At 41.5% G+C, this 143,064-nt stretch overlaps 9 protein-coding genes across 27 annotated transcripts in view; 5 read left to right on the plus strand and 4 right to left on the minus strand.

The window, feature by feature from the left end:
* Positions 1-3,206, minus strand: part of gpr176 (G protein-coupled receptor 176) — a 14,233-nt gene extending 11,027 nt beyond the window's left edge. The window contains exon 1 of the mRNA XM_079352989.1: positions 2,357-3,206. Coding sequence (XP_079209115.1) covers positions 2,357-2,594 — 238 coding nt within the window. The 5' untranslated portion in view covers positions 2,595-3,206. The remainder of the gene's footprint in view (positions 1-2,356) is intronic.
* Positions 3,207-5,824: 2,618 nt separating this feature from the next.
* acot20 (acyl-CoA thioesterase 20) lies at positions 5,825-10,072 on the minus strand. 2 transcript variants are annotated; one of them, XM_079348656.1, is made up of 4 exons: positions 10,047-10,072; positions 8,377-8,909; positions 8,078-8,280; positions 5,825-7,859 (listed from the first exon to the last, which is right to left on the minus strand). In XM_079348656.1, exons 2-4 carry the CDS (start codon positions 8,831-8,833, stop codon positions 7,269-7,271), a joined length of 1,251 nt encoding a protein of 416 aa, XP_079204782.1. In that variant the 5' UTR covers positions 8,834-8,909; positions 10,047-10,072; the 3' UTR covers positions 5,825-7,268. The 2 variants fall into 2 exon arrangements, with proteins under 2 accessions (XP_079204782.1, XP_079204781.1); XM_079348655.1 differs by lacking the exon at positions 10,047-10,072 and adding an exon at positions 9,766-10,021.
* A 3,095-nt stretch (positions 10,073-13,167) lies between these two features.
* Positions 13,168-43,720, plus strand: susd6 (sushi domain containing 6). Its single transcript, XM_079347832.1, has 7 exons — positions 13,168-13,442; positions 19,937-20,107; positions 37,734-37,928; positions 38,201-38,395; positions 38,536-38,674; positions 40,132-40,604; positions 41,356-43,720. Exons 2-7 carry the CDS (start codon positions 19,978-19,980, stop codon positions 41,379-41,381), a joined length of 1,158 nt encoding a protein of 385 aa, XP_079203958.1. The 5' UTR covers positions 13,168-13,442; positions 19,937-19,977; the 3' UTR covers positions 41,382-43,720.
* Positions 43,721-45,227: 1,507 nt separating this feature from the next.
* srsf5b (serine and arginine rich splicing factor 5b) lies at positions 45,228-51,439 on the plus strand. The gene is made up of 8 exons (XM_079347936.1): positions 45,228-45,364; positions 45,613-45,766; positions 46,453-46,523; positions 46,625-46,744; positions 47,006-47,078; positions 48,441-48,514; positions 48,646-48,753; positions 49,893-51,439. Exons 2-8 carry the CDS (start codon positions 45,641-45,643, stop codon positions 50,197-50,199), a joined length of 879 nt encoding a protein of 292 aa, XP_079204062.1. The 5' UTR covers positions 45,228-45,364; positions 45,613-45,640; the 3' UTR covers positions 50,200-51,439.
* A 331-nt stretch (positions 51,440-51,770) lies between these two features.
* On the minus strand, positions 51,771-57,309 carry slc10a1 (solute carrier family 10 member 1; the record flags this gene model as incomplete). The annotated part of the gene is made up of 7 exons (XM_079362799.1): positions 51,771-51,793; positions 52,540-52,739; positions 52,851-53,029; positions 53,622-53,892; positions 56,370-56,482; positions 57,094-57,180; positions 57,268-57,309. 7 exons carry the CDS (start codon positions 57,307-57,309, stop codon positions 51,771-51,773), a joined length of 915 nt encoding a protein of 304 aa, XP_079218925.1.
* Positions 57,310-64,813: 7,504 nt separating this feature from the next.
* max (myc associated factor X) lies at positions 64,814-75,126 on the plus strand. Of its 12 annotated transcripts, none has more exons than XM_079369126.1 (5): positions 64,824-65,055; positions 65,340-65,366; positions 72,356-72,463; positions 73,598-73,735; positions 74,876-75,126. In XM_079369126.1, the coding sequence occupies exons 1-5, from the start codon at positions 65,020-65,022 to the stop codon at positions 75,071-75,073; spliced, it is 507 nt and encodes a 168-aa protein (XP_079225252.1). In that variant the 5' UTR covers positions 64,824-65,019; the 3' UTR covers positions 75,074-75,126. The 12 variants fall into 12 exon arrangements, with proteins under 12 accessions (XP_079225246.1, XP_079225251.1, XP_079225252.1 ...); XM_079369118.1 differs by having other exon boundaries at positions 64,825-65,055; positions 72,356-72,511; XM_079369128.1 differs by having other exon boundaries at positions 64,825-65,055; positions 73,613-73,735.
* Positions 75,127-77,606: 2,480 nt separating this feature from the next.
* On the minus strand, positions 77,607-95,523 carry fntb (farnesyltransferase, CAAX box, subunit beta). The gene is made up of 12 exons (XM_079347703.1): positions 95,226-95,523; positions 93,551-93,615; positions 91,344-91,416; positions 90,632-90,723; positions 87,698-87,844; positions 86,450-86,533; positions 85,255-85,341; positions 84,997-85,126; positions 80,941-81,073; positions 80,264-80,375; positions 79,941-80,055; positions 77,607-78,072 (listed from the first exon to the last, which is right to left on the minus strand). Exons 1-12 carry the CDS (start codon positions 95,322-95,324, stop codon positions 77,917-77,919), a joined length of 1,293 nt encoding a protein of 430 aa, XP_079203829.1. The 5' UTR covers positions 95,325-95,523; the 3' UTR covers positions 77,607-77,916.
* A 3,090-nt stretch (positions 95,524-98,613) lies between these two features.
* rab15 (RAB15, member RAS oncogene family) lies at positions 98,614-112,891 on the plus strand. Its single transcript, XM_079348063.1, has 7 exons — positions 98,614-98,977; positions 109,048-109,108; positions 109,583-109,643; positions 110,251-110,328; positions 111,273-111,362; positions 112,430-112,495; positions 112,612-112,891. Exons 1-7 carry the CDS (start codon positions 98,854-98,856, stop codon positions 112,771-112,773), a joined length of 642 nt encoding a protein of 213 aa, XP_079204189.1. The 5' UTR covers positions 98,614-98,853; the 3' UTR covers positions 112,774-112,891.
* A 16,207-nt stretch (positions 112,892-129,098) lies between these two features.
* The window catches only part of sipa1l1 (signal-induced proliferation-associated 1 like 1), an 83,715-nt gene continuing 69,749 nt past the window's right edge, over positions 129,099-143,064 (plus strand). For 6 of the 7 annotated variants that reach the window (XM_079344435.1, XM_079344436.1, XM_079344434.1 and 3 more), the window contains exons 1-2: positions 129,099-129,498; positions 138,310-138,478. The gene's annotated coding sequence lies outside the window, so the exon portion shown is untranslated. The remainder of the gene's footprint in view (positions 129,499-138,309; positions 138,479-143,064) is intronic. The other variant, XM_079344438.1, reaches the window with a different exon arrangement.

Genomic DNA, 143,064 nt, shown 5'->3' on the forward strand with positions numbered 1-143,064 from the left:
GAGTCCATACTTTCACAGACAGCATAAAGCAATCATGGCTGAGAGTGTGTTGTGCTCAGAGAAAAGCTGCTGAAGCAAACAGCCATGACAAACATCCCCATCATGTACAGCGACGATTTTAGGCAGAAAAAAACATCTTTCTGCCTTTTGGAAAGATTGAGGGGGATCCACATCCAGGACTGTCGGAGACTGGTGTGGTGGTACAACAATTCACACAGCTCCCTCATCACATCAACAGCAGCGGCGGCCTGAACTTTTCCTGAGATAAGAGGGAATATCTGTCCAAGAGCCAGAAAACATTCAGCTTGAAAGGAGATTAAAATGTGTCTTTAATGCGGTTGGTTTCTGCCAATATCACAATAAACTACAACACCTTCACCTGCTGTGGTTACCAAGACAATCATTCTCTGGATCCTCAACCTTAACCTTATATATTAAGCAAATACAAATAAAAACATTTGCATCTTTGTCATTGAAAAGTCTATGCTTACTTTTTTAATTATTAATTAACATATTCATGATCCTTTGCATCCATTATCAACTCACAGCAGCAGAAAAACACAGTCAGAAAAGGTAATAGACACATTCTGTTATAAAAACAAGGTGTCTGACAAATTGTTTTATAGGTAGCAAATATATGTGGTTTTATTGGCCTGCCGACAACTACAAAATAAAAGAGATCCAGGAAATGCTTGTTCTGCCTTGCAAAATTCTTTGAAAACACATTTACACCTCAAACATGATGTGCAGTAAAGTCTGAAAATGTTGGCAAGCAGTTTGGGTTAAGTGCTTTTATGGTTTCTTCAAGTGTAGGTGTCCATCTCAGTTGTCAGGATACCAGATTGTTTGACTTCAATAGGATGTTTGTGAAAATCGAACATTACTGATACCTGTTTAAATAAGACAGCGACAAAAAGGTAGAGGCAGGCAAACTGCTGCACAATTTATTCAGTGCAAAACTGACTCCAACTGATTTTTGCAATATAGACCGTAACCTCTCTCTCTTTTTGTCTGAAATTGATTGATGGAACTTCTGCGTCATATTCACTGCATGGTTCAACTGTGATTGAATTGGTACATCTTTCAATGTTTTTAACTCCACCCAGACCTTTTATGGCCTTCCTCCTAATTAATGTTTTCACGTTGAGTCGGGGTGAGCTGATGTGTGAGTGCAGCAGGTAGTCAGGAAAGTGAAGCACGAGCGAGTGGGAGGAGGTGGTGACGCTTCCATCCTGCGACCAGAATATGCAACTGGTGCATTCTGGGTGCAAATAATGAAACTGCTTCATTGTGGGGGGGGGGGTTTTTGACTCATTAGTTCTCCTCCTCCTTTTGGCTGATACTGTGACCGTGAATAACTTTGATATCGTTTTGTAAAAATGTAACTATATGGATACCTGTTTCAAGACAACAAAAATGCCAACTTATTTAAAACGTATTTGTCTAATTGAGACAGTGCTCTCTCGCTCTTCTCACTCACTCTTTCTCTCTCTCTATTCACCTCGTGCTTGCTTTTGTTAAAAATATGACTTTAGGTCTGTTGATTATTTTTAAAGCTTTAGTTCTTTTTGATAATATAAGGCCTCAATAAAGGTTGTACTGGATAAAAACTCATGGTATAAAATGTGGAAAAAGTCAAGATGTTTTTCACAACCTCAGTGGCTAATGAGCAGCAGAGTAACATATTATTAGTGGAAGTGTAAAACATTTTTAAGTAGATTCCTAAAGAGGTGCCCCCATGGCAGTGGCTCTAAATGTGCAAATTTTGCAATGACAGAATCAGAAACCTCCCTGCTTGAAGGGGGCTCCATCTGAGAGCACTTACTCTCCTCGCAAATGCAAATGCATTCATTTGCTTTGCCACTGAAGGAAGATGAAGAAGAATTATCTGTAAGGTATAATGAAAAAAAGACGTGACAAAATAGGAAGAGGAGTAAGCTTTGGGACACAGGCAGACATAATGGAGATCAATTTAGGGGCCCCTATGAGTGTTTGCTGTAGGGGCCCCAACAGAGTTTAACAAAGTTATAGAGAAGTAAATGCTCCTTTATGTAGATGTTTTAGATATAAGACATTATATCATTCAGACAGACCCATGTCGTACTTGTGTACAAAAGACCAATTTCTTATGTGGAAGGCTATTTGTTGCACAAGATCTCCTCAGATTGTTTTATTCAGTCATGAAGGGTTTCCCCACAGGGAGGTTCCCTTGACCCACATTCAGATATCAAACTGCTGAGCCTCCATAAAGTATGGAAAGATGTTTTTTAAATCAAGGAATAAGAGTAAACATGGTCTGCTCTTTTATTTTTGGCCCTTTGGCTATGCGCACCGTGATAGTTACAACTCTACTTACCCAGTAGCGAACTAATGAGGATAAGGACCTGGATGGTGGTGGTGAAGTCCCGGTAGGCTTGCTCTCGGATGAGCCTCTCCTGCTCGTGCAGCCCGGTCCCTTCAGCTGGCGGGCTCGTGCTGCTATCCCACCTTATCAGAGCGCTCGAGGCGTTCAGGAGCTCCAGCCTGAGGTGGGCTGCCGTAAAATTGGCTGCAGCTGCGTCTCCAACCTCTACAGTCCGGCTTCTGGTACCCATATCGATTTCTGGAGGATTTTCTTTAGGAGGGCAGGCGGGTTGTGAGAAGCCAGCGTTCAAGAGGCATGTCTGAACTGCTGCTTGTTTGTTAAGGTGATGCAAAAAAAGGAAACAAATCTGCAATACACGAATTATGTCAACGAGGATGCACAGGTAGGAGAGGTGAAGCGTGCAGCTGCCTGCAACGAGAAGATCTTCTGACAGGAATGTCTGTAAAATGAGGAAAAAACATAGTGTGTCCCAAGAGCCTAATCATCAAAGCAGACGGAAATTAATCCTTTGCTGCGTGCTCCATCATTTTCCCAATGCAGATAAATGGAAGAAAACGGTCAAAGCATCTGGAGTCCGTGCGCAATGGATGCTGCTCTCTGACAGCGAGAGTACCTGAAACAACACCGGTCTGCGTAGTGTCCATTGAATCCGACAACAATAAAAAAAAAATAACGTGCAGCTCCTGCGGGAAAGCAGCACGATAAGCCTCCCGTCTGTCAGGCAGTTAACCGCGCTGCCAATTCCAGTCGCTCTGTCACGGGCTGTTTACTGGTAGACTGAGTGGTTGGAGAGCCTGCCCAGCGACATCTCGCAGCGTGAGGTGCAAGACTGGAGAGGAGAGGAGAGAAGAAAGCCCCACCTCTTGCTACAGAGTCGACAATCTTATGAATGGCCAGAAAAGGGAGGAAGAGGAGGGAGACCAAATTTCAGATTACATAATTTACATACTAAGCAATACTACAGTTCTGTTGGGCAGTGGGCCCATCAGAGAATAAACCTTCATGGAGGCAAATAAGGTGGTGAACAACAACACATCTGGAATGACATGTTCCTCACACCTTCATCCTAACCCTAACCCTTTTCAATCCACAATTCAAAGCCCATGTGAGGATCGTTATAGCTGGATATAAAATTGAATGAAATGAATGCTGTCATTTTATTAGCTACAAAAGCAAACAAGACCACCAGCTACAAAATTTATCTTTTTTCTTGATGGTTACTTGTTATGTCTGAATCTGTAGCAGCTGCGTAAGTGTCAGTGGAAGTGCTAAACTCTGCCTAAACACCCTTTTTTTAACAATATAATCTCCATGAATATATTCAGCAGGAGTGATATGTTTGAAAACAAAGCAGAATAAATATTATTTTTGAAATGCTACTTACACATGTAAAGGACCAAATCAGCCCACAGGGGGTGCCAAAAGCAACACAAACCAAAACTTTACTACAGGAGCTTTAAATGTGTGTACTTATTTAATTTAGAGTGGAAACTATCAGTCTGTGTGGGTTTAAAGGCTCTGAGATGAGATAATAGGATAGAACTTTAATAATCCTGATGGAAATTCTTGTGCTGGGTTAGGTGGGTGTATGTGGATGTACTTCAAAGAAATCCTTGTTAAAATTGAATAAATGAACGTATACTAAGTTACAGTAGAATTAGTGACAGTTCGGACACACACAGGCTCTGTTCATGACAGTTCCAGTTAGGACTCAGGGATACGGACCAAAAATCCTTTCATAATACATCTGTTAGCTGAATGGTGATACACAATATTTATATATAGATTTTTTTCTGCAATGGAAAAACAAAAACAAAGTCATTTTAAAGAAAAATCCGCATGTGCTAAATGTCACACAGGCAGTTTAATTAACATCCAGCACAATGTCAACATGAACATGAAAAACAAAGTAAAACACATCCAACAAAAATGTGTCAACTTAAATAAGTAAAAATATTGCTTTCCTGCAGAACAAAATACAAACAGCTGTGTATTTTGTAATTCACAGGGTGTTTCAAAACAGCAACAATGGAAAATGTGTTTAATGTTATTGTGACGCAACATATAGTACGTCAGTATAAAGGATATTGTCTTACCCAATATCTTGTTTGAAAATATCTCAATAGAAACTTGATACCCAGCCCTAGCTCCAGTTTTGACCCCAACGATGATGCTCCATGATAAAAAGGAAACGTTCATGTGCACATGACAATATTGGTGACGTGAAGAAACATTTGCACATGGTAATAAATATGATGAAGTCCAATTCAGAAGGTTCGGCTGACATGACTGTCCATGGAGTTTACCCTTAAAGACAGCCTTTCTGTTGTCTGTTCAGTCTGTTCTCTCACAGCAGCTCGTGACATTCCTCTTTGGTTTGCAGAAAATACCAAAATAGGAGAAGACATACCTCAGGACACCAAAACAATGTTTTACATTAACTTGATTTTCAGCTATAGAATTAAGTTAAGTTGATAGATTGATCTTTTTTTGTTCACTTGTGGGGGAAAATCCAAGGAGTTGCTGTTAAAAACGTTTAAAGGATTTGCTGCTTTTTTCTGTCATCATTAATTGTAAAGGAAGAGTCCTTTAGTTTGGCCCTAAATCACCGAGCAGAAATGTATCAATGCATCCTGTAATGATGAGAAATTACCTGTTGTTTTCTCAGGAACTTATTTATCTAGTTATCTTGCGATAACACAGCTTATTTCCTCATGTTAGCAGGATCATTTTCAGCCAATTGGAGCAGCAAAACAAAACAAAAAAGCTGGTCACTGTGATTCAGACCACAACATGTCATGTGTCATATAGGCCATATCTGCTATGTGGTCAATTAAATCTATTTCTGTTGTTTTGTGATTTTGTAACTCTGGAGGTGTAAGGAGGCTGTGTACTGTAGGGACCGGATGGGAAATGGAGGGTCACCAGCTCAAGTCCTGCTGCGGACTGAAATGTGGAAGTTGGTCTTCTAGAGAGGTGCCCACTCTGACATCTTTCCACTAATGAATGTCCACAGGTCCTGTTTGTGTGTGTGTATGTTAGACGCAAGTGAGCCTGAAATTCCCTCAAGGATTACTAAAGTGTGTAAAATTTCAAAAAAGATCTCAAGAAAACGACTTAAATGTACTCTTTACCACAGGAAAATGGAGTAAAGAAAATGTAGGTGTGTATGTTTCCTTATAGGGCTTCAGTTTTGAACCATTGGGGTAACAGAAACAGCACTATGGACATTTTAATGAGCACGTTTGGCAATTCTTTGAAATGTTTTTGACTGAGTGAAATATTCCTGAAAACAAATATGATTATAGATTATAGATTATTATTAGATTATAAATCTAACAAACCCATAATGGTTTTGTTTGGTGAGTAACCTCCGATGAGATAATCCGAGGCACCTCTGATGGCCTCATTGCAGAGAAACAGCTAAAGATCAGAGCATAAACACAATACACTAACACATTGAATGATTCAGAAGATTTATTTGTAATGATGTTAACGTGTCAATACAGAAACAGTTCAATAAAACACTCTGGAGCAGATACAGAATTATTCAACTTTATGTGAAAAAAACAGGCATTCAAAGTTTGATCACGCCACCTGTATTGCGAACTCAAGTAGTCCTATTTGTTCAATATCCACAGCGTGCAGTACACTAAGAAACAACCAGGACTGACTCACAAATCAAAGTCTTGCCTTCACCATGTGGAGAAAAATGTGTTGATGAGATTTGATCCTTTTTGTATGTGACTTCAGGACAGACTAAGCAGACTTGCTTGTAAAATCCCAAAGAGAAAATCTAACATCATCAAAGTATAACTGACTTCCCTTTAAAAAGAAGCAACATGTAAAAGCCAAGTGTAGCTTTTGAACTTTGACTGGGGAATTAAACTGCAACAGTGAGACTAACACCCTTCTGTTTCACATGATTTCATCATGAAAGTTCTCCTCCTTTTTCTCTATCGTATCTATCGTATCTACTTGACACATCAATGGGTGTGGAAAGTCTGAGCTGCCACCAGAGGCCGACATTTACATTTAAAAACTCTCAGTGAGGAGTAAATCCCATAGGAGATGTCCCTGTGTGTTTGTATCTAAACACACTGCTTGCTTTAAGGGGAGGTTGTTTTTTTTGTTTTTTTTACATAAGTACAGGTTGTTGCCTACTTAATGTCACTGGGTCATATGTTATGAAATGATATAATTTGAATGTACAGATGGCACAGATTGCAAGACTCACTGCTCCTTTCTGCCAAGAAATGTTGTTCAATCCTGTCTATTTTCCAGCAGCATGTTTGTCCGAGTCCATGCTGATATAGCTGATAGGTGAGTTGAATTAAAAATCAGTAGCAGTCAAAAAGATAATTGATTCTTTCTTAAATCTTTCCAAGCATGAACAAAATAAAGAAAAGGGGCAAGGAGTCTATTTCTTAAGAGATGATTTTAGTTGTTCCCACTGATAATTGGCTGATTTCTACAACAACACATGAAGTTGTTATTGTGAGATATTTCATTTTGGCTGGCTGTGAAAGAAAGATGTCTTGTTTTAATCACAGTAGTGATGGCTGCATTACAGGAAAATGTCTCACTTCTGAGCCCCTGATGTGTTAGCTTACTGCCTTGCCCATGGTATGCTAAATTTAAACACAAGCTTAGCTTTTGATTTCTCCATTAAAGTCAACATATCTGCTGTGTGTAATAACTGAATAAAAGCTTTAATGTTATGTGACCCGTGGCACACTCACAGAGGTCAGTTATACTGAGTCAGCTTCAAGATTGGAATACCTTCAGCATCGTTATTAAACAATTAAATTCATTTAATTCATTTAGAACTAAAGGCAAAGTCAAGCAGAGCTGAGGATGTTCTTTTCTGAGACGTTTGATACACTTGATGCTGCGATGCTTGCTAACAAGTGCTCTTGTTGACTAAGTGGCTCTTGAAGAACTCCTGGACTCGTTCCCACAGATCCAGCTGAGCCTCCGAGTGGGCTTTTGGCTCCCCACCAAACACCACAGGCATCCCTACTGCTCCGTGAAACGCAGACGCACAATACGGCATGTGTGGCACTTCCAAAAAGTGTCCAGCTTTCGGGTATGACACCAGCTCGTAAGACTTTTTGCCCTGTTTTTTCAGCGTTTCGACAGCTTGCTCGGCAAAAAAAACGCTGTTCCAGTTGTGGTCGTCTCCAGAAACCGCAAACAAGAACTGACAGCTGGCACGTTCAATCATAAACAAAGACGCTCTGTTCTCCTCCAAAGACGGGTCTGGGAGGGCATCACGTATATCAAGCATGCCAGAGTCTAAGAATTTAATATTCTCTGTGAGAGGACAAAGTGGAGGTATGACCAGGTCTTTGTAGTGTATAGGAATCACAATGTTTGCATTGTAGGCATTAATACAGACAGTCGCAGAGATCCCCGAGAGGAGGGACGACATCGCCAAAGCAATACTACCACTGTGAGAGATCGATATGATGCCAATCCCAGGACCTTTGACCTGCAGGAAAAGAAAACACTGTGTTAATAATCACTATCAAATATGCTGCTTGGATATCTGACGAAACAGACAATATATAAATTCATTACAGCCATGTGTCAGTTTCAGAAAACACTTCACGTTTGGATAGCAATGAATTTTATATGAGCTATTATGAATGAAGTTTTGTATGTTATGTAAATACCGTCAGCTTTCCTGTTTGGATATTCAATACTTACGTCTGGTTGTCTTCTGAGATATGTTACAGCGTCTTCGAAATACTCCAAATCTAACTTTTCAGCTTTCTTTGGTAGATCCTTGTAGCCTAAATAGGCTAGTGCGAGCACAACAAAGCCTTTATTTGCCAGGAGGCTCGCTCTGGGCTCAGTAAGACCTCCACCAAATGTATACATATCCAGGATTCCAGGAAATGGACCCTTTCCTGGGAGATGAAAAGAGAGCGGTAACATTTCGAAGAAGACAACCCTCTATGCATCTTCATCAACTCCAATACACTGACTTATTAGACACAGCTTACCTGGCGGTATGAAGAGGACTCCTCGCAGTCTTCCCTCTTGCACAGGTATCCTTTTCATCCCTTCTGTCATGTACTCTCTCTCATTGGTTTCAGACGCTAGCAGCTCACCAGTGTCTCCACTAAGTGCTTCGATCTTTACCTGTGTTGGGCTGAGCACATTCTTCTTCAGGATTTTGCTGTGCGGAGTCTCTGGTGACAGTGACCAAAACAAACCCATGGGCTCCACTCCGGTGTAACTTCCTCCCAGAGAGGGTGCACGAGAGACGTCCACCTTCCCACCTTCATCAGCTCGGTAGAGGGCTGAAGCCTTAAATATCACCCCTCTGTCATCAACCAGTGTGGATCTCAATTCAACGGGTTTGTGAGGAGCGAGTCCATCCACTTTCACGTGCACCAGTTTATCAAAGAAACAGCGAACGCTGGGGAGAATTTTCACACGGATCTGTGAGCACGCCATTCCAGCTCTTCAGGATGAGAACACTGATTCTCTGTCCTCAGGCCTTTGGTTGAATATGACTACTTAACCATTGCATCTGTTGAGGAAATCATGAATACAATTATCTTAATTTCCACAAAAAATTGGGAATTGTGAAATGAATAGTTTCTAAAATGCAACTTCATTGAGAAGTGGACAATTATGGATACAGTGACAGAACATTATCAATAAGTGCATGCTGATGTTGCTAAATTGATTTCTAAAATACTTTTGAAATAATAATAATAATAATAATAATAATAATAATAGGAGCTTGTATCTGACTGCTTGTCTTCATCAATGACAACATAGCATGAGCAGTAACATAGAAAATTGAAATTCAATAAATTCCCGTCCCTATCTAATCAATAAATTAACCCTAATGGTTAGATAGACTTTTTTTTTCTTTCAGGCACCTATCTCTATGCAAAGTATACCCTTATTGAATCTACATGTTGCTCAGTAAATATTCAGGAAAATACTGAAATGAATCAAATTTAACTTCATGTGCAATCTATTGTTACATGTGCTGACAAATGCACTTTTAAATAAAAAAAACTACAGAATAAAAGAGAAATGCTGAAGATTTGAAACTGATGAAAAGGAGGTCATTCAGGGACACAACCATGTCTAACTGGGTGAAAGGTCGGCTAACCGAGTTTACCAGTTATCTAAATGAAAAAAGACCAACGACCAAAATTAACACCGCAGCCACGTGAAAGATAAAAGATAAAATGCTAAATGACGAATTTAATTGGTCTCTTTAGTAAAGCTTATCAAACGAACTTGCAATAGTGAAAGTGCGCAGCTTGTTTACCCTCTCTGCTTTGAACGCATTATAACTGTCTGAAAACTAAATAAACACAAATATGAAGTTTAATTCCCCTGAGGTAGGTGGTGACAAAAGCGCATACCTGTCAACGCATTGCTTCGTATTTATTGTTATTTTTATGGTGCGAAAGCCTTGGATCAAATGGGAACTTCCTTGTTGGGCGTAACGCGTAACCGCTTGGCTAATGCTGCGTCCATGTAGCGTCGGAAAAACGAGTTTCAGAGTTAGAAAATGCAAATTTGTTATTGGTGTCTTTCTTTTGCACTCTTTCCTTAAGCTTTGTTGTAACGTATTTCTGTGTTTATGTCTATGAAGCACTGTGAATTGCCTTGTGTCTGAATAGTGCTATATAAATAAACTTGCCTTTGCAACTTGCCTTACATGAAAGCCTGGAACAACAAGTCGGAAAATAATTAAATTGACAGTGCCCGACTTCCCTACATGACGTCAGAATCACCTGGGGAACAAAACATATTGTGTTAACATGATTTTGTTTCATTTATTTTGCGTGCTGTACCGCAACCTTTTACTCCAATATAATTAGTCGTAGGCTAGGTACATTTTACTGATCTCATTCGTAGCATCAACTGTGTTTTTTGTTTCTGTTGTTACAACATTTCAGACTTTACGACATGAAATCAATTTAACACACTGAAGTCTGAAGAACGATTTTCCATCACAGAAACCGAGCAGCACGTGAACGCATCAGATGCATAGAGGGTGGAGCTAGAAATATTGCAGTCCATTGATTGGTTGAAAGAACCGTTACCGTTGGCAAGAGGAAAAACAAACCGTGGCATGGTTACATTTCTGTAGATTTAGAGTGTGTTTACCAAGTTGTTTTTGTTTGTATTTTGTGAACAATGTCGGCGTGTAATACTGCTCCATTGACGACCTCCTTCGGGATCAATGGCGAGCAGGTGGTGCAAAAAGGACTGGACGTGGAGAAGAAGACGGACTCTGTCGGTAAGTGTTAGTTTTGCTATTAAAACATGTTTGCAAGGCTTGTTTGAGATCAATTCTAAAGACATGGGTGTGTGTCAGTTAAGAGTGTGACTGACTGTGTGATTAGTGTTAATGTGTATGGTAAGGGTGGGGATGGGGGCCTTAAGAATTTTTTTGGGAAACACAGCCTCAAAATAAGATTTTAAACTATAACTAGTTGAACTAATTGAACTGAATTGACAGCATTGACCACTTTAAGAATTGTGTTCACTGTAAGACCAGAGGCAGCCACAAGATGTCAGCAGTGGAACAAAGTATTTTTTAGACACTAGGAAAAGGCCAGCTGTCCCTCCTGTCCAAGACATTTTATTTTGATCTCCTTACACATTGAATGGATTTGATCTGGACTATGTCCTTGTGTTATTGACTTGAACACAGTAAGACAAGAACAGGACATGAGCAGAATTTCATCGACACCACATGTCCCCCCCAATGGAATAGAACATTTGATTAGATGCTGGACCACCTTGCTGCATATATTTTCATATTAATGAGCAAAATTGTAGGACACTTGGCTCAGCTCCTTCTTGTTTATCTCCGGAGTATCCATCTCTTGTCCTTTGAGAGATTCTTTTCAGGACTCAATGACATGTCAAGGGCTCCAGCAGGACTTTTATCCTATTAATCATGGGTTGGAGAGTGCCAGGATTTCAAGAACTCTTTAAACAGGAAGGCATCTTCACAATGAGAGAGAATGTAAGAGGACTTGTTTATACCATTCAGGAGGAATTAAGACAGGAAGTGGGTGAAGGGGAGGTCAGGAGAGCGCCAGAACTTTACTGGAATTTGAGAAAGCGAAAGTAAAAGTGGATTTAATGGCATTTATGTGGAATCAATTACCTTGGAAATATATCTTAGTCAGGGTTTACTGATGAAATTAAATGTTCAGTCATTGTTTCTGGGACCTAAATGTTCCTCCTACTAACAGCTGTTGCATGATTCACTGGAGCTGAGCTTTGTTCAAAGCAGTACAATCATAACAACAGAGACTAATTATTTGGATCACGATTTGGAGCACAATAGAAGACATATTCAGGAGAAGAAAAATTATTACAACCATTTTCTAGACCAAACATCCTTACCATCCAATGATTTTTACCCTCACATCACAGTTACATTTCTCAATGAAAACCTTTATTTGGATGCCATGGCTGCCCTGTATTTTTCATGAGAGCAGAAAATCAATAATTCATTTGCTGTAGAAAAACTTCTCCATATATGTGGATGACATGATTGATTTAATGTTTTCCAGTCTCTAGCTTAAAGTAAGAGATGTTTGTGGATACTTTACAAGCTGCCTCCTTTGATGTTTCTTTGCAAGGTTGCAGTGCAGCATGAACTGTGGTTTGATGGTTTGGTATGAAGAGACAGCTCACTTTGTCTCCACTTTGAGTAAATGAAAGTGATATTTTCTCCCACACATACTGTCTGTCTGAAAACAAAAAACAATACAGCACGACTGTATGTTATATATCAAGTCCCATGCCCACATTCACATAATGTGCCAATGTATTCATTCCCTTTGGGTAAAACAACTTCTCAGGCATGTGTAGATCTAATGCATATGCATGGTGTGATAATGTAGTCTCTCCAGCTGCAGCGGCAACAAAGACAATTCTTAACAGAGGATAATGAAACACCATAGCAGAGGAACCAGAGTAGACTTTATGTCAACTGTCAGAGACAAGAGCAATAAAGTCATGCTCAAACCTGTTAAATGGTAAAACTAGTGGGGCTGAAAAGTCATCATTTTAGTAGGTTTTGATTTGGTTTATTGAAAACATTCAACTATGAATAAGGCCTATATAAAGCCTATATATTTAATTGTAGACCTCAGTGAAACAATAATGAGTTTAGCGCTTAGAGTCTGACAAAAAAGGAAGCAACAAAGGCATATAGCAGGATAATGAATGGCTCATAATGCAAGCATTCATATCTCAAACTAAAAGTTGACTATGAACCATCGTTTCAATTGTTTAATATTTACCACTTTTAGCATATAGGCCTACATGTCAGATCCTGATTCCTTTTTTATTGGCTCGTTAATTTCTTAGGATATTGTTCTTAACTTAGAATAATATTTGAAATTACAGTTTGGTAATGGAACAGATCATATGTGAGCATACAATAACAAAGATAATAACATCTGCAACAACGATATTTTGTTAGTGGTTAATGCAAATAAGTCTGATATCAAACAATTCTTTGTTAAATTGCATTTTGTTATTATAACACCGTGGCATCTCGTTCAGCCAATATACAATTTTCCCATAAAACTGCAAGTGTCTGGTGAAAAATCATTTACAATTTAACGATCACATTTTGGTAGATACATTTGCACATTATTGTATATCTCTGGTTATTTGTTTTATTTTTATTTTTTCTTTGTCCATTCTTTTGTTTCCTCACCAAAATGAACTGCTTTTATTTTGAAGTAGTCCCCCTTGTGGTTGCCTTGACAGATTAGGATCCGCCCTTCCAACCGGGGTAGTCATGGAGACCGCGCGAGAGCGAGGCAGCTGCTGGTAGAGTTCTCACAGTGAGTGTTTCCGCACACCTAGAAGAAAGAGCCTGCGAGCAGACCGGGGGACAAGGAAGCAGCAGGGCAGCTCTTACGGAACCTAGACGACGAAAACATATATATTTTTTTGTATAATTCCCCCACATTCTGGTTTTGGGTGTCTACATTGCTCGGCCGTGAATGCCTCCACTGTGAAACGTCGAGAGGAGGGCTCGCTGGTAACCTTTACGTTGGTGAGTCCTTTTTTTTTTTTCGCAAGCTAAGCACAGATACGCCACTACGAGACCTCTTGTTCCGCCTTCCTCTTACCCTACATTTATACTTGTATTATTACATATTGAAAAACGTAAGTACACGTAGTTGTCAACGTTTGGGTAAGATTTATTAATTTATTAATGTGAATTACGAGTTGTCACTTTTGTTGTGTTGTGTCAACAAACGGCGTCTGTACGTGACCGTTGACGTACATCTGTTTACATTACTTAAATATTTCTGACAGGTTTTTCAACATAGCCTTTCTTGCCAATGCGTTTGAATACTTAATTAAACAGACAACCGACTGGGTTAGGCAGTTTTTTCTTGTCTCTTAACAGTTAACAGCTGTAGCTTTACTGTATAGTTACACTTTGTTCAACATTGTGAGCAATAATTAAAATAACGCAGCTATTAACGATATACAACAACGAGATGAGGAACTTAAACATCTGTTCGCTGTTCGTGCTGATCTTTTACTTTGTAAGAATGAGGTTTGGTCTTTGTTTTTGTCCTAGTGTGTGTGTGTGTGTGTGTGTGTGTGTGTGTGTGTGTGTGTGTGTGTTCCTGGCAGCCCACCACTGTCTTTGTTTAAATAGCTCACAGTACAGTTGCACGTGTCGAAGCGTGTGACTCCGCTTCAGAGCTGCTATGAAGGCAGATGAACACGTTTGATAGGACTTGCTGTGTTATTGCGTTTTAGGATCTCCCTGCCCTGCGAAGATACTCCTCAACATTGTCATTTCCCACTCCCTCGCTAATGTCGCAATAAAAGTTGGCGTCGTTTCCTGTTTGCTCGGAAAGGGTTGTAAAGGTCAGTTATACTGACCGAAAGCATTGCAAGAGTCTGGGGACATTTATTGTAAGCTGTTGACTATTATCATGACAGAGAGCAGAGATCTATGAAGCCCTGTATGTAGGGACTAATGTGCAGTCTAAGCAGATCGCTCTATACAACGCCATAACATTCATGGCCAATGTTTACATCAAGTGGTGAGTCACATGTTGTTTTGGAAGATAGGATCCTGCACTGTGTGAGGGAATAGACACTGTGATATGTCAGGGTTTGCCACTGTCCAGACTCCAAACCATGACAGCTATCCCTGTTTTGTAGTAACCTTGATTTTAACTGGATTTCTGTTAACCTTGATGGTAACAGACAATCCTGTCAGGCTTTCTGTCCATTACCTTTTTTACAAAACGGTTGAATTTGATCCTCTTTAGGCTTACTGTTGTTTTTTAATTAAATCCTCAACAGTGAGATTTATCCATATTGGGCAACCCCTAAGGGTGTTTTCTCTTATTAACAAAATATAAACCACACACTGAAAGAGAACATTGTCTCTGTCAGTGTGGGCTTCTTTGTCAAGCAATATCTAAAAACGGGCCGATTATGTTCCTTTTACTCCGTTATTTCACCTCTTTATCCCGAGAAATCCAGCCGTGAATATTGATGGCAATCACGGCATTGTAATTGCTTCAGTGAGTTGATTTGCTTGCTGGTTATGTCTCCTTAAATTGTTATGAGTTTTTGAATATCATCGCAATTGTGAGATGTTGATATGAAATTTTTAAAAGTGTGACAATCACCAGTTCACTGTTCATTTTTTGACTTGACTTGTTTTGTTTTCACACATTGCACACATACGGAGGAGCTAGCAGATATACAATGAGCAGCTATGGTGGTTCTCAATTTAAAAAGCCCTTGTGTAGCCAAAGTGTTTTTTTACTTCAAGTCTAGCGTTTAAAATCTTTTTTCTGTTTGACAACAACGCTCAGAGAAAACATCTTGTGAGGACAGATAAGTACACTGCATTTGACTGGAATCCTACATTAAGCTTTCTCTAGCTCTCACCACTGTCAACATGACAGCGTTTCTCTCTTTTTTTTAGTGTTTCCCCTAACACTTCTTGTGTTCCTACTTCTTTCTCTCTTTAATCTTTCCTTTTTCTTATTCTCCCCTCACTCTTTCTGCCTCAGTCCTTGCTATGGTACAGAGGGATGCCCGGGCACTGTGGGGCTAAATACTACATAATACTGTATAACAAAGGCTCCTTTCTGTGCTGCCATGCAGAGCCTCATCTCTGGGTTCCCTCTGCAGGCCCAGACGGGCTCCAACAACCGCAGTAGCATTGGGGCCTATTGGGTGGAAATCTCCTCCCGGCTGTTTCTTTGGCACACTGAGTGCTCTCTGTTCCCGGACACATGCCTGCACTGCTGCTCTCCTTGGCTCTCTTTGCATTCCAGGAGCCCTGGGCAGCTGAAAAACTGCAGTCGCAGCCTGCTGGCTGGCTGGTTGTCTCAGTGGTGTCTGAAGTGAAGACTTGCACGGTTTATCTGAGGTGGAAGACTAAACAGACACCGTTTTGCACTTTCATTGTACAGTAGGCTGAAATATGGCCAACACATTTGACAGAGCACATCGGTAATGTTGTCGTTGCAGAACTGCAACAAATCATTTTTATGATCATGCTCATTTAGAAGTCATTTTCAGCTTGCTTGTCCAGCCAACAGGTTAAATTGCAAACGTACTTAGTTTGCAGTGATATTAAACAGCATAGCAGGATTTCAAACATAAGAGCTGTCATCAAAACGTTTAGCAGCTGTGCTTCCTCACACTCGCTATTAAATTGATAATCAAAACTAAATGATCGAACAGTCATTTGAATTGTACTTTTACTTGATTGACTGTGAAGTCTGTTGGTGCTCTTTCCAAAGAAAACAAAAAGCACTTTTCCATTAAGTATTTCATGTACAGGGATAGGTCTAGACTCTGTCTTAGCAAATAATTCATGATTTTAAGTGACTGCATTTAATCTTCATTGTTATTTTGCACACTGCCTTAAATGACTTAAGAAACTCGAGAGCAGCAGTGTTCTAGTTGCAGCAGATTTAACTTCTTAAACTGGAATAGTACCATTCTCTATTGTGGCGTTAATCTGACCATGAGTTGCAGATTTGGGACTTTATTCAGACTACTCTTCGATTTTTAAAATTTTCGGCGGATGGCTAGTCTTGTCTCTTTCTGCTCTTGCAGTCTAAAATGCTTTTTCCTTATTGGGCTGGAACAAAGCCATCGAACTGCTGAGCGTATCCCAACTAAATAATTTGCCACACATCGTAGACATTAATTCTTCATACACCTTTCTTGAGGCGGCGCGTCTTTTCTGAGACTGACACTCTTCAATTATTAAAAGCAATCCCAACAACACAGAGCTTTTGAAACAAGGAAGTGGTCTGGTTCTTTTGTACTGTATTATGTCAGGTTGTGTTTTCTCTTTTTGCTACACCTTTTTTTGTTAAGAATGACATTCTTCCTGTCGTTTCATACTTTATAAAATCAGATCTGCTAACCAAGTCATTCGAGATGTTGTTTGCGGTCTGAGTGTTTCATGTATAAATCTCAGTAGTCTTTCAAGTTCAGTCAAATTAGCCTCATTCTGTAAGCGATCTCCTTTCTGTCTCCATCATAGAAGAGCGCTTATACTGCAGTAGCGGCATTTTTTAATGTGATTTTGCTTAATTTTAAACTTCAATTAGATTTTGGAACATGCACTAGTCGACTCTTCACACAGTCTTTATGCACTGTCACCTGGCCACATACAGGAACTGCTTGTTCTTGTGGTTTGATGTCAGATTTGTTCCAGTGATGAGAAATCTGTTCTCTTGAAGTTCAAAATAGCACCACAGTCTTTTATGTAATGTGTGGAAGGCTCAGTGTCTTTGGCGATGTTTGACAGGACAACATAATTGGAAGAAATAAAGTTGACATTTATTTGGAGCCTTTCTGTGAAATTTGCTGTCAAACTGCCCACTGGGTTATTAATCAGCCATGAAGGTGCATTAAAAAAGAGCTGCAAGAAATTCTGCTCTTGTGCCATCTAATTGGAAAGCTGTTTATTTTGCTGTATATTTTGGGATACCTTAGCACAAACTTAATGACTTTCTCATTTGTCAGACATTCTGGTGTGAAAGCAATTAAGCTAATGCTGCTTAAGTTTTCACTTTGCAGACGTACTGATGGGTCGATACTCTGCCCTCCGCTCTCTCAGGAGGTCAGCTACGTTATAAAAGCCATCCCAAGTGCTTATTTACATCCCAACAAGTGCCTTTGACACGTGTTTGTTGTTGTCCTATGTTTGACTTTTGTTCCACTTTGTTATTTCTGAGATGTTCATCTGGGAAAAACATCTTTACCAAGGGCCTATCTATAAACACGGATTTAACACCAGTGCTCTGATCTCAACATAGACAAATGAGAAAGCGTCTATGGATCAAATGACTGGCACAGGTTCCCTGCATGTGTTTTTGACTGTATGCCCTTTGGCTCAATGCGGTACCCAAACTGTTCTGCCAAAACCAGCTTACGTCACTCTTTCCCACTGGCCTGTGCTGCATGCAGGTATGATTTTCCATCCTGTTCTTTTGGGCATCAGAAAGGTGGCAAGCTGTGTGGGACCCTGCTGTGTGTGTGCTGAAGAATTTGGGCAATAAAATGTCCCGATTTTAGGATTACAAATGTACACCAGGGTAATATTGTAAATGTAAGAGGTTTTTTTTATTTTTTTACATTTGCATGAATCCATTTTGCATGTAGCCATAATATCTTTCAGCATTAAATATTTAGGCTTTAACTTCATATTATTTCAGTCTGTTGATTATTGCCTCCTTTAATTAATCATTTGGTTCACATTGTAAAATCAATGGTCAGTTATAATAATTTCTTTTAATTGACTAGTTTATTCCATAGACTGTTCGGTGTCAGTTCAACAGAGAGCGTACACCATGTTTCTGTGTGCATGTTTACAGTAACTCCCCGCATCACAATAGTTCTGGGTCATCTGAGGCAGTGCCAGTGTCCACGCAGCAGATCTGCAATCAAATTGCCGGCTCTCTAAGTGCAGCCATGCCATTACTGTAGCCATTAGCTCAGCAGCCTTCTGTAACTGTAATGGGCCCCTTGGCCTCTCTTGAGGATATGCTGCACGCCAGCAAGCGAGTTCGTTGCAAAAATGCAACTATTGCTACTTCATCCCAACCTCTCTGCAGAAACATACTAAAGACTATATGCACCTGCATCTCATTTATGTAGTGATAGTGTACGGTCATGATATCCCCCAAAAACTACCTAAACCTTTGAGGAAGTTAGTAAAGTGGGTATATAGACAGAGATTTGTGCAGTTATACTGGCTGTGTTTGTGGACGTATGACTGCATTTCTATCCTTAATGACGTTTAATGTGTCTCACAATAACTCTTTATATCCTCCTTTTTTTCTCTTCTGTCATGTAACTGATCTAGGAATGCAGCGTTTGATTAAGCTTTTGTCTTTTTTGGTGATATTTTGCAGAAACTCAAAACAGATACCACTTATTGATACACACTCAGACAAATTGAGCAACCACAATTTTGCAGTTCTAAATTGTGAAGGCATATCACAAGCTACTGTATCCTGGGCATATACGTGACTAAATACTGGAGGTATTCCTGTAAGTTACACTTAATTGTGATCTTTATAATAAATCCATCAAGCTCCAGTCATTTGAACAATTTGCAGCATATGGCAGAGAAGTGTTAGAGCTGAGCTGATGGTGTGGCATCTGTTTATCACTCAACTGTAAAGTACACTGCCCTTACTGTTATTACATTTTAATAACTACTTTTTGACAAGTCTCTGCTGCAGAGTTTTTAATGAATATCTCTAAATGTACAAACATACAGATAGTTAACACAAGCTGATATGCCACAATGTCCAAAAAAACAGAACTAAGAATGTTTTAATATTATTGTTTTGATGAAGTCACAGTAAAATGAATCTTCTCTCCTGCATAAACTATGGATTTGAACAAAGGCTGCACATCACGTGTTATCACTGCTTTAGATTTTCCACTGACTCTCTCCCTCTCTTTCCCTCGCTCTCACATGCATAGCCTCGTTCACCCTAATACTGCTTCCTCACCATCAGCCGGGATCTGTTTCTGTGTTACATCATCTACAGCTGAGCTGGGTATGGAGGCCTGTTTACTTAGTTCAGTCTTAGAGGTAACGCCAAATGTACGGATGGAGGAAAGATCAGAGGAACTTTCCGGGTGATGCTGCTACCAGTGGTTTTTGAGGATGTAGAACTGTAAACTACTCCATCTGTGTGGAGTCTAGTTTTAAATAGAAGGATGCAGTTTAAGGAACTAAAGGATCTTTTTATGCCGTATCCTTCTCAGAAAACCAACTTCTACTTAATGACCTGCAGGAAATTCAGATTAAAATTCTGAAATGTTGCAACAAGGGAAATGTGTTCCACCTTGTGGCCTTTCCCCTCTCTCCTTCTCTTGTAGCACTCACAGCTCTCTCCCTCGATTCCCTCCTGTCGCTCTGTGTTGCTTTTGGTTACGTAATCCACGCTCAGTGTTGGTAGTAATCCTTGCTCTCCCTCCCTCCCCCTCTTTCTATCCCTTTCCCTCCCTATGTGGCCTGGACAGGTTAAGCCGTAGAGGACTCTCGCTGGTCGCTGGAGGAAAAGATGTGCGATGGAATGGTAGCGTTTCAGACGAGAGCCCTGTCCTCTTCCTCTTCTTCTCCTCGAGCCCACAGGCTGGCTGCCTCCGCGCTTCTCCTCCTCTTCACCCTGCTCCCTCATGGTCACGCATCAGGTAAGACACACATACTGTATATTTGTTTTTATCTTTGTGTCTCTACTCCCACATGATGCACATCGACTAATCCGCCATCTTCACCTGTCTCTCGTGAATTGAGTGAGGTTATTTTCCCCTCATCTTGCAGGTCACTTAGATTAAATTGGCTTCTTTCACAGTTGCCTCGGTCAGGTTGCTCTCTCTCTCTCTCTGAGCAGCAGCTGAGAGCTCGATCCCGCCCACTCTGTGAAACCATTCACTGCCCTAATGAGTCACAACAGTTTTCCTCCACTATTGAGTGAAACAGAGAGATGGTGTTGTCTGCGGTCACATCGCTGTCATAAGGTTTTAATCAGCCGTGACATTTCGAGTCCTCTGAGAGCTTTTAGCATGGTTAGTCGGCTTTGGTTTTTATCTGACGGTCGGTGACGTGTCACAGTTTCAAATTTAATTTAGCCAAATTGTTGACTTTCAACATAGGCCATACATGTATTTATCAACTTGACAAAGAAAAAAATACAATGTAGGTGACATGTACTCTCTGAACCCCTTTTCTTGTGCCAGGCTGCCAGCCTTCCTCTCACATTAGCCCTCAATGATCCTGTCCCTTCCCCCCCAAACAAACACACACTACCTACACACATGCACTACCCACACACACACACACACATCACTCGCATGGCCAGCTTGTGAAATGTGCCAGATGTCCTTGCCACAGAGAGGAGGCGGCCTGTGTATGTGTGAATAAGCAAATGTGTTTGTGTGTGTGTGTGTGTGTGTGTGTGTGTGTGTGTGTGTGTGTGTGTGTGTGTGTGTGTGTGTGTGTGTGTGTGTGTGTGTGTGTGTGTGTGTGTGTGTGTGGTGGTTTCAACCCTTGGTTGTGTTTAAACGTTAATTGATTTTCTCTCTAAAAAAAATCTAGTGTGTGTGTTGGAAGGAGTATCTATTGAGAAAGAGAGAGAAATGGGCGGTTGGATTCATCTGGTCCTAGTGTATCGCCTCTGTCTTTGCTCTGTGTGTCTTATGTAATACACATGATTCATGTAGAGCCCAGAGGGGCTGGTATCACGCTCACGTTCTTCATCCAACATACACACACACACACACACACACACACTGCCTACCAAATACCACGTTGTTGTGGCCTTAAATCCCCAGCCCACGTGCTGTGTGTGTACTGTATTTTTGTGTGTTTGCACTCTAGATACTCATCTCATACATTGTCGTTGTACATTTAACGTAAGGTTAAGTTTGTGACAGGAATTTTGCAGGTCAGTGCATCAAAGATGGACCTTGTTATGTACTCTCTGTGATAATCTGCAGATTTAAGGCTGGCTGATGGAAAAGGACAAGTAGTTCTATCGGCTCCAACACTTTGACTGTTTTCGACTGGCTTGTTTTAAAACAGTTCTGAACTGTGTGGTATTTTTAAGCCTATTCCGCACTCACTGCTTGAAGATAACATACAATTAAGCTATTTCTTTTGTTTAAACCTGACCGCTCCCGTGTCCAAACACGCAATGGAACATTCTAGACAGTATTTTGATTGAACTGATGATAGTACAAAGGTTATTTTGAGGCGTTGTCATCGCTGCTTATTTCTTGCACGATAGCTTCCTCATTGCACACAATGCAGTGTTCATGCTGACTCACAGGCCAAGGGTTCTGGCTCTTTAGAATGATGTACAGCACTCGATTGTTGCTCTTTTGCATTCTATAAATGCATCGTAATAAGTCCAAGGTATTGCGTATGCTCAGGTTTCTAGGCAAACTCTGCCCCTGCATGTTAAGGATGAGTGAGTGTATCAGTTGTTGGACCTGATTCAAGTCAAGCCCTTTAGCATGAAGTGTAGTATTTAATTCCGCAAAAGCAGCTTGCATTGAATAATGAAAGATATCAGCTCCTTGGTAACAGAATTAACAGAAAAAATGTTCATGCATTTAGATTTATCAAGATGATGAAACTTTAATACTTATCGCTTTTGCTTCATCGGTCATCGGATACAACAGTTATGATCATGCTAATAAAGCCGACATATGAGCATTTTCAGAATCAAAACATGAACTTAAATCTATATTAGACATAGTAATGTAAGGTGAGACATTTGTTTTACAGCTTTACAGTCATCATATCATCAGAGCGTCTGTTCTGTTCACGGCCCTCCTCTTCCCGCCTGCTCACCATACATAATTCACATAGGTAATCCTGCGGCGTGTTCCATGGCTGGAGATTGCTCATGAGATTTTTCATGAATACGAAATGTCATCAGTGCTGACAGGCTTATTCCAGACTCATACAAATAACAGTGTGTGGTATGAATAGAAATGAATACTAGAAAATATAGTGTAAAGTATTTGCATACGAGAGAAGAGGCTCAAAACAAAAGAGACCAGAATACAAGACAGAGCAGCAACAACCCTGTTTTTGTTTAGGGTTATGTGCCATCAGTCTTTTGTGGATATTACCTTAATAGGACATACGACCTTTGGGCGAACAAGATTGAGACACAAGGTTGTGGTCTCTGCCACAACTTTTGCTTTCATTAACAAAAAAAAAAGAAAACGCTCCGTGTTCTCTGTGAAAGGTCAGGACAACAATTTTCTTGTATCCGTTAATACGCTTCTTTAGGAAGTAGTCACAAAGCCTTTTGGGCCAATCTATTTTTAGAAGCAATCATGGTCCAAGTCATGTCTTTTTTATCTGTCGTTCAGCTGTTCCTTGTAAACAAGATTACCAGCTGGGTATCTGCTTTGCTAATGTAAAAGGCTTCCTCAAATTTGTGTTTGTGATTACTGTGTATGATTACATTTGTGTTTGTCATTTAGGACATTCTGCCAAAAGTAGCAACATGCTTAACACAACATCCTCTGCATTCAAGCAGGGTGCCAATAAACAAACACAATGACAAAGCAGCACCTTGGGTTTTGTATACGCAGTCTGAGGGATTTTTCAGGGCACAGTGTGAATATCGCTAGTTTCATGTCTTTTTCTGAGTCAATCTTACATCCCTCTAATGTGGGCTGTATGGAGCTCAGTTCCTAATATGGTGTCAATTCCTTACAGTGAGCCTTTGTGGTTTGTTTCACAGGAAGTCGACCTAGACAGTGAGTCATAACTGAAGAGTAAAGATGGCAACACAGAGCGTCAAAGGGTCTATTCACACTGTAACATGCTGTGTTTTCTGCTCTAACAGTGTCAGGAGGCAGCAAGGGTCAGTCCATCCTTGTGGGCCACTTAAACAGATAAACGATGCGCTCTGAAAAAAAACCCCTTTGTGTTTTGAAGTTGAGTTAAAGCTGAACAGGAAAGTGCCAACAAGGACCAGAAGTCTCCCACAAACAAGCCTGCTGTGTGCTCTGTGTGGTGTTGACGTTTATGTACGTTCATGTGTGAGAACGGGAAATGGCACTTTCCTCGGCCTGGATGAAAAGCAAAGTCACAGGGGCAAAGCAAATAGCACGGGGAAAAAAGGCTGGGAGAGCAAGTAAGGACCGGAGAGCTGACTTTCTGATTTCCTCTGTGATCTTTTTTTGTTTTTTGTTTTTTTATGATTGATTGTTCAACATGAATACACATTTCCTCACCTGATGAAGGCATTGCACTGACAAGGTCCCGTTGTTTTTGGCATGTCTCACAATCAGTGTGCAGGACCCACCACAAGGACACAAGAATGCTTTCTCGAAAGTCAAGTTGCTCCAGGAAAAAAGATTTGACAACTCCCTGTTCCTCTGTAATAACAGAGTATAGGCTCTCGTGGCTAGCATAGCGTCATCGCTCTGACCACAGAGGAAAATATCTGAATGAGCCATGCCCTTCTTTTTCTTTAAACAGCTGTGGGCTATGAAACGTGTTGCTTGCTGTTGCCATTTAAAACGTGTGTGTGTCCGCAAAACTTCAGAGTGTGGAACTTTCCTTTCACAGTTTGTTAGATGGGATCCCAAACATTAGGGGACGGGGGGAGGAGGGACAATCAGCCCAGTGCAATTAACTGTTCAGAATTGTCCCCCGAAGACCTTTTAGCAAGACGGTTTGCAGACGTGCAGGAGTAAAGCAATATGTTGGCAACTGGCTCCCTTCTGAAATGTGAGAACAAAGAGGGCTTTCAGGGGGGTGTTGGAAGCCACAGGCTAAACCACAGCAAGCTGTAGCTCAGCTAGATCACCAGTCTGCAATTAGGATTTCTAACTCCGTTTGTGTGTATTTGTCTGTGCGCATGTGTGTGTGGCTGGGTATATTGAGCACAGCCCCTGTTCTATTATGTCTGTGTTCTTGTTTCTCTCTCCCTTTCTCTCTCTTTAGGGTCCAGCCATTAGCCAGGTGAGACTAGAGCCTATTAGCAGCAGTCTGGTCCAATCCATCAGCCCTTTCTCTTTCATTACCTGTGTGTTTATCACTCGAGCCATCACTCTCTGCTCTCACCCTTTGTCATTTAACAGCTCTTTCACCCAATCAAACCCCAAAGGGAAACTTTAAACGCTTCAGCAGACACACAAAAAAAACACTCCATGGAAACAGATACAGCAGTGGGGACAGGCCATGCAAGAACACTTCATTCACTTTAAACAGTTGACCAGACAGCTCCATTACTTTGTGCAGATCATTTTGATTGTTGGTAGAACAGACGCATATCCTGCAAACACTTAAAGTATGTGGTTTTACATTGTTTGTCTCCTATCCCATGTTATATTCTCTGACGTAAATGTCATTTTTTTTTGTCATTTAGATGCATTTTTGAATATTCGGTGTGCTGACTAGAAATTTGCCAGTGAAAACATTGGGATTGTCTCCAATATGGCCTTAAATCCTTATCAGGTATACTGTATACAAGTATACCAGGCAATGCATCGATTCTGTACCTCTAATTTGTCAGCCCTCAAAAGATGTTTCTTCTTGCTGTGACACATTTTGGCTGTTTACGAGAGGCAATCAACTGATTACAGGCAAGCAATGATGTTACTTCAGCCAACAACAAAAGCACAATGCTGGCACATAATCTCATGTCAATTGAAGCTGCAGTCTTCAATTGACATTTGTTTTCCCATCACGTACAAAGTTAAAATATTTGACAATCAGTAAAAACACCAATTATATTTCTTATTCTATACTTATTCTGTGTCTTCAGAAGGGAGTTGAGCTGCTGCTTATATTAGCTTAGCATGTTTCTTGCAGCTCAGGTTTTTAAATTCAGGAGTCAATTATTGTCTGAACCACGTCACACAACAATGAGAGCAATCATATTCAATCCTTACAGGATAACTAGCATTTAATGGCTGTTTAAAATGTTTATTTGTGTACTGCTTTGAAGGGTTACTCCATATCTGCACATACTCAGGTAAAGATGTCTGAAGTGGTATCAGGAAGGAAAAGAGGTGTTTGAACATTTATTCGGCTGGCCACCATCAAGTTATTGGTTTATTGCTCACATGTTCTGTTTAGTCAAGGTTAATGCATACAGAAAGCAGAGTGTGTTAGCACTGACAGCACCAGACACACATTCAAATCTGATCATGTGCAAAGTATAAGAAAGCTGCTTTCTTTAACGAACCTCTACGTGTTACACTTTTATGAACATGCTGGAGATGTCATGTTAAACACGATGCAGCCATTATTAAAAACTGTGTTTAACTTTGTTTTGTTCAAAGCTTTGTTTTTCCGGGAGTCTCTCCAGAACTTGAGGATTATTATAAAACTACATTAAGGCTGGGGAGAGAAGAGGCAGTTTGCAAATTGTTTTCCAGTTTGTGTGTGGTTGTGTGAAGCAGCAGGCAGTCATAATGATTTCCAAAGGGCCTCATCTGAGGGACCAGCCTGCTGAGTAGAGGACATCTCTGACTAATGAGCTGCTAAATATATCCCCCAGTCGCTCCTGTCTTCTGTTGCCTTTGCTTCTGTTTTTTTCTTTCCGTCTATAATTCATATATTTTCTGAAGTATTTCTCTTTTCTTTTGTGAATTCTTTTTTATCTACTTCTCATGTTTGTTTGTTTTCATTTGCATTGTCAAGCCAAAGTATAAATTCACGTTCATCTTGTTTTAATCTCTGTTCTGCCTGTTCTGCCTCCTTTCTTCATCTGTTTTGTCCCCCCCCCTCTCTCCTTGTGTCTGCACTTCCTCTTGTGTGTGAGTGTTTTTCAGGCCCACTGAAACAGTGTGGGCTGTTCTTTTTTTTTTTTTTTCATTACACCGTTAGTCAACAGTACAATCCTGTTCAAACAAGTTCATCATCATACCCATAAGCTAGCGTCCTACACACTGATGCTGAATGTGCCAACAGTTGAGACATCCATGCTGTGACAGACTGTGAGCAACTGTGTCAGATCTTATGACGCATGTACAGCATGGATGCTGCTGTGAGGCGAAAAGATGAAATCTTAATGACAAGTTGAAGGGTTTTTTTTTCTTAGATCTTTGGCAAAATATTAACTACAAACTTATCTGCTGACAAAAACACATTAGCATCCTAATCTTGCTTGTCGAACAAATAATAAATGTGTTTACCAATGGTGACCAAAAAGGCAGCACTTCCTTGCTGTTTCAAAATAAAGCTTTGCAGTTGTGTGTTGGCTCTTATTGTGAAGCAGCAGCAGCAGCAGTAAATGTTACTCTTCAAACAGCAATTACAACACAAAGCCACCGACATTCTCAGGCCAGTCAGCAGCTACTTCAGCGCTCACAGCTGAATGTCTAGCTGCCTGTACGGCCATCAGTTAAGCACAAAAGCTTGTTCGATCTGATGTGTTTGGACTGAAATATCAGCAGTCAATACAGTCATCACCTGCTGGGCATCCACAGTGAAGAACACAGTTGAAAAGCAGTCATTCATGCCTCAACTCGCTGTAGCAGACACTTGAAATGTGAAATAATTTACTGCATCTAGCCAAATTTGTTAAATTCTGCATGTACCTTTATTTTTACCTTTCACTCATCCAGAACTTTACAATTTACTAGACATTGTTAAAGCAAGTAGGCAACTTGTATAGAGGCAGCAAAATAATAAGCACTTCCTCGGAGGGACTTGCATACAGTACATTGAGCTTCGTAGAGAGGCCGGGCTGTGCATGTGCTATCCTGCAGCATGACTGTTGTTTGTGGTCAGAGGAAGGAAGAAGGTGTACATCTGTTTCCTTAACTTGGTGCATTTCAGAAGAAATGGATCCATCAATGCTGATGTGAATCAAATACATCTTTTAAATATTTATGTGTAGCTTTAGATGAGTTGAGTGTAAATAAGCATGTCCCTAGTTCTCTGACTCAGCTTCATTTCCATTTTCACTGTGACTACATCCTTCATTCTCATTTTAGCCGGCAGGATGTTCTAATTAACATTGAATATTTCCTGTCTACTTCCCATTATTTCCTGTTTTTGTTTTGTTCTGTCTGGTCCCGTCTCTCAAAGCGTAACCAGTCCATTAGATGGAGTGTTGAGATGTTTAGTGCCCAGTTGGCTTAGCTCCACTCGAATGCCCTCTGTCCTTATTACATCATCGCTAAACAACTCCCTGTAGCAAACAGCAGCCAAAAGGTCTTTGTACAGGCTACGCAGGAGTCCATTTGGATAATTGTGTCAGGATTTATGAGGAGCGCGCTTGTCTCTGAGTGTCTTAACCATATTTTATAATATGTATGCGTGTAAATCTGTACTTTTATAAATTAATCTCTGAATTTAAGTTCAATTTGGAAATAATGACACAAAAAGACATGCCAACATAGACTGTGTTACAGACAGACTGTCTATAATTATGATTAACAAGAAAATACATTTATGGTTTCAGTGTTTATCCAACCATTACAAATTGTCTTTAACAGCTTGTGTGTGTATGTGTGTGCTGAATTCAACGTCATTACCAAAAGTTGTCAGCATGGTTTGAGTCACAGTCCTTTAAAAGGCGGCCATAAAATTCAGATGTGACTGTCTTGTGCTGTATTTGATGAATCAAGGCGTGAACAGCTCTCCGCAGCATCAATTTAAAACACAGTTTTTTCCCCTTTGATTTTTAATTGTACTCTGCTTGGTTTCTAACCCTCACACTATAACAACTTACTGAGAGGTGTCGGGGATCTTTCTGTACTCTTGATGTTGGCTGCAGGCCCATCAAGGCGAGTTTCATATCTGTGTTTGTGTCTACAAACTGCCTGCTGTGTTGGAGGTCTAGCCGGTAATATAAACAGTACTTTGTATCTTCCTCATCATGATAACAGTAGTTTGTTGGTAGCTCTCTCTCTCATAATTCTTTCATATGCATTCAAAACAGGCAGCTATCATTTCAACCCACCTTTGGGATTGTATTGTGTGAAGCACTGTGTGGCATTTACTTTTTGTTAAAAGTAGCATACAGTATGATATGATTCATCGATTGAACAAACTAAGTGAAATCTCCATGTGTGTTATATGCGTGGTGAAATTTGATCATCAACCTGCTAAAGATTTTTTTTTTCTCAATCAAAGGTCAGTTGGACTTTATTGGGGTGATGACATACACTCACTGTGACAGTGCCATTTGAAGGCAGGATATGTAAGCCTCGTTTCCATAACCCTAACCCAAATAAAGGATCTGTTCCAACATCCAACTTTTTGCTCCCCTTTTGCTGGGGTGCCAAGTTTAACGATCCGACCATAAAGGGTTGGAGCTCGACACTCTGCAGTCTGTAAATTGGTTGAAAGAATTGTCATGTGATTCAAAACGTGCCACATTTAAACATCTTGTGGATTTCAAGAGATCAATAACAAAACTGTTTTTGTTTGTTGCCACTAATGTCAGCACTTAGCTCCGCCCCATGGACGACCTATGAGGTGCAGACTTCTGCTGGACATCCTCCACTGATGACCTTCGTTTGCTGTGTCAGGCTTTTCTTCTTCTGTGAATTTATTAGCAGACTACACTTTGTCACAGTGCTTTGTCACTATGTTACGTAGTTGTTGCAGCTATCGCCATCTCGTTAACACCTCGACAACCAAGTAAAGGTACACTTGTCTTTGGAAACACAAGCACGATCAGTGTTTAGTCTGTAAATGCAGTTGTGTTAGTCTCTCTAGGTACATCCAAATAATAATGTATCTCATGTAACAGAATTTGACACCTGTTCTCTTCATCACGACTGCTCCATTAAAGTTGATTCCCTCTAAAGCAGTGGTGTTGTCTGAAGTTCAGGACATTCTGTGCTTCGCAGTGAACCGGGCAACCAAACAACTTCAGTTGCCTGTTAAATAAAGAGGAATAGCAAGCCTTAGGTTGGACTTTGTATCTTTGCAGTTTTATTGGCCCCAACAGATTTAACTGCCTTCACAAGTACTTCCAACATATCAGTGTGTGAGCTCCTGGTAAGCAGTGTTGGGATAATCTCCCTGACTTTCACCTTCAACAAAGGTCCCAGGCTCAGCTCTCATACCGCTGCTGGCTTACAAGTCTGGGCTGCTGAAACGTGATCAGCCCACAGTGTGTGTGTGTGTGTGTGTGTGTGTGTGTGTGTGTGTGTGTGTGTGTGTGTGTGTGTGTGTGTGTGTGTGTGTGTGTGTGTGTGTGTGTGTGTGTGTGTGTGTGTGTGTGTGTGTGTGTGTGTGTGTGTGTGTGTGTGTGTGTGTGTGTGTGTGTGTGTGTGTGTGTGTGTGTGTGTGTGTGTGTGTCTGAACATGTGCACGTGTGTGTAGGAGGGGTCCCACACACTCTTTTGTTGTCCTCTGAAAGCTGAGGACCAGGAATGTCTGCCTTCCAGCTGTCCTCAGCGGTGATAGCAGAGTAGGGGGGAGCTCTCGGTTGGCCTTCACGAGCATCCACCCATCTGTTACACTAGGGCAGAGTGTGTGTATGTGTATGCTTGTATCTAGGGTTAGTAAGAGGGTCAAACAATGGGGCTCCCCCTTACCATCACCCACTTTGGCCTCACATGCATATTTAACCCTTCAAATGCAAAGTTGTCTGTTGTCCTATTCAGAGGCACGCTGCTTAAATCAGCTATTGTCCCTCCTCCCTAAGTGAGAGGGCACAATGGGGTGTAATAGCGGCACACGTGGCTTGCTAAATGCATTTCAACAGCAGGAGAGGAATGGGACAGAGGATGTATCAGCCTGTTTGGAGACTTCCCTCACCCTGCGAGTGTGCGTGTGCGTGTGTGTGTGTGTGTGTGTGCAGCAGCGTGTGTGTTTGTTTCCGTGTGTTGCAGCTGCAGGAAGAGGTGTGACAAGTCGATGGCTGAGTTCTCTAGAAATTCTCTATTTGGAAAGCCACAGCTGTTTGACTCATGTCTTCTGACGAATATCCTGTTTTGTTTTGGGTTTTTTTGAAGAAAAAACATTGTTGGTCTTGGCAGCTTTATGCGATTTGAATACTAGTTTGCTTCTAAGGAGTCTATGTAGTCTACATGCACCGATCCACTTTTTTTTTCAGTTCAGCTCTGATGTGGTACATTTGTACCCATAGTGATTCTGCTAATTGTAAATTGTATTTAATGGTGTTTTTGTTGTTGTTTTTATTAACTTTAGGCAACAAAATGCTGAAGTGAACCCAGCCAGCATTGCATTTCTTATTGGAAGAGCAAATAAAAATTCAACTGTCCCCCCCAAAAATATTTTAATTGACAAACAGGTAGCAGCAACAACACAGACTGTTAAATGACAAAAAAATTAACTGAAGTGCAGGAATTATATTTTTATCATATAGAAGGAGCTGTTCCATCTTATCTGATTTGTGGGCACTAGTTAAGTCTGAATGTCTTCACAGTTGAGGATGTTTAAGTGCTCAGATCATTCTTTATCTGTGACATGGATTTATGCCGTCAGTTCAATGTCTGATACGACATGGAAATCACATCAATATATGAGATATTAAACAATAAATACAGATATTAGATCAGCTCTGTCTCATAGGGTTTACCGGCCGATGTAGACTATTTGAAGCATCATTTGTCTGCAACACGTTACTCAAGATACTCAAAATAACCCTTGTGTATTTTCACTGGGAGCTGAGTGATTCACAGTCTCATCCTCTCCAAAACAACAAGATAATGTCAAATAGTTTCACATGAAATAATCATTTCTCTAGAGTCCTTCGGCTACCAGGATTTGCATGGTGCGTGTAACCTCCAGTGCTTATTCAGCCAGCCTCAAGCGGACACTGCTGGATGTTGCACTTCCACATTGGCTTCAATTTTCAACACCGGAGGTGGCCTAGAAAGGTTTAATGCCCCGCTGAAAGCCCACTGTTTGAAGAAAAAAAACCTTTTTAGGCTGATATTGGACTTTTTTCAGGGGGTTGTCCTTCAAAATGGGAAACAAATAGCTGAGCTCTGTATTAAACAGCTGAGTCAACTGACCAATTCTAAGCCAATTAAATGTGTGGTAACAAAATAAGTAACCCCATTCAGCATTCAGCTAAACAAGGCACACTGGGGCACGTGCAACCTATTGTACGTAACTGTATGGATTGGTGTGGACTCAAACCTATTATCCCTTCTCCTCATATTCATGTTTCTCTGTCCCCTGTTTTTCACACCCAGGACCTACCACCTTCCCACAGAGCACCTCCAACAACAGCTTGTACTTTTTCATAATAATGAATGTGTTTCATGCTTACACGGTTCCCGCTTTGATCTGCAACTTTCTACTCTACAAAGTAATGCAAGTCCATTTTTTTACAAGCGTATTTCTACATTTCGTTCCAACAATCTTTCCCCCTAATAAAAACAAGCTTGTAATGTGTCTGTGTGACAGTGTTGGAGCGTGACAACTTTTCACCTGCTCACAGTAAAACATGACCCTGGTAGTATCACTCACTCAGACATCAAGCGTCCCCAGTTTCACCCAACCGGGTCAGCGTGTAGCGCTGTGTCACTGATACGCTTTTCAGTTCTTTAAATGTGTCAAAGAATGAAAGTTTGTGCAGGAGACGCAATCTTTACACAAACGTATGCACGCAAAATCACATTTCTGCAGTTTCACTAAGAGTCGCCCATAACGTTGAGTTCATAGATGTGTTTCCAAAAGATGTAGATGCAAAAGGTGCACTACACTGGAGCAAGCCTTGTCAGAGGAGTCTGGTGTCCCAGGGTCTAGGTCTAGGATTTCCCATCCAGACATGTGTCCTGCCTGGGACCTTTGTTATTTAGCTTACCCCTTTTTCCTTATCTCCTTCACCAAGATTTCAGAGCTCCACACATGAACCATGAGAGAGGCACAAAACAAGCCCGACAGCTTGCAGGAATGATGTTGGAATGAGCTAAAATAAAAAAGAATAACAAAATAAAACACATACACTGCCCAAATAAGACAGCAACATCATCAAACAACACAACAAGACAGCATGTGAGAAGGGAACAGATGAACAAAAACATATTTACCAGGACAAAGAGAGCATCATCATCCCCTTGGTCTTTAGCTTAATCCAACACACAACCCCCCACAGTATTTATACACACAAACAAATTCCCCCCGCTCCTTGACACAGTTGAGCAGACAAACATTCACACTGGAAAACACACCCTCTTTTATAGCCTATTGTTCTGGACTGTAGAGCGACCAAACATCTGGCTGCAGAAGTCGTCAGTATCTGATCTGCTTTCGAGCGCTCCCAGCTTGTAATAGAGGATAATTAGAATTTTAATTTGCCTCTGCAAAGGCGGCTAAAACCCCTTGTTTTTCTCTCCCCACCACCAGTGTTATCCTTAACCCCCCCCCCCCCCCCCCCCCCCCCCCGCTCCTAGCTGGTGAGCACCATTGGTAACAGATGGGGAAAGGGAGATATTCACAGCCAGGCAGGCACTTCAGAGCAAGGCAGGGGATTTGAACACCCCCTGCAGCCTGAGTCTCCTCCGGCACGGCCCTGAGGCGACGGATGTTGGGATTAGGAATCAGCCTCATGAGCTCCCTGTCCTGGCCCAGTCCTCCCACTACACCGACCTTTTTAGCAATTAAGCTCTTTGATCAGCTTACAGTCGTGTGCTGTGAAGATTTCTCATAGTTTAACCTTTTCATATGACCACTTTAACCCCTTATGTTAAACAAGGAATTAGCTTAAGCGCTGTTCCTGTCCTCAAATCTGACACATTCTTAAACACGTCTCCACTGAACAATTTTGTAATTCACAAAACGTGCCCCCCCCCCTTTTTTTGACCGGCTTTCACAAGACACTTGTGACTCTGCTTTAGTCATTATAGTTTTCGCCATTTCTCAAAAACTCTGTTCTCTTCAGCAAACTTTTAACATCAGACCGGTGGGAGAACAGCTTGTGTTTAACTGTGACTCATTCCCTTCCTCATAAGCACAAAACATGGCGTGCTGACATCCACTCTAGCGTTGCTCAGTGCTTTAATCTTTTTCTTTTTTTCCCCCTCTCAGCCAATATTCAATCTTGGCTTTGAGAGTGATAGTGGAAAAGGAAAGACAGCAAGGTTATGTATCTGACGCACTCGTCCATCTCTGGATTGTGAACCGGTGTTTGTTCTCGTCTTTGACAGTGTCTCTTGAGTTGTTCTAGCCCAGCCCACGCTGTGGTATGTACTGTCAGCTGCCTCCTCCTCCTCCTCCTTCCACTGTTGCCGTACAGCGCCTCTCCCTAACACACAAAACTATTGGACAACCTGCCACGACATGTCTCTTTTTGCCTTGTAATCGCTCAGGGCCACAGCGCTCCATGATGCTGATATTTTTCTGCTCTCCCTTCACGCCCTTTTCTCTGTGCTCTCTGTGTTATCAAATGATGAATACCTTCTCCTGTCACTATTATTCCCTCTTCTTTTCTCACCACTCTGCCTGCTATTTTTTTTAACATCGTTCTTATCTTTTCTTGTCATTTAAAAGGTTTTCTAAATTCCTTTGATGTAACGTGTATTTATATATGTGAATGTTACGCTCTGGCTTCTTTTGAGAAGTACAATCCCTGGGGAGAGGAAGTCTGAGGCAGCTTTTTTTCCTCCTCGGAGTTTGACAAGCAGTCTTTGGTATTTTTTGTCTTTCCATGTTTAATCTTTATTTTTCTTCTATAGTTGACATGAGAATGACACGTTCTATTCTCAGGGGATTTATTGTCCTGTGCACAAAAAGAAAATCTACTTTTGAATTCCATGTAAATGAGTTGCCTTTAATCGAAAACAAAAAAAAAGAGTCTGAAAATCATAATTCTTTTCCTCCTCACCTACTTTAATCATTTGGCCATCGACCATGAACAAATCTAAATATAATTACCAAGAGCCTGGTCCAACACTATCTTTTTTTCCTCACAATATTCAGCTTCTTGGAATATGTTGGTAAAATAAGAAATCACTTAAAGAAATGAAATATTATACTGATACTGAGAGTGATTGAGAATGACTGAGAAAGCACTTTGAGGGTTTTTTTCCCCAGTGTTGTTATTACTGTGTGAGAAAGGTTAACAGCCTTTTTGTGATCTTTGTTTTGAGAAATGAAATTACAGTCAGCAGCATTGTTACGTGCTGCTCTATTATACTGGCATGTTCGTCCTTTTACTTTGATGGAAGGTGATGGAAGTGGCTCGCTGTAACCACAGGGTTTTTACAGCATGAGACGTCGGTTTGTAGCGCTTCCATGCGCTGCCATGGGTATGAAAATGATCCTGGCTTCATGCTTCCTTCTCTTCAGTGACCTCTGTGACCGGATCTCTCTGCAAGAATTAACCTTAGCCGGGGTTAAGCCTCCCACTGTAACCATTTTTAGCGCTTTATCAACTTACCCCATGCTAATGCAAAGCAGTGCCTTGTAGATTTACTAACATAAACAACACTGGTTTTGTTTAAAGCTGTAACCAGCTTGTCCCTTTGTGTATTTAGAACATGTCACGACTGCTTTGGCCCTTTTCTCTCTTTGAGTTTAAACAGATAATTGTGTTTATCTCCCTGAGCTCAGACTCTTCAGCGTGTCCCTCTTCCTTGTTTATATATACTGCAGTGTACATAGTGTACAATTTGTACTTTGTTCAGATCCCTGTGGACTACCGATACAAACAGCCTATTGTAAGTGAAATGTTCAAGTGTTTGGAAAGCCACATTTCAAACACAGGGCATAGAAGTACTCTCGTCTTTTTATACGAAGATGAATACATTTCTCAAAGGAGCATCTGTCTTCTGCAGTTGTATTGATAGCATTCTGAAAGACAAAAGTTGACCTCAGTGACTGTTAAGGCTATTTACTCAAACTGTCCCCGAAGGCTTTTTGTGTCCCCTGCTGCCTCCCAGCCGGGGGTCATCGATTCATCACCTTTACCACCTCCATTAGCACCATCTCCTCCTCAGAGAGCATTTAGCTGCTCTGAAGCAACTCGCCAAACAACCGCTCAGGTCACGGTGTCAAATGTCATCAAGAAACGTGTGTGCAGATAATGGTTCTGCTTGAGAGAGTCAATGAAGTACCTCCGTCGGCTAGTGTGGCTCTCAACATGTGTAATACACTGAATTATGTTTCATTTCAAGGAACTACTGGCTCATGACTCTACTGTAGTGGCTGTCATGTTTAATACTGAAAGACACAACTTCCTCTTAATTTTATTGAGTGATTGATGTAAGTTTCATAATGAAGCTAGAACTTCACTGTCATCAGCGTTTGTTCTTTCATATCTAGTTTTTATTTTCACATCATGTGTTTATTTATTTATTTACAGAGACTGTACACAAAATATACAGTTGTGTGGAAGGGCCAGCGTGCACATTTTCAGCTGCATACCTCTGGCAGATTGTTGACACATCAGCAGCAATGAGCAGTGTTCACACTTCTCCACATCCAATCTGGATCCAATAACACACCCTTTTGGTATCACACGACTCAGTGCTGGGAGTGTCTTTGTTTTTGGGTGTTGACTTTGTGTGTGTGTGTGTGTGTGTGTGTGTGTGTGTGGGTGTGTGTGTGGTTGTTTGGATGAGCAGGCTCGCACGTTTTGAGTGTTTGCATTTAATCTTGTGCTGCCAGTTTAGAACAATGTTTCAGCCCAGAGATTAGAGGATGTTAGAGGCGCTGCTGTGGAAATAGTCTCTCTTTCAATCTCGAAGCACACACAAAGTGGCTGTTTGCAGTGTGTGTGTGTTTGTTTATGTCAAGCGAGTGATAAGACCCTGCAATAGACCATGGCTAATATGCTTCATAAACACTCAGACCGAGGATTAAATAATGTGGTCATTAGTTTTGATGATGGCACTATTAATGTTCCCTTTTGCGGGGGTGTTTAGACGTGCTTCTGTCTGAGTTACACAGAAAATCAGTGTGCTTTGTATAATTCCATATAATGAATCTAACAGATAAGATGTATAGATAAACACTAGACATCGTCCTCTCATTATAACAGATTAGATTACATTTAATGGCCCAGATGGGTTTTAGCTAAGTGTTGATTGTGTCGGAAACATTTCCTGTGAATCCAAGCCTGAAATTCTTCCAGAAGCACTTCGCAGATAAGTTGTTATAAAGTTGGTAGGTCTCTATCTAAGGTTTCCACAGGCTAATACAGAAGATAAGTCAAAATGCACTTAAGTCCTCCTGCTATCATGTCTGTGTTTACACAGTTGCTGTCAGACCTGCTGGATTAAGATTCTCCATTCTTGCCAGATTGCTGCTCCGAATGTGTGTGTGTTTTATTACATGTGACTTTGAGTGGATGTTTTCAGAGCTGTGGGAGTGCTGCAAAACATGAGAGAATTTATCCTGCCATAAAACACACACACACACACACACACACACAACTAGACTCAAAGGAGCTGATGTGTGAGACTGCAACATTATTGGCAGAGTATGGGAAGGTGGATCAAAGCATAATTAACACAAGGATGTTTGCTTCACCCTGTCCTCATTGGCTGGCTGAGGGTTTCAAGTCATTACTGCCAAGTAAATAAGTCTCCCTTAACATCCTTCCTCAGTCACAGTCCCAGTAGTAGCGTTAAATAATGACAGAATAAGGAGTAGGAGATAATCCAGAGAAATTAGATCTATATATGGCGCTCCTGGAGTGGATATTTTAACCCACTTCAGCGTTCCCCTCTACTGCACAGCATTGTTGTATCCACCTAACCTGTCATGTTTACACACTGATTCGCCAGTGCTTGTGTTAAATGCAGCCTAGTTTCAAGTAACAATACCACTGAGCTTTAATCATTAGCTTAACCTGTCAACTTGACAGAGCCTCCCTGTGAAAAGTAGTTTGACCCAGTAGCAGCTGCCTGCAGGGGAGACCAGCCGGCAGTTTGTGTCAGCTTAATGATAGACCGGCACAATGTTGCAGCAACAACACATTAATGTAATTCTAAAATCTTAACAGTCACAGGAGAAGTATTACAATAGCACACAGTACATTCTTATGATGGAGACATAATAGGTGGCATTATTTGTTGTAAATAATCTGTTTATCAGGCAGAACTGTTGGTACAAAGGTTCAGGCCACACGTGAGACAGATTGTTTTTGTTCCCCCGGCAGGTCTGGAATGCATGCAAATGTTTTCATATATTAAAAATTAAGAAGCTATATAATCTGTGTACAAGCAGTTTCTAACTCTGCTATGTTTACTTACATTCATAGCATTCATTCATAATAACGTTGTTCATATTTAAGTCGGATAGGAGCCTTGTAAATAAGCAATAACTGATCATAAGTTCAAGCAGAAGCCAAAGAAGCAGCAAACTAATTCTTCTTCACTTCCTTTGTCTCCTTGTGTGCAGGTTGTGCGAGGCCACCCGGCGTGCAGCACGGAGACCTGCTGAACCAGACCGAAGCCAACCGGGGCTCCTTTCCCCCCGGCACCCTGCTGACTTATGGTTGTGAACCGGGCTACACTGCAGATGGTCCCACAAGCATCATTTGCACCAGCTCTGGAGCCTGGTCCCATCAACCTCCAGGCTGTGTCAGAAGCAGTGGTGAGCAAATATTCAAAAACACACCACAAAGCACATAAAGACATCATACTAATTCATGTACTAAAAATGTGTTTCCTGTTTGTTGTCATCATGATTTGAAGATACTGGTGGTTAAAAAAACATCACTAGAAAGACTAAAGTCAGCTTTATGAAATCTGTGATTGAGCGTGCATGCTTACCACATTAAAACTGCATCACTTCACGACCGTGCAGCATCAGAAAACAGTAGGAACAATTTAAATTGAATTAAAATCCCAACTGCCTCTCCACAGTGTGTTCACCCCCGACTGAACCAGAGAACGGGGGCTACCGCTGTCACCCGTCCCCCTGCCACCGCCTCACCCAGAAGACCGTCATCGAGTACTTCTGTGATGAGGGCTACGCTCTGAAGGGAGACTACAAGTTCCTCACCTGCCAGAACGGGGAGTGGGACGGGCCAATGCAGATCAGCTGCAGGCTCACGCAAGGTCGGTCGCCGCGGCTCATTTGAGCGTTTACTCTGTCTAACATCTCTGTAAAGGCACAACATCTCAAACAGGAATTGTAAATCACAGTCTGTGAAACACACTTACACTTCCTCTTCATCTTCTATTTCTGCGTCCCTCAGACAAGGAGCCAAGCTCTCCGCTGGGTATACCAGCTCTTTCTATCGTGGCGTCCACAGCCAGTTCTGTGGCACTCATCCTGCTTTTAGTCGTGCTGTTTGTTCTTGTGCAGCCCAAACTCAAGTCCTTCCATCACAGCAGGTAAGATACTGTAAACACACACACGCACACACACACACACACACACACACACACACACACACACACACAGGGAAGTTTCTGTTAAATACCATTGTAAAGAATGCTGACATAACTGTTCCCTCTCTTGTACAAGCCATGATTAATTCTGCAGTTTATGAAAATTAAAGAAAGAGAGGAGTTCATAACATCATAGATATTATATTGGTTGAATTTACCAGTTCTTCTCTGATAACATTTCACTTCCTGTTGAAAGTTCTCTTTATAATGCACGGACATGACAGGAATGGGTTAAACAGTTTGGCCCTTGTGCTGTTCACAAACCTTTATCAGTTAGCAGCTAGTTCAAAAAGAGGAAGTTGGCAGCTTACCCTGACCTTTCTTGTGTTACAGCTCATGCCTCTTTACTCATAGAAAACACTTCTTTTGTCAGAGTAAAGCGCAGTTTAGAAAAATGACAGCTATGAAATACTGGGTTATAATGATCTCTGAAGAAAAAGGAGGAAAGTCTCTCGATGATCGCACAGCCTGTCTTGACAAAAACATGCACTCTGTGTTTATGTCTGCACTATGTTTGAAATGTGAAAAGCTCTGAGTTTCACTTTGATGCAGAACATCCAACCTTTGAAGGACTGGTCTGGGCCTATAGTCATAGTGTTAAAAATAGAAACTAAGGACTCCCGCCTGTAATATATCTCTGATCCTCCACTCAATAGGCTCCATTGTAAAGTTGTTTTTAGGGAAGTTGTCGCTTCCTGGGATGACCTGAACATAAGAAAGTACGATCAAATAATAACAATCCTAGCGACCACATTTCCACTTGGCTGTTGTCACAAAGCTGTGACTACGCTCTCACGTCTGTGTTGCTCTGAGTGCATTTCCGTTTCTTCTTCGGCTTCCTAAAGACGTGGAACATGTTCAAAAGGAATTTTATACAGGCCTTTTGTTTCTTACACAAACTACGGTTGGCATTCTTTGAAAGAACACTGCCTTGTTATAGTCTGTGCAGTAAAACGTCCTTCTTGTTTGTCACAAAGTGACACAGCAGAGCTGCTTTAAATCCTTTGCGTGTACACACCTCATACTGGCTGGGTGAAAGACATTACAAACGGGGTTTTTGACATTAACACATCACAACTAGTTTTATGTATGTAAAAACTAGTCCTGTACGTAAGTATGCTGAACCCGAGAAATGAAAGTAAAAGTAAGAAAACGGTGTGGCTAGCTGTGTGTGCTGTGGCTCTGTGATAAAAAAAAAAAAGGCACAATAATCTTATCTAACGCTCGCTGGTACTCTTTGATTAAGTGGTTAGTCTGACGACAGTCGACCCTGAGCGCCTCCTCTCAGAGCTTATACTGCAGAAAGTCACTCACATGGCTGCATCATCACTAGAAACCTTGTGTCCTGATCCGCCTTGTCCACATAAGTCTCACTCTTTGTGTCTCTCTCTCTCCATCAGAAGGGAGCAGGGAGTCTCGGGCCAGTCCGGATCCATCATGGTGGAGGGCGTCCAGGTGACTCTTCCCTCCTATGAAGAGGCTGTATATGGAAGTGGCGGACCCTGTGGATCCTCCGGTCCGCCTCCTTCTCTGCCACCTCCCCCCGCTCCTCCAGAGTCCCGCGTTCCCATCGTGCTGTCTGAGGGTCTTCCTCAGGGAGCCACAGGAAGCCAGGGCCCCAGCAGAACCCGCCACCACAGAGACTTTGACTTTTGTCTCCCATCCACGTCCACTTCATCGTCCTTCTCATCCCGCCATCACGCAGAGACGGTGCTGGTTCATGAAGCGCCATCCTCCTCTTCTTCTTTATCATTATGGGCTAGAGAGCACCCTGGGGGTGCGTGCGCCGGCCCCCTACCTCTCCGTAGAGACTCTGAGAGCAGCGACCAGCACAGTCTGCTTTCTGTCACCTCTACAGATGACTTTTCTGATGGTAAGAGAAACACACTCGACATTTAATGACAAGGGGAGCACAACTCCTATCAATACTACTGTTTTATTCACAAACATCAATACCTTCTTTAAATCAGAAGAAGATCTGAGCCTAAAAGGGATGCACGCAGCGAACTTACTCATTTATTATTCATCGTCTGCCTTTTTAGTCGGAACTAGAATTGCTCATCTGTTCACAGGCACAACATTCAGACTGGGCCCCTCAGCAGTGGATGCTGTCATCCTGTTTCATATGAAACAGGACACAGCACAAGATATCGTCCCCCTCAACTTAAACTTACATTTCTATTTCTATTACTACACAATCAGCCACTAGGAACATCCCTGACTCTATTGACTTCTATTAAAGATTATAGAAAAGCAAGATATGTGACGTAAAAAAAAGGTTGGAGTATGCAATCGTTTTTGTTGAATTTCAAGTTAATACTGAATACATTTGATTATTTATGTTAACATTTAACTTGACGATGCATGGAAGGTAAAATATGGGACAATGCTTCTAAACTCCTGGTCTTTATGGGATGTAGCGTCCACTAGCATTCTGTTTGTACAGCCAATAGGCAGCAGGGACAGAAAGGGTAAGAGCAGTAACTTCTCATGACTTTAACAAAAAAGATCGACACCCACATTGAACAGTTTAGAGTGATGTAATACATTGCATGACTGTGCTAAGGGTCGCTGACCTCTGAACCGTAGCTCTATTCTAATCCGTCTGTTCTGTCTCCCTGCAGATATTCCTCTGCTGAAGGAAGCATGAAGCCTGCCAGCCCGCTATCAGCATCAGCAGCAGAGGCACCCGTTCCCCAAACTCTCATTGCTGACCAGGACTGACTGTGGCTGTCAACCCACTTCCCACTGACTCCCTTCAGCAGAGAAAAGACTAGAACTTTGTTCATCACCCCATGCAACTTCTTCTGCCATCGCTGCCCATGCAGAGCAAAACCAACTACCGAAACTCACAAGCAATGATGGAGCACTACTGGACCCAGCGGCTGGTTCACACTGCAGACAAATAAAGTGGTGCCAGCTTAAGTTAAATCCGGTAGATCCGATGTATATGTGTAAAACACACACTGAGTTAAGGTTGTGTACCATAGGCTATGTATTACCATACACTTGCCTCCTCCCAGGTGTAGATCTCGATATTACCATCGCTCACAGAGGCTTCATGGGAGAAGGCAATAGCAACCGAGACACCTCGACTCCGTCTGGGATTACTGCAGATAAAAAAGATATGAATAAAGTTGTGATGTTAGCTCCTGAAGCCGCAGCGCTCAGAATCTGAATCGTCTTCCCGCTGTACTTGAAAAGTTGTGAGTGGTGGCTGGGTTATTTTTTTTATTTTTATTTTTTTTGTCGGTGAATGCTGCATGTTGTTTTGAGTTATTGCTGTCACAGCACGGTGGACCCACTCTGAATGAAGCATGAAGCCTCCTCTCACTCTCTTTCTCTCTGTGTTTCCGGGGTGGCGTCTAGTGTATGGATTAGTGGAGTTGAGAACCACTTCACAGGAGCTAAAAGCAGGATACAGCGTATGACAGAGCACCGTGTCACCATTATATAAAGACCTGTTCCTTTCTTTTTTCCGTTGCCAGCTGCACCGAGACTGGAAGGTGCTTCATCTGTCACATGACTGGGATTGATTGGTGATTTAGTTCCAGGGATGTACCTGAATAAACCCAGGGAGGCATATTGTCATATTTGGAGAGCAAGTGGAGAAAAGGGTCGTCTTTTAACATGGTGATTGGGCATGACTGAAAACTTAAGCCGTTCTTCTTTTTTTTTTTCACACTCTATTTATTGTTTGGTGTTTGGCTCAGTTTGCTGAATCTGTCTGTGTGTGTGTGTTTGTGTGTCAACCATTTTCTGACTTGCCTGTCCTCAGATCAGAGACTGGCCTCACAATGTCCACATCTTACGCCACAGGAAAATTCTCCCTCCAGCACTGAATAAGTCACATGAACAAACCAGCGTCACTTCAGGCAACCGGTCCATCACACAATGTGTGTATTATTCATCTGCTCTCCAGCTAGAATATTTATCATTTTCTGCTGAATGGCTGGAAAAACACAAGTCCCCTCAGAGGACATGGCTCTCGCCCACCTTCACACTGTACCGAAGACCCTCCACTTTTGTGCATTATTGACACGGCTGCAACTGGTTGCAGTGACACGATGAAAAAGTTTTTGTTATATAGCACCCCCCAGCCCCGCAACATACGCTCACTCCCCCTCCTCACGCCAAGTGCAGACTTAAGAGTTTTGTTAGAAATCATCCTCTGTTTTCATCGCCACTTAAAAAGCTCCGACGGTTGAGCTGGTCACTTTGGAAACGGCATGACTCCGGAGGATCCCAGGAATAACTTTACAAGCTTTTGCTGCTCAGAAAAAAAGAAAAGCTTAAACAGAACATCACATCTGAATTTCTGTTCTCTATTTTATTTGACATTAGTGGCTGCGTGTCAGAGTCGACGGCTACATTATTAATGCAAACAGTGTTGCCTTAGACTTGTACATTTTCTTTTCTTTCATTTTTTTTCATTTTTTTTTTGGGGGGGGGGGGGGGCGGTGTATAATCTTAATACTCTGCGTTGGTTGCTTTACAGTATTGCAACGTGTTCTGTTTTCCCAATGGCCTTACTCTGTTCTTTTCTATTCTATGCATAAGACTGTCTTTGTGTATTTATCAATGAGTTTACTTTTGTTGTGGACACAGCTAAATGAATGTCCAATCCTTCTCTGTCCTCCCCTTTCCAGCTACTGTGATGATGATGATGAACCTCTAAGCACCTATATTTCACTTTTCTTTCGCTTTTTTTTGCTACAAGGCATTAAAACATGATGGGATTGAAAGGAATTTAAAAAAAAGAACATAAATTAACTTTGTGTTTAGAAGCACTGTTGTACGGTGTTGCTTCCCAAAAAAATAACCGGTTAAAAAAAGTACACATCTTGATTCTTACTTTCAATGCTTTTCAGCTTTGTTTTTTCCTCTGTACATGGCAGTGGGTGTGAAGATAGTAATTTAATATTTGTACAAAGTTTAATTTAATTTTACAGTGTGTATATAACTTTCTAATTAAAGCTTTCTTTTGAATGTGGAAGACAACGTGTCATTATTTAAACCAGAAAATATTCTTTTACTTCAATGGTAAGACATTTCCAGTACCTATAAACTATTGCAGTGTCTGAACTTGTACTTGTATTAGTCAAAAGATTATGATTCACTTTTCCTTTGGATGAGTTCCTGGAAGATCTGAACAGTGTCTGGACAAGGACATTTGCTCGTCTATAACATTAGCATGAATGGCTACACTTGCCTTCTTGCTGTCACTGTGTTGACAACATTTAGGGCAATCATCTCAACTTATTTCATCATTTTTTATAATCTACAGTGAAAGTACGTTGTCATGGTTTGAGTTCATATTTATGAATAACGTATTCATAAATGTGTCCTTTACCATGATGCTGTGTTAATCAAACTACATTAGTATGACCTTCCTGAGCTTAGCTGTCTAAAGCTATAGCTTATTATTTAAAAGACCCTTTGTCCTCCTGTTTGTAACACTGAAAACATGATTATTTCTTTTTTAACTTGTAGTTTATTATTATTATTGTTATTATTATTATTACATGTCCTACTGTAAGTGCTATGCAACCATGTTTGACTTGTTCTTCCTCTCTGTGCACTCTATCTGTGTCTCATTGACACCTAGTGGCCAGAAGTACAAACTGCACTTGCAAGTCTCGGATTCAGTGGATGAGTGATTTTTTTTTTTTCTCCTGTGCTCAACTGCTCAACTGCTGTAAGAAGCATTTATATCCGCTGATTGGAGGAAAAATATAAAGGAGAAAGGGTGTGACTTTTTGCAAGCACAAACAAATTCCTGGCACACCGGTGAAGTTCTGGGGAGTGGACATCGAGATTGTGGACTCTCTTATTAATAGGCGACCTGGGTGTCCACCTAAAACAATAAACTGGACTGAACTGATAACAGAAACATACTGAATAAACTAGAAAAGGCCAGCTCTGTTTTGAAGGTAGTGGAAAGGCAGATGGCAAACTCAAAGCAAAGCAAACACAAACACTTATTATTTTAAACAGGAAAGCAATACAAACTGTTTGTAAAGTTGATATTTATGTCGTGATAAACAATAGCACGTTTTAAAATGATTTGTAATTGGACATTTCATGTTTTTTTTAGATAGCCTATACACTAATCTAAAGGATAAAGACAAACATAACTGATCCCCCAGTGGGGCAAATTTGGTTGTTACAGCAGCTCCAGAAAAAAAGGTAACAGGAAATATAAAGAAATATGAGCACGATGGAGCAAGTTTACATTAATTAAATAAAGGGAGAACAAATACAGTAGAATTAAATAATACTAGTATGTACACTTTCACTCGTGGAAACAACATATATGTTCAAAGCATAGAGGAAGACCGTTTTCAATTACTGTCCGAAAATATAAATAAGTTAAACACCTTATTTTCCCCATCTCTGCAGGATAAATCACACTTCAACACATCAGTTGTATCTATGGCAACTGACGAGTCGGCTGCCGTTGTTGAATAGATAACGTAACTTGTCATGCATCATGCGTCCTGCGTCACTGCGTACGTCCTCCTCGTCCATCCACCCGACCTAAACGGCAGAGGCTCCATTTTGTTTGATTTTCGAATTTGCGGTCACTGTTGATAGTCTGAAAGAAAAAACACATCACGACCACATCTGAAGGTATGTTTACTGCGATTCAATGGAAACTTTGCGTTTCTACTGTTTGTTTGTTTGCATGTAGGCTGGTCGCGTGCGTCAAACTGCTCGAAGATTGTCATCAGTGGAGTTGCATGCTGGGGCCTGCTCATATAGATGTGTGGCTAACATGCTTAATTTAGCATCTGTGATCTCGACCGATGTCATCCTGTTATCCTTTTGCATGAAGAGTCGATGAGGGAGAGATTCACGTTTGTCTTTTTTTTTTTTAGATACACACACATCACCGTCTGCAGCACAATGAGCGGATGTCGTATTTTCATCGGGCGGCTGAGTCCGTCTGCAAGAGAGAAGGATGTGGAGAGATTCTTCAAGGGGTACGGCCGCATCCGGGACATCGACCTGAAGAGGGGCTTCGGCTTTGTGGTCAGTTAGGAGGCTTTAGCTTTTCTAGCTTATTTTACACCAAATACATTGCTATTGATGCTGTTTTTGCAGGGATGTAACTCTCATTCATTTTAGAGCATTCCCTCAGAAGATAACGCAAAGGTGTTGTACTCAAAGATCCGTACACTTATATTCTTTTGGTTCAAATGTGCAGCATTTCTGACCTGACTGATTGTTACACATTGCATTTAGCCAATAAGATCACAGCCTACCATCCGTACCCCCCTTTGGTCTGAGTATGATCTCTTGACCTCAGCAGATACCGGATGAGCAGGATGAGGACTAAAAGAGGCATTTCATCATTTGTACCCTGCAGCATCATCCAGCTGTTTAACAAGCTCTGACTCTACAAGATGTACGCTGCACTTTTTATTTAACTTGCCACTAAAAACCTCTCTTTTAGTCATGTGATGGTTTATGTGCCTTTTTAGTCTTTTCTTTTTTTTGTAAAGTTTTTTTATGCTCTCATTTGCAAGAGGAATTCCCCCAGTAAAGGTTTTCATTTATTCAAAGGGATCCATACCCTCCTACTGTTTGTATTACCTCTCTGTTGGTGTACTCTACATTACAGGGAAAAGACTCATTTGGTATTGAGTGGTGTTCCTCAGTGGAAAAACGGCTCAAAGGTTAATTAATGTTGTGAATGTGTGTTTTGTTCCTTGTAGGAGTTCGACGACCCCAGAGATGCTGAAGATGCCGTTTATGAGCTTGACGGCAAAGAGTTGTGCAATGAAAGGTATGAGTCAGTAGATTTCAAGAAGCCAGATTTTTTTTTATCATTTATTTATTTTTTTACATCCACTCCTAATTTATTTTTCCCCGTCTCTGAATCTTCAGGGTGACCATTGAACACGCCCGCGTGCGCCTGCGTGGCGGTCGTGGCAGAGGAGGCAGCGGCGGCAATGGAGGAGGTCGTTTCTCCGATCGCTATGGTCGAGGCTCCCAGAACAGTCGGAGGTAAAGGTTTACACCCCCCCCCCGCGGTTTTGCTAACGACACGTCGACAGATTTTGTTACGAATCAGTTTCTCCGATCATTAAAATAGGAAGGCACGCATGCTAATGAAAGATCGACAAGCACATGACGTCGACATCTGTCTGATGAGGGATTCGCCCTGTGCTCATTACATCCTTAAAGATCGTGATACGAATTGTCGCTTGAAAACCCCTCGTTGTATCTTAACAGCTTTTTTTTCCCCCCCTCTCCTTTTGTGTTTAGCCGTAATCCTCCTCCGATGCGCACGGAGAACCGCCTGATTGTGGAGAACTTGTCCTCTCGCGTCAGCTGGCAGGTTAGTGTCGCTACATGATATGTTCTGCACACAAAAGCCTCTCAGAGCAAAAAAACATATTATTATCACAGCCAACAGTCTGCCTGCAAAAATACACACATCCAGTTATATCATGTTCATGCTGCTAAAAAACATAAGAACTGAGCTATCGAATGTGCTAATGTGTGCTAACAGTCCAAATCAATTTAATGTGATGAGACACTAATTGGTGTTAGAAAAGCACAGCTCTTGTAACTCTGCATCTCAAGCAGTTAAGATATTATTGAAAGAGCAGTCACAGCAAACACTTCATTTGTTGATTTTTTTCAAATTTTAACCAATTCTTCACCCCTTTATTTGCCAGCCTGACTGTTGTGTCATGTGGAAGAGCTCGCTTATGGTGGAGTTAACCCCTTCTGGGTCCTTCTGTCTGGGTTGAGCCTGTGCTGTCAGCCAGTCTGTCCTACACCTAGTTGATGCCTGCTGGTCATGTGAGCGCTCGCTCCACACTAGAGGTGCTGGAGGCCCCCCCACGCTCGCTCGCCCGCACCGCCCCTTGTCGAAAGCAGGGGGTGCCTGGCGTGTGGCAGAGAGCGAGAGAGAGGAAACAGAGAGTTGGCAGAGAGAAAGGAGAGGAGAGAGCGAGAGTCGATGGTGATGGCGTATTGATCGATGGTTCGTTAATTTGAGGGGCTTCGATCGATCGATATCCCCCCTCCCCTCCCCCTTCTGGTGTTCCCGCACATCGCGAGCGAGAGAGAGAGAGTGTGAATGCCTCCCCAGGCGCCCGTGGATATAATCTGCTGTTATGGTGGGCCCGTCCCAAAGGGTTCCGCTCTCAGGTAGTAGTTTCCTCTCTTCCACCCTGTTCACTCTCTTTACTGAGGCGGGGTGCCGAGGCAGGGGCGGTCCCGGCGCCGAGCCCTGTGCTCCCCTTGCCGGGGGAGGTTGCCATGGGGCTCTTGGCGCCAAACGCTGCCCAGGAGGCGCCACTGCAGCTCAGTTCATGCAGATGGTGTTCATGTCTCTGTAGTTGTAAGAGGAGTGGGTCCACGAATCTCAGAGCTGTTAAAAAAAAAAAAAAAAAACACTCAGCTTGTCCAGTCAGAGCACAGATTATCAAAAATTATCTAAATTCAAACACATTTATCAGATTTCCTTCTTCTTTCTTCTTCTTCTTCTTTTATTATGTAAAACAGCATTTCATTGACGAGACAGTGTCCGAGGTTCTTGGACTCACCCTCCTTATCTGCAGTAGCCCTTGTAGTCGTCTCAGACAATCTAACCATCTCTCTTTTTGGGTAAAATCTGTCCTGTTAATGTCTCTGCCAGTGTTTTGTGTCCCGAGCCCCTCCGTCAATTAACTGATGTGTACGTGTGTAGGATCTGAAAGATTTCATGAGACAAGCTGGAGAGGTGACATTTGCAGACGCACACCGGCCCAAGCTCAACGAAGGGTAAGAACATTCTCCCTGTTTACCTTCACTGGACAGTCTGAGACGCGTGTCGTGGAAGGTACGGCTAAATCAGCCGTCCAAGAAAAAAAAAAACTGTAACTTGCCATGTCTGCTTGTTGTGTTTTGCGCAGGGTTGTTGAGTTTGCTGCTTATGGTGATCTGAAAAATGCTCTTGAGAAACTGTCTGGAAAGGAAATCAATGGCAGGAAAATTAAGCTCATTGAGGCAGCAAAGAAGAGGTGAGTAACCTGCCGGAGCCTCCGACGCGTTCACCCACACATCGACACGCCGTCTTCTACTTCTGCGTTCGTGTTGTTGCACCCGACAACAAGTCCAGTTCATTTTATGAGTGAACAGGTTCAACACGTTTGATGATTTATCAGAGAGTTCAATGATCCACCTGCATTCATAGATTTGTAAAACACTGACACATTATTATAATATTTCGACTCAACGACGCCTAAAAAAACGTTGTCTAAACCCCAACGGAGGGTTTTCACAAAACCTGCACAGAATTTCAGTGTTGACTGAAATCTTTGCGTCAGCCTCTGTATCAGAGAGAGACGGGAAAATAAACCATTTGAAAGCTTATAAGTATTTGCTGTAAATGAACGTTCACGTTTTATCGCTTCAGAAGTTTGAGACGAAACGAGGAGACGTCGACGTCTCATCGGGTCTAAATGTGTTATCGCGACCTTCCTCGAGGTCGTAACCCGAACCCTCCGCTGCGGAGGGAACACTCCTGGAATAAAGCCTGTGAAGAACAGTTCACTGCCTTCTAAGTCATAAGAAGTCAGAGTGGAGAACGTTCTGGATTTATCAGATTTTGATTATAAAAAAAAAAATTAAAAAAAAGTCCCAATCCAAAGAAAATCCTGCAGGCCAGTTTCTGACTCACAAGTTCGCTAAATAAATGAAAAACGGTGTGGTGCGATAATAACTTATACGGCCTTATTGAGCACCGCTGTGGGAGTTCATTCACTGGGACAGCCAGTCACATTTATGAAACAAAAAGCAGAGCAAATAATGTCCGCAGACTCGAGCTTTTTTCATTACTAGATTTCGTCAACGTGCCACAAAACACGCTGTTGTTACGCCACCTTCCTCACATTAAATGTGTGATTTAACAGTGCTGAGGCGCAGCATTAGTGAAAGAGACCAGCATGTAAACATGAGCTCAGAGCTTCACACGGAGCTGGTCCATCATGCCTGCTCTGCCGTCTTCTGTTACCGTCTGCACCGAGCTCCTCATGAAAACACTTTGTCCCGTTACTCCACTTCCGTCTCGTCCCCGCAGACACCTTACAGCCTCGTCTTGAACGTTATACAGCCAAAGGTTTGGCTGCACTCTGATGATCTCTCCTTTTCCTTTTCGCAGGTCCAGGAGTCGTTCCCGGTCTGAGAGCTCTTCTCGCTCTCGCTCCCGATCTCGTGGACGCTCTCCATCCCGCTCCCCTCGGCGTTCCCGCAGCCCCGCCAAGGCCAGCAATCGTTCCCGCTCTCGCAGCCGCTCGCCTGCCGGCGGAGCCTCCTCCCCGACCCCGAAATCAAAGGATCCCCCAAAGAGGTCCTCCAAGATGAGCAAGTCGCCCTCCCCTATGCCTGCTCAGAGAGCCTCCGTCTCCCGCTCGCGCTCCCGCTCACGTTCCCGCTCTCGTTCTCCCTCCACTGACAGCCAACGCTAAAAACCCGTGTTTGAGTTCAACAGGAGTCAACAGCAGAAACAGCTTTCAAAATAAGAATCAGAATGGAGCAGTGAGCCCAATAGAGCTCCCATTTCCTCTTCTGACAGCAGGTTTTTTTTTAGTTTTTTTTTTTATGTCAACACTATCGTCAAGCCTTTTTTTAGATTTTAAAAACAACTCCACAAAAACAATGATATTCTATTTTTTTTTCTCCTGACAGGGCATTTTATAATTTAAAAAAACCCCAAACGTACGAAACAGAACACTGTTTCCCATTATTCAGAGTTTTTACAACCTGTAAGTCCTCCCTCCCGTGTTAACTCGTCCAAATAGACTGCTGGTCCACTTCTGCTGCACCGTCGTTTCCTCTCTTAAAGCCGCTCAAATGCTCGGCAGAACCAGGCTCACAGTCATCGGCTCTGTAGAGTAAGTCATCTCTATAACACTTCAAAATCTTTGGAGGGAATTTTCTTCTTTTTTTATTTTTTTTTTTGAAGCATCAGCAGGATCCTTCTGATAAGCTATGTGACCACTTTGTTTACTTTGTGTGCTCATTTGTCTGTTCGTGGAAAACTTTTCGTATCATTTTTTTGGGGGGTCTTTTTTTCAAAGTCCTTGAGCGTCTTTTTTCTGTATTTTCTGACCCAGCTGGTGGACGTCATAGCTATCCCATTTCGATGCTTGCATGTGCTTTTCTTTGAGCAGAGTTTAGACTCTCACAACTTTTCTGTGCATAACACTCAAATACAAACCACCATTCTAACTGGCTTTGGCAGCTTCAGTGTAAAGGACACTGTACAGTTACACTCTATTACTGATGTTAATGAGCTAATCGGTAATAAACTGTAAATAACTTTTTCTTGCAGTTTACAGTGGAATTTTGACTTTGTTAGATGTTAAAAAAAAAAACGTCCATTTGGGATGAGGTCAACACTTTAATGTGAGCACTTTAAGTGGTGTAACTTAAAGAATGCAGTTTATTTGAGCCGTGTTTTTTTATTATTATTTAGTTTAATGGTTTTATGTACAGCATTGCAAACTTGTGAAATGAGTGTGTCGGATAATTCCAAGAACGCGTGTTGGTCTGTGTCTGATGTTTCTGTGCTTCAAATGAACACGCAGACGACGAGTTCAGAAAACTTTTTTTGTACATAAGGATTTTATTTTCAGTGAAAAATGGACGTTTGTATGGTGTAGGAAGAAATTGGACGTGAACAATAAAAAAAAAAAAAAGATTTTACCTAAAGTATACATTTCTTCATCATCAGTGCTTTCTCATGAACCGTTTTTTGTTTCAAGTCGTGCAGCAGCTCTTTAAATGAAAGGTTCTGTCTGTGGGTCAGCAACAGTCCAGACGGGTAGGAATGAAACTACATCACACCGCTACATCCGAGGATTTCTCAGCCTTCTCTTCTGTCTCAGTCGGCTTGTACGTCTCTGGGAGTCGGACAGGTGGATTTGTAGAGGGCGATGTTGAAAATAAAAAGGATGCATATTGAGTTTAACTGTACAAACTTTAATGACTTTAATTTCAGTACCTGTGAAAAAAGAAACACTCAACTGGAATACCATTAAGGAGATCCATTTTGTCGACCTTTATTGAGACGAGCACGTTTAAAAAGTCACACAGTCGTACATGATTTTAAAAGTGTTGGAGGAAGATGCTTCGGGTTGTCGATTCTTTGAATAACTTTTCTGCTCTGTGACTTCAGGACATGTTGACCTGTGTTTTATGTCTGTGAGGTTTCTCCTGCTTCAATACATTTAAAATAGATCGTAAAGAAGCAGTAAGAGGATACATGTAAAAATGGAGTAGATCTTAACAGGGATCAAAAACGACCCTGAGAGAAAATAACCTGAGTATTTATGACCGTGACGTCATGTTTACGGATATTTACTCACATCAGCCAACCACGGAAACGGATGAAATACTTGCGGAATGAATTATAATGGTAAGTAATGATCACATAAACTGTTTTCTCATGAAGTTTTGTTCGTACCAGTATTTGTTTAATTTGATTGTTGACATGTTATGCTTTGGTACAATACGGTTCACAAAAGTCAAAATCCTCGCGTGTGTTATCACACCTGTCAAAGAAGCTAATTCTGATCAAGAGTTTAAAGAACTTAAACCCTGAGTAAGTTAAGGTCGTTTTGAAACTGTGAAGATGGTTATCTCTGTGTTATCGATTTTGTCTCTTCAAAGTTATTACTTAACTCACGTTTGCTCATCTTTCTATCTTTGTATTCGTGCTTGAATCTTCATCTCTCTGTAGATGTGCTGCATTGTTATTTGATGTACACATAGATTTTTTTTTTTTTTTTTTTTTCAAGTCTTACCTTTCTTGTTTCGTGTAAAGTACTGGTGAGACCTGAAGAGCACAATGAGCACGACTGCCTCGATGATCTGCAGGACCCCGAAGACGAAGGGAAACAGAAACAGGGGGCCAATCAGCTCCTGGGGAAAGGCCAGCTTCAGTATGGTGGAGCACAGCTGGACGTTCTGACAGCCTGTTTCCATGGCAACGGTCCTACGCTCCCTGAGGGATGGTGAAGATGTGGATACATAAAGGCATGGTTATTTCATGCCTCAGGTTCCTCAGTAGCTCATCAGAGCTTAAATGAAAAGCAGACAACGGTGTGTGACTCACTTGTTTGTGAGTCTGAAGACCGAGGAGATGATGTAACCAAAGGAGTATCCTATGAAGGGCATGAGCGAGCCGACGGCCATGAGGCGAGGGGCCAGCACACTCAGGATGGAGCCCCCGACCCCGACAGTGACGAGGGCGCAGACCACGACCACAGCCAGCAACAATAAGATTATGCCTGCCTAATTAAAAAAAAAAAAAAACAGGATGAGAACCATAACAGGATGGATCCAGTTTCAGGAATTTGCAATTGTATTTGTTTGGATTTTAAATATTTCAACAAGCAGCTTTAAATGTTCTTAACATGTGACTTTTGTGTGTTCTAAGCATGTTCTCATTGTTCTCTAAATAAATGTGCCATGATTAACATGTTGACACTAAAGTAGTCTAAAAATGCATTTTTTTTTACTTCTGTTTGTCACATTTACTAAAACAAAAAAGTTTCCAGCTGCTATAATGGTCAACATTTTTAATTATTAATTTTAACGTACTTTTTTATTTTTTATTTTTATTTTTTAGATGTATGCCTTATTGGAAAGACAGGACAGTGGATAGAGTCAGAAACCAGGGAGAGAGAGGAATGGAGAAAGGAGCCACAGGTTGAATCTAACCTACACCGCCTGCTTTGAGGACAAGGGATTGTGGGCCGTCTGATCGGGCGCCCAAGTCAGCCACTGCCACCTGCACCCCCATTTTTATCCCTTTTGAGTGAGTCAGCAAACTTGTGTTTCTGCCTTTCTAGCTTAGTGCACGTCAAGTTCTCTTTTAATTTACAGACAATGAATCACTGCTGATTTCATCCAACACTCTGATCCATGAACACCTGCATGCAGCACTAACCCTTGTTATGATCTTAGAGTACTGAGGCCTGTAGTAGTTGAGGAGGATGCCGATGCCACAGGGGACGAGGATCATGGCCAGAGACTTCATGATGTCCGTGTATGGCACAAAGTCCTGCAGGTTGGCGAAGCCCTGACAGTAGACGTAGAGCAGCAGAGGCATCATCCCCAGAGCCAGCAGGGTGGAGCAGGAAGTCATCACTATGCTGTGGGAGGAAAGACACAGGATACATCTTCTTAGTCTGAAGGTATTTTGACTGTGAGAGTAAGTTGACAAGGCAAGCAAACGAGTCTTGTTTTAATGTTGTTTCGTTGTACTCTTTCCCCAGCAGAGTGAATAAAGACCACAGAGAAAAGCTGTCTAACTTATCTTTGAGACACTTCTTTTTTCGTCATAAATGAGGAGTCTAACATGAAAGATAACCACATGTGCCTTGAGTAGTAGTATGACATGCAGGAAAGTAGCGACTGTTCAGACTCGAACCCATCCACCCACCTGGAGGATCAAAGACAACCGCTTGGCGCCCCAGTGGCCCACGAAAAGGCTTTTAACCTTTATTCCTGGACTGTCCTCATGGACTCCATGCTGTTTCTCTTTATGCACTGGTCGGCAAACAAAATATCCAAATCAAACGAACAAATCAAAGCAAAAATCTACTGAGTTTGTTTATGATATTTACAGTATTACTTGTTTTGGAATAAACCCCTCAGATGTCATATTGTAACATCATGTGTGGTGTTACATCTGGAAGGTGTAATGAATGTTGTGGCCTCCAGGTGGTGCAGTTGAAGCATCAAACATGTGTCTATGCATCAAACTTGCTGATTCAGTATTTTCTGTAAACGCTGGCAGCATGACCACAGCTTTATTGTTCTTAAGGACAGCAGCGGTTTAACAACATGCTGCAGTCACCTTTACACTGCACCACATGTGTACCATGTGTCCTGGGGGGGGACGGACACCATTTAGATGTTTTTTGTGAACTGACATATTAGTTTATGAACAGTGAATCAAAACCAGTTTTTCCAAGTGTACATAAATGTTTCTCTTTGTATATTTATGTGTGACAGTAAATATTAAAAGTAGGTAAATTTAAAGAAGTTTTAAACAGAAAAGATCCGTAGAACAGAAAAAGACAGTCGGATATGGAAAATTAATTAGCATACAATGTGAAAGTTCACCAACCATGAACAAAAAACAAATCCTCGCATACATTCTGCGACATATTAAAATGTTTGGCAGATTTTTATACCTGTATGACGTGGTGCAGATAATATCCAGTCTCTACCATGTGTTTTAAAAACTGATGACAACTTGGTTCTGTGAAAATATATCAGTGTTGTCTGATTCATTATTGCCCCTAAGTAAGGCTTTGCTGATAATAATAGTAAAAATTTAAAGTAGCAATTTAAAAGTAATAATAATAATACTAAAAGTGATAATGACATCATATACAAATACACAAAAATATGTCAATGCGAAGGAAGAACAGTGTAAATAGCATTTTGTTTCTGTTTCTTGGACAGCTGAAATGTTATTTGCACTCTACTGCCTTCAAATTGCTATATTTTTGTGCATGTTATCAATATTTTTTATATTGATACTTTTAATTTATACTATTTTTTTCTATTTTTATTGTTGGCATTCATTGTGGACGGCAAAGTTAGAATTTCATTGTGCATGTTGTACTGTGCACATGACAATAAACACTTAGATAAGATCTTATCTGTCAAGAGCCAGATAAGATCTTAGGGCATCTGATAGTACAGGACTGTGCTGTAAAGGTGACACTAAAGTGTACTGCAGAATAAAGTGCTCAGTGAGATGAAATACTAAGACGTCAAAAGTAAAACCTTTAAACACTGTTTTATGAGCACACTAGTGAAATCATGTACATAGTTCAACTCTCCAGGAACTACAGGAAAAAAAAAAAAAACATGCTGCTTCTTATCAAGTCACACAACTCAGGCCACTCTGATTTACACAGCAGCGTCCCCTGCAGCTATATGGAAACAAGTGACAGTGGAGGATTTTCTGGTGAATCTGACTTTAAGTATAGCCGCCTCCCTTTGCTCTTGGACTGGGAGCAGTACAAAGATGAAGTTTAACAAAGATCCTTAAGAAGTGATCTTGATTTATTTAATCAGACTTTGACAAGAGGGTTGATGTCAAAGACGTCAAGATCAGTGAATGGCCATGTAAATTAAAGCCATCAACTCCTTAGTCATGCATAGCTCCAAGTCTTAGAAATGATCAGGTTTAAAGCTCCTGTTCAGAGTTTTCAGCTGGTTATGAAACAACCTGAAATTATTCTGTATGACCTGCAAAAGCAGTCAAGACCAGCAACAATATTTATCATTTCTATAGAATAGTTTTTTAATCACTTTCACCTTTCCCCTGGGTAGCTGTCAGATGAGGAAAACGACAAAACAGCCTTTTTTTTTTAACATTTTAAACAGCAAAGATTCACGATGAGCAATATGTTTAAAAGAAAGCAAAATTAGTTTATTGGTCACTGATCAACACTAACAAGTGTTCGAGATCAAGATGGGCAAAGAGTAAAAGAACTGGCAGCTGTGGCTCAGAGGTAGAGTCTCTCATCTAGAATGACGGAGGTTCAATCCCCAGATTATGAGTGTGTGCGTGAGTGCATGAAATGCCTTTGTGTGTGTGTGTATGTACCTGAGGTTCATATCTCCCTGCAGAGCGAGGGCCAGGATGTTGGAGAGCGTTCCTCCAGGACAGCAGCCACATATCAGAACAACTACAGCTGGTATTTCAGTCAGCTGGAACGCCTGTGGCATGTGTCGGTGTGTCAGTGTCTGTTACTTAGAACAATGTCCAACAGATTTCATTTTGATTTTGGAAAGTAAAACACAGTATATGGGGAAAAAGAGAAAGAAATCCAATGCAACAGCTCTTGTTTTGGGGGGATTATAGAGAAACCACAAATAGAGAGCAAAGTACATCATCTCAAATATTACGTTTTATTGAACAGTCAAACGGTCATAAAACCCTGAGCATTGTCTAACAATATTAACCCCTGTAAGGGTGTGTCTAGTAAATCATAAAAAAAAATCAAAATAAATGTTGATGTTGTCCAAAAAAGCATAATCAGGCTCGTTTCTTAAAATAATGGACGCGCACTCTTATGCTCCTTTGCACCTTTAACAGCACAAGGTTCTATATATGTAATTAAAACCCCAAAACAACACCAGGTTAACACAACTAAGAGCTCGACCAGGTGAACTTGGTGTTTGTTTTAAGATGTTAATGATGAGCAGCATCCATGGGAAGGAAATGACCAGACAGAGTGCTACAGCAAAGCCTTAATTCCTAAATTGAACTCGGCTTGTTGTTATTTATCGTGAGCGCAGAGTCTCACTGTTCCAACAGTAACACTGACCTTAGCTAAGCCAAAGGCTGTCAGAGGCATTACACCATACTGGGCAATCACAGCTATTGCAACCCCCTTCGGTTTCATTACGTGAGCCTGAAAAGAAAGGAAACGACGTTTTAGCACAGGAGTGATCAAGTCTTTTTGACTTTTTATGATGTAATTAAAACTCATAGATGTCACCTTGATCTTGGTCACCTCCATGGTACATCCCATTGAAATCATAGTGATGGTTATCGCAATGGCCAATATCAGGTTGACGCTTTTGTTGATGACCGGTGGCATGACAGGAACAAAACTGGCGTTAGCAGCCGACGAGAAGCTTTCATTTCCCCACACATCTGAACCAGAGAACAGATCCAAGGTGTAGTCGATGGTGTCTTCCATGTTGGAGCAGCAAGTACTGAGTTGTAGTGTGAGGGGGAAAAAAACAGAAAATGAGTGAACCCGCATACGGAAGAAATCAACTGAGCGACATGTAACATGCTGGCATTGAAAAATGTTACATTTCTTTATTCTGGTGCTCATGCATCAGTCACCTACAATACCAAAGGTGCTGTTTAGCATTTTTCCATCAAATAGTTGAAGTCTGACATCATTGAAGCGGCCAGGATCCAATCCAGGATGACCTTTTGTAAGTGGAAAAAAAAAGTTCCCTCTCTATGCCTTTTCAAGTGAAGAGTATGGTACAGGTCCCTCAGGTTACATGACTCATGGAGAAAACACAATAACAGTCTTGGTGCCCTTCCTGGTGGAGAAAACCAAGTTTCAGATTACATCATTTACATATTAAGCAATACTACATTTCTGATGGGCAGTGGACCCAACAAACACATCTGGAATGACACAACAATGGACATCATGTGCCTCACACCTTCACACCGCCTGGGACGCTCTGTACCTCCTGAACAGTTATAGTTAGGTATCTTTCCATTTGAGGAGAATGATAGTGTCTTATTTATAATGGCCTTTAAGAAAAAGAAAACATGGTGCAGTATTCTCCAGAACTTCATTACCTCCATCTGCAAAGTCATTTCCAGTGGAGAAGGTGCAGGTTCAGTCAACTTCTTCTTTTCCGGTTAATAATGACATTATTCTAAGATTTCTCTTTGATGGTTTTCACAGAGGTGTCCCAGTTCTTTAAACTTTAAATCTGAGCCACATAGTTAAACAATGAATCCTAACCAGAGGGCGCTGGTGGCCGAGTGGTCGGGTTGCTCTTGAAACTGTTTTAGCATACAGGTCTCACAACTCTGTGTGTGTGTGTGTGCTGGCACCGGGCCTCATCTAGTGCAGTGCCCTGTTTATTTAAGCATCCCCCCCCAACAAACTGTGATCACCACTGGAGACGTTAAGATGCAAACAACTTCCCCTGTGAAAAGAATTCTCCTCTTTAGTTTATTCTTCCACCTAAAAACGAAGTGCTATTCTTTACGTTTCTACTCTGTAAATTGTCTAAAGAAAGCACACACACACACACACACACACACACACACACAGAGAGTCTTCTTAACTGAATCTCTCTAACTTGCTTTGAACTTTACCTGTTCAAATACTGTACATAAGAGTTTATGTTCTAAAGAAGAATTTGCTGATTGGTTGAGAAGCTTTGCTTTTAATCATTGAACAATGAGACTTCAGACTTCACAAGATATGACCTTGAGGCAATTTAGTCTATAGCCGTCTGACTGCAAAGTTTGAGACTATGCCCACCTTTATGAGACAAACATAGGTTTACACTCACACTTACAGTAACACATTAACATTAACAACATTACACTTAAAGGTTTCACCACACGTTTACATACAGCTTATTCATAGTGACAGTGAGGGGAATTGTTAAGTTGCAGTCAAATTATGACAATTGAATTGAATTGTCTTTATTGTCATTGTACCAGTACAACGAAATTTGCAGTACAATCCTTTAAAATGCGGAAATAATTTAGTTTAACATTAAAACCATAAACAAGAATAGGCTGGACCTTCAAAAGAAATACTTAAAACACACCAACATGCACCCACCCACACACACACCCACCCACACACACCATAGCAACTTAAAATAGGGAGAGCACTCAGTCGCTGCGTCTGAACGTGCCGCCATCTTCGTTTGCATAAAATAATGCAATACAATAGATATTAAAAATGTAGAAACATCAGGAAAGAAAGCAAATAAAAACAGTCGAGCTGACAAGCAGCGTGTCAATATAAAAGTGATATAATAAGTAACAATCACATTTAAGATAAAGCCAAGTGCATCTGATCTCAAACTAATGATAACAAATACAATTGGTGATTTTCTCTGTAATTTATACAGTTGTATTCACTCATCAAACTTTTTAAGAACCTTATGACTGATATTGTAGTTGCACATGTCTGCAGGAAGTCACTGAAGCATGGTGTAAACTAAATAGGAAAAACACAATGCATTTGGGGGTTTTTTTCCCTTTGGGCATCCATGCTAAGCTAACCTCCATCTCCAGAAGTCACGACCACATCCTCCCTACAGGTATACACTCACATGCTGTGTGCACACAAGTTACCAAATCGCAAAATGCAAAAGTAACTTCATAAATGTATCAACTGGTTTCTGTCAGCTGTTTTTAAGGGTGAAAATTGCACACCTCTTCTTTATTTTTATTTATTTTTTATTAACCTTTATTTAACCAGGAATAATCCCATTGAGATTCAGAATCTCTTTTGCTCTTTTCCTGGCCAAGAAAGCAGCACAGCAGGTCCACATCAAGTTCACATTTGGACAACATCAACAAAACAAACATAACTTCCTGTTGAAAGCAATACTAACTTCCTCTCAAACGAGCTTTGATATATTAATTGTGGCACTTTCGCAGAAAATTTAAAGAGTCAATCACACTCGGTGCCTTACCTACACAGCAGGTTAGTTCTTGCAGGTTAGTTTGTAGAAAATAGTGGAGTGGATTTCCAAGAAACAAATAAAAATGTTTATAAAAATGTAAAGCAGCCTGAAGCATGAAAATGACAGAGTGTGTTTGTGTTAGGCCAAAGGTTCTCCTCCTCTCCTCGTCTCTCTAGAAGATAAACATCTCTTCATATGTCTGCACTATCTTTTACAGTCAGTCACAAAGTACACATGCAGGCTGATGGTACAGCCAGTTCAGAGGTGCCATCTAGTGCTCAGAGAATGTCTGCAGCTTCAGAAATACACCAGGGAATGTCTTTGACTCAACTTTATTAAAGTGAAGAAAGCTCAACTAATACACTGTAATCTGTTCAAGGGATCAGAAGTTTGTCTTTATGCTGTTGAGTATTTGCTCTGATTTACTTCTGTTTAGATACAATTGCAATAAATCTTACAGAGCATGATTCAAATTAAGAAAACATTTACATGGTTAAACCTAAAACACAACTTTTTTCATGAAGTATATGTCATTGTTGCTTTCTGTTCAACTGATTTACCACGATTATTATCAGAAAAAAATAAGATTACTCCATAATAAGATGAGTGTTTTACTCATTTTTCTCCTTATTGGCTGAAACCTTAGTTGCAATTACATGTTGCATATTATTAAATGCTAGATACAGTAGCCCACAGAGGAAACCCACCTGCGACAGGCCAAATGTGGCTAATTCTAAAATCCAAGTCCAATGCAAAATGCTAATGGAGAAAAAAAGTGCTGCAGATAGACAAAACAACTGCACTCACATCAAATGCGCTTTTCAAGACATTAACAGTGCAATGTCCAAAAACACAAATACAGACATCAAGTGCAAAGGAAAACGAACCAGTCATCATATGGAAGAGCACCAGGCCTGTCGGGCCGCTCAGTGCAACACTTCACTTGACTGCGTTATAATTACAAATAAGGAAATAGTTAAAAAATTAACTTAGATGCAACAGTAAGTTCATCATATCTCAAACTGAATGAAGCCTGAGTGACGCCACCCATCTGTAGCTGCAGGAGGGCTTTGGAGTCAACAGGCTAAAAGCAGAAGATAAGGGGGGTTTTTAAGCCTCTTGACAGACCATCACATCGCGCCCACCTGTCATTTAGGTCAGTTTCGTGGCTTACTGGGCTTAGCTCATAAAATCAAAATGTATGAGTTATTTAAAAAATTCCCCCTGCTGCATGTTGTGTGACAATAGAGACATGAGCTAATAAGACACGTTTATTTTTTGTACCAGGCTGTAAATATGTACGTTTCTGTTGAAAATCTGGCTTTTTGAATGGGTGAGTAAGTGACTTTGGTGCTTCTGCAGCCAGCCTCAAGTGGACACTCAAGGAACTGAAAGATCTTGCACCTCAACACCAGAGTTTGCCACTTATAAGTAACCTTAAGTGACTGCCTTTATTATTACATTTCACAACAGAAAAACTGTATTCAGGAACATTCACTGATCAAAAACAAGTGAAGGCTTCATTGCTAGTTTGGGAATTTCTATTTAGAGAAAGATCATCCATATTTAGATACACTCAATTTAGCCGTTAGCTGCCAGCCCCAGGAGTTGTTATTCGGAGAATATTAAATACACAGATGAATGATTTGCTCTTTATTTATGGAAAGTTTTTTTTTTCTGATGCTCTCATTGGGCTTGTTGGCAGCAGCAGTCTGGCTAGCTGTCAGATTAGCTTTTTGCCAAGAACAAAACTGACACATGATCACAAGCGGTGAGCAGCTCACAGATTGCTACGCTAAAGCTCCTGCCAGGGTTTTCTGATAGCTTTCAATTGCAGGGAAATTCGGCTGTTGCCGTCAAGGCTGCAAAAGTTTCTGCAGCAGAGAGACAATGAGAGTCAAAATGTGGATAGTGCAGGTAAGCTCCTAGATACCCAACATAGCCGTGTGTTTAAAGTTTAATAAAACAGTTCAAATAAAATCACTGGATTCTTTCCTGGACTGACTCTTAACGACACTCATTTTAAGCACCTCCAAAGATTAATTTGGGTCAATGCCTAATAAATTTAGACTTTTCAAATAACAGATTACACAACCTTTCTTTGAGTAGAGCAGTACTAAACACTTTAATGACAACATTTCACTGTATTAATCCCCCTATTGACTCCAGATTATCACATTTTCTTGTAAAGACTTTGTGAAGAGTTAAACACCCAGCAAAAATGTCAAAACAGAATGCTAAACCTCACTAAAAGTGGTATAAAATCAGCAGCTTCTGTCCCTTTAGATGGTATCTAAGTGAATGAAAACTATATGAAAAAATGTCCTGGTTTTAAAGTCAAAGAAAAAAACACATTGAGAAGTTACTACGTTCAATGAAGCGCTCCTGGGTTTCCAATAACCCCAAATTGATGCAAAAATATCTTTAAACATAATACAAAATTAAGCAGAACAAATGGCTGCTGTGTGGCTAAAAAGTAGAGTAGAACCTTTAGAAAACGTGCAAAGAATGCACAAGTGAAAAAATACATTATCTATTTTATTTTGAAGGGGAACATGATGATTTTGACTGCAATTATTGCATCAGTTTCCCCTTCTATATCTTCCTCTATTCAGAATGTTCTCATTCGATTGACTGAACAAGACTTATTTATGAGTGTACATTAGTTTCTTTGTGCTGAGTGTGTTTTTGAATGTTCCTGCTGCACACTTGGTTGAAAAACATGCATTTGAAACATGTTATTGCCCATGAGGAGTGTTTCATGTGGAGCCGCTCTACCCTTAATCTGATGACACATCTGACGGTTCACCCCCCCCCCCCTTTTATAAGTCATGCATCGACAACAATAGCAAGGACAAAAAACATCTCTACTGGTGGGCCCTTGCAGTATAGTCCGCAGTATGGAAGGGGACAAAAGGAGGGCATTTTAATGGTTTAACAGGCCGACCCTGAGCAGACATGGGGGGGAGGGGAGGGAGAGAGTCTTTCTGAGCAGATCAGCCTCTCTACTGTAGCTTCAATTACAACCCCAGTGCTTCATATACCTGGATTTTAAAAACTATGCATTACTCCCCCAGCCCAAGCTACAGCTAATCAATGTCTGTGCTCCCTGCAGCCTCAACATTATGGACTGAAAAAGTGCTAAAACATCTCATAACTCAGCTCAGGCCTGGGGGGAATAGCATGACGGGTGTGGCAAAAAGACATATGAAGAATAAAATCTCGGTTTCAGTTAAACTCCCTCATTATCATATTTTTTTCTGTAACATTACCCATCCCTTGAGGGAATTTGACACGATATTGAGCAAATATTTCTCAGTGCTGTCTTGCTGTCATGCATGAACACTGAGAGGCTTCACTGCAGCAGATGCATTATTAAAGCCTCAGCCTTATTGCGACAACACGTAAACCCTTTGCATTGGCTGTACTGTTTCGGATCCTTTCTGCATGACCCTGTTTGGCTCCGCTGCTTCACGATATATAATTCTATAGAGGTAGGTAGGGAAATGGGCAGGATGACTTGAATAGAAACAGGGATGATAAAATAGGCTAGAAGAAGGTATGAAAAAAATTATAGCAGGATCAAGGTCGGTGCAGGTCTGTTGAGCCGAATGTCTGCAGGGTGTCGCCAACAGCTGCTGTGGCCTCTTGACCCGCAATGGGAATGGATGAGGCTGCACCCAGCTTGTTTAAAAAAACAAACACTTTTACTGACCCGCTGTTGCAGTGCAAAATAATCCAGTGTAAGCTCCTTATCTACAGCACAATTTTGTGAAAAAAGGAAGTACTAGAGCAGATTATTTGCAATTTGTCCTGAGAGCAGCCCCCACTCTATTAACCCACCCCTTGCCAACACCACCATTAGTCTATGTAATCAAGGTACATGCATCATACTGGCTAAACGTTACATTTTAGGGATAAAATCAGAAACAAGTCTGCAATGATTTTATTCATTTATTTTCTTACAATAAAACAACAGTAGGTAGTCAAATCATGCCCGTCTCAACATAGAGGAGTGCTCGTTTTTGCTAAACAAGCAGTCAAACTATCTTTAAAAAAATTAATAATAATAAAATAAAACTGCATAATACTAAAGTTTTAGTACATGGAACAAATTATTTTACGCCTTTCCACTTGAAAAGTTACTGATATAAGAATACAATTTCATTTATATGATATGATAATTTGTGCAACTATTTATCAAAACATTTGCAAATAAATTCTCTGTCGAATGTTATATTAATTAGCTGGCCTATTGTTTGGGGCTCATGGTTTATTACAGTATAGCTGTTACATTTTGTATTGCTGTTTTGTGATTCAGAACACAGAAACGTGTATAGGCTGGAGAACACGAAATGAAACTAAAAAGAAAAATATGTGGATACAATATCTTTATTTTTGCTCATCAGCGAGAAGAACCAGCTGATAGGTTTAAATGTGTACACTAAAGCTGTGTGTGTGTGTGTGCGTGTTTGTGTGTGTGCGTGTGTGTACGTGCGTGTTTGTGTTACTTGAGTGTATTCTCAAAATCCACGTGTCTCAGCCATGGCCTTGTTTGGCTCCTTTGACACACAAATATGACCTCAACTACAATTCCCATAATGCCTATGAAAAGAAAATACCCTGTTACGCGTCAAACTAGCAAAAAGACTCCCGGATATTGTAGTTTAGGATTTGACACAGCTTGCTTTGTTGATAAGTTTCCGATTTTTCTAACATGTTTCCACTCCTCTCAATTTAATAAAGTATGTTTTTCATAAATAACTACGAACGAAGAAAACATTCAACTACACGTTTTCATTCGCTGATACGCGAAAGACAAACAGCCAACTCCATTTCCCACAACCCCCTTTGTTTGTTGCGCATGCGTGCTGTGTAGCGGTAGCTCCGTGTGTGTGCGCTGTAATCACGTGGAGACGGTCCTCTTCGCCTCTGTCCAAACAGAGCGTGAACGCTTTAGCAGTCTGTCTGTCTGTCGGAGCGCCGCTCGGTGCTCAACTGATTCATGTTGTTTTTTTAGCCAACAATCCCTTTAAACTAGACTATTGTATCGAAGAATGAGTGATAACGATGATATCGAAGTCGATAGTGACGTGAGTATGACCACTTTTAACCTTTTTATGGATCTTATTTGGCAATTTAGCTGAAGTAGCAGCTGAGCTAGCTTTAGCTGCCAGTGAGCTGGGGCTAGTTTTTGCTTTTTTCTGTCTTGATAAGTATCACCATGTCGGGATTGTTTTAAATTAATACGAAAAGCCTTGTTTTTTTCTTGAAACTATTGCTAAACTTGTTACTTTTTTGTGTGATTTAAGCGAAATAGTAAGAGTGGCTGAACAATTATGGCTACAATTGTACTTTTTGTTCTGTTTCTTTGCAGGAAGACTCACCGAGATATCACAATGTGGTGCGTAATGCTGGGGAATTTGTCCAATTTTTTATTTTTTCCTAAAGAAAATGTTTCACTACTGCTGCTAGTTCATGTATTCACCACAAACTGCTTAAATTGTATTGTAAGGTATTTAATGGTTTGGGTAAGGTTACACTGACTGTGGAGGCTTCAAAGAGAATGTGAAAGTAACATGAGGAGATTAACATACAGGTAAAGGCAGATTTTTTAGGTATTTTATAGTTTTTTTTTTCCTCTGCTGCATCCGTGTTATACGTGCATTGCAGGGTATCCCCCATCCTGTGTGTACGCGGCCATAGGGAGACGGTGACACGACATCTATATTTAGACCAAAGCTTTATCCCGCTGCAAAAGCCTTTTTTTTTTCTTGCATGGGAATTATTTTTCTGTTCAACACAAAGCTGTGTGTGTGTGTATGTGTGTTTGTGCACGGTGGTGGTGGCCGCTTTAGTCGGTTCACCACACCACGGGGATTCCGCTCGTGATCAGGTTTTGTGTGTGTGTGTGCAAATTACACATCTAGGTCACCTCAGCAAAATGAGACCGTTTACATTTGCACTGCATTCATGATGATGCAAGGGACATGAGGTGGCTATGGAGGCTGTTGCATGTGTGTAAAGGAGGAGGAGGAGGAGTGGTTGCCGCGCCTGCATCTCGGACCGAGCCTTCGTGTCAGGAAAGGGTGCTGCGGGATGTTTTCCTGTGTTGCAGCCAGTGATTAGAGCCATCTTCCCTCTCTACAGGCCACTGAAGGGCTGGCAGCCTAAGTGAATGACGTATAGCAAAAGCTGCATCGCATACCGGCGAGAGAGAGAAAAAACCCAGTGCACACGATGTGCCTGATGCACAGGGCTGCAGGACAGGATGTCTTACCTCCAGTTAGATAAACAGGATCTAATTGCAGGAGAGCAGTTAAGCAACATCCGCGTTGCCTTTTTACAAAATGCATTAGTTATGATTTATCTTTGGAAAATAGGTTTTTGTCTCGTACATCACACAGACGTTTTTCTGTCTGTTGCACTAGCACAGTGGTGAGCTCAGTTACAGTCACATGAGCATCTCAAACCTGATTTCAGCTCATAATTGTATTATAGAAGCTGTAAGACTTAATATGTATGTCTGTTGTTTGTTTGTTTTACGATGTTGACCTCTGCACACGCACAAATATGGCTTAAGAGTTTGTAAATATTATTTGCATCTGCAGCAGCCACGTCATGGCTGTCAGTCATAATGAAAGTGACTGACAGAAATGATTTTTAATTAGCATTTTTTTAAGTTAGATTTTTTTTAAATATAAAATGTAGCCTTGAAAAGAAGCACAGAAATGAAATCTTTAATGTTGGGAACACTGGTGCAGATATTGAATCGGTTTCCCGGCCTAGATAGTGTCTGCTGTCTGAAGAGATCCCTTCTTTAACTGACTACCCAATACTTGATAATGCATAATGAAGCAGACGATCTATAAAGCTAAATCAGTGAGTGTGATAAGAGTCTCTTCTTTAACCAACAGAGGACACATTTACTGAAGGAATTGCACAAAAACAATTTTCGATGCTGAAGCCTTCTTTATCTTCTGCGTCAGCGCTACGCTGTAGTAAACAGCGTTGTGGCATACGCTGTCATCGTCCCTGCATACTGGTGTGTCTGCGTCGCTCCCACAGACGAATACTTGTCGGCAGACTGATCAATATCACCAGTTTTCCTTCAGCTATGTCCTCTGCTTGTTTGCGTACAGGAAACCATGGCTGCTCAGACCGAGCGTATAATGTTGGATGATAAATATGAAGCATTAGTTGATTATATTGACTCGCAGCGTTTATCCGTCAGCAGAATTTTGAAGTAAGTTACGATGTGATACATTTTCTGAATGCAGGAGATATGATGCTTCACAGAAGTTCAGTCACACGGCTCGTGATTGCGTTATTTCGAGGTGTACTTACATTTCTGAGCAGGTGCACCGCAGGGCTACATAAACCGATGAGCAGCAGTGTAGGTTAGACACAGAAGTATAAATCAGGCCCGAGCTGTGAGGTGGAGAAACTTTCCCCTGATTAATGTTTGGAAAATTGAATATTTTTGAGTTTAGACTAAGAAATGTCATGAAACAGACGTCCTTGTTGTAACTAAATGCTGCCTGAAAGCAAAGAATGGCAAGCCGTCTATCCTGTACCTTCTATTGGTCTAAGTCCCTCCCTGCAGCTTCTGGTTTCTAAGTGTTTCCACTGTTATTCGTGTGAGAGCGTAGGCTTGAGAACGTGACAAGGACATTAGCAGCGACCAGCTACTGGCCCTACCAGTTGGCACCTGTGGCAGTTATGTGTCATGATCAGGTCTGAATAGAAGTGAGTGAACCTTTTCTGCAGCAGGTGAAAGGTATCCGCGTGACGAGGAACTCGTGAAGTAACAGTAACTTTCCCCCCTGAGATTAATGAAGTATTTCTGATTCTGAGCTGGACGCCTGTTTATCGTGATGCCTGATACAACACGGTTAGCGTGTAGCTTTAAAGACTATTTGACTGTTAGCATTAATTTGATACGTTTTGTTCAGTATCTTATTTATCAGACGTGTTCACGCTGAATGGAAGCAATCACTGAGCGACACGGTTTTAAAGTAAGACAGTATCACAGGTGTTCAGATGTGTTTCCAAGGGAGACCTGGACAAGAGAGGCAGCAGCAAAAAACACGACACAAAGTTACAGACGGAGACACAAAGAAAAGTCCAGTTCACAAAAGCACAGCACCATGGATTAAAATAGTGCCATCTAAGAATCAAAAGTCTTCAGGTGTTCAGATAGCCGAGCTAAAACAATGACAACTTATAGAGTCCGCTTCCAAGTCTTTCATTTTAGATTTAAAAACCTTTAAGGACACCGGCTCCTTGAGCTTTAAGTCGTAACAGATTCCAGGCCGAAGGTGCAGAATACCCAAAAGCCCTTTTTACCAGTTTCAGTTCAAGCGTTTTGGACAGAGAGCATAAAAAGGTCCTGAATACTGTCCGGTACTTCTCTGCATGATAACAACACATAGATAACAGGAAAGCAGACCAAGAATTGCCCCACATGAGTTCCAGTGTTAGTCTTTTCAAAAAGGTAAAAGTCAACATGAGTCTCTTTTCAAATTGAAGACAGAGAATTAGGGGTGGGAAATAAAATGGATTAATATTGAAATTGAAATTCTTGTCTTCTGAGATTTTAAACGGATTCATAACTTCAAAATTAAAAAAAAAATATATATACGTGTATTTTTTCTACTCATCAGTCACTCTTTGCTAAGTGCTAATGCTAAAGAGATCAGCAAGACATTCAGCCAGTCTCACAGACGACTGGAGGAGGAGATCCTGAAGTATGTTCTCGTTCAAAAACAGACTTTTAAGTCCATGAAGACAGAATAGTCTGAATCGAATTGTGACCCTAAAGAATCAAAATCAAATCATAAGACACCCCAAAGATTCCCGGCCCCACTGAGTGCAAGAACAAGCAGCAAAGCCTCGCAGAAGGAGGTTAAAGGTTTAAAATCTGTTTCCTTCGTAACGAGCCCGAGCTCTGCGGACCGATGCTCTCCTGTCTCTGGAGTTAAAATCCGATTGGTTCATATTTTCACCCCTCATGATGCCTCTATGGCCTTAAAAGACGAGTTCAGTGAAGAGAGGATTGAAACCTTGTGATCCATTTAGTCCTAACAGGAGCCATGCCTGTTGAACACTGGAGGTGGTTTAAAGTGTTTGAAACCATCCCTCGCCCCGAACACGATTTATTTCATTAGATTATAAAGATGCGGCCGCTGTCATGATGTCACCGTCTTTTTTTCACAAACCACTCCAACACTCTGACCCCTGCGGTTGGATTTAGTTCCTGGTTGTTCAGTAAAGCTTAATGAAGGAGAGATGCATAGACTCCGCCTGTCACTGAGCAGCTCCAGAGAGTAGAGCTTAAACACATTGTTGGGTTTTAATTAACTCACAGAGATGTGTGAGGAGTGTGTGACTTTAAGAGCCGCAGACGTAGTCGTGTTTGTTTTGGGGGTTTTTTTAAGCTAATGCTCTCGTGCCTCTAAGAGGTTTCATAGTATTTGAAGGTCATTCAAATAAACTCAACACAACCTGAGAGTTTAGACGTTAGAGCCAATAAAAATATAAAAGCCTTCATAGAGCCCTCTCGTCCAAACAAACTTGAACCAAAAAAACAGGAAGTCCGCCACGTGTGCTGTACGAACCTCTGGAATCGGCTGCCGGACTTGTAATTGCACATGCCATAGATAGCAGTCATGTGTTTTTGTTAGTGCAGGGAGTGGAGTCGGGCCCTGAGGTGCCTCTCATATGATACGAGGAGGCTCGCGGTCCTGCAGGGATCGTCTCTCCCTGATGCTTTCTGTTGTTCAGCGGGCCACAGAAAGCAGCTGTTGCCATGTCAGCCGGACTAATCACAAGGCGGCCTTTGTGAGTAATATCGCGCGAGTTTTGATGACACTCTAGTTTCACAGCGAGGTTGTTAACCTTGCAGGCCTCTCAGTGTGTCCATGGCCTTCAATCATAACTATTACATGACACACTACTCGCTCGTCCCAACCTGCGTCGCGTCTCACACCCGCCCCATCTCAACGTTAGTAACCAGACTGCACGACGAGGTGGTAACGGCGCAACCGCCTTCGGGAACAAGGTGGGACTCGTGACCGGGTGTCCTCTGAATCATTCTGTCCAGGGATCACAACAGAGCCCAGAGTGGCCACCACTTTGGGCTTGTTGGGTGTCCCGACTTCACGCCTCAGTCTGGTGACTGCGTGGATTAAACCACAATCAGACGCCATTTGTGCGGCCTGAAAACAGGTTGAACTGCAGGCGGCAAACTGATGTCATGCCTGCCTCTGGTCATGTGATCACAGCAGCCATCTTGTTGCTTTTACCATGTCAGAATACAAGCGTGGGGTTGGCGATACGAAGCCTCCAGGTGCTGCTTTCCGAGGTGTCGTGTTAATTTGGAAGGCATGAAATATGGTCGTTGAAGAGGCTTGTTAATTGAGGCGGTATAACAGACATGAACAATGTGGGAAGATGAGCTGAGTGTGAGGAAGTGATGTAAGGATGGAAGCGAACGTTTGAGGGACGCACTGAGGGAGAAAACCAGGCCGGATACAGACGATCAAAATAATGATTATGATGCTGATGTTTTCCTTAAATGAGCTGTTTTGCTTATTTCTGTTTTTTGTTAAGTCCTCAGTCTGGCTCAAGGACCGTCGTTCATCGGCTTTCAGAGTTTACTAATCTTTAATTTAACCTCCTTTACAACTCAACCATGAATGAAGTGAACACTCTGCCACGTTTTTCAATACAAAGCAAGTTTTTCTTTTGCTCCTTAAATCGACGAATGCTAAATGATTTTAAACATGAGGCCGAAGCCTTGTCGCGATCTAACACTTAGAAACCTCGATGGGATACGAGTTCAGATTAAACTACTTGTTTCAACGCAGCGCTTTGAGTCCTCGGCACCCACGAGCAAACTGACTGAAATACCGTCAGCCTTCAAGAGGCCGTCATGACTTTACATTCATGAGGTCTTTGTTGGTCACAGAGCCGTTTAACTGTGCTGCTTTAATCCTCGACCAGGATCTCTGCCCCCCCCCCCCCGTCCGCCCACCTCGCTCTCCATCTCAATGAGCCGAGCTTCTCGACTTTGACCCGGTCATGAATCTGAACGGTCAGTCCTGTGAGCCCCCGCAGAGAGGGAGGGATAAAAATGCAGGGGGAGGGGGGGTCACATCGTAGGAGGGGGAGGGAAGCTGAGGAGGGGCTGGAAGGCAGAAGGCCGAGTGTTGTTGTTGTGATGAGCACGAGGTCACGTGAGGTCATTAAAGGTGATGGACTCAAGTTGTGACAGTGACTCAGTCTGGATTTAAAACATTGATTACGTCTTGTTTTTGGTTCTGGCAGTTTTTTTTTTTTTTTTTTTGACAAAACCTGTGATGAGTGTTTGACATCATCGCCGGTCAATGAAGTCAGTATTTAATAATAAGATAAGAGACACATGGGGAGTTCTCTTGTGTTTTAAGTTAAGGTTATTTTATATGATTATATTCTTCCCATGTTTCCTCTGTCTTATAGAAGTACTGTGTTTCTAAGAAGACTGTTAAGATCTTTAATTATTCTTAAAATATACACATTTAGATTTCTTTTTGATAATTGTCATTTTGTCTTTAAAGGCTGGTTTGATGCAGTTTAATCCACAAACTGTTTTCGTTCCATGTAGAGACAGACCTCACAGTGCTTCTTCTCTTCTCTAATGACTTTTTAAAACTTATTATTATTATATAATAAACTGTGTGTGTGTGTGTGTGTGTGTGTGTGTGTGTGTGTGTGTGTGTGTGTGTGTGTGTGTGTGTGTGTGTGTGTGTGTGTGTGTGTGTGTGTGTGTGTGTGTGTGTGTGTGTGTGTGTGTGTGTGTGTGTGTGAGAACAATCAGCAGCTTCATGTCTGGGGGTGTTTCTGTTGGAGTGTGCGACACGTGTGAAATGATGTTTTTTTGTTTTATTTCCCGTGTTCTCTTCATTTGATCACAGCCAACGCCAAACGCCCCGAAATGTCCCCACACCTCTGATCTGAAGGACGCCACAGTGTACAGCAGTGTCTCCTCGCTGCTCGCCGCGTTCACGAGGGAAATCTGACACCAGCGTCTCCAAAGTTTAGGGCCTAGTGATTGGATATTAAAGCGGGGGGGGGGGGGGGCGTTCCTCACAACACCCAAATTTCCCCCATTGGGGGGGATCAATAAAGTTTGTCCTTATCCTCATAACGGCACAACCCGCTGGCTCAGAGATGAATCATGCTCGGAAGCTTGTCGTCGCAAAACTGTACAAAAAAAAACACAATTCACACGTGTGAGAGAGAGAGAGAGTGTGTGTGAGCGAGCGAGTGAGTTGTGTGGACACCCGCTGTCCTCTCTGCCCACGCTGCTCTGCTGCCCGGCTGAAGGCCCTGTGACTCTTGTCATTGCAGGCAGACAAACGGGCACACCACAATGCGCTGGAGCGCAAGCGTAGGGACCACATCAAAGACAGCTTTCACAGCCTCCGGGACTCGGTACCGGCCCTGCAGGGAGAAAAGGTTGGTAGTGCTCAGCCTGCAGGTCCCCCAGGCACACAAAAGACTCATGTAAGAAAATTTTGTATTTTGCAATGTGTTTGATAAAGGTGAAGTATGACATTTCTATTTTAATTTGTGACTTTTCCTGCAGATCTTAGACAGTTTGAAAGGTTCGCTGCGGAGGGAAACAGTTTGTAGGAATAGGGGCGAGCAGATGTGGGGATGATTGTTGGCAGCGAACAGTGACGCAGTCGAAATACTTGGCCCAGCGTCAGGAAGTTATTATGAGGAAATGTAGTTGCTCTCTTCCTGTTTTGACATCCATGACACTGAAAGCGTTTGGAGACGGTTCAGTAACCGGGCAGGCAGCGTTTGATTTCCCCCCCCTCCCAAACAGATCATTTGTGACCCTGAAGGGCGGGGCCTGATCACGTGATGTGAGGGGGCGGGGCCTGATCACGTGATGTGAGGGGGCGGGGCCTGATCACGTGATGTGAGGGACGTTCAGCTGATCGTTTGTGGAAAAAGTGTACAGTTACAGCTGCCTCAGCGCTCGACCCCCAAAGAGCCAAAGAGCGTCTTCTTTCCTGTTATGGACAGTGGGTAGACGATGAGGGGAAATATCAGGGCTGGTTACGGAAACTTTAAATAGAAACATCGTCTGAAGCGTCTTAAATACAAGTGACAACCGTTTTCCTTTTCTGTAATCCCTCAGTTCTTTGTAGCAGTGTTGTTCCCCGTACACAGCTCAGCGTTAGATAAACAGACATTTGCTTTTAATCGTAATGTAACACGATAAACTAGTGAACTGCTGACATTAAGCACAAACAGTTCAGAATACAAACCATTAAGAGGTTTGCAACAAAAAGCCTTTGGAGCTTTTTTACAGTCACTGAGCTGCAGTCGTGTTTGCAGTGATCTCGACGAGCACTGTGACAGTCGTGACCCGGTGCTCGAGGATTGTGAGAGGTTCAGAGGGAGGCCACAGCGTTGTCTTACGTGTTGTTTCAGTCAGCAGGGCGTCGGCGTCTCGGCTTCTTTCTGTTGCATCATAACAGAGCACTGTTCTTTATTTTCTTTCTTCTCTCTGTATGAAATGATGTCATGACTGTATACTGGCTTCATTGCGTCAATTTCTGCATGTGTCACTAACAGCAGTCTGCCAAACAGGCGTCGCGTGCTCAAATTCTAGACAAAGCCACAGAGTACATCCAGTACATGAGGCGAAAAAACCACACACACCAGCAGGACATCGACGACCTGAAGAGGCAGAACGCTCTGCTGGAGCAGCAAGGTAAACATCATGCTCGACTGTCAAACCTCACATGTCGTTGTCTTTTAAAAATACTGAAAACGTCCCGGTCAAATCTAAACAATGTTGAATTTAATTCATTCTGAAATGTCTGTAAATGTTCAGCACAGAAACGAGTCGTAGTGTCTTCTTGGAAATAGTTTTTGTGCTTTCAATTAAAACCATTGAAACACCTTTAAAATCAACGGATTTCTCTTCAGGACTATTTTCTGCCTTTTAGGGCACTAAGGGGAGAGATGTACTTACCTTAAACTACTCAGTCACATGTCACGTGATGGCTGAGCAGTTCCCCTGCTAGTTTGACGCGTCGGCTGTGGAAGCTGCAGTATGCACATAAACAGTAGGGGGCAGTGTACAGCCCGGGTCATTGTCGGTGCAGACGAAGTGTTATGTCCATCGTACATAAACGTCTACGTCAGTGAGGCCGTTTCTTTTCCTGCCGGACTCTCAGAGTAAACGTGGTGCTCACCGTCTGTTGTTTGATTTGGTTCGGTTTGGTTGTTCGAGCCCGTGCGCTCTGCGATGCCCTCTACAGGTTTCTTTCAGTAACACACGTCGAGCAGCGTGGTCATTTCCACTCGTGCAAGTGAAGCCAAACACTCCCAGTGTGAATAGATCAGAAAACGTTCGGCCGTGTAGGATGTGTTCAACGCGAAGAGACGAGCTGTATTTAAATCTGATTTAAATACATGACAAGACGAAGAGTGAAAGAGGCAGAGTGGGGTCGCTTCAGCTTCTCCTGAACAGTCGATGCTTTATCTTACTAAGAGAGGCCAGCTGAACGCACATCCAGGGATGATGAAAGCCACCTAAAAAAACATAGAAGTTTGGGTATTACCTCCATTTATAATATTTACAGACAAGTCAATATATTTTTCTTCACAAAAGAACTAACAAAATATTGTTGATAAATTTCAGCTCCTCATTTAAACGTGTTCAGTTTCCTGACTGGGGAGTCGTGCACACTTCAGTCTCCCACCTTTCTTGGTACTGTGAAGATTTGTAAAGTGGTTTTGAGGAAGACGATTCCCCTCGATGAAAAGGATTAGAGAAAAGATTGTGCAGAGACGTAGACGAAGCTTTTAATGTTAACGTTTCCTCCGGTGTCTTGTGTTATTGTTGTTGGTGCAGTCCGTGCTCTGGAGAAGGTGAAGGGCTCTACTCAGCTCCAGGCCAACTACTCATCGTCCGACAGCAGCCTTTACACCAATCCCAAAGGCAGCGCCGTGTCGGCGTTCGACGGAGGCTCAGACTCCAGCTCTGAGTCGGAGGTCGAGGAGCCGCCCAACAGGAAGAAGCTCCGCGTGGAGGCCAGCTAGACGGCCGAGAGGATGGGAACCCCCCCCCCCCCCCCCCCCCCCCCCCCCCCCCCCCCCCCCCCCGCCCACCCAACCCGGCCAAGATCGAGGAGGCGAGGCACGAGGGAGCGGGAGGAAATAAAAGCCTTCGAAGCTCTCGAGGCTAATCCAACCCCCTCCCCTCCTTCACACCGAAAACCACCACCCTCCTCCATGTCTGGGTGGGCTCGCACTGGAGACTCTTGACCCACCCTCAAAAAAAAAAACAACAAAAAAAAAACAACCTCCTTTCACCGCCGCCACAATCGTTTCTCTTCCCGTCCGATCTCCAAAAACAGGCGGGAGGACGTCAGCAGGGTGGAAGATGACTGCTTCAATTCATATAGAGAGCTTCAGGTTTTTTCCCCCCTCCTATCCCATCCGTTTCTCTCTTTTTTTTGGTTCTTTGCCATCAAAAGCTCCACCACTCGGCAACGTCAACAATCCAAAACCGAAAAAGAGGCAGCTTGGCTACTTAAGGACTTGATGCTTTTTTTTTTTTTTTTTTTTTTTTTTTTTTTGTACCCTCATTAAGCCCCTCCTCCTCCTCCTCCTGCCTGGGTTGTTTGTTTGTTTTTCAGGGGAGGAAGGGCGTGGCAGGCGTACTCCTCCCAGCACTGCTTATATTATATATTTTCTGTTTATTTTTGTTATTCTTGATTTCAAAAGAAAACCTGTTTAGATTTAACACACACACCTAGATGAATGGTCCTGGAGAAGTTTACCTTTTTAAAACTGAAAAGAATACAAATTTGTAGCTTTTTTTTTTTTTTTTTTTTCTTTCCACTTAAAGAATGTGAAGACGCTTTGAAACAAATGTTAAAGTGATACCCACCTCAGGCCCACTGGATTGCAGATGTTTTTTTTTTCTCTCTCTGCCTGACACGTTTGTTAAACACACAAAAAAAGACAAAAACATGACTCCTTTGTTGAAATTGATGTTTTGAAGGAGAATATTCCTTAAAGTTGTATCGTATTTCGTCCTCTAGCTTGAAGTAGTGAATGACTTTAGGTGGCTGAATACGTTAGGCATCTCATTTTATATATTATATTGAAAAGAGAAAAAAAGCTTTGATTGGATGTTTTCAAGTTCTAAAAGTATGTTATGCATTTTGTAGTAATCTCACAAGTCATGGGAAAATGCCAATTTGTCACGTGTAGATTTCCTCAAGGGTTTGAAATAGATATTGAATGTCAAAGGTAGCTCCCGTCTTCTGCAGTACAAGGAAGCGAAACGAGTCCCTGTCGATGTGTTGTGCTTTACACGGTAAAAATCAATGTTGCTGAATCCCCCCCCCTCCCCCCCTCCCCGAGGAAAAAAAGGAAGCATTTTGCGTCTAGGAAACGTGTGTGTATGTATATTGTTTCCATTTTATTTCCATTTAGGAGGATATGATTAGTGTAATAGGTCTTTGTTTGTCCGATTCCATTCCATGGAAATTACAAGTATGTTGTACATACTGCCAACAATTGTCTTGCAAGTTGAGGCCTACCTTTACTATGAGACTATAAAATAAACTATTTTATCCTTTAAGCGGCTTCGTGTTGTGATTCAGCGGTCGGACTTCAGTGTTTACATGTTAACCGTTTCCTGCAGTGAATTTAACGATGGGTGTTTTGTGTTTTTACTACGTTTTCAGTTCTTTCTTTTCTAACACGACTGCTGTGGGAGACTTTTCAGGACTCCATGCAGCGTGTAAACACACCACTTCAGGTTTTTCTGGTTTCCATTCGATGCAGGCAGGTGTCTAGAATAAAGACTCATACATCATGTACTTTTACGTCTCATTGTGCGACAACCGTCCCCTCAAACTGTTGGTGTATTTACTGTGTGGGAGTGAGGGACAAACCAGGCCTGCTCTTATTTTAATGTTTAACCGTAAGGACTCGGCCCATTTACACTTCATTCTGTCTGTTCTTATTTCAGACTCTGATTCTTTACATTTTCGTTAATTTGCTGATTTCACGCAGAGGCTGTCTGGACTTTTTTAATTTCCCCCTGGCAGCAGCCCATGCTGACCCAAAAAAAGGAGTTTAAATTATTTGGATGTTTCATATTTTATTTACGGTGTTGGTGGATTAGTTTCTGCACGTTTGATTTGAATGGAGCAGTTCCTCTGGAGACGAAGCGAGAGCTGCTTTCATCCCAATTCAAGAGCTCAATCAATTAGTCAGTCAGGCGAGTGAATGTTACAAATTATATATTATTAATTAAAAGGTTTATTGTAGTGACAAGGACAGTCAGAAATCAGGGGGAGAGAGAGGGGGGGGGGAATGATGTGGGAAAGAAGCCAGAGATCGGACTCAAACCCGGGTCTGTACATGGAGTGTGCACACCACCCACTATGCTACCAGTGCCAGCAAACCAGATTTGGGTCTTAGAACAAGAGCTTAAATTTCTCCTGAAGAAAAGTATCTTTAGTGGCTTTTTTTCTTTTTGACTGATTTCAAAGTACTCAGTAAACTGAAATATTTCTCCATCTTTAACAGTTTTAAAGCATTTTAAACACCATCATAAAAAGTGCTGTATAAAGTTTATTAACTTAGGTCAAACTGAAACCTTCCAAAGTTTCACTTTTATTTCAGAGAAAGAAAACAATAAGCATCGCAAGCAAAGAGTCAGCTCAATGTGAAGCTGCCATCACACGACTGTCGATGTTTACTCGGGGAAAGCTCCTAAACTTCAGCCACTCGCTCTACCAGCAGTCGACCCGCCGTCCAGCCCCGGGGCTCCAACAGGTAAGACTCGACCGCCGTCTGCTGACTCAAGTCCTTCCCTGGAGTCAGCGGGTTCACGCGTGATGACATCGAACCCTGAGGACTAACTAGGACTGACGGTCGACTGGCGCAGAGTCCGACAGTCCGTCGTCAGCGGAGGATCCTGTCGTCCTGTCGTCTTGAGGGACAGGCAGCCGGAGGAAGTGCTGCAGGGCCTGAGCCACCTTCTCTGGACAAATATTGTAAACAGGATGAGTTGGAGCCTAAAAAGGGAGAAAATTAACAATTTAGTTTTGTCTTGTCATTTAAATATACTATATATTATGTGTTTAACGTAATCCACTACAGGCCTGGATATCATGATGCTTAAAGACGAGCGTAAACTAACTACTATCTCTGAGGATTTTTTAAAGAAAACATTTGTTCTTATTCTTCATTTTACACAATCTTTAAGTGAATGTGTGCTTTTACAGGGAGGAAGCCGTCTTCGAACTGGCGCTCAATGCTCGTAAATGCAACAGGAAATAATCAAAACCAACACCAAAGCGAGAGCCTGTGACGTCTCAAAGTGAAACCACATGCCATCTTAGTTTGCATGTTTCACTCTTTGACACTCCAGCCGACAGCCGGAGCTTCTTCTTTAATATTCAAAGAGTAAGCAGATCAGGAAATGAACCCTGAGAGCCTCAAAATAAAACAAAAGGCCTGGCGAACACTCAACGACGTGGAAGTGCAGAGCAGCATCACGCTCCACTGACTGTAGACACAGGTACACTCAGCTTAAACACAGGCTCAAAGGTCTGATGACATCATTTACCACATGGTGCACAAATGAGAGGGTGAAAGAGAGAGCAGCTAAAGAGACTTTTTAAAAAGGCGTTCAGTGAGTTCGAAAGTGTTCTTCTCGCCTTCGAGGACCCGCACGAACACATTAAAGCCGTATAACTCATCAGAGCTGAACATGTTCAAGCACCCGCTGAGGAGCCGGGCTAATGACGATCATCTTTGAGAACCTTCATCACAGAAATGTAAGGGTCATATTCAGATAACACTTCTTTAAAAAAGAAAAAAAAAGAAAGAAAAGAAAGCATGACGGTTGCTGCGCTGGATGTCTTCCTGACTCTTGTTACGACAGTGTGTCGTGGTCCTCCAGCCAGGGGGGGCTTCACTCTGCAGGGTTAGTATAACTTTCTATTATGATACGACTTGTCTGTCTTTTAACTGATTTGCCAGAGGCTGGATATCATTATGGAGGAGGGTTGCTCATCATAAGAAAACAAATACCCTGAAAGATGTGGCAAACATCTGCTAAGTGACAAAAACAGAATTAGGCTTTAAAAAGACCCCCAATGGGACGTCTCCATATTTACTGTATGTGGTAGAACAACATGTATTATGTTTATCTGAGAGGTCGAGAGTTGCTTGTTGTTCAGAAGGTACAAAGAGAGTCATTTCCTTGTTTCTGAGCTACTGCCGCCCCAACAGCTCAGCCTGTTTGGGACTGGTTCAGGCCAGATCAAGTCCACTGGCTGTAGCTTAAGAGACTGTGATTAAATGTCTTAATGCTCGTCACAACAGAGAAACAACATTCAGCCATACATTTGTCCATCCTTTCTAAAATGCTAAAAGCTGCACAGAGAGACTTCTGTAAGCTCGTAGAGAAATAAAAAATGTTGAATTTGACCAAATATAAAAGAAGAACTCGATGATCAATGCGTGCCACGAGTTTAGCTGCCGAGAATTGTATGCAGAGGTTTTTTTTTGTTTTTTTTTTTAAGATTTGTTTTTGGCCTTTTTTGCCTTTATTGTAGAGGGAGGACAGTGGATAGAGTCGGAAAGGGGGAGAGAGAGTGGGGAGAGACATGCGGGAAATGGGCCACAGGCCGGACGCGAACCCGGGCCGCCCGCGCGCGAGGACTGAGCCTCAATACGTGGGGTCGCGCGCACTGCCGCTGCGCCACCGGCGACCCCTATGCAGAGGTTTTTAAATGACTTCTTTTATGAGCCGTTTATTTAAGATACTGAACATACTGAGTCTGCACCCTTAACTTCTTGATATTTCACGTTGTCCATACGTAACACCCCCCCCCCCCCAACCCCCCCAACCCCCCCAACCCTGCTGCAGCCTCACCAGTCTGTTCTCCTCCTTGCCGAGGATCATCTCATGATGGAGCTCCTGGTTTCCAAAGTGCTGCGCCACAGAGAGGCCGCTCAGACAGTAACACGTGTGGTAGAAATCTCTGGATCTGGACACACCATGACAGGGGGGGAAAAGCACAGCAACATATAAACAACATGCAAGAGTGAAACCATGGAGAGCACACTGATATGAGAGAGAGAGAGAGAGAGAGAGTGTAAGGCCAGCTTTAACTGTGTGTGTGTGTGTGTGTGTGTGTGTGTGTGTGTGTGTGTGTGTGTGTGAGTGTGAGTGTGTCCATATGGTGTGGGACTGACTTGCCAGGCTTATCCACAAGGCCCCCCGATGGGTTCTGACAGCAGAGGAGGATGTACTCCTGCAAGGCCTGCTGCTCGAACATCCACCGCTGCCGACTCAGCTCCGACTCGCCTGCAGAAAACAGTTAAATCACAAAACTGTCATGAGCTTTGCAAAAAAAAATAATAAAAAAATAAGAGGTGAAATTAAAGCAGAGAATTATTGAGTGAATGAGGGGGGAAAAGTTAGGCCAAAATGGAGCACTGTGTTCCATGTCCAGTGAGAGCACAGTGTATTCAACCCTTCTTGGGGAACCTGTGTGTGCTTGAACAGGCTGCAATGTCAGCAGACTTTCAGTTTCTCGAGTCACGTTTTGTTGTGGTTATTCACAGTGAGAACGTCTGCCATCAGTGTGTGAATGTAAAGGTGTGACCTGCTGAGTAAAAGTCAGAAGACTAGAGGAGACCTCGACAGCTCAAGTCTAGTTTCAGACATCTAGACGTGTTTTTTTTTAAAGCCACGTTTCTCGTCATGCTTCTGGAAACAAAGTAAAAAAATCTAAGTCGACTCTTTAGGGGGGAAGATGTTATGATCTGAAGTAAAGAGAGCCGTTTCTGCATTTTTAGTGGCCTTGTTTTTTTCATACATTAAAATGCATGTCCAACTTCAGGGTGTGTCCAGAACAAAGTGGCGTCACCTTCTTTGAATAAGGCTCTGTGGAGTAGAGGCAGGAGTCCAGCCTGCCAGAAAGAGTAGCAGCCGTCCACCAGTTTGTTACAGCGGCCCTGGAAGCCTCCTTCAAACCGCATCTGTCTGCTCACCACCCAGCGCTGAGGAGGAAAACGCCACAAACACACAGTCAATTCAGTCAGAAACAGCCACAGCTCGACTGAGGATGTGGAGCTCGGATATAATCGTCACATTGAGTTCAATCCCATCATCGGCGCAGAGTCTAAACCCCACAGCTTCACACGGGAGCAGGAGCCGAGGAGGAGGCGTCAGAGAGGGATTTAGGAAAGCAGGGTCTTCATCTTTCCAATAAAAAGGAAAATGACTTTGCTTTGTTGCTATGGAAACCTCTAATTGGTGCACATTCTACTCGGCTTAGATTGAGTAATTGGAGTATTGGGTTTAACAGCAGCTGGGCTCGGCTCTCCTGAAGAACGGAGAATAAAACCCACCTTGCAAATAAGGTTCAAAAAAAGAAATGTACTTAACATTTGGAGCTGCTTACACATTACATGAAACGACACTCGTGAAAGCTCGTCTGTATTTGACATAGTAGCAGATGGAGGAGTTAGTATTGTCTTTCTATTGACATACACGTTTCATTTTAATTATATCATAATTTTCATACCCATCATCATTTTTGAGATACTAGCTTACTAAAAAATGTAAAATACAAATAACCATGTCTTTAATTTGACGTACAACTCTGTCGACTCATTTTAACTCATCTGTTTCAGTATTTTGGGAGAAACTTTGAGAATTTCAGACGCTTGTCTTTCTTTGCATCAATATGTTGACGTAATAATTCTCCATTCGAGACATTTCCTCATTAAACTTGTTTTCATATATTTACAGGAGCTGACCGAGCCAACTTAAAAAAAAAAACACGTGCTTTTATTTTGAAATAGTCAAACTAATTAATTTGAGTCAATCTAAGATAAACCGTGTTTGTTTTTTCGGAGAGATTGTCGTTTATTGAGACACTTGTCATGTTTGGTACTGTGTTGCCAGTTCCAGTCCTGCTACGGACCAAGTGTCGCAAGTTGTCGGGTAGCTGGAGAGATGCCAGTTCCTTTTCTGAGCACTGCAGAGGTGCCCTTGAGCAAGGCACTGATCCTCTCTGACGTCTCCCTATAAGTGCTTGTCCATAGGATCCTGTGTGCGTATGTGCATGTACTTCAGCCTGTGTGTGTGTGTGTGTGTGTGTGTGTGTGTGTGTGTGTGTGGAGCATGTGCGTTGTCCCTTACGGGAAAACTAGAGTCTCTTATTTTGAAATGACTCATCGTTATTTAGTAACAACACGTCCTTATTTCTGAGACGTTTCAGGTTTTATGCGTGTGTGTGGTTACACCAGTGTTTGAAATGTTTCACCAGCACCTGGAGCAGCACGCTCTCCTTACAAACACCGCTTCCTCCAGAGTCCATGTCAAACAAAGAAACACTTTTAATTGATGCATATTTCATGGTCGGGGGTTCACTCGGACCGGTCCGTGTAAAATATGCAGGAATTCACTCTTCTGTCGTGGAGAGACTTCGGATTGTAACGGTAATTATGTAACTGGAAAATTACATTTTTATTCTCTATTGTAAATTCAGCCAACTTGGACATTAACGCTCAGGGTGCTGCTCAGGTTAAATGATCAGTCACTGTTGACTTCACTGTGAGTGTTAATACATGATAAAGAAGGATAAGTTATTTTTTTAGGTTTCATATCAAAACATTTAAAAGTTAGATTTTTTTTCACTTGATGTCTATCTTCTTCACTTTCTGTTTGACCGTCCATCCATCATCTTTACTGCTTTTCCCGTTCGGGGTCAAAAGGGAGCTGGAGCTGATTCCCAGCTGTCACTGGGTGAGAGATGGGGGACGCATTGAACTGATCTCCAGTCACTCACAGGGCTGACATATAGAGACCATCAGCCACCATCACGTTCACACCTACAGGCAGCTAGAAGAGTCCCCAGCTGACCCGACGAGCAGAGGGAAAACATGCACAGACAGACCCGCTGTCCGAGGCGGATTCGAACCTTCCCGTCTCTAACCACTGCACCACCCTGCAGCCGTTTGTTGTTTCAGCGTCTGCACTAGAAACAGAACTTTAGGAGCGCCGCATGAAAAATACAACAAGGCCACATCAGTGTGAGAGTTATGAATCTGTTCACACTGTTAATGATTCATTCATCCTCTCAGAGATGAAACTGGGGCTGAGTTTTGGTTTTTTTCCTACCAGTGTGCCGTGAATCATCAGTGCATAAAAGAAAACGTCATGAAAGCAGCTTTAGTTCGCACCCACTCGCACACAAACACTAAAAGAAACGTATTTGTAAGAGAGACAGAATGGAATCGAATCTGTGATGAATGTTTCATCTTGTGATTCCTTTGTGTTTTATGTCTGGAACCCTTTAAATTGTCGCTCTTGTAAAAGAGTTTTTTTTTTAATGTCAATGAGAATTTTCCTGCTTTAATAAAGCTTAAAAAAAATAAAGAATTCAAATGAAAATGACACATTTTTGTTTAAAAGTAAAAATTAACTTTCTTCAAACTGTTTTTCTACAGTGTTTATATTTGTCTTCTTTTTGTTCAGACTCGTCTTCCCCAAAGACGAAATGTGCAGAACAACGGACATTTCCCTCCATGTCACGGATTTGACCTTTTTTTCCCATCTCTGACAATAAATCAACATGAGCCAGATTTATAAAAGGTTTGAGATGCTGGGACTCTGAAATATTTCAGAAGAGAGATTCATTTTCTCACGTTTAAAAATCGGACCTTCAGATTGTGTCGTCCTTAAAGCAGCCGACGTTGTGCAGCGGTGATATTTAACAGCAGGTTAATCGAGCCGCTGTATAAATCCTGACCTGGTGTCAACTTACATCCTCAGCTGAACCACAAAAGGGCGAGTCTTTGCCCCTTCTGTCGCCTAAAGCTGCTCTGCTGCTCAGCTTAAACCCCAGAGAGCGCGCAGACGTACAGAGCTGTGAGCCTCCGTACAGAGACGGAGACGTTCTCTGCAGCAGGTGGAGAACAGGTTTTCTCACCACTCATATGCAAATGTCCCTTTTTTTTTATATTGAAATTTGAATATTTGCTGAAGGCAAAGTGTCTGTTTGACGGCAGCTGGTTTCCTGTCCGTGATGTTCTGAACCTGCAGTGATCCTTTGTCACGCTCGACGAGCGCAGGATCAGTAAGGAGAGTCTCCAGGCTAGTTCAAAGTGACTCAACGATTCCCTCTCTTCTTTTCCCCACACGACCTTCAGCTTCGTGTCAGCGAGCATGTTACCTGCTGTGGAGCTCTCTCTACATTATGCTGCTGCCGTGACCTCCTACTTCTCTGGAAGCAAGAAAAGGGACGAGAGAACTTCCTTATATGGTCACAAGAACGTGTTAGGAAACTGACGAAAAGAAGGAAAAATTAAAAACGTGTTCGGACTTCATTTACAGCTGAATCTCTCAAATGTTTCTGAACACGTTGAAGAAAATGTATCAGGACAACTGTAAATTATAATAACACGACGCTTAACGAGACGCTTGAGAAAAAAGGGAGCCAACGTGGGATCTTTAACAGTCGGGTTAGAGCGATTCATTATGGTGCTTTGATTTCAAGCAGGACAGGATTTTGCTTTGGGACGAACGCTGTGATGTTCCTGATGCTGACCTCTTATCCTATCTAGTCCATTCATTCATCTATTTGATTCATTTTCAGACGATTAGAATCACGAGAGAGTGTAAGAACATCTGAGATCTAAAGACTTCATTCGGATAGCATGTTCAGTGTTGAACCTTGACGTGTGGAGCGTTGGATGTTGTGTCACATCGAGCAGCATCAGACACTCGCTGTTTGCACTAAATATTGACCAACAGTTCTGTGAATTTTAAATTTCCCCTCGCAAACACTGAAACAGGTGGTGCTTTTATTTTGAAGGTGGACGCAGATCATCCAAGTAAGGGACCGCTAAGTGAGAGAGCCTCACTGAGAGGTTCGAGGAACTTCAATAAAAACACGTAATACAAGTTCTCTCACCAGCAGAGCTTTCAGATCCAGCATATGTTCCTTCCCCAGGATGACGAGGGCAGCTGTGCCGCAGAACGTGTAGCCCCCGTGGGCCTCCAAACCTGGCACTCCGCTTAGGCCACCCTCCCAGTTCTGACATCTGGAGACGGAGTTAGAAATAAAAACACACAATAAAAAACACGCTCCCGACTTTACGGGTGAAACAGAGGCATAACATGGTCTTTAATAATTCAGTGTGTGGCTGTGGCTGTGTTGGTGGGTTTGTACCTGAGGATCCAGCTGGTCGTGTCCTCAAACAGTTTAGGCGTGAGGATGTTTGTGAGCGATGCTACAGAAGCTGCACAGTACGCACTCCTGGAAAAACAAACAGCACAGACGTGGGTGAGCAGGAAGTTAGTTCTTCCTACACATCATCTTCCAGAGCGTCGTATTTTTAGACCGCCAGAAGACTACGGTAAATATAAACGTCCATTTGAATTTGTCTCCATGCGTAAAGTCATCCGAGCTTTTACAGGGGGTTTTTTTTCTTTGCATCGTAAACCTTTAGCACAATAAAGACAGCTACTTCCTTTTCTTTTATCTCAGTGAAGAACAGGAAACGACCCTGACTTCACGACAATTCAAGAACAACTTCTGTTTTTGCATGCAGACTTTGTTTGGGAAACGCGGTCGTTGAGAGTTCCACATTTTGAGGTTGTAAAGTCCAGATGAATCACGTGACAGAAATCATCTTCAGACCGTCTTTCTCGTTCTCCCAGAGGAAAAGCAATGGGGTCAGTTTATTGTTGGGTCTTGATCCAGTTGTGGGATTGGTTTATAATAACTAATATCATCAGATCTATCCTCCAATATTTAATGCGTTTGATCATCATCATCTCATGAGGTGACTCTTTAAAATGTGCCGGATCATTCCGTCATTGAAAGTTCACTTTCAGGAGATCTGTAGTTTCGATATGAGAGCGAGAGAGAGAGCGAGAGAGCAAGAGAGAGAGAGAGAGAGAGAGAGAGAGCGAGAGAGCAAGAGAGAGACTTGACAGCAGAACATTCATTTTGTTCGCAACAGATAACCGCGTCCTCTGAGAGCCAAGAAAGGACTCTGTGTTCTGTTGTTCTTTGTAGAAACTGAAGTCGATACTTCAAAGATGCTCATGAAGAAAGCGAGGAAAAGAGAGGAAACGCACATCAACCTGAATCCACTCCAGAAAAATGAGAGGACATCTTCTCTTTTACCACCAGGAAGAAAACAAATAAAAAGAAAGGGAGAGAAAAAATAAAAGTGTCCTAAATGTTCGGTACAAGATGATCAGGAAACGTTAAATTGTGTTACACAAACACAATTTAAAACATGAGGTGTGACGGTGCTCTTACACGAGATGCTGCAACAGAAACACAAACAATCCTAAATGGAGATTTATGGTAAGAAACGGCGGGGTGGAGACGGGTTCATCTCCTCTGCTCTCACCTGACATCCACCTCCCCTCCAACGTGCATCACAAACGAGCCATCTGGCTGCTTCACTGACCATAGGAAATCTAAGAGCTTCTCCCTGGAGAGGAGACAGCACAGAAGGAGAAAGTGGGGGAGGAGGATGAGAGTGGGGAGAGAGGAAGAAGAAGAGGAGGAGGAGGAGATATATGATGACAGGAGGAGAAACAGAGTGAAGGAGGAGGGAGGGGAAGAGAGGCAGGTCAGTAAAACACTCAGGACTCGTAACATGAGAGGTTACAGGGGCCTGAAAGCAGAACATGGGCGGTCGAAATAATCATAAAACACAACTAACAAGCTCTTACAATACACTTCTCATTCAATAACAGTAATAATACATTTATCACAGACGTTCAAAGAGTTCAGGGGAAAAAAAACATTGAATTTTTAAATCCTAAATAATAAGGAGCCACCCACGATGAGCTCATGAAACGTCACATTCTTCTCCGTCTCTCTCTCTCTCTCTCTCTCTCTCTCTCTCTCTCCGTTGATTTGGAGTCTCCTGCAGCTCAGCTTTCTAAAACGTCTATTTCCATATGCAGCAGAGCACGCCGTGAGCTGAGCTGGCTTTAGACGCTGTGTGTGTCGGAGTATGTCAGGTTCAACAAGTTGTGTGAAGTCGACACCGTCATCGTCATTGGACGACTTGTGCAGGACTGAAGTTCAACTATCATGAAACAGATACGGAGGAACGTCTGACATAAGCAGACACTTTTCATTAGAAGACGGACATGAGAGCAACGGAAGTTAAATCTCAGAAGTTTTTTCGGACTGATTTAGACTTCAGTATAAAAACTCTGTATTAACACTGATGTGTGATATATAATCGCCGTATATAATCTTTTTTTTTTTCCCACAGCGACGTCCCCCAGAGAGCAAGCAAAGATCTGGAGCGGAGGCGACAACGTCAGTGAGTGTGAACGATCAGACACAGGAAGTGACCCGAGGACAAGCGCAACATCGTGGACGTCTGTTTCGAGAGCGCTCTAATCGTTATCATTGTCACCATCGAAACAATACTTTCCAACAGTAACCATGACAACATGATGATTCTGGCACCTCAGGAGCTCACTAAACTATTGATTATTAAGTTCTGAATATGCAAAGAACGGCTGAAAACTAAAAGTGTGTGACAAATGAAGGCTGCTGATCTCACTCCAGATGTATCAGTGTGTTTGTCCAGCAGTGAAAATACTCGGTGCAGTGTGAGTGAGGTAGTGTGCACCTGTCTATAACATTATAGGCCTCTTCCGTGCCGATGATACACAGGGCGTTGACAGCGGCGTACGTCGGCGCGAGGTGAGCGTGTTGTCCCGGACCTCCAGCGAAACCTCCAGTCGGGCTCTGACAGCGAGTCAGAAACTGACACACACTGTGGAGGAAACAGGAAATGATATCTTTTACACATCTCATCACCGTGAAGGTTCATCCTTTATTTCAAATGTTACTGGGGATTCGACACACTTGTTTTTACATCAATCCGTCAATTAACGTTGGTTGAGCAAGTCCCATTTATGGAAGAATTACTAGTTTTGTCCACAGGGGGGCGCCAAAATAAACAAAACTGAGAGCACCTCACATCCTGATGACGCTACATGGACAAACTATGATTCTTAACTCTTCCGATTAGGGGTTTAAATCACAGGCTGAAGAAGGACCACACGGACATATTTCCACCTGCGAGGCAGCAAAAGACTTTTAACAGATGAGACGAGCTACAATAAAAAACACAAGTCAGATACACATGGTTTGTGTGATCGTAGTTAAATCCTCACATCCTGATTTTTTTTTTTTTTTTTATGTATATACTTTATTAATCCCGCGAGGGGAAATTCGGTTTTCACTCTGCATTAATGGAGAGGTCTCAGAGTGAGGTTGCTGCCCACAGAGAGCGCTCCAGAGCAGTTTTTTGGGGTTCAGTGCCTTGCTCAGGGGCACCTCGGCAGTGCTCAGGAAGTGGACTGGCACCTCTCCAGCTACCAGACCAGTTTCCGGACTTGGTCCGTGCCGGGACTTGAACCGGCGACCCTTCGGTTCCCAACCCAAGTCCCTACAGACTGAGCTACTGCCGCCCCACTGGGGTTTTTTTTTTTTTTTTTTGAGAAGTTCAGTTTGATTTAGTTATTTCAGGATACAAAAAGGAGACGACCCCATGACTGACAGCACTGTTAACAAGCAGAGGAGAGGAGGAACAGCAAGTAACGCAGCACACCATCAAAATGCTCATTAAACTTTCCAGAACTGTGTGGACTGAGCGTTTCAGTAGCAAGTTAAATATTGTGTGTGTGTGTGTGTGTGTGTGTGTGTGTGTGTGTGTGTGGGGTGGGGGGTTTGTTAGCAGAAGGAAGGAACAGGATGTCAGCACCGCAGCTCCTCCAGCTGAGTCCTACTGAGCAGACTCTCGCTCCAAAAGCACAATATGTCAGCACTGGGGTTACTCTGGCTTCACTTTTACTCAACCAGAGAAGGCAAGAGGCGTGCGGTTGATCTTTATATGATGTCGATGGTTTAAATCCCCCAGAGCAGAGCGCTTGTTTTGCATCTCAGGCCTGCAGAACCTCTGCAGATTGTAAAGTGAGCTCCTCTGGCTCAGCTCCCACAAGCTGATGTGGCAGCAGAATACAGACCATCTCTCTCTCTCTCTCTCTCTCTCTCTCTCTCTCTCTCTCTCTCTCTCTCTCAAAATGTCCACTTCATGCTCTGCCATGAAGGGAATTCACAAAACTGTGAGCCCACGGAGTTGGAAGGAAAATCGACCGTCACTTTAGCCAACCGGACCCAGTGCCAAGACCGACCTGGGAACAGTCATGAGACGGAGAGAGCAATCTGTTGTAGGTGGCATTGTTATAGATCCTTGAACAGGGCCTGTGTGTGTGTATGTGTGTGTGTCACACTGGCCCCGGGCAGTGCCAGCCGGTGTGTTGGCACACCTCGCTGTCATAATGAGAGAGTGGGTTTGCAGAGTTTCTTTTTCGACTGGCACTGATTTAATCAAATGACATTTTGGAGGCAATCACGCGGACACTGCTGGAGGGAGCAGCTGCAGGAACACGTCTGAAATATTACACCTGTTTGCTCGGCGTAATTCAATCATTCAGCTTGTTAAGCTCAACTAGGTGTCACGATTAAAAACGTGAATTAACCAATCACCAATCAAATGTGCAGTTTAAATGAAGACAGCACGATCAGAATCGATTCAACAGCAGAGCCTGAGTTTGAGTTGTGTCAAAGAAATAAACTACAAGTATTCTATTACCTGGGGATTGGAAAAAACTGGGACGTTGTGCAAAATTGAATAAAAGTGGATTGTTCACATTTAGAGTACGGTCGCGTTTAAGTTTGAACATTTGATTGTTAATGTCGATGTTCACCACAGTCTCCCCGTTATTGAAATGGTATTTTTTTATTGTGACATTAGACAATCATCTAGCTTCTGCAGAGGACCCTCTCCTCCTCCTCCTCCTCCTCCTCCTCCTCCTCAGATGATGATGATGATGATGATGATGATTTCCACAGCTCAATGACTATAACAAATCATCTTGGCTTCATTTTACAGCCAGGTTTTATTTGAGAGGCTGTGAAGGAAGACCGAGTTCTTTGAGTGCAAACAAAGTTTGTGAGCGTTTAGCAGTCTGTCCCTGGTTGCTTTCTTTCTTGTTGTTTCTTTGTTCTTGTGGATGTTGTGAACTCCTGTATATCGTGTTGTAAACGCATCGTCCTGCTCAGCTGCTGCTCTTCCATAAATAAAATGTGTCTTGACTTCGGACATTCGCTTCTTTCTGGAACATGACGAAAAAGACTACAAGATCGCTGTTTAAGTGTACAGGACGAGTGTATTCACTTCATCATGTTGACAGAAGACCTTCAATGTTAATTTGAAATCACATTGTGCACTTTGAACACTGCTGTATATTTTGGGTACTTGTAATAATTAAAAGTCTTTGGCTGCGCACACAGGTGATATATGGCTCCATCGCTGCCCCTTCGTAAGCACTTTAGTTGTAGTTTAGTTGTGTGTGTGTGTGTGTGTGTGTGTGTGTGTGTGTGTGTGTGTGTGTGTGTGTGTGTGTGTGTGTGTGTGTGTGTGTGTGTGTGTGTGTGTGTGTGTGTGTGTGTGTGTGTGTGTGTGTGTGTGTGTGTGTGTGTGTGTGTGACTCACTCTGAAGCGACAGCAGAAGGAATGGGCTCTTCCAGTAACTCCAGACTGTGAAGAATCCAGAAACAAAGCCACGGTCTGCTAGCATCCAGACACTACTCACAGAGAAACACACACACACACACACACACACACACACACGCACACACACAGATCACATGATCGGATGGGCATCAGATAACCAATTATAGCAAAAAAGCAGCTCAGTCGTCAGAGACAGAGAGGAGAGTCTGAAGGAGGAAAATGATCCTGCTGATGCTCACAGGAAAACTCCAGCTCTCTTTAACCGCTCGTATCTCTGATTGTGTTCGGACGACACCGTTTGAATCAGCTTTCATTACATTCAACCAAGACTTCCACTCGTTTCACATTGCTTCTGCAATATGAACATTTAAACTGTAGCTTTCAAGGAGACGGTGTAATGAAAGCTGGAGGCCGGTTGGACAGAGCACACATGTCCTCCCCTCTCTCTCTAATGACTTCTTTACAGAGAGGCGACCTTCCCCTCAGCAGAGCAGCATGTGTCACTGCAGGATGAATACAATGGTCTTTCTATGAAAAGCAGAGAGAGATGAACTGTTCTCCCTCACCTTTAAACTCCACATTACTGACACACAGTAACTAACAGAGACAACTTATACTTAATGTGCAATGAGGTCTGACATGCACGTCAACCAAAAGAGCTTCCTTTACATGGAGAAGAGATCTACTGTACCTCATAAGCATCTGATAGGTGACGTAGGCCTTTCTTGAGATACTGGTAGTGTTGTTCCCGCAACAAGGTCGGCCTGAGGAGAGAGGGGGGGGGAAAAAACACAACAGAGGAGGTGTTTACAGACAAGTAGCAGCTTAGACGGAACAGTCAAAAGTTATTGCAGGTTCACACCAGTCGTGTGAATGTACGTTCATCTAATGAGCACGTCTGGACGACTTACAGCCGCTCATGTAGATTCCACTGACAACAGCGATATGGTGACTTTTCCAATATCGTGACTTCTCCCGTGTTTCTGGGAATATTGGACTTTTAAAAAATCTAATCTGTTTAAATCCAACAAATTACAAACACACAAACTAACAAAAAAAAAAAAAAAAAAAACAGTTGTGATTGAAAGGTACTAAATTGCGTTGGTGGCGGCTGCGGTGACAGACAGACAGACAATATTTACTGTTGCCATGGAAACACGAGATGAAGACTGCTGCACAAGTAGGTTGGAAAATACTACTGTAGCAGAGAGAGTCACTCCCGTGATTCCCTGTCAGCCTCAACGTCATCTTTTGATTGAGGGCCCCCTGGTGGTGGAATTTACACACTTGTGTGTTTAAATAAATTATCGATCAATAAAATCAGAGTAAAAGTGACACCTCTGTGAAACTTTCTTACAGGGGGTGTTGCAGCGTTGAGAGGATAATTTGGATTAATCACTTCACTTATTCTTAGATGACTTATAATTATGTTTATATTGTAGTTTAATCTATTGGATAGCAATGGTTCAGTTAAATGGGTTTTTTTAGCTCCTCCAGTCAAAGCATGTTGGGAGGCAGAACCTGAAAGGTCCATGAACTCAGATGAACTGTAGCGTTTAATCTGTGCGTGAAAAGAAAAGGAAAGGGCTTGTCCTTCCTCCAGTAACAGTTAATTCTGAATGGATCTTTGTTCCTGACAAATTGAATCCTTCACGACTTCAAGAGATCCAATACAAAGGCGACAGAAAGAGGCTCTCTTTGTTCAGGAAAATATGCCGCGAGGGGGATTTGTTTAAGAGCTTCCATGTTTACTTTGGCAGATGTGGGTGGAAAAAATGAAACATCAGCTTGGAAAAGAACATGAGTACATCTCTTAAGACTAAAATGCTCTTATGTGAGACGACTGTGATGAATGATTATTATTATTATTTGTTTCCATTTGGAGCGTGGTTTTCATCCTGTGTTTCTAACCCTGAGAGGAGGCCAAACAAACAGCACACGATCAGTTACCAAACATAACTGGTAAATATCGTTCATTTCTCACACGGGCCTAAACATCTCTCCCCACTCGCTCTGAAGCCTGTGACATTCAAGTCCATGCAGTTGTCATAGAAATGAAATGAGTCACCCCATTAAGAGCGGACTGATGACAGCTGATGGCAGGAGCAAAGTATGTGGGCTGATCAACACGGCGTTTAGATAACAGCCTTCATACATCACCGCGCGCTGCTTGTGACCGCACAGCTGCAGCCAATGAGCAGTTACCTTGGAAATGTCTCAGAAATGTATTCAACATTGTCAGACGCCTATGAATAGATTATTATCATTACGGGTGCAGTCAATATAATCTGACCCGTTTGTTGCCGTGGGTTTGCTGTACACAGTAAATAAAGTGAGCTGATGTCGGGTCAGTGAGGCGAACTGATTTGACATCTTTAGTGTACCTCCATGTGAACCAAGACTCACGTCGTCGTCACAAGCAAACACCAAGATCTGTACCCATCGGATTTCATGTTACACATCCAGCTGGTGGGAAGCTTTTATGGCTTTTGGTTAACGATGAAGGAGCGGGCTCGACACTTACGGTGAGCCAGACTTCCCATCAAACGTATTTATCTGCTCAGCTATCAGACAACATCACTCTACAATGCATCCTTTTCTTTTTCTAACTGAAAAAGTTTTCTGCCCTGAAACGTTTGGATCCTACGCTCGTTCATGAAAATACATATCAGAAAAGAGTTTCAAACAAAGTACTCATGGATCCATTTTGGTAAAAGAGCTGTGACGTCCTTAGACGGCCAGCTTACAAGCAGTCAGTAAGCTAGTCAGCTCGCAACCAGCTTCAGCTTGACTAGGATCCACCATGAAAGCAGCGACAGGGACTTGGGGGGGGGGGGGGTCAGTAGGCTGGAGCAGCACAGGGTCTCTCTGGAGCTCGAGGTCAGCGTGGATACTCACTGCGGTAAGCTGTGTATCTGCTTGTAGGCAGTGAAGACTTCGTCGATGCTGCGCTCCACTTTTTTCTGAAAGGAAAAGGAAGGAGGGTGTGAAGAAAACTGATCAGGGCTGTCTCGTGCAAAACAACAGAAAACAAAATATAAACCAGCTTTTTAAAAGCACTTTATTCGACGCTCATCAAATGAATCAACTGACTGAATGTACAAACACTGCTTCAGATGCGTTGTTCTTATTATGGATGCAGCACCTTTCTTTGAATAGTCACTTTGTGCTTTTATAGTCAGTAATAACTTTTTACTATTCAAAAACAATACTGTTGAATAAGATAAATGTGTACACCTATACTCTTATTATACAAGTTTCTCATTTAAGGCTAAGAAGAGGCTGGTTACACAAAGCTTGCATGTTTTGGACTGTGGGTATCATGGAGCGCTGAGGTTCATCACTAACTTTAAATCTCATCACAGTCTGCTGTATGAACGTGTTGGATGGACTCCTTTTGACCCTACGCAGACTAAAACTCTGGCGTATTCTTGTCTTTCAGACTCTTTTAAGTCTGCGTCCCTCATACCTTCTGACCCTTGTCAGTCAGAAGAGTACAGTGACTTATAATCTTCGATCCCAGGACCTTCTTCTTATCGACTGTTCCAAAAGTCAGAACGGAGCATGGGGGGAAAAAAAGGCGTTAAAATGTGCTGCTCCCTTCACTTGGGACAAATTACAAAATGAACTGAAACTTAAACTTCTCTGTCTGGACGCTTTTTAAGAGGACGTTAAATGGCAGAGACATCTGGCTGTAGATGTTTGAAGGTGACTCTGACAAACATTTAGTGTGCAGGTCTGTTTATTTCTGTCTTTTAATTGCCCAAGGATGTATGTTTGTCTTTGTATCGTTGTCTGCCTGAAACTCTCTCACTTGTGTTGCTGCTTGTTTTTGTCCCGGACACTCTTGGAAAAAATAGTTTTGTTTTTTTTTTAAATCTCAATGAGTTTTTTCTTCCTGGTTAAATAAAATGTAAGTCCTGGTAAAACTCTGCTGATATCTCTTCCCTTTAAAACAAGCACAAAGTACATCATCATACTATCAATGTATATCGAGTAAAAGTATTTAAAATGACTAATGGCGTGAATCAGTCCATTTGTAATGAAAGAAATCAAATCCGGTGAATTGGTAAAAGATTTAATGGAATAGCAAAACATATTTCTAAAGCTGTTTTCACATAATGAACTCCTGAAAATAAAGATATTTGTAAAACACAAATCTATTCCTAACACTAAAATACTGTCTTCTTATAATTGACAAATATAATAAATAATAAATAAATAAAGATATTTTCAGGAGAAGTGGTTAACAACAACTATCTCATTCATTGAGTTTAATTTATTAAAGGGCCTTTAATTCACATGTGCTGCGTCCTGCCCAGGCTTACCTGTGTAAGTAACTTAGCTGACAGCCAACTTAATGAATCTCTTTAAGTTGAAATGTCAGATAACATTAAGCTCAGGTTGGCTAACTCGGGTTAGCTCCCCGAGGCTACACTCACCAGATAACTCTGCTTTTCTTCTGATCTGCGGGTCCGATTCAAATGCAGGATATAAAAGCATTTGTGTGCGACAGGTAAATTGCTCTTCATCGGCATTATAAGAGACATGACCGGAGCTAATCTGCGCTCACCTGCTCCGCTGAAGTCACCGTCTCCACTCCGTCATCAGAGACCATCTCCGCGGCGTGGAGCTCGTTAAAGCACCGTAAAGGCGTCGGCACACCGTCCATGTTGGGGATGTTTGGACCCGTCTGCGGGGAAAAAATTAAGATGCTTGAGTGCGAACTCCGTTAGTTTGTTTTTATAGTTCGCTTTTACTTTTCACACCGGACGGATGGACGGTATCAGCCCCCACTTCCTGTTCAGGGTTGGAGTGGGCGGAAACTGCGCGCCGTGCACCCACTACGGCGTCACCGAGGGGACAAACTTCCTCCATTCGATTTTAACCCTCGAAGACCGTCGTTCTAGTCCTGTGGTGTCCAAACGTTTTTTCTTGTGGGACAAAATTGTCACGTTAGAATCGCTCACGGGCCACAGGGTTTTTTTGTTTGTTTTTTTTAAATATTGGAAGGAACTTTTTGTATTTTGACCTCTTCAAAAAATTATGTAAATACACAATAACTAATTGCAGTGGTAAACTGTTGTGTTCTATTTTTTTGGAAAGAATAATCAGGCTTTCATAGGTCTCCATCGCTAACATGAAAAAGAAAAAAAGAACGAAATATGCCATCTGATGAGGCCTGGGGCCAAAATCTTCTGATTCTTCGATTTGAAGTCAAGGGCCACAAAAAATCCACTCAAGGGCCACAAATGGCCCCCGGGCCGCACTTTGGACACCCCTGTTCTAGTCAGAACACAGTCTATGGTCAGAACACAAGCTGCAGCGTTTTGGACTAGCTGAAGCGTCTTTAGAGATTTACCATAGCATCCTGCTAAAAGAGAATAGTAATCCAATCTGGAGGTAACAAATGCATGAACTAGTTTTTTTTGCATTGTTTTGTGACAGATCTGCCTGATCTTACAGATATTACGAAGGTGAAAGTAAGCTGTCAGTGAAATTTGTTTAATGTCAGAGTTAAAGGACATATCCTGATCAAAGAGAATCTTAAATTCTTAACAGTGTTACTAGAGGCCATGCTGATACCACTAAGGGCTGCTATATCATCAGAACAAGTCTCTCTGAGGTTCTTGGGTCCAATCACAATAACTTCAGTCTTGTCTGAGTTGAGCAGTAAGAAGTTTCTGGTCATCCAGGTCCTGATGTCCTTGAGGCAGGCTTCCAGTTTACGTAGCTGGTTGGTGTCTTCTGGCTTCATTGATATCGTCTGCATAGCAATGAAAATGTATGGAGTGTTTTCTCATAATACTACCTTAGAGGAAGCATATACAGTATAGTGTAAAAAGAATTGGCCCAAACACTGATCCTTGAGGCACTCCATGGCTAACTTTGGTGTACAAAGAGGCTCATAGACTCATCATGTACATGCACAAACTGAGATCTGACTGATACATAGGATTTAAACCAACTTAAAGCCGTCCCTGTAACTCCAAGCAATTGTTCATGTCTCTGTAACAGGATCTGATGGTCATTCGTGTCAAAAGCAGCACTAAGATCTAACAGGACGAGCACAGATAGAAGTCCCCTGTCTGAGGTTAACAGAAGATCATTTGTTACTCTAGTGCAGTCTCAGTGCTATGGTAAACTCTAAATCCTGACTGGAACTCCTCAAATGATTAGCTACCACTTTCTCTAGGATCTTAGAGATAAAAGGACAAATAGATATAGGTTTAGAGTTCCTTGATCAATAGTAGGCTTTTTAAGAAGTGGTTTGATTATGGCTTCTTTAAATGACTGGGGTACATAACCTGCCACTAAAGATATATTGATCATATCTAGTATGGAGCTGCTAACTAAGGGAAAGACTTCATTAAACAGCTTGGTTGGGATTGGATCTAAAAGACAGGTTGACGGTTTAGATGCAGAAATAATCGAGTTTAGTTCTGAGAGGTTAATTGAAGAAACAGTCGAGGTTAGTATCAGAATTTGGAACTGTTTCTGCTGTATCCAAATTATAAGAGGAATCTGCACTAAGTAAAGGTAGTAGGCTACTAATTTTGTCTCTAATGTTTTAAATTTTATCATTAAAAAAGCTCATGAAATCGTTGCTGCTGAGGGCTAAAGGAATACATGGTTCAATGGAGCTATGACTGTCAGCCTGGCTACAGTGCTAAATAGGTATCTAGGATTGTTTTTATTTTCTTCAATAAGAGACAACCTCTTTTAAAAAGTGCTTTGCGTTAATTTTGCAATAAATATGGGTGTGCCAACTGAGTGTATTAACAGAAACATTCATATTTCATAATATTTTCTGTCAGTGTAGAGTGACACACGTTGAAAGGTGCAATGCCACCATGTGCATCATTTCTGCCTCTGATGTGCGTAAAGTCAGTTACAAATATAAAACTGCACCAGAAGTGTTGTCATTCAGCCTTCAAAATAAAAACCTCAAACGCTGAAGAAACATTTCTCATTTTAATAGCCTATATCCAAAGTTCACAGCCTGTAAGAACATATGCCAACTAAAACAGCATTAAATATATTCTACTTACTGTGCATGTTTTCTTTATTAGGTGTAGACTGGTTTCTGAAAGACTGGATAACCAACCAAACCAAGAGCTCCTAAAGGCTTGAGCTTCACAATGTGAAAAATGCTTAGAGTTTATCTCATTAATTCCATTGTTTTTCTGCGAAGAGAACTGTTTATAAAAGTTGTCCAGAAGGCAAGGCAAGTTTATTTATGTAGCACATTTCAACAACAAGGCAATTCAAAGTGATTCACACAAGACATCAAAAGCATCCAGGTATTACTGGCATTTGAAAGGGCATGAATATGAACTGGGTTGGGTTGTGATTGAATAAAACTGGCAGTGTGGCCCTTTTAACAAACCCCTATTTCATCTAATATTGAAGATCATAATCCAACATTGTTATCAACAGCCAAACTTATCTTGAGGTACCATCTACAAAATTGAGTCAAAATCTAATTCACGTTTTTTTTTTAATTCATCTAACTCCCACTAGTTGTTTGATGTGGCCATATTAGGAGAGCAGACTTACTTTAGTCTCCAGAAGTCTGTGAATCTCAGGTCTGTAGTAAATCTAAGTTCTTTCAAAAGTGGTCTTAAAACATGGCTTTTTTTTCGTGTGCCTTTGGCTGCTAATTTGTCTTTCTCTGTTATGTTGTATTTGTTTGTTTTCTATGAGATTGTATTGTGTTTGTGTGTTTATCTTTGTCTGCTGTTAAGCACATTGTGTTTACGTTTGTATAAAATGTGTTGTCAGACACCAAACATTGTTACATATATATGTTATTATTATTTTAAAATTTGATTTGGATTATAAAAGTGGAACCTGGCTATTTCATTTGCAACCAATCATTTATGCCATCATCTTTACACCCCATAAGTTATGTTACACTCTAAGGCTTTTATGCTGGAAAGCTGCACCGGAAGTCTCCTCTCTCTCATTGATTGTGACTTGATGATGGCTCACCGCACCCACTAGAAGCTGGAGGCTACCTGTGAAGCTGGAGCATCTCTGTCTCGTTACCCTCAGTGGACCAGAACAGCCTCATGTTTACAGTGTGAGCAGACATGGGATTCAGGCGGGGACAGACTTCTCGTCCATCGCTGAGTTAGCCGACAGGAAGCTTTTTTTTAATTCTTTTTTTGGTTTAATTCAACATCACATCCAACACCATGGCGAAGCAGTACGATGTGCTCTTCCGACTCCTGCTTCTCGGAGATTCTGGGGTTGGGAAAACATGTTTGCTGTGCAGATTCACGGACAACGAATTCCACCCGTCCCACATCTCCACTATCGGTAAGACATTTATTTATTTGTCTTCTCATTGATTCATGACTTGTGTGTGTGTGGACAAATTAGCATTCCCTTTGGTTTGCATGATTTTACAGCGTTTACCATTGATGTCATAAGCGTGTCACTCTGTCCTTCGAGGCCACCGTACTTTCAAGTTTAAACAGAATGACATTTAGAAATCATTTTAAAACGACTGTTACATTAATAAATCAAATTAGTGTGCTATTATTTAATGAAGAAACTATACTCCCATACCACATTGGTTGGGGAAGCCCCTGAGAGGGAAGATCCAACACTTGGCAGCCATGCTGATGAGTTCACCTAAAGTCAGCTGTTGGCATCAACACCAAAAACCAGTGAGTTTATTTTGTGCAATACAAAAGAAGCACATGGCACTAATTTACATTTAGAAATAGCTTTTGTTTGGCATCGAGCACCCTTATTAATCAGCAAACATGGGCTCCTAGTTGGGACACCCTGCAGGGTCTCTCTGGTGGATCTAGGTTCCCATTCATTATGAAGAATAGATTCTGTTTAATAATTCATAAGTGGATGACCTGATCAAAAAAACAAGACAATATCTTGTTTTCTTCAATTATCTATTTTTAAGAACACAGTTACTTGTCCTTTTCTTGTCAGATAAACAATGTCCGCAGTCGAGGACAGAATTTGAAGTTGGAGGTTTTTTTTTTGGTTTTTTTTAAGAAATAAGAAAATAAGTCTGACACTGAGTTTTTCATTTTCTTCCTTCAATCAGTCTTTTGTTGAAAACACAAATCTTTTGGTTAGTTAGATCGGAATCAATTTTGCGTAATTTTCTTTTTGCTGAATTGACTACATCACTAACAAATTCTCGAGGGGGGAAAAAAGCTCTTTTTTTTCAGGATTTCGGCGAGTTTATAGAGAAGCCAGAACTTCAACATAACATATTTCCCTAAAGTGTCTGATGATACAGTAAGATCATTCTTTTATTTAATTCAGTAGATATTTTAAATATGGCGCCACGGACGCTTCCCCCAGTGTGTCGGTGCGTGTTGTCTGTTTTTGTGCGTTAACTTACTTTTGTTTTTTGCACCGACACACTAAGACAAATTTCTTGTATATGTAAATGCAGTTGGCAAAATAAATAGATTCTGATATGTATAAAGCAAACTAAGAGCATTTCTTCCTTCTTTTGGTCATAAATTTGCTACGCATTAAAAAAAAAAAAAATCTTCCTTTATTGGACTTTGCAGTATATTTTCTGCCAAAGTAAGAATCCATGTCGACGCCCTGCTTGACTGAAGAAGCGCCTACAGAAAATTGTGCTCTTTTTTTCATGTCGCAGAAGTGGTGGTGGTGGTGGTGGTGTCCCTTTTTTCTCTTTTTTTCTTTCTTCTTCTGTGGTGACTTGGCTTCTCTTCCTGTGTGTTCGTGCGTTCACTCAGAAGCGATCTGGTCTCTCTGTGGGCTGGGGACTCTTTTATGGAGCTCCTGCTTTCCGCAGTAATTGGCCACGATGTTGAGCTGACTAAATAAAAACCTTGCTTTGTGGCAACGAGCGTGAAGCTCCAGTCAGGTATACGAGTACTCCACCTGGAGGATCGCTGGCCGTTAATAAAGAGAAGACAGAGCGTTGTGTTGTCTTAATGAGGTCAAATAGATGAATTAAGAAACAGGTGGTCAGACTGGGATCTGTACACAGATGGTGCATGGAAACATCAAACAGGAAATACAGAGAACACAGTCGCAGCGTTTCCTCAGAACAGGAGCACTTTCAGTGACTGCTGCTGTGTTTGCTTTAATTGGCAACTGGACGCATTTGTTATTTATAAATGCTCTGTGAAGTCCTGCAAACGCTTCACACCCACGACATGTGGCTCATGTTTGGTTTTTAATGTCTTCCTCCAACACTGGAACTCACCTACTACAACTACTTATGACATACAGTGTGCCATATGAAGTCGCTTTCTCAGAGTATTGTTTACATCATAGGAGGGGTGGGGAATAAATCCCCAGATACTATATCCATGCCAATTTGACCCAAGCTAAGGGGGGGGGGGGGGGGGGGGGGGGGGGGGTGTCCGGATTCATCTTTTTGGTATAATCAAAGCTTATTGGACGATCAATTTGTCGTGCAAACACTCCAAAGCACTGCAGCATGACGCTAAAATTCAAACTCAAACGTTCTGCTGCAACTAGTAATAATTTATGCTCAAACTCAAATCCATGCTATTTTTAGTAGTGCACATGAAGCTCCACACAGGGAACATCCACCCCTGCAGGTTTATGTCGACACCATACATTGCAAACGTTTGTGCAAACCCCCTTGCAAGATTTTTTTGCTCCTGTGTGTTCCGACCACAGTTGGATGAGCAGAACTGTGGCTCTCGTTGCCGTGCAGGTAATGGGGGAGATGAGATATCTATATTGGACTGCATCCTAAAGCCAGGATGGGAGGTCTTTTATGATCCTGCAATAATTCAAAACTCCTCTTCTGACACATAACACCCCCCCCCCCCCAAGTCCAAATAGAGACCACCATCACAGCTCTTCTGTGGACCAATGTGGATCAATAAATAATTTCCCAACCCTTCACACTGACAGAGGGATATAAATCCTGCCCCCCCCCCCCCCCCCCCCCATGTTTGGCTTTATAATTCATCAGTTCATGTAACAGTTGGTTTGCTCTGTTTTTGCTGTTAAGTATCTCAAAAAACTGCTGGGATCTCTCTCAGCCATTTGGGGCTTTTTTTTTTTCAAGCCAGCTCAATAAATATTCGAGGCTAAAAAGCTGATGAGTCTTTATTCAGCATCTCCTGCTGTATTGGGTAAAAATAAACAGCACTCTGCTGAGAAGGTAAAAATATGTGCTTGGAACTTGTGAACACCCAAAAATGCCTTAATTATGGAAGTGATGAACATGCTGTTCCAAATCCATGGACAGAGGCTCCACTCCTGCAGTGATACATAACGTGAGTTTTTGGACTGTGAGCTGAAGGGATCTGCTCACTTTCAGTTACTAAAAGACATTTCAGACAAATGTTAAAGTCCTTTTGACAAACGTTTCATCTGGGATTAAAGACCATTAAAAAAAAAAAAAAAAAAAAAAAAAAAAGCAGAAAAAATGACTTTTAAATTACAAGAAAAAGTATTTTATTTGCCAAGTTAGTGCCTTATATTTATTTTGCTTTTTTTTTTTTTCTCAAAATGCACATCTTTGCATATTATCTTGACATTTTTGTATATCTCTATTTTTTATTATTTCATCCTTTTATATTTTTCAAATCTTTTTACAGTTACAGGAGTTTACACTGTGGTTCAGAGAGAAACGGTTTTTTTTCGATTCTTCTGTACGTCCAATATATCCAGTGTATGACTTTGACATGTTGACTCGTGTACAAAAGAGTGTTTCTGTTTGACGTTCGTTGGGCGCTGTATCTCAGGTTTGATGGCCATAAATCCTATTCACGGTTCTGAGTGTGGATAAGGTGAGAGACAATGGTGCTATAGCTTTAACATGCACAATACAGGGATAACCAAGCAGAGTGTTGTTTGATATTGAACAGCTTAGGTTCCTGATCATTCCATGAAAAACAACCCCCAAAACAAACATCGACGAGTTTAATGGGACTTACTCCTGGACGTACAAAACAAGGAAGGCACAGGGACAGCTTTGTTTTTCTTTACAGTGCAAATAAGACGCAGCAGATAGATATTTTAACCTTGTGGTTTTTCTGCAATCTCTCTGTCTGCAGTCCTACAGAAGTCGAAGGATGGTCTTGGTTGGCATTCACGCGATCAAAGAATTTCTCACATAAAAGAAACCGCAGAACAAGACGTGCATTCAAATGTGAGCTGAGATCTCTGGCTTTGATAAGATCCTCTCTGGATTTTTGAAAATAAACGTCATGCTCTGACATAAAGGACACGGTGGATTTTTTTGCCTTGCTGTTTGATAAAGAGACGTGTTTTTATTTATTCGCTACAGCCACCTATGTAATATAAGTGCCAACACTGAGTTCGTCCTCCTTTAAGATCAAATATTAAAATCGATCAGACTGTTCCAGAAACCAGTGGAGCAGGTCTCACTCGACGCTCAAACACACTCCTTCTCATGCAGGTAGCTCATTTGATTTTAACAGGTCAATTTGATCCTCGTAAGGCTTTTATCTGGGCCGACGGTGCACATTTCTCAGGCAGAGAAGATAGAGAGATGATTTAGACATGCTATTCAGTCTCAGTGCTGAGTTTAATCTTCCTCACCGTCACCTCAGCAGCCTCGTCACCGGGCTCCCCAGAGCGCACGGCTTTCACAGCGCCTGTGAGGTACGAGCCCTACACCGCCCTATATCATAGCTCAATAAGCGAGCCTCCTCTCTGTGATGTCAGGGTCACGGCCTGGGTCAAACACGCTGCTGCTCCACCGGCTCATTAGTCTGAAAGGTTCGTGCTCCGTTCACTGAAGCCACAGCTGTCATCGTCTCTTGAAGGGTTCATCAGAAATCTGTGGCGGCGTATTAACCTTGACGGATTGCTTTCGAGCAACAAACTGATATTTTCAAAGATATCGCTGTGGTCCTGGTCGTTGGTTTTGTTCCAGTAACAGGACTTCAAAAACTGCAAGTAACAATTCTGCCCTCTTTTTTCCCCCCCCGCTGCTCAGCTGTGTCTTTCTAAACCTAGGGCTTGACTCATCTTTATGTAACTGCCTTTGCTTTGAGTGGTGGAAGTGTAGTTCCATTTAGCAAACAACAGGGTTGTCTCCCACATGTTTTTTTTTTTTTTTTTCTGGGTGAACACCTCCCACCCACGTTAGCCTTGCCACCACGAGGTTGAAGAGAGACAAGGGCCCCGCCCACTCGGGGATGCTGTTTGTAGAGGCGCAATTGCATGGTGTCATCACAAGAGTACAATTGCAGGAGAACCATCGCATTTCCTAACCAAGGGAAGTACTTACAAGAGGCAGCAATTGGTTGGAACAATCAGGGAAGGAGGCAGGGCACTCAGAGAGAAACTGGTACTATATGAGACATATATATATATTATTTTATTTTTTTCATGTATCACTAATTATGTTTGTATTATCTGTATCTCCTTACTTGTCAAATGTTTCTTCGTTAGCCTTGTAAATATAAATTGATTGTAATCATTGAAAGGGGTGGAACTCTTGTACAAGTCCGTTGGGGCTTCGTTCCCTCCTTGCACCATTTTGATTTCTTTTTTGGAATATGTGCTAAACAAAGCTAAACATGACGTCCAGCAGATCAGAAGTCACATATTATACCTTTAATATACAGACCCATTGTTATCAAGCGGAGGTTCATCGTCCTGGCTAAAACCTGCCACCAACATTGCCAACAACAGTCAGTCCTTAAATAGCTTTTTGTATTCATAATATTCTGAAGACTGTCGAGGAAGGTTGAGGAATGACTTGTTACTCATTTGCACAGCAGTCACTCAGTATATCTGCAATGAGCTTACCTTCATCAGTGCAAGAATTTTTGCAAATTTTGCCGAATGAATTGTACGTTTATTTACAGAAAACTGAACTCCATCAGTTAGGTTGGACTGATTTTGTACAGCAGGTCAATGTGAAGCTAAAATAGCTCCAAAAGAAAAAAGTGGTTCTAGCCACAATGATTATCTGTGTCTGTAACCATTTTCCAGCCCAGACCATGGGATTTTAAGCGATAACCATGTTGGTTTTGTAGCCAGTCTTCAGGATCATAAACGCATCCAACACCAGGCTGTGAACTTATTTATGTGTTCTTCAAAGTGTGTCTTTTCAGTATGTGCTTCGATGGGTTTTGACTTACTCTTGGAATAAACCAGCCTCAAGTGGCGACTGAAGGAACAGCAGTTTCTGGCACTATATTTTCATCCTGTGAGGTTGTTGCTCTGAGTAGGTTGACGAGGAATTCAGAAATCAAAAAAAAAAAAAAGAAATGTTTGTCCGTTGTCCTGCTTTGCCCTCAAGACAGCAGATGGTCACAACTGCTTTCTGTCTTTGGCTTTTAATGCTCACCATTTGTGACAGAGCCTTTCCTCAGTGAATTAGTGTCAGAGCATTCATCCATCCATCCATTAGTGAGCCTGTCAGTGTTACCTACAGCACACTGACACGTGTCACCACCTCATCCGTCTTGCATAGTCAAACACAGTCATCTCAGTAATTAGTCAAGTCAATTTTAGGTGTATACCCATTAGTTTTTACATGGCTTTCACACCGCTGATTGTTAAACACTGTCATGTTAAATGAACTGCTGTCTCTCCTCACACATTGTGCTTGTCTCCATTGTCACTGCGTTCTCAAAGGGGAAGTCTGTAGGGCAAGGCAAGTTTATTTATATAGCGCTGTTCAGACACAAGGCAATTCACAGAGCTTTAGACATAAAACCAGAAATACATTAAAACAAAGCTTAAGGAAAGAGTGAGACACAAATTAAGTAATTATCATTAAAAGACAGAAGAATTTTAAAGTACTCAATGAGTAATTTTAAAAACTATTCATTTGTTGGTGTAAGGCAGAAAGTATCGTTCTAATGTAAAGCCTGAGTGAATAATAAAGTTTTAAGGCCTGGTTTAAAGGAGCTGAGTGTGGCAGCAGTCGAAGGACTGTAGAAGGACTTCTCTGTCCAAGCAATCCTTCCTGATTTAGGATTGCATTTTGTAAAAGGTATTACAGCAGAATTGTTCGTCAATGTTGAGAAATGTTGGGCTATCAGTCAGTGTCGATAGTGAAGGTTGTCTGCAGTTAAGTAGAATCTGTAGAAGTCCCAGAGATGTAATTTCCATGTAATGTTTTTCATTTTACCAGGATAATATGGTTTGTATTTGAAAGCTTGCAGACTTCGTTTGCAGGCATGTCCAGCTGATTCCAGATACTAACTCTATAATGCAGAGGGCTGCTTTTAAACGCACCATTTTGTCAGCATAAGATTCACTTCTATCTATCCTGTAACGGTACCATTCAGAACTTCTGACTCATTGTGAGCAATTGCTCAGAAAGACTTTTGCTTGTAGGGATGGAAACGCGAAACACTCGCCTGATAGATTTTCAAACCTCAAACAAAGAGAGTGAGTACATTTACCTTGACGACAACCTTGGTCTGCTGTTTCAGTTAGTGTTTGCAGCGTGGTTTTGAATGGGTGTGTATGTGGCTTTCCTGTGCTTCTGCAGCTCGCCTCAAGTGGACACGAGACACACTGCAGGAATTTTCACGTTCATATCGGCTTCATTGTTCAACACTGGAGGTTGCTGCTTGGGCGTTACCTTGTGTCTTATACTGAAATAAAGTAAAGCAAGAATAACAACCACGTCTTGGCTCCATCTTGAAGAAGTAAGTAAGTAAAAACATCTGAATTGGAAAATGGAAAGCCATTATTTTAAACATCAATATCCATCCTGATTTACCCACTCCGTACCTCTAATAAGAGGAAAGACTATAAGGCAAACAAATACAAAAAAAAAGTACAGATACCTAAAAGTTCTACTGAAGCACATTATTCAAATACTTGTTCTTCGAAAAGTTTCCAGACAATGTCCTCTTTCAGGTTCGACGCTTGCTGTACGGCTTGAGGATCCATTAGTCCATAACAGCTCTTTATATTTCAGTCATAATGGCTGCATGGCGAGCATCTGATTAGAGTGGGATGCACTTCCAATACAGCCCAACAATGAAAAAGGAACGGCGCTTTTATTTCATTACGTCCTCTCTCTTCTGTTGTGAAGCCTCAGGCAGGACAGGCTGCTTGTTATGCTGACCTTTCACTTAGTGTCTGTCTGAGCGCTCTCTACAGTCAAAGGCAAACGCCAGCGCACGACTCAAATGAGGCCTCATGCTGTCGAGTCAGTGAGCCGCAGCCACTGAGGGGTCTTCACTTGACTCCGGCTTGTCCTCAGCAAACGCACGCCAAAAAGTGAAAACCGCCAGAGCAGTTTTGGTCTGTCTATCGGCATGTTTCAAAGCTGGCAGAAATGCGAGCTATAATAACCACAAACAACACTTCTTCCCTGTTATGGGAATTGATTGTGCTCAGAGCGTGATGCATGATGCCGGTTGTGACACATGGGTGCTGAGTGTCAGGTTAATTGGGATGAACTGTTAATTGATTTCTAAGGGATTAGTGTGGCCTATAGAAGCCGGTGGGTTTGCTCTTTATCGACTTGAATGCATTAGACGATAAGAGGAGACAATAATGGAGAAAAGAGTGGAGATAAAAGGAATTCAATGGAGACGGAGTTTATTGGCTACACTGATTTATTGAAATCTTTAAATCGGACTCTACTATTCAGGCATTTGAATTGTGATGCATCGAGACTAACGTGGATATTTTTAATGTTATTATTAGAAGTAGTAGTTGTACTGTAGTTACCATTGAGGTCAAAGAGGTTCTACTTGGCATCATGGGCAGGTTATGATACAATGGGCCTCTTGGGCAGAGTAATGGCAAAGGCCTCTCACCTCTGTTACAGAGATGAACCAGTGTTTACTGTTGGTCTTTTTCAGCAGCACTTACAGCAGCTTATTAGATGGATGGATGATGATGGATGGATGGATGGATGGATGGATTGATGATCGATGGATGGGTAGATGATGGATGAATAGATGATGGATGATGGATGGACCAACTTTATTGATACCAAACTTGCAAACTGTGTTGTTGCATCATCAGGTTACCAGAGCAAATAAAGCACTGCTGACATAAACCCTACCAGAATAAAAGAATTCAGAGTCAATCCAGAAACTCATTCTGCTCTCATCCTTCCCACACACTTTCACAACATCAAAAAAAAAGAAGAATTAACTGTTCATTTGAATGTTGGACAAATCAACTTAAACATTCAACTTGTATATCATAGAGTGTATAAGATAAGATTATCCTTTATTCATCTTGAAATTTACAATGTTACAGCAGCAAAGAAGTACAGCACAAAAATTTAAATCTCTTTTCCCACTCGGCTAGAACCAATCCCTGCTCTCATTGGGCCACTCAATCACAGGACTGACATATAGAGGCAGACAACCAGCAACACTAGCATGCTCATCTACCAGCATGTCTTTGGACTCTGGAAAGAACCCACACGTGTACAGGGAGAACATGTACGGCCCTGTCCGATGGGGATTCAAACCAGAAACCTCCTTTTTGTGAGGCAACAGCGCTAACCACTGAACCAAAGTACAGCCACTAATCTCATATTCATACCTCTTAATTCCTATGTATTGTATTTAGCATCACAGTCGTAGAGGGACACGCTTTCTTTGTATATAGTTGAAAGGACAATAAAGAGAGCTTGATTTATACAGACTTAAGTTTGTGTTGAGTCATTAACTGACCCGTTAACTCAGTATTTCTTAAATCCTGGATATAGTCTCATGAGCACTGTTTAGCTCAAAGGTCTGTCTACTCTGACAAAGCACATCATTTTGGTCGGACAGAATATGCTGCGTTGTTGTTTCTTTTTCAAACCATGAGCATATTCATCTGCACAACATATTCCCTTCCAGCAGCTTCTCTTCCAGTGTATCGATGTTTATTCCCGCCTTCAGAAAGGAACGCAAGCTGAGTCTTGATGGAGAAAAGAAACGGGCTCTGCCTGTTATTGTCTCTCTCACACTCAGTTGTCTGAAATGGATAAGAGATCAGTGAAGCGTGTGACCCTCCCCAACCCCCCTCCCCATCTCAGCATCTCAGGGGGTTTTTTCCCCCCCCGTCATCTGCTCCTCTGCGGCGCTACGCAGCGTCACCAAGCTAACGTTCCTTATCTCTCTTCTTCTTCCTTCCATGTGATCGATGCAGAGAAGTGAACTGAAGCCCTGCGTGGTTATTCGCCTTTCTTCTAATAGGCTGATTATACAGGGATGATGCTTGTTAAGACCCTGTGTGATGTTACAAAGCTTGGGGCAGATACTTGAGAACCCCTGTCTTTTGAAAAAGACACGCAGGGTTAATTGATTTCTGTTACTGAAAGTGCAAAAGCTGTTAGCCGGAGCAGGCACAGATTTGGAAGGATTTCAAACACACATCAAGCTCCCCTGTGGTTTTTATACTGTATCTCCTAACCTCTTTTTCTTTTTTTTCTTTTACAGGGGTCGACTTCAAAATGAAAACATTACTAATAGATGGTATCAAGGTTCGGATACAGATATGGTAAGACATCACTGCACGGTTTAATATTAAAAGGCTTTGTGCACAATATTACCAAAAAGTAATCAGATATTACACAGCATCAGTTCTGATAGAGTCAAAGAGTGGGTATTATTCATTCATCCATATAGACATACATGCGTGTATCATGGAGGTAGACTCCAGTATGGAAGTCCAATATAGCACACATTAATGAATAAAGCAACAGATGCAAAAGACAGAGAGAAAAAAAAGTACATGTACATCAAGGATCCTGAAAAAGCATTTATAAACACTGCTGTTAATCAACATAGACCAACATTTCAGTTTACAATCACGCTGTTGGTTTTAATTCATTGAAAGTTTTTAGTTAGGAGCAACATTGCTTAAATGAGTAAACAGATTGGTATCCATTGCCTTAGTATGGAAAAAAAAAGTCTCATCTGTTCCCATGTGTCTGTTCATGCTTGTGTATGTGTGTTGTTGTTGTTGTTTCAGGGACACTGCGGGTCAAGAGAGATACCAAACCATCACTAAGCAGTACTACAGACGAGCACAGGTATTGGTCCCAACGTCTCCTCTGTTGATTCTGCTGCTTTGAGTTACATGTAACAAAGCAGCAGAACTCGCGTCAAATCGATCATCTCTGAAATTTAGTCCAGCTGCAAGACGAGTTCAAAACTCAAACTTTGCACTGCTTCAGTCAGTCTGAAGAAAAACTGAGGGGCGTTCAAAGACATCAAAGTTTCTACATCTTGCCTTTTTCAAACACAAACCCTCTTTTCCCGACTGTTGAGTGAGTAATCCCCGGCACCATACTGACATTATTATGTAGTTAGCATTTGTTGTGTGCTGCTAAAGAGGTTAAACTGGCTGAAATTGAATTGTCCATTTACCAGAAACTGGCAATAAAATTGTAGGAAAAGTGCTGTGTTCCTGTTTCGCTCTATAAAGCAAATCTCTCATCCAGGCGGCGGCTTACAATGCTACATCTCCAGCTGGTTGTCTGTTCTTGTGGTCTGCTTTGTTTACTGGAATCGTATCCAAATGTTTTAAAACGCTGCTGTTAAGGATGGGAAAAAGTCCAGAACATGTTCAGACATGAGAGCTTTAAAAGGCTCTGCTTCTCTTTCTGCTTTTTAAAGTCTTTGAACCTCTCTCTTCAGGGAATCTTCCTGGTCTACGACATCACGAGTGAGCGATCCTTCCAGCACATCATGAAGTGGGCCAGTGATGTGGATGAGGTGAGTCACGGGGGATTTCATCAACTCACTTCCTTTTTTCCCCCCCCTGTATTGCACAAAGGGAAGGAGGGACACAAACCACCTCACCAGGATGACATGTGATTTACCTGACAAGCGCTGCTTCGCTGTGTTATCATGTTCCGTCTTTATTTTAAACGCACAGTAAGTAAAAGATCACGTCAAGACTGGCGGGGGGAATCATGGGAGCGATTCTCTCTGCTTCTCCACCACCACCCATGACAAAAACAAATTCGGAGTTGCACCGACCCGAGGATGAGAATATGTTTACCGACGATGTAGTCAAACATGATTTACATGACTTTTTTTTATCACAGTCGCAAATACAACGACACTACGGCCGAGTTCTCTGTGCAGCAGCCTTTGATGTAACATCCAGTGTTTCCATGACAACGATAAACCTATCGTGTCTATCGCGGCAGCCACCAGTACAAGACTCGTCCCGTTACTTATATAAAATGAAATGTTGGTAACATTTGAGGTAATGTGAGTACTCAACAAAAATATTCAACATCGGTTTAGTCTATTCTGATTTAATTTAAACGTTTTAATTTAAAACCTTTAAGTTGCCATCATATTTGTTATCATTATTTCATATTAGAAGGAGAACATTGCTTCCTCTTGCGGTCTCGTCTGCTGTTCTTCCCACATGATGTTATTCTATTAATTTATTCATTATGGGCTTAATTTCCTCCATGGCTCTGTCTGAATATCAACTCTATCGATCTTGGCACGCATCCACCCCTTCCTTCTCATCTACGCCTCATTTCCTGAGCGCTGGCGTTCCTGTGTTTTCTCCTCTCTGCATTCTCTTGACATTTTGAAATCCCTCTCTCTCTCTCGGTTTGATATTGTTCATACGCTCTGTTTGCCTATCTGTTAATATCTCTTTGTTTACTTTATGTTATCACCACAAACTCCTGCAGTACGCTCCTGAAAAGGTACAGAAGATCCTCGTAGGGAACAAGTCCGATGAGGTGGACAAGAGGCAGGTGGCCACCGAGCAAGGTGTCAAGGTGGGTCGAGCGACAGCCCTGTGTAACAACGATTTCACTTCAAACAATTAAAAACGATACAAGTTTCAAACAACGACCAACTTTCACAATAAAAAGGGGAATTAGAGTTTTGCTCGAAGGATGCTCACTGGGTCAGCTGAGCAGCATGGCACAGCGTTCGAGTGAGCGCGGTGCTAAACCCCTACGAGGCTGAACCAAAGGCTCAAGGCAGGAAGGAGGCAGCCGGCTGTTGGAGCGTTTGACTGCCGTGTCCTGCATCAACTCAAACAAAGCTTAATTTCAGCTCAGTTTAATGCAAAGATTTTTTACAGGAAGAAAAGACTTGGATCATGGCCGGGTCCAAAATCCAAAACGATAATGATAAGTCTGACAATTTGAAGTATGCCAGCTGTGTCCCCTTGCTTTAATCTGCTTTGCTAAGTTAAAGGCAAGGTAGTTAATTTCCTCCAGATGCAGTTTAAGATTGTGGTTGAACATTTTTTTAGTAATTAATAATTCATGTGCTCTGAAAAAGAAACAAAAAAATCCGTTGTCTGTAAACTGCGACCAATCTCGGCACTCGGTACACGTTTTATAAACCAATCAAACCTCTCTAACCCATGCATGCACGAGCCCACACTCAAAGCATGAGCTGAAATCCGCTTCTGGACCAATGGCGCTAGTGCATGTAAGTGAGGGGCGTGGCCCTTTTTTTTGCCTCCCGACTTTCGCCCTGAGCGTCTCCCATTGAGGTTGAGAGTGGAACTGATCTTCTTATAATTGTCTCTTTAAATTCTTTTTGATTTTGTCTTCCGTCAGAAACCTTGCTTACAGGATTTCTTTGAAGCAGGGCCCTTTTGACCTTTTGTGTGACACTGGTGTTAAACATTTCACTGTTCAACTCAGACAGGTTTGACAAAGCTTCACTGGAATGCGGAGCTGTATATGACAGCCAGCAGAGCACACTGCACCTCTGTGTGAAAGGAAATGATTTCTCCGTTGTCTATGTCCAAAAAAAGAGCAAAACAGAAATGATTTGTTTTGTTTTTTTAAGGAAATAAAATGTGTTTTTGTTATCTGTCCTGCAGCTGGCCAAGGCTTATGGAATGGACTTCTTTGAGACAAGTGCCTTCACGAATCATAATATAACAGAGGTGAGGGGATGTGGGGAGACCACTTCTTTAATTTTTCTACTTTTAACAACCATGCACAGAATAGTAACGCGATAGTGGAACTAAATGACTTTTTTTTTTTTTTTTTTCCTCCCAAGAGTTTCACACGATTGGCTGAACAGGTGCTGGCCGCCAATAAAAAGGACCTGGATCTCCTCCGGATGTCTATAAACGATGAGATTAATCTTGCTGCTCTGGAGGAAGAGGAAGGACTCTGTGACGGCGCAGCAGGCGACCAAGGCAAAGCCTGCTGGTGTTAAAGAAGTGACGGAGAGTTTAGGTTCATTACTTGTTGTCACCAGACTCTTTGCACACACACGGGCAAACTTTGTCTCCTTTTGTCTGTCTCAGAAATAAAAAAGGAACTATTTGCTGCAATTTTGAAGCCAGCTCTGTCCTTCTGTCTTTCATGTAGCAAGGTGAAACTACCTTTGTGCATAAGCTGTTTGAAAGCCATTTGAAGGACAAAGATGGAGACATTTTGCCAGAGTGTAAAGTGTACAGTGATGTTACAATCTGATCTTTAAGGTTTGTCTCACAGGGACGGAGCTTTCATCGTCTGAACACTGACACTTGCTCGGTTTAGTGTGTTTTTGTGAAACAAGATGGAAACTATCCATTTGATTATCAGAAATTGACATATGGTTGGAAAAGGAGAGCTGGAAATTAGGACTTTCCCATCTTTTCTTACAGACTTTGTATTGTTTCCTGACCTGGAATATAAGTGCAACACTGACCTGAGAGTTTTCAAAATGTTGTATTTAAAAATGATTTTCAGATGCAGTCTTTGAAATATATCATATCGGACTGATTGCCTTGAAAATCCAAATTATATCTGATAACATTTAGCCTTCGAGCTGCCCTTTTCTGATTTCCTTTCTGTGGGCGGAATCACTGCTGCAACTGCAGTAGATGTAGAGAGAGAATTTGACCACAAGAGGGAGCTATATGCATTGCAAAAGCAGCACAAACAATGCTACTTCACTACTTTTTTTGCACTTGCAGTTTTGACTTTAAATGCGATAAAAGGATTCTGAATATGCAGACTTTTTTTTCCTTCATGTTTAATGCAAATCTTCTGCAGATTGTAGTACTGCCCATGTTAGACCACACAGACACTCTGAGAGTTTAGTTGCAAGTAAAAGTTGAGGATTAAGGGGAACCATTGAGTAAAAAATAAGTTAATTTCCCTGTAGCAAAACTGAAGATATTTATCATTTTGTAGTCTGTGTGACAACAGAAAATATCCTGTCGTACAGATCATTTTGCTAACTGCACGTTTCATTGTACATATCAGGTGTTTGAGCGCATTTAGGGTTAATAGAAGGTGAGTTTGGTGTTTTTCCTTTAGAGGGCTGTATAAAAAAGTCCACAGTGAAATATAAAAACATCTCAGTCACTCTTTTCATTTTCAAACTGTTTAGTGCAAAGCCCGTTGAAGATGCCATTTTTTCCCCTCTGTAGACTTAACGAGGGACAAGCAAGAGTTCTGCATGCGATCCACTCCTCTTTACTTTCTTTCATTGTAACTTCAGTGAAGTTAATCATCAACTGACTGATAAGTTAAGCATTTGACCAGAGTTGCCTGTAGGAGACGTAAACAGAATGACCATCACTCGAAAAACTTTCTCGACTTATTTTTGCGACTTCGTGATGCTACTCGAACAATTTTCCAGTGTGTGAAATGGCGGCCTGTCGTCCTGGACTGAGCTCAAGATACACACATGTATCTGTGTTGTTCTCTTTATTTCTCTTTGAGACTCCCTCAAACTGTATTTGTGGAAATATATTTCATGCAACCTGTTATTCTTGGAGACGCTGTCAGATGTTTATGAGTAAAGACTTGCAGATATATGAGTCACCGCTGGTGAGTCTTCTTGGCTGTGTGCAGACTCCCCTCATGTGAGACGTAGACACGGTACATACTGTAACGGTATGCTCAGGAAGTGAGCTCTCGACGTCCCTGAGCGGCAGGAGAAGATGATCTGCATTACAACGACACAATCCTGCAACCTGTGCATGTGCACCACATTCTCGTGTTCAAACATGATGGTGTAGAAAGTGAGCACTGCTGCAGTCAATGAAAGTACAGCATGTACCAATCACAGTGACATAAGTCTATCATTCTTCGGAAGGCTATAGGTCATATTTAGGAGGTGTGTCGTTGCTAGTCAGAAAAGAATGAAGTAATGAACAACTATTTTGACTTTACTTGTATTTGTTTATAGAAATCGGTTCTGTTGAGACGGTCTGTGACTACAGACATGTATCCTCAAGTCAGAGTCAGAGCAACTGCTTGTTGGGGTTACAACAAGGGAAGTGCGATCAAAAGGTGAGGAAAACAAGTCGGAATAAAATCCAAGTAAACAGCATCATATGTATGCAACATATTTAAATGTAGTGAAAGAGCAGTTATTTAAGCATTTTTGATCAAAGACAATCATGGAGTGTAAAAAAGAACACATGCGGAGTTGGGAAAACATATTTGATTAGAGCTTGATCTATTTTTTCCAAATCATTCCAGTATAATGGGATGTGCAATGGAAGGAACATGGGTGAATCTTAATCATAATCTATGTCTTGTGTATAGTAGAGGAAGTACCCTATATACAATACAATTAATCTTTTTGAAGATAACATTAAGATACATGTTATTTGGTGTTTATGGCTTGGCCAGTCATATAGATTACATCAGGATACTTTTAGCCTTCTCGTCAAATTCAATCTCCTAATTTGCAGATTAATATCTGATAACTGTATTTCCCAAGAAAGACCGTAAGGTGCAGCAAACAATGAAATCCTGAAAATAGCACTTCTTTTTTACCCTGTGCAATATTATCTGATCAAATATATTGAGCAGGGATGTGACTAAAGGCTGCAGCATTGTCATTGTTGATGCCTATAATCTTTATTTGGGTGGGAGTTGGGTTTTTTTTTAGTTATATTATTACATCTCAAGCTTTGTATGACCTTTTGTCCAAAAAAAACTCTTTGAGCTCAAGTTTTGAGGGACTTTTCTCCAGCTTGTGTTATTCATAACTGGGCCACTAGATGACAGATTCAGCCCGTTATCTTCTTCCACTTCTTTCGAAGAACATTTACATTTAGAGAGCGACGCAGCTTGAATGTGATGATGCAGAAAGCTAAAAGCCATTTGAATGGATCATAAAGGATGTATCCCATGGATGTGCAAAGATCTCTCAACTTGTTACCACATAATCCAGTGTTTGTTCATTTGTGGTCACCTTTACAAAAAACGAATCCCTGGCAGAGGTATGAGACGATCTGGCATGAGTCTGGCAGATAATGGTTCAGTACGAGCATAACATTTAAATAATAAAAAAAAAAGCGTCATTTGTGGGGTTTTCTCTGTAAGTGTTGCAGCAGAAAAAAGCTGTGAAGCTTTTGTTCATCGCCTCTGCTGAGTTGTTAATGTTGTGAACTCATTAAAGCCCTCAGAGAACATTAGCATAGAGATGAATATGCATGAGGAACTGTTGTCTGGTTGACAGATATGACAGCTCAGGATCTCTCACAGGGCTGAGTGACACACGGACACATGTACAGAATAACGAGTCCACTTTCATACTGACACATAGCATCTCCGAACCCCCGACACACACATCGACATGCACACATGGACACACACACACACAGCATATATGTTAACACAAGGAAAGAGTTCTGTGTTATTGTTTTGAGGAGCAGAAACTCTCATTCTCATCGTCCTCGTCGTCATTTTCTGCAACTCCATCCGGCGCCGCTCTACTTTGGGTTTTTCCTAACATTCAGCCATATGGTGTGCCTGCATGTGTCTGTGTGTGCATGTCAGCTTTTGTGAGTGTGAATGAGTGAAGGTTGGGAGTAATTGTGATGTATCTGTGCGTGGGAATGTGAGAAAGAAGCAGGAAATGAACCCAGCTCTCTGATAAGAACAGGTAACAAATACAGAGTGGAGAGTTCATTCATGTTTACACAGGAGATCGAGCTGAATCCCCTTGACCTTTACACCTTACAGTACAAGCTGTGATTTGTGCTATATCAACATGGAAGTCCACTGTATTCCTGGAAATACTTAGATCAGAAAACAACAGGTTTTGAAACCATAAAAAAATGTTTTCCTTCGATTCCTTTACTGTATTTCCATATTTTCAGCCCATAGCAGAACAAACTTGCAACAGAACTTTCAGATTTCCCTCCCTCATGATATTTACTTTAGACAAGGAATATTTTTTTGCTTTAAAACTTTCATAGAAATGACAGTAGCCTATATGCAAGTGAGAATAACATTACAATGCTAACTTGTGATAGCGTCACACTACCGTTACAGCTCGCTAGACAGTAGGCAACTGTTCTCTTGACATGAGCATATTAGCGAGCTGAGTTAGCTTGATATTACTGGACACTACCCTGCTAGCCTCTAAAGCAGTGGTTCTCAACTGGTGGGTCGGGCCCCAAAAGTGGGTCGCGGAGGCTTTTTCATAGGGCCTGAGATGTGAGGAAGAAAAATGCTGTGAAAAAGTCAATGAAGCGCTTCTTTCCCCCAAGTTTTTTTTCGTTCAGTTTCTATGTTCTGTGACGCTTTGCATTATCTGAAGTCAAAACTGCACAATGTTTTTTTTTGTTTTTGTTTTTTTTAAATAAATCTGATTGATTGAACAATATAAGATGTTTGGGTCATGACTTTTTATGAAGGAGTCTTGTTTCTGCTTTGCCTGATAGATGTAGCCGATGCCTTTATGTAGTTAAAGGTTGCTATTATATTCTTGCTGGGCATCAAACTAAACTAAGGTAGCTTTATCTTTAACAGTGAGTTATTTTGCTGAAAAAAAAACTGCCCAGGAGTTATTTTCACCTGCTGGGTCAAGCTAAACTGTTAGCTCATCGTTTCAAATATGAATTTTCAAAGACTTTCTGAATGTGAGTATCTCTAATATTTAAAGTGTTCCATTGTACAGTTACAAGTAGGCCTAGTGCATTGTGGGCCATCATATTGTTTTTGGATGTATTTATCATCTCCCCCTAATTAATTACAGGACATATAGACTAGAAATAATACTGCAGGTTGTCAACATCTTTTTGTTAGAATTTTCTAGCTGTAAGGTTTTTACAGTCAGCACCTTTAGCTCCTTTAAATGTAAATTGATATCCCAATGAATCTCTCCTTAAAGAAAGGCAATAACATTCCTGCTTACAGGAAACACAGCCTAAATATGCACTCTGTTCTCATGCACACTTGCTGGTAGCTTTAAAATGCAGACCACAAGGCTCCTGCCTAGGAGAAGCTGCAAAGACAGAACTAAAACAGTCACTCATTTTATTGCTGATGGAGAAGACAATTGCATTGATTTGGGCTGCTTTAAAGATCATGAGACATCAATGGCCCCAGTTTTCCTCAAGTTGTTGACATGGCTGATTTGTGATCCTGATGTGTCAAATTATTCCATCCTCTTCTCAATCGTCTGACATTTTGAAAATAATTACAGGCCATTATCTTTTATTCATGAAATTATGCTGTTTTGATGATGAATAATCCTTCTATGTCAAAAAACCAGAGAGTCACAATCAGCACAATTATGTGTTCACAGTCACTAGTACCCATGAGATGACGGCTTCATGCTCAGCCACCAGAGGCCGTTTACACACACCCACTCCTAATCCTGAAATACCTGCCTGGCAGCTTTAATTAACTGCTGTAGCACCCTGCCAAGCCAGATCCCCCCTCTTCTCCCCGCCCTTCCCTCAGCACTTCCCACTATCCTCGCCGATGTCTCCATTCCAATGGAGCTGTTGCTTTATGGTCAGAGTGTGCCAGAAAATCAACAGCGAAAAATAGACTCTCAATCACACATTCAGATGTAGCAGTGTAGGTGGAAGGATTCTTGTACAGCCAGAACTTAGCATTGAATCATTTTGTTCTACATCTTGTCATACCACCTGTGGTTGCACTGTGCTTTTTAAAGCTACCTTTGTTCCTGAGAACCACCTCCATCTATGCTTTTAAACAATATCTAACATCAAAACAAGCAGTGAGTCTGCTGCAGAGACATCTCTTTCCAAGAAAAACTACAGCAACAGGGAAAAGATGCTTAAGATGCTTTAATGCTTTGAGTGTAAGTTTACCTGAGGAAAGAGCATCCAGTGAATAGATGGAAACTTTGGGAGAAAGATGGATGGTATAAAAGATGTAGGATTATTAGATCTAATCAAATGTATAAGTGTCCAATACAATCAGCTGATATGAGCTTATCACAAATATACAGTACATATCTGTTTACTTATTTGAATATATCAGTAATAGATTCGTTCTCGTGTAGCAGTATGAACACTTGTTAAAAATGACTGATTATAACGTTTGCTTCTGTAAATCTGTGCCGATCCATGCAGGGAATGGAAGCACGCCAACATATCTTGTTCTCAGTAGTTTCCTCCAGTATGATAAACTGTAATCAGTTATTTGTGTTGTTTTAACTGTCAGGTCAACAGCAATGATTGGGATGATTTATAAATAATACTATTGACCAGTTTGTCCATCAGGATGCTCTCAGAGTCAGTTGCTTTATAATCTCTCTGCACTCTTTGCATCACAAACATGCCAATGATTCTCCGTTTTCTGCAGATACTTATATATACTTTTTATGACATTCAAGGTGGAAATATGTCCGCTTTGTTTTTACAACTAACACCTCTGCAAAAAGGGTCATGCATATTAATTCATGTGACCATTATTGTGTTATGTGGTTATTCCGTTGTCCAAAAAGTTCAGCATTTATAGATAATGAACTGAATTATTTGACTCATTTATTTGGTGCTGAGGATCTCATTGGTTTTTGTTAAGTTTTTCCCTTTTTTATTGCTTATACTTCTTCTTTTATGTTTGCACGCATGCATGTTATATTTGAACATTTTCAATAAATTGACAAATTCTAATTGTTGCTTTCAGCATCAATCAAACGCTCCATTGACTTCCTTTGATTTTACCACTGCAACCATAATTACTTGCTAATTGATGTTGATTAAAAAAAAAGCTACTTAAATAGTTTCTGCTTGAATGTTCAGTTTCTTCAGTTTCAAGAAACTTTCGCTTGTTCTATGTAAACTTAAGAATAGGGAACTTGCAAACAAAGAAATGGCCAGAAAAGAAGTCAGTTCTCCTTTCATTCCACTATTACAACAAAAGGCACATCATCACAGATATGTAATACCAAATAACTTCATTTCACAAGAGGATTTTATAGTTTAAGAGAAAACAACTGCGGTAAACGGAAATGCACAGTCACTGTGGGAGGTGTCACTCGTAGCAAAGAACCTTCTCAGTTTTGTCATTTTCTTTTTGTAATCGAAATCTTTTTTTTTTCTATCAAAGCATAAATCACGGTTTGGGTTTTCTTGTCCCAAAGATAATAATAACCTCTGATTTATTTCAGATAATATAAACACTGACTTATTTTTAGACTTTGAGAAGTTTTTTTAAAGTAATTTTTTGCAACCGCTTTTGCCTTTTTTGGATAGGGCAGAGAAAGGAAGTTTTGGGTGGAGAGAGTGACGGAAGCGGCAAAGGTGTGAGGTAGATATTGAACACACTTTAACCTCCGTACATGGAGCGAGTGGCTTAAACTCCATGCAAGCAGATTGTTTGTGCAAGCCAGACTTCATGAGCTGGAGCCGACTGTTAGCTGCACTTGCATGCAGATATCTTTCTATAAATCTTCACCAGATTATCGCCAATGGGAGCTGGGATGCTTAACCCTATGTTTTTATGCAGAATTTTTAAAAAGAGATCACCGCTGTTGCCAGGTCCACGAAAAAAAGCCATTTTAATTGACTTCGCTGGGAAGACACAGTAGTCGCTTGACACACACTAAAATGTTTTTGTTACATTCACTGCTTGAGCAAAGATCTCAAAGATCAAGCTTTATTACCGCCTTCCTCAGATACATCACAACAGAAACAATGAGCTTGTTAGTGTCTTTAAATAGTCTTTCTTTCTACTTTTGCCATCATCACAGAAGCAGCAGGGGGTGAACATCTGTTACATTCATGTGCACATACATACACAAAAAAAAGAGATTAGTGCAGTTTCTTTTCTGAGGTGGCGGGTATACTTTCTCTTTTCAAATTTTCAAATTTCTATTTTTCTGCCTCTGCCCCCAAATCTTGTCAGAGTGTGTCCATATCCTGTCCACTGATTGGCTTGCATCTGCCCACGCCCCCCCTCCTCCATGTGAAGTCAGAAATCAAATACATAACAACCCCAATGTCTCCTCAGGACAAGCAGCATTATTTCTGGGCAGGAAACGTTCCGTATGTGTGTGTGTGTGTGTGTGTGTGTGTGTTTGTTTGCTGCACGTGTGGCGGAGGCGGTTGCTATTGAGAGGCAGCGAAGGAGGAGTGTTCGTAGACGTACATGTTTATGGGGTGTGTGTGCGTGTGTGTGCCCTTGTGTGCGTGCTTGAAAGGGGTCTAACTCTAAGGCACTTGTTCTTCAGCAGGGTGCTGTGATGTCATCCTCCCACCTCTCCACTGTGTTTTCACACCAGCGTGAGTCACAGAGCTCCAGCTCTCTTGGTGGGGAGCTGCGTGTGTGCCTGCAATATCAAATCAGAGGTACTGTGAACTTGAATTCTGTCTATTCCCTCGCCTTTTAAAAACAGATTTCAAAGAGTTATTTGTAAGTTCCTGTACTCTTACAAATGGATGTTGAGAGTGAGGATTATAGTGCAATGCAGCTCTTGACAGACTATCTGCACCTTACCCACATGAAGAGTTGAAGTATAATATACTATATTAATTTCAAGCGGTGTACTTCATCAAATATAAGAGTTTGCATAGAACACATGGATAAACCCAACGGACTGACTTCCAAAAGTCCCTGTAGCTGAGAAAACAAGAAATGTTGAGTAAAAATAACAAATTCAAAACCTTTTTGTACTACAAAGTGTCTTTGGCTTCACACCTACACCCAGCAACCTTTGGCAAACAAGAAAACAAAAAGCGAAACATGTTTTGCACTGTTGCAGGTTTCCCCCCCATTGCCAGTTTTACAATGAGAGGAAATTGGAAAGAGCATAAAAGTGCAAGACAGCCAGAAAGGAAATCTCTTTTCTTTTCTTCTATTTTTACTTTTATCCAACAGATTTAAAATGCTTCTGGCGTATAGTTGCAGCCACAACCATAAAATATATACATGTTGTAAATAATTGAAGACCAACCCTTCCTTGGTCTTGCCTTTGCTATGTTTGTTTTAGTGACTGGCATTCAGCATGGTGGACAGGACTTGAAGGTGTGCTCATAGAGAGCTGATTGCAGAGGGCTTGTGATGAAGAGGTTTATTTGTATAGCTCTAACTGCTTCAGACCAAGAACATCAGAGCCATATGCTCCAGGCTGCCTACTCCAACACATGAACTGGGAACACTTAAGCAGCCAACGTTGCCAGATGAAATCAATGCCACTTAACACCAATCATGTGTTCTCATGTCCCAACTTTGAAAGGCCGCTCAATTTGAAACCTAAGAATACAGTACAAATTCAAACCTTTGATCAAGCGACTCTGATCAACACTTGGGATCCAGTTTTCTTATATATAAAGAATATATCCACAAACATGCAGACAAGTGAAAGTAATACATCTAAAAAATGATAAACTGTCTAAAAGCTTTCTTGTTTTTGTCACGATTCCGGGGTAGGAAACAGGGAGGAGGACCCAATTGCAGAAAATAATAATTTATTTTAACAAAAAGGTAAAAACAAAAACTTACTGAGATAAAACTAAATCCAAAACGCAGAACATCCAAATCCAAAATTCAGGGCACTTGTACAGGAAACAACCGACAGCAAAAGACATCCAACAAGACAATGACACGACACCATACAATGACACGACAAGAGACTGAGGAAAAACACAGACACAAAATAGACAGGGGTAATTGGACACAGGTGAGACTAACGAGACAGGTGAGGAACATCAGGGTAATCACTAAGGCGGGAAACACAAGGAACAAAGAACACTGAGGACAAGTACAAACTACAACCTGACACTGACACCACCAAAACCAGATATACAAAATAAAACAGGAAACACTAAAGACTAGACTTAAAACACAAGACCGGAAATAAACTAACATGCTACATAGGAGGACACAGGGATACAGGAAAACACACTAAGGACTAAAGTAAAACACACTAGGAACATACATACACAGAACACGAGGGAAATAATGAAAACTAAAACAGGACCAAACACAGAACAAAACCAAACCATGACAGTTTTATAATGTAGTTGACTTTTCTATGCTGTTAAAGGCCATGAGTTAGAAGATTACCATGAGCAGGTATTGAATGAAAACATTTGCAATACAAATATCTCATAGCTGATTACTTGACTTTGGTCCAAATTTCTTCTTGTCCCAAAATGAAGGTTTTTTACGGGATAGACAACAATTGGATTAGTTGCAATGTAAGCATTGATAGTATTACCTTCATAAATACACACATTAAAATGCATACTAAGATTTCCATCAGCCTCACCTGCGCTTTCTATGTGGTGGGCATTGTTAAGTGTTAGCATCCTAGCATGACCATTGTATGTAAACGTCACCACCCCATATGCATGTTCATCATTGTGACTGCAAGTGTGCTATCATAACATGCTATCATAATAATCATTTAACCAAAACACAGCTGTACCAGAGTGCTGATTGGATTATGAGGCTGAACAATGATGGCCCCGCCCACTCAATGACGCCTTTGGTAGAAATCTAAGAGTAAAATTGAAGGACTCCCCCCATTATTTCTAAACTGATAAAATGATTTTCTTTAACCTGGAGATACAAATTGACAGGAGCAAATCATTTTTGGGCTCGATCTGCTGTTGCAGTGCTGTTTTTGAAAACTAAACCAAGGTCAAGCCCAAGTGTTGCTCATAAGATAATCTTCATAAGACAATATATTGTTATGGTCACTGTAAGTTCCACAAATACTAAGTTACGAGTATAAACTAAACTAATTTTCTACTTTTTTCAAATATTCACAGCCTTTCACAAGGATCATGGCTATTTTTTCCTTTTAAAGTCCTTGATTTACATCTTTTATCTTAAACTGCAAATCAAAGTTTTTTTTGTTTTCCTTCTGTCAGCCAATCACTCAGCCCAGCAGCTAACCAGTTAACCCACCCGACCACAATGTTTAACAAAACCCTAATTGCACACACACTCCAATCAAGACACAGTGGTCTCCACTTGTGAAAAACAAGCGCATCAAATTCTGTCTATTTTGAGAGCACACTGTCTGCATGAAGCCCCCTGAGAAGAGAGACAAAAGAGCCAGTGTATGTGAAAACAACTTGTCGCCTTTCTTCATGTCAATCTCTATTAGTGTAGGAGCACCGCTCGAGTGGAACTTTGTGAATGGGGCCCATTCTCCTCATTCCTTTGCTTCCAGGGGCAACAGGGAAAGGCATTCCTCCGCTTTCCCTCACTGGGTTACAGCGGTCATATATCCTGTAGGTGGTCGCCTCATGTCTGACTTCACTAGTTTGACATCTTAATATGCCTCAGACAAAGTGCAATGTCAGCATCAGATAAAGTAACATCAGGTTCAATGCTGGTATGTAAAGGGCATGCTGTAAGAGAGTAGGAGCTTAAAAAAGACCTTCCTGATTAAGATTTCTTCAGTCATAACACATCAGTCATTCATACCACCAAGGGAGAACATAAAAGATAATAGTAGTAAAAGTGGAGAGTCTGCAAATATGAAGACAGTTCCTTTAAAGGGGCACATATTATTAACTCATTATATTCCCTCCATTACTTTGAAGAAGAAACTGCAACACTCGTTTTGGTGCTGATTTAAAGAAGATTACACATTTTTTTCTGGTCAGTGATTATCTAGAGAAAAAACTTAGATAGAGGAGCAGATACAGCTTTGAACATTAAGTCACACTATTTTCCGATGTCATCAGGACAGTTACGACATCATTTCCTGTACAAAACCGACAAGGATTTCCTTTGGATTTTTTTGGTACGCTTTGGTCATGGCATAAACCTTTCAAAAGGATACTGTCAACAACTAACACTATTACTGTGCAGTAGGAATTTAGGACACACTCACTGACATTACAGTGTAATTAGTATCTATTGTGGAACTGGGACACAGGTTTTGGCTTGACAAGAACTGTGTCCCAGTTTACATACAAATTGTAAAAACTGTTTGATAATGAACTACTTTACATGCACAATGATAAAGTGAGGAAAGAACCACATGTACCATACCATACCAAATCCATAACCTAACCATACCAACCATTTTTTCTTCCTTTATTTAATTAAGGTAAACATGATGCTTGTAGATGTTTTTAAAACTTATTTGCTATTGATGCTGTTTATATTTCCTGTTCCCTGTATTTGAGCTGCTGTATCACCCAAATGTCCCCATTTAGGATCAATAAAGTTTATCCTTATACATACCATACCATATGTACCATACCATTTAGCATGCCTAACCATAGCATACAATACCATATACCATACCATAAAATACCATACGGTACCATACCATACACTTTATAATCCATCTTCTTGGAGTTAAGAGATACACACTTTTAGTTGCCTCCAAGAGTGTTTTTATGAAAACTTCTTTCAGTTTAAAGTAAAAAAATTAAAGTGAATGAGAGAGAAATAATGTACATCCATGTGCTGCTTGTTTAGTAGAAATACTTGGCTTGCAAGTGAGTGTTAGAAAGTAAGCTGTTGGGGCTTACGATGGCCAAAGGGTAAATTCACGACCCATGTAAAGAGGCAAAAGCCCCAAAACAAACCAAAAATACTACGCTGATACCCTAATAATAATAATAATAATAATAATAATAATACATTGTATTTGAGGGCGCCTTTCCAAAAAAAACCCAAGGACACCTTTACATGCAAGGTTTTAAAAAGACAAGAAAACATAAGCATAAAAGGTTAAAAAAGGAGAGTCCACTTTCTGTCAATATCATTTTGCTGGTTGAGCGATATCAGAAACAGATATGATACCTTTTGTATCTATAACTCCAAACGCTCTGCTGTACTTTGGCAAGTTTTTCTCATTAGTCATGAGATTTCAGTTTTTGCAGACACCCAGAAAAATGAGCTGAAGACTGATTTTGACAGCAAGAAATGTCAGCAGCTGTTTGTTGCATCATTAACACACACACACACACACACACACACACACACACCCTCCTCTGCATCAGGAGTCAGTTTAGGCTGCACTGTCTGCCTCTGTGCCTTTTATCCTTTAATCTAATGATGAAGTTAGAGTGCATTAGAACATTATTCTCATCAGTCAAACAGATTAAAGACACAGGACACTTCTCAGCACTATAGACCTCATAATACCATGATGTACTCAAGTTGTCTGTATTTTCTGCTGCCTAAGTAACTGATGTCGCACTACGTTATCGGTATTACAAACAGGAAAGCTGATCAGTTAGTTATTGTAAGTGATGTGTCTTTCTCTGCTTTAACCCGTGCTGAATTTAATTCTGTTGCAAACATAATTAGACCACTTGAGTTAATCCTGGGGGAGCATTTTTCCACACAATAACAATACAATACAACAATACAAACCTCCCACACAAATATCCGCCCCATGACAGAACGGACTGTGCAGTGTTAGGACCCGTGGAGCTAGAGGAATAGGGAGGTTTTAATGACGATGAGCTCCTTTCCATTGTCTTTATTAGATTTTTATGTAATGCTGAACGTCGTTTAAGAATAATGGATGAAAAGTGGATATTAAAAGGAACAAATGAGTAAATGAAGATGGGAATAAACTGTCACTGGAATCAAAAAATAATTATGATTAAAAGGAGAAGAAGGCCAAACAGAGAAAAAAGAACATGATTGAAGATATTCACAGGTGTCTATGTGGGAGAGAAATGAATTCCTGTGACGCCTCTACTATTCACCCACTCTTTATGCAGACACCAATTCAACTACTTTAATTAGGCCACTGCTCTTACTCTTATCTAATTAAATTGTGTGCTGAAATAATTAATGTATATGATGGAGGCCAGCAAGTTGAATTTCCAAGGCTTAGCGTACGCATGCATTTATTCTATTTTTTTTTTACATATAAACAACAAATTCCTTTTTTCCCCTTGTCTGTGAAACTCTAATTTGTTCATTTCAAATCAAGTTATAATTAATGTCTGTATCGTCGAGCCCACCATAAGAGGATGTGGTCTGTGTTTATACCATTATGCAAAAAGCTGTCTGTTGGGTGGCATTATCAACCACTTCAGGGGTAAAGGAATGAAAAAAAATGACTTTGTTAAGGTTTTAATAAAGGAGATTTACTGGCTTTGACCTGCGGGAAGCTCAGAAGCCATGCTGGATCAACTTTCCCCTACATCAACAAGTAAACAGGGGCAGGGAAAAACTATGAATACATATACCCAAATACTTGGAAGCTGTTTTCCAAATCCTGAAAATTTCTAGAAAATGTCAAGACAGCAATTTTTCCTGTTTTCCCCTGACGATGGAGATCTCAGGAGGCAGGAAAAAGTTGTAAAAAGGACAATGCAGAAGATGGGAGACAAAGCGGCAACGTCTGACACTGTTATGACAACTTTATGTATGATTGGACATATTCATGGTATCTAAAAAAGAAGTGGAAAAGAACATACTGGCGGGTAAAAAATAGATTCATTACGAAGACCTACCCGATGGTCGCACCTCTTGCGTATTTCATTATTGTAATGTCATCAACCCAGGCCGCCTGCTTGAAGAATATGGGACTATTTCTTGCCGGTGTCACATATGACTGAACCTGACTTCACACAGGAATTTGATGAAAAAAAAACTTGCAGCTGACATGTTTCATTTTCAGGAGTTTGTTCATGTAAAAACGTCTAAAATTAAATCTAACTGTGAAGTATTTAAGATAGATAGATAGATAGATAGATAGATAGATAGATAGATAGATAGATAGATAGATAGATAGATAGATAGATAGATAGATAGATAGATAGATAGATAGGTAGACAGGACACAAGTTACAATACACACCCGCTGTCCCCCCTCCCCTCTGTATACAATAATCCCCAAACAAGATTTAGAGTAAACATAATTACAGGTTAAACCTGTGAAGTTAGCATTAGCATTGGACTTAAACTTATATAGCATAACTAAGAGGAACTCCAAAGAGTTTACACAAATCCAAAAAGCAATTGGGCTTGGTTAAGTCCAACTTGTTTAACCATGTCTGGTTGCCTTTTTGGATCAAGCCTTTAATTGCCAAGACCTGGAGAACTTATACACAGACAGCTAACAGGTTGTAAACAAAAACAAGAAGAAACATTTTGAGACAATAAACAGCAAAACTTTTACTCATAATGGAGTATGTTCTGTTTTAATGACTAAGTCTAGCTTCTTTTGCTTTGAAGCTTTGTACGTGATTTCTACTGAGGCAACAAGATAAGAGACATTTTGAACAAGTTACAATTCCAATCAGACTTAAAAAACAGCCCTACAGCAACAACTTCAAACTTCATTCAACCACCCTGACACTGTGTAATAATGACTTGTGTGAAACTAGTTGACATTCACCCTTGACAAACAAAAAGAGAGTGCATTTTCGATATGTGTGTGTCACACAAGTTTGTATTTTAAAGAATACATATTGGACACAGGCCAGACCCAAACCACAGTCGCTCACCTCCAAGGGCCAAGGCTTGCTTAACTATTAGTTAGTTTCACATCAGCTACGGTGAATAGGCCACCAAGAGCAATGAAAAAAAGCAAAGCTGGTATATATATATATATATATATATATATATATATATATATATCCAATATGTTTCTTGGTGGGGATCAAACCAGATCTAAACCAGGAGTGAATACAATACAATTGAATAGAAAGCCTTAACTGTACTTGTTCAAAAAAGGCTTAAGGAGTGCCTCTCTGAATAGGACACAAAAGAAAACAGTAAGAGAACAAAAAACAGCAAAACAAAACAGTAAAAACACTTGAGAAATAGAAAATTATAAATTAATGCAGTGCCATTTGAATAGTGCATTTGGCTGAACTATGTTATGGGTCAACTGGCAGTGCTGGTTCATGAATCAAACACTACAATAGGCTACTTAACCTATTAAATGCAGGAATAGAAATAGAGTAAATGCCTTCTTCTTGACGTACAGTATAATAGGCTATACACCAGTTTTTGCTAAACTATGACCAAGGTCAAGCATCTTATCTTCTTGACTTAATATGTCCTGTCCTGTGACTAGACGAGACAGTAATAATGGGCTGCTGTTGTCAATTATGTCATAATTATATTTCATCAAATGAATCTGATTTTCTGGCAACACATCTTTCAGCTAGGCTAACTGTGGCCTTTAATGTTGCTTTATCGGGATGCATTAAAAAGTGAAGATACAAAACGAGCTTCCGTAGTTTCATAACCTTCAGCGTTCATCAACACCTTCAACCTTCAACACAAACACCAGTTGCTGCTTTGCCTAGGTGGCCATTATGCGACTCTGTTGCCAGAGCAACGCTCTCTCTCTCTCTCTCCCTCTCTCTCTCCCTCCCATCCTTTCACATGCATGCAGTGGGTCCGCTCTTTTTTTTTTTGTCGGCCCTATCGCGAGACTGTGCACTCATCCTATGTGGGAAAAAGGCTATCTGATCTTATCGCGAGGTTTTAAGCCTTTGAGAAGTTGAAGGGGAGGCGGTGACCTCATCTTCGTCGCGAGGCGGAGCAAACCGCTGCAACTTTGTATGAACTTCTGATTTGAACAAACCGAGAGGCGGTCGGCAGAGTGAGCACGGACGACAACACACACGCACAAAGGTGAAGAGACCGAGAGGGGTTTCTGCCACGAACTCATCAAAACCGTTTCGTGTTATCTTTTTTTTGTATTCGCCGGTGGTGGCTGGTTAGAGGGAGAGTTATTTTCTTCTGGAGAAACGACGACTAGGTGGAAATTGATAAAGGTGAGTGCGCTCTCCCCTTCTGTTTGGCTTCCCACCCACACACACACACACACACACACACACACACACACACACACACACACACACACACACACACACGCACATAGACAGGAAGACACCAACACCGTTAGTTTCTGATATACAGTCATGTTTAATGCTTTAGTCGCTTATATTTTGCTGTGTCTGTGTTTAGGTGAGCGGTCTTCTGTAGTCTCTTAAATGTTTTTTTAAGGTGGCCAAAAACTACACTGAAAACTTTAACGAGCAGTCGGATATAGTTAGTGAGGTTGATGTGCGGTGTGTCACGGCTAAAATCATTTTGGCGAGGGATGTTATCACTTGGTTATGAGGGGAACATTTCGAGTTGTGTCGCTTTTATGGTCACCACTCTCTTCATTAGGCAGCCTGCAGTTTAAAATGTAGACAAGGATTCACCATGGATTTTTAAAGAAACAGGAAACCATGCAAAGTGACCATCAGATAAAGGTAATGGTTGTTTGTTTTAGACCCTGCGTGTGCTGCTGTCTAATTGTGATGGCTTGCTGCAGTCTCTCTTGGGTTTCCTGTCATTTTCAAAGGAGGCTTTACCTCTGAACATGGCACAACCATCATCTGTCTGTGCAGTTATGGGTGTTTGTTTTCTGTTATGCATCGTTGTCTTGTTGTTTGGACATTCATTCAAGCTTTTTAGGCAGCGGATCCACGTAGAAATGGGTTAGTTTCTGCAGGGGAAAAAAAGTTTGGGATTCTTGTCTCAAAAAAAAAAAAAAACGGGCTTCTTGGATATTTAAATGTTGTTTATAAGGGTGACTGCAGAGACAACAGAGGAACTTGCATGACATCAAGTATAAATTTAAAGCATGACAGTCTGCTCTGTCAAAACCAGTCTCATTAATCAAAATGGCCGTCCCTGTAGTCTTGTCAGATTTGAGTAGTGATGTAACAGGGCTTTATTGAAGTGATGCAGGTGCCATGAATGCTTTCATCTGAACACTGAACCAAAGGCTTAGATTTAGTCTTCATTCTGACCCAAGTTTGCATGTCTAAATTGTTGGTCCGTGCTTTTTTGTTTTTGTCTGAGTTCTCTTCTTCCCCCAATGACACCCTGAGAGGGGTTTTTATTGTGAGTGGACCCCCTGTAGAGCTCCAGTCTTTTCTATTATTGCTGCTATCTCAACCTGTGGAGTCTGTCCTCAGGCTACCAGCCTCAACCCTCCAAGGAGCTCTCTCTCTCTCTCTCTCTCTCTCTCTCTCTCTCTCTCTCTCTCTCTCTCTCTCTCTCTCTCTCTCTCTCTCTCTCACTCACACACGTACACTTTAAATCAACTTTTTTCCCCCTTGAACAAGTAGATGTGTCTAAGAGAGACCATTTCTATTCAGTGGCTGTCCCGGATGGGTCAATTCTTACCTTGTATCATAACAACAGCATTTGAGATATATTCTCTGAACGACTTTGTTCCTTTTACAAACCACCAAAACCTACATGTATCTATTAGCAGCCTAAATACAGCTTGTACAGCACAGTCCCCTTCAATGTCGCCTCTAAATGCCCAGGCTGTTTTGCGTCTTCAATTTCAAATAGGCTATTGAAATCAAGGGTGTCGGTGGAGGTGCACATGTTCTGTAACACATGTAGCTGTCGAATTAAAGGGGAGGTAGGAGAAAATAAAAGAGAGAGGAATACCGGGGTTGCATGATGGACAGCTTTAGGATCGAGAAAGTACTGATTGGATGTCGGCCAGTTGAAACCTCTCTCCAGGCGTTCCTGGGTTAAACCACTGGATTTGACCACAGCTCACTTGTCTCCCTCTCTTTTGTTAGAACACTGGGGGATCTTTTTGAAGATGCTCTCTCGGCATAATTGAAACAAGTTGGGGTCATTTCATGCCAAGTGGTCCAATGTTCTGCCCCACCTCACCATCTCAGAGTTTGATGAAATTTGGTATACAAAGCCCCGTTTCCACCCAGCAGTCCAGTACGGATCGGTACAGTTTGGTACGGTGTGGTTCAATCAAGCCTGATCCCATTTGCGTTTCCACAGCCACCCGTGCCCTATTTGGTAGGCGGCGTGTACGCCAGATGCCAATAGCATCATGCGATAGCAGCTAACCGCTAACAGCTAACTGCTAACTAATAAATTCAACCAAGGACAAAAACGCGACACAAACAAAACCAACAATGGAAGACATCCAGCAGTTCTTCTACTCTGTCATTGGCATTTGACTCTTTATTACAAAAACTGAATCAAGCGTTGTTTCAGAGAAGGCTGTGTGACTCGAGGAGAAATACAGACGTAAACAATCAGCTGTGTCAATGCTTTAAACACGGCAGAGTTTTGCTCGCCGACTTCACACGGGAAGTGACGATTCTTTCGACCAATCAGTGTTTAGCTCCACCTTTTCGGGTCGGCTCGATATTCTTGGCACCCCAATGGAAGGGTCCCAAAAGGTGGGACGGTACGGATCGGTCATTTGGGAGTCTTTCCCTGGATTAGTCTATGGAAACGCTGCAAAATGGGTGCTGTACCGAGCCGGACCGCTCGGTGGAAACGGGACTCAAGTTGGTAGTTGGCTGAAATGAACAAGCGAAATGTTTGTCCTGTAGGTGGTATAATTCCTGATATACAGTACAGGACTGACATTCATAAAATGTAGTAAAACAATTTTTTAAGATGATTCAGGTCATAGAACAATACTAACCATATTACGTTCCTGCAGGGTTTTTAGTACAGCTTTATTGCACTGCTATCAGATCAATATAGTAGCATGCAGGAGTTCAGGTTTCAGAATCAGCAGTGGGAAGGAAAAATGTCCTTTGGTTGGTGCTTGCTCATAACATCGTAAGGTTTCAATGTGTATCTCATGCACTGTGATTGGGATGTGGTCACTCTTTCAAAAATCTTCTCATGTGCAGCCGAGGCCTGTCTGGAACCGGCAACATTTTTTGGCAGTGCACTCAAGCACAGAAACCTGGCAAGTGCAAAGTCGGTAAAAGGAGGACAGTTGAGTCCCTGAGCTGGCCAGCTTGCATTTTTTGCGAAGGATTCTTGGAAATTCTAAGCGCTAGCAGGAGCTGTAAATGGGCTTTTACCTGTTAATGGCCTCTCTTTGCCCCCTTTATTGCTTCGCAGGCTATTTAGTCCATATTTCCCTCCTTCTCCCCTTCCCTCTCGCTTCTATTGCCGCTTCTTTACTCTCAACCTCCCACGGCTCCCTTCTACCGTCACTGACAGTTCCTTTTCCTTTCGTCTCGCTTCCTTCCTGTTGTGGAATTCATGCCAGGAAAGACTCTGACATACCTGTCATTTCTGTCCACATCTCACCTTATCTTTCATTCCTAATCCCCCCCCCCCCCCTCTCTTTTTCTCTTTCTTCCTCTTGTCTCATTTCTTCTCCTTTTCTATCTCCCTCCCCTTCTTCTCTGTCTCTGCATGTGCGAGAATGGAATGTGAGTTTCCCCTTTTTAAGGTCTCGGGGTGGGCTGTGCTTTGAGAAATAGAGGAGCCAGAAACACTCGTTAACAGAGAGAAGATCATTGCAGGACAAAATGATTTACGTAATAAAACTGTAGGCCGTCTGCAGACGAAGGTTTCCCCTCGAGGAGAACTCACAGGTGGCCTTCTTACTCTAATTTATGCAGATTATTACCATAATCCAAATAGGATTCCTCATATTTCAAGAGTGTGTTGTGTTAAATTCATCATTCTCATCTGTAATTGCATCAGCAGACTTATTCCAGGAAGCTCCACTATCTAATTAGTGCTGCCCATTTGAAGCATATTTCACACTACAAACAGTGTGGTGTTTTTGTCAGAGCCAACAGTGAAGGGAATACAGCAAAAAAAAAAAAAAAAAAAAAAGGTCTGATGGCTTAGTCTGGGCTGAAAGAACTGTCAGTGAGGGTCTACAAGGGACAACTGTCCTGGTAACAAATAGAACGATGTTTGTCACAAAGCCTGATGTTAAAAACAGGATTTGCAGCTTGCAGACAGGCATCATGGTATAAATGTTTAACCCTGATTAAAGTTCCCTCAACAACTTTTACATTTACACTGTCAACCTTTGTAAACGCTTTCTACCTCCATTTCGTTTCAAATAATCCCTTCCCAACGTCCTGTTCCTTTCACTGTGTTAAAGTATTGGATGAGTGGCGATATGAAAACAACGTCAGCATATGAAACTTGAGACCGACACAATACAAAGACAATAAAGTCTCAGGCTGCTGCAGGGATAACTGCATTACAAAAACACTGCAAAAAAAACAGCAAAGCCTGCTGTGGCGGTGTGCGCTCTACTTTCATCACCGCTTGTGTTGTGGCTGCATCAAGGTACACTGCAGAAGCAGTGAGACGGCAGGCGGTCAACTTCATGACACGAGTCTCAGAATGACAACAAACAACAACACAGAAATATTAGAAAACACAGCAAACCACAGGGGCGACTAAAACACAGTCCACACTGCCACCGCCCTGTCAATGTCAAACAATGAGGGGGGGGATGCAATTCTGGAGAAAAGACACGCTTCAATCTTGATACAAATTCTGTGACATAAAGCTCGACTCTTCAATATCAAGTGATGTGCCAAGCCGCTGCCAAGTTGTGGACTCGTAAATTGTCACCAAAGTTGCGCGCCGCACATCTTACATGCCGAGACATTCGTCACTTCTGCTACCGCTGTAGCTAACGTCACAAAACACTGTCTGACAAAATAGAATGAAACACTTCACTTGTTTGCGAACACTGATCTGTATCTGACCATTCATCAGATAGTTTGACCTGACTTACTTTTTTTTACGTCCAACATTGCATTATTCTTAACTTTCTTATCCCTTAAGAGTTAGGTGCAGTGATTTAAAGAAAAAAAAAAAAAGCCGCTCAGGTCTGTGTGCTCTGGAACATTTGAATTGCAAGCTAACATATTGTTTTTGCATAACAAACAGCCCTTGCGGTGTTTTCTCTGATATTTGAAATTGCACATCTCTTTGATCCGTTGCGAATAAATTGGCATCTCTGTTGAGGCTTTATCAGGACCTTTAGTACCTGAGGTGAGAGGATTTAAAAGCTAAAATTTCCCCGTCTTGCTCCCCTTTCCCTAACTAACTTCTTAATTAGGGCTGCGAATGGGGATTATGGCACATGAAAGCAGCGAGGATTACAACCCCCTTCTCTTCCCTTCAGATTCAGTGGTGACAGATGAGCAAAACATTTGTAAAAACATGATGAAACAATGACTACGCAGGCTAATCCATGCAGAAGGAACACACTGTACAGATGGAGAGCTCTGCACAGAGAGGAACCGAGATGTAAGAATGAATAAAAGCTAAGATGCTATCAGCATGAGCTAACTTATACAATCATGTTTGGCATGATGTAAAAATGATGCCGCGATAATGATGAAACGAAAGTTATGGCGAGGAACTCTGAGTATGATATGCATCAAGACGCGCATCATTCAACATGCTGAACATCATTTACTGAAAGCTTCAGAGTGGAGTGGAGCCAGGAGTACTGTTTGCTTTGTTCCTGAGTCAAAAGTATCTAACTCAGAATAACCACTCCAATGCAGACATAGGGTTTTCATATAATCAATACCTGTTTTGAAACCATGACAACAACAATAGAAGCCTGTGAACTTTCTCAGTATTCAATTGACTGAACACATAGCAACTCATTTGAAATGCTGCTAACTGTAACAAGCAGCGTCATTTGGGGGGTTTTTCCCCAACACGCCGCAATGGACCAAATCATCATGGTGGACTGGTTTACGACCAGTACTCAAGAGCTGAGTAACACTGTCCTTACTGAAGGCTATGTTTAGCAACAAAGTCAAGTTGATGACATCATATTTCTTCTTCGTTTGAGTTTCCTTACTGTCTGCGGTCGTTGCGCTGTGTGATGAAGCTAACTATTCATCCCTAATTAATTTATTCAACAAGAGCAATTCAGTGAATTATTGATTGGTTATAATCAGTTGTTAGTAGTTTGTTAAACAAAGTCCATGCACATGTGGTGGTGTTCTTGTTGTTTTGAATTCACATCTTTATGCACGTTATCTTTTGTATACTTGTATTTCTATTTTTGTATCTTCTTTTTACAGTTTACATCTTGGGTAGTAGAGAAACTATTTTGATATTTTTCAGTATAAAGTCAAACATTGTCAGTAAAGATGTCTTTGACTTTGATTACAGAAGATCCACAAAACACTGTCCGGTTTAAGAAATCAATGGCAGGTGGAAAAAAAAACCTGTTCATAAATCTGCATCCAGTATGGGTTTGTGTGTGTGAAAATGGATGACTGTCTTAATCATCATCTCTTCAACTCTCCCTCTCTCAATCTCTATGACGGCATCGTAGGAACGAGGAACTGTTAATCTAATCCCCAAACATGTAGGGGAGCGTTGCCGACATTCCCACCAACTGCCTTGCCATCTGTTTCCAAGCAGACAGAGCTCTCAAATGTCTGTCTTGCTGGATGACTAAAAGGATGTCACCACTGTTGGCTGCCTGGGCTGGTATTGGTGATAGAAGTGCTTTTCTGACCCCGCTGGATTTGTTAATTGCGACTGTCTCTCTTGTGCCAGTTTGAGAAAATTAGCCTGAAATTTATGCACACTTTTTTTTTTTTGTCAGGAAATTGCACAGCTATTAACCACTCCAGATATTATTTGGTTGCTTGAAGTGTGGAACCAGATTGCATTTCTTAAAAGAACGTGAGGTTATGAAGTAGAAAGAGAATTTACTTTCTTTCTTTAGTTAATTTGAATGTTTTCATGCTTTAAGAAAATCCGGCTTATTATCATTATTATTTTAAATATCTCTGTTGCCAAGGCTTTAATTAGGATGTCATTGATGAATGAAAGACTAACACCATGGCAACAATGTAAATAGTCCACTGTGTCACATGACTCTGATACAACGACTTCAGGTTGTTGTTTTTTTTTTTCTAAGGAGGGTTTTTTTTTCTTCTTTTTTTTGTTTTATTTGCTGATATGTTCTTCTCCACACTTTAGCTGAACTAGGGACTCTCTTAAACTACACGTAGCAGTGATATGAAGGCAGATGTTCTCAGTACTGTGTCGTAAGGCGGACTCTGGTGCACATGTGAACAGGGCTGGGAGGATTTGAGGAGCAGTCCTCCTGAGATATTTTCAGGGGTGAAAACAGTTTGAGAAATGAACAAAGCTAACTCTTCCACGTCCCCCTGGAACATTTGAGCCATCCTCATGGGAGTGTGCCGGCGTTCAAGCATATGATAGCATGACAGGCCACTCAATTTAACGACTGAATTACTCATCGCCCTTTTCTATTACATAATGCGAACCAGTGGTTTATATTAAGTTGAGTGTGGGGCAAGTGACCCCAGCATTTCAACTGCCCCCATCAGCTAAAGCACCTTTCCTTACTCATCTCACCTCCACATATGTTGGTATTGATCTGTAGATCTGCAGAGTTGTGTTCCAGCTGTCTCATCAGTTTGACTGGAACTTTCTCTTTCTTTTCTCATCACTCTGTCTCTCTCCCTCGACTCTTGCTGTGTTTTCTTTTCTCTAAATGTTGATCTTTTTCCCGGCTTTTTGCCAGGAACCTATGATTTTGAAAAACATTGGATCAAACTAGCTTATGTTTACCTTTTTTTTTTTTTTTTTTTTTTTTTTTTTCCAAGAGAAAACCTGCATTGCAATCCCTGTCTGAGAGTGCAAGCTGTGGTGGTAGCTGCCTTTCAACTGTGTCACAACTACAATGCTGCTGGAATAATGAGAAATCACCAGAATCACTGGAGACCTGTTCTGTGTTACTGGAGTTTTTTCAGTTCTGTATTTAAAGTGGCTCGAGCAGACCAGAGGAACGTACAATCAGCATCAGAATCTGTTAATCTCTGCATGTGCGGTCGACTTTGACTGATAAATAAAAAGCCCTTTTCAGACTGCATTTCCACAAAAGCTCTGTTCCTAAGCTGAGTGATCATTACATACTCGTTCTTATTGATTGCCAGACTGTCCTATACTTGTCCCGAGCTGATAGTTGGCATTGCGTAATGGCACTGCTGAAGCTCCACATACACACACACACAGTCAGACATGCACACACACGGTCTTAACTCCGTCATGCCTCTGTTACTACCTGGACATGGCTGTCTAATACAGCCTTATATCATACTTGTGTTGTGTATTTGTCCTTTTGTTGCCAATAATATTTCTTTCTTTTTTTTTGGAGGTCAAAGCTGGCCAGAGAGACTGCACAGCAGGGCTGGGCGATAAATCAAGTTTTTTTTAAGATATATCCATGTATTTTGAAACACGATATATTGTAAGACAATAACCTTAATATCCATATAGTTTATGTTGCCTTAAAATAATGCTATATGTGTTTTCTATAGAGGTTCCAGTTCACCTACTTCTCATCTCTCTCTCTCTCTTATTTTCATGCACATGCTAAACTTGTGCAACTGACTGTTAATAAAAGACGTATCAATCGAGTATCACCGTTCATCGAAAAAATATCGAGTTATGAGTTTTGGTCCACATCGGCCAGCACAGCTGTTTATATATCAATGAAATGGAAGCAGAATGCACCAAAAATATGACATCCTCTTATTTTGTGATTAATATATTTATCAAAGATTAGTTTGATGGAGCGACCAAAAAAGCAGTAAAAGCAAAAAAAAAAAATACATAAAAAGAAGTCAGTCAGTGAGCTTGGTTCTGAGAAACATGTCGATGTTTTAAGGCTGTGTCTGTAGTTTGTAGAAAAGGCTGAGGGGCCAAGCATGTGATTTCCTTAACACATTCTTACTTTTCTGATGCTGCTGTAGGGAAACGTCCGCTGACGACATTCACACACACAAGGAGAGGAAAAAGAGGAGCGGGATTAAAAGAAGACACATCCTGGTCATTGTTGGTCACTGCTGGACGGAGCCGCCCCTCTCTGATCTAAAGGAAACTGTTACTACTTGAAGTTGGGAAAGCTGTCATCTGTCTGCAGTAAGTTTTCCCTTTTTGATCAAACTCAATCTCTCCCACATGCAGAGCCTCCAAACCTCCGAGCCCTGGGTTTGAAGCCGTGTGCTATTTTATGGGCTGCGGTAAGATGTGAGGAAGGTTGTGTTCCTCTGTGTCATATCGCAGAGCCACCACAGCGTGAAGAGTCGGTTCAAAGAGAAAAATCTGGCTTTACAGTTAGCATGCTTTTCAAGTTGTTTACACCCTTGAAATGGATTCATTAAGTCGGGCTGTAATTGACAGATTCTGTGATTTCACTGTCACTCTGAGTTCTCATCCTGGCCTGTAATGCCTCTCTGAGTCCCAACAAACCAAACACATCATTTTGTGGCCATGTTGATGTCTCTGGTAATGGGCTGGTTAGGGAGGGCTTATACTTAAGATACTGAAGCTTCCATTTCAAGCAGAGACCTGTTTATTACTCGAGATACTTTAAATGATTCAAAGAAGGATTACTTCTTTTTTATTGCTCTTCTTATAAACAAAAAGTTTATTTGAGGTTCTTGAAGCAGTGTAACTTTATAAAAGATACAGCGGAGTCATTTCAGTCTATGATCGTTTGGTGATGAAGTGCTTTTAAAGCCTCTGAAAATCAGCTTTCAAATCTTACATTTCTCCAAGGGTAGCCCCCCTTAAAGTCAGTGACTTGAAAAAAGGCTGTTGAGCGCCTGAGTACCTGCCTTTTGTCAGATAAAGCTCCGCACTGGGTGCAAGCTGGAGACATTAAGAAACGAGTACCAAAGTCATTTACAATGTTCATCGTTCCTGAGATTTTCATCACATACCCGATTATCATCCACATAAATAAAACTGGTGCACATTTCTAAAATGCAAGGCTCTCGTCTGGCACGGAGCAGAAAGGCAGCCATTTAGGTGCATGACTTTTTTTTTTTTTTTGGAAAGATAAGATTAGTTCAGTGTTCATTATTTTACAGCGAGATGGATTATCAATAGAGCCTCCTCTTCAAAACAGACCGCCTTCCAATAAAAAGCAGTAAAACCACTGAATAAAACAGTTTGGCCATAAAAAAAAAACAGCGGTGTCTCCCTCTGACGCTCTTCTTCTGCGTCACGGAGAATGTTAGCTCACTAGCCGTCTTAAATCCGTCACCAGGTTAAAGGATATACTGACTGAAATGTTCCGTTTTATGACATGTACCTTACGTGTTAAGCGTGACTCGGGAATGGCTGATGTTGCAGTTGAGTGTGCCCCTTTACAGCTTCATATTGAACAGAGTCATCAATATTAACGGACTGTATTCTGATTCTAGTGCAGCCTAAGTATCACCCTTTCTCCATACTTGTAATACTCCTCTCTGAATAAGCCACACTCTCTATAATGAGACGTCGCGATCGTTGTTCATCAGGAGTTTAACACTCTAAAACTGAAGAAGCTGAGCTGCATGATTGAGGGTCTGTGGTTTGGTCACATTTAACAGATATGTTGTCTCTGCTCTATCCCAACTAGAATTGTATCTACACACATCAGACTGTGAATATTTGCTGAAAACACAACATAGGCAGCAGCACATGAGGTTTGTTTACATAACCCTCTGATCACACATGTCACTTTCATTTTTCATTGGTCACATTAACATGACATTCACTGCACATTATTTTTTTTTCTTTCATTGTCCTGTTGAGTCCACCACATTATAGTCCTCTGTATATCCCCCCTTACTACATGGAATTGTATTTATGTTTATGTTACTATTTTATTCGGTTTTTGACTTTTTTTTTTTATAGCTGCTCTAACGCCTGAATTTCCCCATTGGGGATCAATAAAGTTATATCCTATGCTACATCCTTCAACCTTGCACCAAACACTGAAAGTGGCGAATGAAGAGCTGGTTGTTTCTTGTATGAGTGAAGCAGTTCTAAGCTTTCTGACAGTCAGTCTTATTGTCGAGTCGTACAGACTGATCTGATCTTATAAACTATGACGGGGGATTTGGAGAAGAGAATTGCAGATTGTGTGAATTCGCTACGTTCACATGGATGTCAAGTCGCTTAGAAAAGCTGAACGAGGCTTCAGCCCTGGCTCATTGTGCCAAGGCAAAAAAAAAAAAAAAAAGCTTTGGTGGATCACTGTAATCGTGGACATCTTGCTTGGGGTTTTGAGGGTTCCAGGAGGTTCTCGACTTTGCCAGGGGAGGTAAACACATAAATCCATCGTGATGCACTGAGAGCAGCAGCAGCTGTTGGCTGAACCCTGAACAGTCGGCTTGCTTTGCAGCTCCTCGTATCCAGCCAGAGATCACGCTGATCGTGTTGAATTCCACACCGACACTTGATTAATGAGGGATTTGATGCTTATTTAGTCTCAATTATGTTAAGAACTGGACTGCACATCTTTCACGTTTGTTTGCTGCTGTTTGTTATTATCACTAAACGTTGTGTGTTTCACATTGCTTTTGTCCCCGACCTTCGGTTCAACATGAACTGATCCTGTGATGCTCTTGAACAGTGCTATCATTTGACCTTTTAAGGAGACTTCAAAATACCCAGGTGATTCATAATACAGTTAGAATTGATTGGCACGCCGATTCATCAGCTCATTCAGCTGTCCTTCAGTTATACATCAACCAGACTGGACCAGATTGGACGAGCTTTAGTGGACCAGAAGTTAATTTTCTTTGAGGCAGAGGATTGAGTCCTCCATGACCAGCAGTGCAACATCTGGCTTGCAGGTGGTGGAAGCAGAAACCCAAACAGGAAAGTGGCCTGTCATGATCTGTAGTCCTCACTGCAACCTTTCAGTGCTCATCCAACAAGGAGTGTGTGTGTGTTTTTTAAGGTGATGGCCTTGAAAGCAGCTAGAGTGGAGATTCTGACTTAATAGATTTCAGGTTTTTGGTGTTTTGAAGCTTGAAGCGTCTTTCACTGATTTTTTAACATACCATGCTTGTAGCTGAGAAACGGCTGAACAGTGGCATGGAGGAGAATGTGTGACAGCGCCGCGTGTACACAATGGGGATGACCTCATTGCTTTCAGCTTCTACGTGCTGAAGAACAATGAAATCTGCATGGGACACGTTAACCCCCCTTCCACTTAGTACGTGTGTGTTTACCTTCTGATCTTGTAGGTGTGTATTTACCTTCCTCGTTCACAGAGGTTCTTAGAATATTTACCTGTGCCTGAACTGGTTAAGGGTTATTTGAACAAGCAGGATTGGAAGTGTTGGGCGACACACGCAGGTTGTTGAGAAACCGACTCCAATGGGCTTTGTTGCTGCTGTCATGTAGTGAATGCAAAGCCAACCTCGCTGACCCTTCGTGGGTCAGAGGGCAAACTGAAAAATATCTCAGACTAATTTATACTTTCTTTTTTTTTTCATAACAAAGACTTGCTGGGAGAAAAAGGCCAGGCTCATGCCTTGTTTTGACGTGTGATTATTTTTCATGTCCATGTAGACTGAAACGGGAAAAACTGACACAATGCCTTTTTCTTGTCTTTTTTTTTCTATTTGAGCGTAAGAAGAATCATCTTTGATTCTTGGTTCAAGATGTTATCTTAAGTTCTGGTTGTGTTTCATAGACACAAACACCCTGACTGATTAAAAAAGATTAAGACTCACATGCAGCCTTTAAGACTATAGTAACAGACCACTGTTCATCCATTTGTAACTGTTTTTTTTGTTTTGTTTTTTAGTATTTTTTATTTTTTTTTGCTGAGTTCCTCTCACTTTTGTCTCCTCTTCCATGGTGTGAGCTTGACATCACTGTGAATGAAGGAAACCTCAGTGTATTTCCAGTTAAAAACAAAGGTGTTCAATCATGTTGAAAGTGAAGCTGTAAGATATTTTAAAGATTATTTTATAGTGTACATGTTATAAAAAAATCCAGTCTTGCTGAGAAAGTAAATATGATATTTAGGATGTAGAATTTTGAGGATCACATCATTAAAGGAGCTGCAGGAAGTCAAGCCTGACTACAGTAACCCGAGAGACATGGGCAGACAGTAGTAATGGCGACAGCAGAGAGACAACCTGTACGGGTGTGGTGGACACCTGAAAAGCACAAGACCGCTAAAATCGCACCTCCAGCTCACGCCTTGGAGCAGACAATCCATGTTATCTTTGTCAGCTATTTCTACACCCAAACTTTTTTGTATTTTTTTTTTCTCTGCACAAAGTCCTCGAATTGACCCAACCATTGTTCATGTGAGGTCACAACGTGTTGTGTCCCTCCGCCAGTCACGATAATCTTAAGAAAATCCTTTAATACGTGATCTTCCATTATTTCCATATCCGACCCGATCAAAACTCCTGAAGTCTGAGCCAGGTTTGACCTGAAATAAGGGGTGGGACTTGATTAAAAATGTAAACTAATTAACTCAGGTCTTTCTAATTAATTAAGGTCTTTCTAATAATTAATATATTAAGGCAAGTATATATATATATATATGCCTTTATTGTGGAGGAAAGTGGACAGGGTTGGAAAGGGGGAGAGAAAGTGGGGAAAGTCACATATGGGAAAGTCTAATAGTGGTCTACAGTCCCGAGCAATCAATTTAGCGAGTGAATTTGTAAGTTTATCAGAAGTTGAATTACTAATTTTGGTCCTGA

Source organism: Symphodus melops (assembly GCF_947650265.1).
Source record: "Symphodus melops genome assembly, chromosome: 1".
Lineage (NCBI taxonomy): Eukaryota > Metazoa > Chordata > Actinopteri > Labriformes > Labridae > Symphodus > Symphodus melops.

Bases quoted from the DNA above. Each gene is read 5' to 3' on its own strand.
- acot20 (XM_079348656.1), bottom strand. From the start codon at position 8,833: ATGGCGTGCTCACAGATCCGTGTGAAAATTCTCCCCAGCGTTCGCTGT. The intron at 8,281-8,376 runs GTAAGCTGTGTC...TTCATCTCCCAG, and splicing joins AGTCCTCTTCATACCGCCAG to GAAAGGGTCCATTTCCTGGA. The intron at 7,860-8,077 runs GTAAGTATTGAA...CTTTTCCTGCAG, and splicing joins ATCTCAGAAGACAACCAGAC to GTCAAAGGTCCTGGGATTGG.
- susd6 (XM_079347832.1), top strand. From the start codon at position 19,978: ATGTGCGATGGAATGGTAGCGTTTCAGACGAGAGCCCTGTCCTCTTCC. The intron at 20,108-37,733 runs GTAAGACACACA...CCTTGTGTGCAG, and splicing joins CCCTCATGGTCACGCATCAG to GTTGTGCGAGGCCACCCGGC. The intron at 37,929-38,200 runs GTGAGCAAATAT...GCCTCTCCACAG, and splicing joins AGGCTGTGTCAGAAGCAGTG to TGTGTTCACCCCCGACTGAA.
- srsf5b (XM_079347936.1), top strand. From the start codon at position 45,641: ATGAGCGGATGTCGTATTTTCATCGGGCGGCTGAGTCCGTCTGCAAGA. The intron at 45,767-46,452 runs GTCAGTTAGGAG...TGTTCCTTGTAG, and splicing joins AGAGGGGCTTCGGCTTTGTG to GAGTTCGACGACCCCAGAGA. The intron at 46,524-46,624 runs GTATGAGTCAGT...CTGAATCTTCAG, and splicing joins AAAGAGTTGTGCAATGAAAG to GGTGACCATTGAACACGCCC.
- max (XM_079369118.1), top strand. From the start codon at position 65,020: ATGAGTGATAACGATGATATCGAAGTCGATAGTGAC. The intron at 65,056-65,339 runs GTGAGTATGACC...GTTTCTTTGCAG, and splicing joins ATATCGAAGTCGATAGTGAC to GAAGACTCACCGAGATATCA. The intron at 65,367-72,355 runs GTGCGTAATGCT...TTGTCATTGCAG, and splicing joins CACCGAGATATCACAATGTG to GCAGACAAACGGGCACACCA.
- fntb (XM_079347703.1), bottom strand. From the start codon at position 95,324: ATGGACGGTGTGCCGACGCCTTTACGGTGCTTTAACGAGCTCCACGCC. The intron at 93,616-95,225 runs GTGAGCGCAGAT...TTTTCCTTTCAG, and splicing joins CGGTGACTTCAGCGGAGCAG to AAAAAAGTGGAGCGCAGCAT. The intron at 78,073-79,940 runs GTGAGGCTGCAG...CTCCCTTTTTAG, and splicing joins GCAAGGAGGAGAACAGACTG to GCTCCAACTCATCCTGTTTA.
- rab15 (XM_079348063.1), top strand. From the start codon at position 98,854: ATGGCGAAGCAGTACGATGTGCTCTTCCGACTCCTGCTTCTCGGAGAT. The intron at 109,109-109,582 runs GTAAGACATCAC...TTGTTGTTTCAG, and splicing joins AAGGTTCGGATACAGATATG to GGACACTGCGGGTCAAGAGA. The intron at 112,496-112,611 runs GTGAGGGGATGT...TTTCCTCCCAAG, and splicing joins CGAATCATAATATAACAGAG to AGTTTCACACGATTGGCTGA.